The sequence below is a fragment of the Acipenser ruthenus genome, chromosome 8, assembly GCF_902713425.1.
Source record: "Acipenser ruthenus chromosome 8, fAciRut3.2 maternal haplotype, whole genome shotgun sequence".
NCBI lineage: Eukaryota > Metazoa > Chordata > Actinopteri > Acipenseriformes > Acipenseridae > Acipenser > Acipenser ruthenus.
Window position 1 is genome coordinate 16,174,625 of NC_081196.1, and position 144,179 is coordinate 16,318,803.

Below are 144,179 nucleotides of genomic sequence, written 5' to 3' on the forward strand. Positions count from 1 at the left end.
TGATAACATTAAATGCTACCTCTCTAGTATGTTAGCCTGTGGCCAGCAGTTGAACCTAGGAAACTAAAGGTAACAATGTAATTGTGGAGTAATGTATAAGGGAGAATATCCTTTATTCTGATTAAGTTTTCAGAAAACATGAAAGCATGACATCACCCTATAGAATTAACCAATTTTGCTTTATATAGTCGAATGAAACTGGCTGAATAATGTTACGTTAACATATTGAATTACAAAGCACTTTGTAGTTCTCCATATACTTAACAAAAAACTGACAAATAAAAAAAATGCGACATTTCAAAATCTAACATGAAATACTCTACTGCTATTAAGGCTTCCGGTAGACTTTTGCAACATCATTTTGTAGTTTCTTTGATTGCATGATGTTATATAGTTTATTTTTTATAGTTTATATTTTTTTATAGTACATATAGTTTATTGTCGCAATCCTAAAATTGTAGGTGATGAGTTACAAAGCTGCTTACCACTGAATTCTACAATTATTATCTTTCACCACAAGAGGGAGCCTGAAACCTCTCTATAAGCTAAACAGCAATCACATGAGCTTGACAATGCTGCAAATAACATCAAGACAGACAATTGAATTATTTGCTTGGAGAGTCAAAAGAGGACATTTTAAATTGAAAATGGCTTTTATTGGATTCCAAAAAGTAGTAAGCTATTCCTAATAACTGTATACTGCAGGTTTCTTTTTTAATTCAAGAAAGATAGCTTTTCATAAACACCTCTGAAACAGCATTTAACTAGAACATGATTTAATAAATATTTTATATAATTAAATATTTTTTCATAATTATTAAATATTTAGATTTTAATTTTACATCAGCTTTGCATTAGGGGACATTTTTCTGTATTTGTCCGTATGTGAACAATTTATGCAACATCAACATAACCCTCACTATGTTCTCTGGAACAGGAACAGTCTTTGGTGACAAACACACACATGTTAATATGGAAAATATGGTTCTTCATCTGATTCAAATTATAGTTTTTGCCATGTGGTAAATATTTGTGGGAATTGTGTCAATAACGTACAATTTTACATAACATAATGTTGTATTAATAAATCTGTGAGTAGAAGTAATAGTTCACTGTAAACATGTTTTTCAAAGATGAGATTCAAAATAAAAAGCCAAACTAATTTGCAAGTTGGAAATAACATATGCTGGTGTATATTTATTTGTAACCTTAGGTGCGATTCACGGGGCAGGATCTAGGGCTCCACCCCCGTTATGTCCCGCCAATATATCAATTAATCACCTTATTTAAACCCTGACATGCACTGTTGCTCTCTGCGTATCGTCACGCAGCTCTGCAGACCGCTACTTTTCTTTGACATTTTCTCCTGTCTTTGCTTCCCTGTGCTTCACCAGGCTTTTGCTTTACATTGTTACACTTGTCTGTGCTTTTGCTGTGAGAAACGTGTATAGGGGTTGGTTTGCCCTGGTTTGCTTTTATATGTGTTTTGTTTTTGGTGTGCTTTGCCGTACCTCAGCTTTACGGTGCTTGCCTATGCTTCGCCATGCTCTATGCTGTGTTGCTCTTTGTCATGCTTTTACTATGGGAATCTTCTATCCCCCACTTTTTGTTTCCCCTGTGTTTTTGCTGTGGGATTGGCTTTACAGTGCTTGCCTATACTTCGCCATGCTCTATGCTTTATTACACTTTGTTGTGCGATTACTGTGGGAAACTTTTATGCTCTGTTTTCGTTTTCCCTACTTTTCGTTTTCCCCTTGGAAAATGAGCTGATGATGACTGCATTTCTCCTCTCCCCGGACATTGTGCATCTGAAAAATCCAGCAAAAGGTCTGTCAGTCCATTTGCTCCACCTCCAATCAACAACACCCTTCTCCCCTTGCTGCCATTCAGGAATTCAGAATTAGTAGCAACAGAGTCATTCCTAAGTTATTTCTTACAGCCTGGATTGTTGCACCTTTCACACTCACCACTGCTTTTCGTTCTGGCTTCCCTCTGCTGTTGTGACCTATCTGATCCTGCTTGTTGTTCCGCACTCTGGGTTGCCCCTCGAAGCAATCGTACCAAAACATGCAACTTTCTTTCTTCGTAACAGGTGGGGAGGTTCATGCAGGTTCATGCAATTTTTTATTTCCTGACAAATAAACAAGACTGTGTTTGGGACAGGCAACTATTCTCTCTCTCCTTATTCAGCAGCAACAAGCTCCCAACTGAAGCCGTAAAGCACGCTACACGCTCACTGTCGCAAATCAATTTGTTGCCAGTTTAATCCACTAGTGGTCTCCCCTTTCACAAAAATACCCCCCCTCCCCGTCATAAATCTAAATTCATTTTGGTGAACTTCATTATTTAACAGTCCGCTACAACTTGCTACACTTTTTGTGCTTTTACCATGGGGAACTTTTATAATGGTTAGTGTGCCATGGTGCACTCTCCTCAGATTAGACGCAATATTATCGAAGCAGCCAAAGTTAACATCAACCAATACTTACTCAGCAAACAAACAGTGCAGTTTTTCTTCATATATGCAGCTATTGCAGTGATGCCTATTCCTGTTCCATATTGATTCTACCCCCACGATAAACTGGAGTATCCACTCACTCACTCAATCCTTCCAGATCATGAACGATTTCAAAATGAGAACATCGCTCTTTCAATTTGGACAGTTGCATTATTCTTCAAGGTAGGACCTTCATATCTCATCTCCTCGCTCTGTAAAAAAAGATATGGCCCATCAGAATATTGCTAGCTTGCCCGGAGTGGGGGAAACGCTCCGCCAAGACCACCAGAGGTTTCCTCTATTTTCTTTACTGACCCTTCTTCTTTGCATTGGTGGCGCAGGGGAGCCGGGGGTCCTCCTTTGGGGGCAAGTAAAGCTCACTGTCCAATCTTAGAGGTCAGCAGGGCTGTCCTCGTCCTCTGAGAGGAAAGTTCCCTAGTGTCACTCTTGTTTTCCCATTCTCTATCACTCTAGGTTCCCCTTGGGGGAAGTAACGGTTGCTTCCCAGCCTTGCAGGGTGATCAGTTTGGTCTCACCTCTGTGAAGGCAGCTGTCCATGAGCCAAGGGGAAACCCTGTACTTTGCTTTCATCTGTGCCAGTCTGGTCCCTTCTTTGCATGTTTATTTCTTTCTCTCCATTTCAGCGTTCCTGTCTCCCCGCGTTGCTCAACCTTGGATGTCTGGCCGCGTCGACCTGCCTAAGCGTAGACGACCCTTGTAAGCCAGGGAGACGTCTAGACTTCTCTTTGATCTAGCCAATATCCTTCTCATCATTTCACCCTGGGGGAAGTAACGGTTGCTTTCCAGCCTTGGAGGCCGATTGTTTGGTCTCACCTACGAACCAAGGGGAAATCCTGTCCTCTTTCTAAAGTCACAAGCACATAATTCCTATTTCAGTTCCCGGTTGTTACTCCAAGCAGCCATTAGTCCTAATTCCATGAATTACGTGTACATATGTAGCTCACACTTAATTAACACTTAATTCCAGAATTACTGTGCTGCAGAAACAAATTAAAATACTGAAATGACACTCTGTGGCCAAGTACCTGCCCCTGTGCGTATTTATGTGTTCTGTGTTGCGTGTGGAGTGTTATGTTGGTGTATAGGTATTGCTGCTCGGGATATAAATGGGTCTGTGTAGCACAAGTATTTTAAAATATATAGTTGTATTTAGGCACAGGGATTGCACAAACACTTGCATTTAAAGTATGTAATAGTATGTGAGCACTGGTATTGCACAAATTAGTTCACGTGCTGGGATTCAAGTGAATAATTAATTAGTAATTGAATCCCGGCACAACAGTATGTATAGATGCATGTTTCACTCACTCGAGTTGTGTGTTCAGGGCGAAAGAACGGGAGAGAGTGAGGAGGTAAAAATAATAATAATAATAATAATAATAATAATAATAATAATAATAATAATAACAACTGCTACGAGTGCTGGAAGCACCAGCACCGTACTTGTTTTGTGTTTAGTGTTCGTGCCCTGTTTGTTAGTGTCTGTTCGTTTTGTTTGTCTATTTTATTTTGGCTTAACGTGCTGTGTGCTGTTTTTGTTTAAACCTTTTATTATGTTCATTTATTAAACTGCGCAAAAGCGCAATTAACATTTCACCTGGCAGTACTGTGTGTTTCTTCCAGGTCTGAAGTCACCACTACAGCCTGCTTGTCACACACTGTTATGAAAGTATGCCTGCATTAACATAACATACAGTTAGTGTGCGTTGATTAAGCTTCTTTTGCAGAAAAGACAGTTGCATTTTATTACTTTATATTATAGTACTGAACTAAATCAACTTCGAGACAGGATATGCTATTTTATCCTTTATTTTATTTTAAGCATAGTCTAAAACAATGTTTCCCAACCCTGTTCCTGGCGCCACACCGTATCTGCTGGTTTTCATTCCAACGCAGCTCTCAATTGCTTCACTGAACCCTTCATTGAACCAATTAAGTGATTAACTGGGCATTTTCCTGTTATTTTCAAGGTCTTCGTTTGTTGATACGGTTCAACGATCTGGACATTTTGTACTGCAGGTGTCCTGTCTTCCTAATCTTTAATTTATTTCACCTGGATTAATAGCATCACAATAAAATATTGACTTGCAAAGCAACTTCATTAAGAAACTCAAGGCAGTGAACAGACATCTGTCCAACAATCACATGGAGACCAGTTCAAACTAGTTAGTTTTAAGGGGTTGAAATAAGTGATCTTTGGACACCATGATGAATTGTGTGGTTCCGAAGCAAGATATCAATACCAACAAAATAGAAAATTATTATTTTGACCAGGCAGTTTTAATATGCTCATTTCAAACATGTCAGCACTAAGGCTGCAAACTAGAAACGATTGATCTAAAAGCCCAACATTTAAACTGCAATTCTATTCTGAAATCTTAAGCCATTTTACGTGACAGTTCAATGTCAGAGCATGTCAGCAACCTGCAGCACAGCAGTCTAACCATGCGGAAAGCTATAATGAGTAAAAGTGATTGCAAGCGGATATGTTGTACATTGATCATTCATTTTACAAAGATCCAAATGAGACTTCAGATATGCGGTCGCTATTCTAAATGTGATTTATCTTTTGTATTACTGTTGGTAATGAATAAAACCAACAAGTGCTCTATTCACAAGTTTTTATGAATTTTCTTTTTTTTTTATAAGAGAGCATCAGCTTTTACCATTTAAACATGGGGGGGTTGTTAATGGTTACACTCTGGTCTACCAGCTGTACATAAGAAACTTCTGTATATGCAACAGGGCCTTTAACTTCCAAATTAAAACGTTATTAGGATGTGATGACTCATTTTGTGAAGGTTTTAACACAGTGTGACGGGGATTCAAAAATGGTCAAAAATCACTAAAGAATCATGCCAAAAGCTCATTGACAAATGTCATAATCGTTTAAAATAATATTTGGCTTATTTTGTATAGTTTGGGTTATGTATCACGGGGGAGTTAGTGTGTATTGGTATGTGAGCACGGGGATGTGGGTTTGTGTGTGTGTGGAATAGTGGTGACAGGGAGGCAGTTAAAATCCTCCCTGTAAAAACACGTGGGGATGTGGCTGGAGCTGTGAATTTAATACATGATTAAATGATTCATTAAGGCTCCAGCCACAGCTGTATAAATAGGGTGATCACAGGTGAGAAAGGGGTTAGTGTGTTCGCAGGCGGTAGGGTCGGTAGGTAAAGCAAAGGAAAGTTTATTAAATATAATGAATTGCTACGCGTGCTGGTTTTACACCAGCACCATACTTGTTTGGTTTTGGTTTCGTGTCTGTTTTATTTGTCTATTTGTTTTGGCCACTGTTCCGTATTGTTTGTGCAAATGTTTTGTTTTGTTTAAAACTTTTATTTAATAAAGAAATGAGCGCATTTGCGTCTTGCATCTCAGTACTTGCCTTTGTTGTGGATTACTTCTTCCGGGTCTGAAGTCACCACACAAGCCATCATGTGACACACAGGTTTCATCATTCAGGACTTGAACATTCCTTACTCAAAGCAGCAGTGTACAGCTATGGCCAAACCTTCATCATCACCCTATAGAATTTACTCATTTTGCCACAGAAGGTCGAATGATACCTGCTGAATAATGTTACATTAACATATTGAATTACATACTGCTTTGTAGTTTTCCATATGCTTAACGAAAAACTGACAAAAAATAGAAAAATAGAAATTCTGTACTACTATTATGGCTTCCGTTTGACTTTTGCGATATCATTTTGTAGATTCTTTGATTACATGATGCTAAATAAAATTACTAAATTACGTTCAAACCTTTTTTTTTTTTTTTTTTTTTTTGGCCATAGCTGTATTTTTTGTAAAATGCAGATAAAACAGATTTTAAACAGAAAATACTGCAGTATACCTTTTTGTCAAACCACATTTTTTGAATACCCAAAGTGTGCTCAATTATATTTCTTTGTTTCATTGTGTGGTTTGATAAATGTGCCAAACCTCATTTGTAAACAGCTTAATAGATAGTTATTATACTATAAATGTAGCTGGTAAAATATGCAGTACTCTATCTTGCTTCTTGTAAGTACATGGCCGCAGAATAATTTAGAGAAAGTATTTTGTATTGAAATAAATAGTTATCTGAATGTCTGTAAGACTTTAATAAGAATTCTGAACTACCATTGTTCCATGCCATATGAATACGTGTCATGTACAGTACTGGAAATGGAGCTGGAAGCTAATTCTAATGTGAAACAAAAGTATCTGCAAAAACAAATTACCAGACATGAAAAGATTCAAGAAAATACTAGTGAATTACAGGTGATGTGAACAGAAATGAGACACAATCAGAAATGTATACCAAGTGTGACAGCAATGCACTTGGCAGTTTTTATTTGCCAGATGGAAAGTATGAGGTGCTACAATGATTGCTAATACTGAGGCTACACACAGTTACCTGAGGGAGCTGTTATCCAACCTATAACGAAAGGACAAACAATACTATACACACAGCACAAGTGAAACTCATTTAATACAACAGAGAAGAAATGAACAGGGAGTTCATATCAAACAATGTGTTCGTGTTGCCAGAAACCAGCTACATGTATAACGGAAAGCACAGATGCCACTGCATGGAAATGTCAAGCTCTCACTGGCCTGTCTAAAATGAGTTTAGTTTTGGGCATACTGCACAGCCAGTCTGGAGGGTGTGTAATCCTGCTGTACTTGTTTAGAAAAACATGGCCTGGGGAATTGTGGTTAGGCTGGGCAACATGAGCAGGATAGGGAATCTCAGCAGGGTTAATACAAATGAGGCACTGCCTGTAAGCAGATGGATGAACATGTTATCAGAGGTCGAACTTCTTTCAACAGCGAATGGCTTGCCAGGATCATTCATGTTATTTATAGAATGTTTCAATATAAACAGACCAGGAAAATCAGTGCTGTTGTTTAACATGACGCATCAACCCCTCTTCTAAAACCCATGCTTTGTGTCATGTAGAATATTGTCATTGTATTTACAACGCTTATTATTTCTAAAGGACAAGGGTCTTTACCACTAGTGTGTGTTTTATAGTTAAAGAGGAGTCAGTTTATATATAAACAACTGGCTCTTTGATCTAATATATATATATATATATATATATATAGTGAAAGGACTCACCCACTTGGGTTCGTTGCCCCTTTAAAAGTACGACCCAGGACACTCAAATGGATTTTTTTCAGCGCGGTTGCGCTATTTTTTTAATAAACACAAAAGTAAAACAAAGCACACAAAATAAACACCTAGCTCTTTCTGAGCACTAACTACACACGCAGGAACCTAACTATCACAGGACGGCTAAGCCGTTTCCCTGTTCCACAAAACTTAACCACACAGGTTTGCACTGTACCTTTTTCCTCGGGACTGCCAGGAAGCAGAGCACTCCTTTCTGCCTCCTTCTCTTTAGCAGCCCCGAGCAGACTGCTTGCTCTCCTTTTAAACCACGCACCTGGGCCTGATTTCCAATAACGCCCAGGTGCGGATGATAATTAATAATAAAACAATTAAACTAAACAATAATACAATTAAGAAATCAATTAAAAAATCAAATGAAACAATAAAACACAAATCAAACAAAAAGGTGCATTTTCACATGGTTTTTTTTTTTTCCTTTTCCTTTGCAGGGAGGTTTTAACCCCCTCCCTGCCGTCTCTCACACCCCGCTATATCATACACCTCCCCTCTTGTCTTTACAAGACACAGGCCACGAGACAGCCACCTCCTCCCCTAAAACACAACCACCCACCCTCAAGTCCATAAATGTCCTTTCTTGCCCTCTTCCACGGGCAGGCTTGAGGGTGGATCAGTCCACGTCCCGGCTCAGCCAGGTAGGGACCGCGCACCGGCGACAAGGGGACCCAACGGCTCAACAGGGGCGACCGGAGCGTAGGCCGTGGCACTGGAGGATGCAGCAGTGGACAGAGATCTTCCCCTGGGAACCGGCGCAGTGATGTCCGATCACCCAGGGGAAGTGAAGCAGCGAACAGGGGGAGTGACAGCGACGTCTGGGTGCTCGGGGAGAGTGGAGCAGGGAACCAGGGGCAGAGCTGTGGCCAGTGCTGCAGACTCCTGGGCTCTAGGTCCAGCGCAGGAAGGTCCAGGAAGACCAGCCGGGTGTCCTGGAGCAAGGAGTGAGGGACTGGACGCAGCAGCGCCGGACTGGACCGTAAGGGTGGTGGTCGGGGCTGTGGTGGAGGTATGCGTTCCCCCTCCTCCCCGGGCTCCAGAAGCAGCGGCTCCTCCCCTCTAGGCTCTGGCAGCGGCAGCTCCTCCCCTCTGGGCTCTGGCAGCGGCAGCTCCTCCCCTCTGGGCTCTGGCAGCGGCAGCTCCTCCCCTCTGGGCTCTGGCAGCGGCAGCTCCTCCCCTCTGGGCTCTGGCAGCGGCAGCTCCTCCCCTCTGGGCTCTGGCAGCGGCAGCTCCTCCCCTCTGGGCTCTGGCAGCGGCAGCTCCTCCCCTCTGGGCTCTGGCAGCGGCAGCTCCTCCCCTCTGGGCTCTGGCAGCGGCAGCTCCTCCTTCTCTGGGCTCTGGCAGCGGCGGCTCCTCCCCCTCTGGCTCGGGAGGCTGCGGAGCTCCGCTAGCCTGCTCCCATTCTTGGAGCAGCAGCTCCAATTCTGTTGGCTCCCTTTTCTTCACTGGAGCCAACCCCATCTCTCTCTCCCATCTCTCCAGCTGCTCTCTCTGAGCAACAGCATTCCTGGTGATCTGCTCTATCATTTGTAGCAAATCCATTTTCTGGGTCTTAGGGGCGCCCACACTTTCTGACACCAAATGTGAAAGGACTCACCCACTTGGGTTCGTTGCCCCTTTAAAAGTACGACCCAGGACACTCAAATGGATTTTTTTCAGCGCGGTTGCGCTATTTTTTTAATAAACACAAAAGTAAAACAAAGCACACAAAATAAACACCTAGCTCTTTCTGAGCACTAACTACACACACAGGAACCTAACTATCACAGGACGGCTAAGCCGTTTCCCTGTTCCACAAAACTTAACCACACAGGTTTGCACTGTACCTTTTTCCTCGGGACTGCCAGGAAGCAGAGCACTCCTTTCTGCCTCCTTCTCTTTAGCAGCCCCGAGCAGACTGCTTGCTCTCCTTTTAAACCACGCACCTGGGCCTGATTTCCAATAACGCCCAGGTGCGGATGATAATTAATAATAAAACAATTAAACTAAACAATAATACAATTAAGAAATCAATTAGAAAATCAAATGAAACAATAAAACACAAATCAAACAAAAAGGTGCATTTTCACATGGTTTTTTTTTTTTCCTTTTCCTTTGCAGGGAGGTTTTAACCCCCTCCCTGCCGTCTCTCACCACCCGCTATATCACAATATATATATATATATATATATATATATATATATATGACATCATGGATTTTGATTGTTCATGGGATTCAAAAATGGTCAAAAATCACTAAAGAATCATGCCAAAAGCTAATTGACAAATGTCATAATCGTTTAAAAGAGGTTATTATTGCTAAAGGTGCCTCAACTAGCTATTCATTTCATTTTCTTTTCTTCAGGGTATGAATACTTTTGAATTAGCATTTTTTGAGTTTTGCATATATACATGTACACGTACATATAGACCTATTGTCATTGTATCCCATTGCATTTCCTCACTACGGTTATGTGCATGACCTCACAGCGGTCTCGAGCCCACGCAATTATGCGGAATAGACTGTATACACATACACACATTTGCAAGAATTACATACTGGAACTTATTTTAAGCAGAATTAGACCCAACCATGAAAGTAAAATTTACATACATTTGTTGACACTTGTTTGTATTGGAACATATAGATATTTTTTTCCTTTAAACAGTATTCATGCCTCTAGGGCTTCATTTAGAATTTTGCATTTATAAAAAAATTAAATAAAAAATCACATAACAGGCCGAAACTTAGGGATAAGTAAATATACAGTAGCATAATCAGTTTTATTATTTGATATGTGTTTAAACATGTAGTTGGCATTATATTTTCACCTTGGGCAATGCATAATTGATGACTGCAAAAAAAAAAAAAAAAAAAAAAAAAAAATCTTAACTACAAGAAAACTCAAGATTAAAACACCTTTTGGAGCCTTGACTATTTTCTTATTACAAAAAAACAACTTTTCTTTACTAGGCTTTTCTTTTTGGAAGTGGGGTTTTGGGTGCGATGAATGAATATAAAATTGCTGTAAACATTCTAAATACAATAGCTCGTTACATACAATCAAATCATCCTTTAGGTAATGCTAAAAATAACAAAACTCATTGGAGTAATTTGAAATTTTTTCCAGATGTCAAATTAGTTTGCTGAAGCCACTAAATAAGTTAAGGAAAAGCTTTAGAATAAACATACAAGGAGCATGCTGATTAAGTCAGTACCACACATCCCCCTCCACAGCTGTGGATTCAAAATTAGAACTCTTAGTAAAAAATATATCAACAAAATGTACAGAAGATCAAAGAATAAGAAATGTAATTTAAAAGTTTAATGAAAATTACATAATTGGTATATAAAATCCACTGTAAATGCAAATGAGGTGTTAATATATACAAATGTCTGATTTTCAGTATGTGGAATAACTTCTTGTGTACTCAAGACACATGTAAAAAGTAAGTGTGACATAAAGACACCTCCATATATCTCCAGCATCTAATACTCTCAAAAACGCATGCTAAAAATTGTTAATATCAAATTCCTCATAGTTGGATAAGCGGTTTCCAGATATATGGAAACATGTAAAGTGTGGCATACATACGTATTTACAACGGCTATACAGTTTCCTTTAAATGTAGTTTTCTCTTCAAAGGAACATTAGCACAGAAATGTTTTAAATGGCTTTTCTAACAAACAATCCTTCCAAAAAGCATGTTAGCTTATTCACAAGGGACCATTTTACCTATATTGTACAGTGTAGGTCAGCAGAAAACCTTCACCACTGCACAGGGGGCAATGTGCCTATACTAACTGAAAGACTCAGACTTAAAATGTGCTTAAAGTAGACATCAATTCCATGCTGACAAGACCATTTCCGTTTCTTTGCTGTATTTACTTGTAGTCTGAAACTGAAGGAAGTAGGCCTTAAATAAGCAAAGGGGGCACGGAAGGCTTGGGTGCTTAGGCAGTTGCTTTCTTGCGTTGAACTTAATAGATATCCAGAAGGTATCCTGTGGGGTGTGAGAAGGTTTTAGAAAAAAAAACACATCTTAACCTATATTTATTAACTTAAAGCAATTCTTACTGTTGACACCTCCCAGACCTGTCAACTCTCCCGTATTCACCGGGTCTCATTAGTAAGTGTTAGACACAATCAGTAAACTTATATGCAGTGGTGTTTTCTCTTATTATGATCTATTGGTGGCTGGTTTGTGCAAAATAACAAAAAAGAGCAGCGACATACGGAGAAGCAGTGGCATGTTGGATTATTTTCTTTTTTTTCCTGGTATATGTACAGGGGGCGTCAAGTACCACAGACAAGAAGCAGTTTGAAAAAACTGGTCTAAATGACAAAAAGATTGGCGCCACACTCCAAATGCTGATAGAGTAGTCATTTGCTAAACCAGACTGGTTGCCCAAAATAACAAGGTGTCCGGTTTAAAAAAATAACAAAACAAAAAAACACACATGCACACATTTATAGTGCTCAATTTATTTGAAATGTATAAATCATTGCTCTAAAATACCATCAATGTGTTCTCTGTACACATTACAGAGTTTAAAGGATAAGCAGGTTTATCAGGATAATCAGTTTGCCGTGTGCATTGCCCCCATATTCAAATTTGACCCAACGGATGTTCATAGAATTATTATTATTTGTTTATTTAGCAGACGCCTTTATCCAAGGCAACTTACAGAGACTAGGGTGAGTGAACTGTGCAATAGCTGCAGTCATTTACAACCACGTCTCACCCGAAAAACAGAGCACAAGGAGGTAAGTGACTTACTCAAGGTCACACGGTCAGTCAGTGGCTGAGCTGGAATTTGAACCAGAGACCTCCTGGTTACAAGCCTGTTTTTTTAACCACTAGACCATCCATCACTCTTACACAAGCTACCATTCTTGTTCGTGTATTTGTACTTTAATCGATTGAAAGTTTGCCAGACACGTCAACCTGAAAGTGTCCAGACAGTGCTTTAACACTAGAACCGCCATGTGGGTCAGTGTGACCCATTTTGCATTTAAAATGTTAATTACTCTTCCATTGTAAATCGCATGTGTATGTCTGTCTGTTTCTGACTTTTTGACTTAATTTAGGAATTAAATATCCTGACGGCGTTTGATAGCCAGAATCGCAAATTATAAAGTTAAAATACATGTCTTTTTTTTAATATAACTTAAGATATTCTATTGTTTTTGTAAATGCAGCAAACAAGATACGCCTCCTCCTCCTAGCACACGTGTTCGTTTTTTTCAAGCCATTGTTTGTAGACTGACTACGAGGCAGAGATTGCTATGATTGTGGATTTATCAAGATGCCAACTCAGTGAAAGCCTAGTTTCTTATTTTTCAATGGACTTGGGAGACAACAATCCTTCGTTTTGTTTCACAAATGCAACTGGGAATATATCAGAAGGAAATAGTTAATCTTGAAAGTAGTCATTTTGATTGGAATACGGCAAGCTGCACTCAGACGCATACAGCAAACTGAAATGACAGGTAGGATAACAACTTATGTAACTAATATGAAACGTATTATATATATAATTTTTTAAAATTTACTTTTAGAAAAAAAACATTTGGATTTTACAGGTTTGTATGTACCAGTTTACACAATAATGTTCAATGGAATTGCGTCTGTGTTTACAACACAGCTCCTGGATACAGGCAGTCAGCTGGCAGAAGCGTACGCTCCTCCACAGAGTACAATGCAGCCGTCATACCGGAAGTAGTGTTATATTTTATTTTTATATAGTATTAGAAACAATGATTTCGGTTTTATACTTGTGTGTGTACGTATGCCCATTTACACCTGTACATGGGTATATGTACTATACATACCCGTTTCTTTTGAAGTGTGTATTTTATTATATTTTTTCACTGTTTGTAGTTGTGCTGTATATGCGCTCATTTTAAAAGTAAAGCCTTTAATGTTTAATTTTCTATTTAAATACGGTGTTTCTGCGATGCAAATGTTAGATATGATGCTCGTGAATAAAACTTTTCAGTTGTATCCGATAGTATGTTTATCATTTTCATAACGAAGCAGTTTAAAAATGTATGGGTCACAGTGACGGTTCCAGGTAGTTCGAAAATCCGGCGGTTCTAGTGTTAACATTATTTGACAGTGATTTTGTCCTAAAGTGTATTTTTAGCACCACAGGTGCCTTCTAGAGAGTACAATAAACAGTATTTTGTGTGTTTATCGTAAAATGACCCACTGGTTATCTATTTGTTTATACTCAATACTTTGCACATGTTTATATGGGACTCTGCAACAATCTATTTGTAATCAATCTATTTGTAATCACCTTAACTTAATAAGGTACAATAGCAAGTCACATATTTTTAAACATGTTAATTGATGTAGAGTTGGTCAGCAGAACATGATTTGTCCATGTCCTTAGGGCTTTCAGCCCATTTACTTGGCATATTTAGCATTTTAACCATTTTTAGAAGCCTGAGTTTGAGGTATGTCTCTGGGTTAATACCTTAGTCAGTTTTTGAGACTTGAGGAATTGTACTCTGAAATAACAAGTATCCCTGGTTAATGTGTGTTTGTGACTATCTGTGTTTATGTATATCTGTGTGTGTTTTTCTTACTGTCAAGTTGAGTAGGAAACCACATGCTGTTAATGTCTTTTTGTGTACAGGAAATGCCTGAGCGGTGTATAAGCAGGCAATTTAGAACATTACCATTATCCTGTTCTAGCTTTAGAAATGTAATCTCCATACAATCGTACATTGGGGGGTTTCTATGCAGTTTAGAAACTCCAAATTCTCTCTCCATTGTTGTGAGAATGGGACGTAGCACACACATCCCTCACGCTATAGGAAGTACGCAGCCAAACCATGGTATGGCTTAAATGGGTGGGTAAATTGCCTTCTCACGCTAAAAAAACATGCAAATTGATGTGAAATCTATGTTTTTTTGCATGGAAACATATCAGAAATCTGTACCTTATGCTCACAAATGATCCCGTTTGCGACGTAACCTTGCGCAACTATCTACTATAACTAAAGGCCATGGGGATATTACAGTATATCACACACCCTGAAGTGCCTTACTGAACTAAACTGAAAAAGAAAGAAAAAAATGTTTTTTTTTAATTTAGTCGTCGACAATGGTTTTTACCCCTGTTTTCTCCCCAATTTAGAATGCCCAATTATTATTTTTTCCTGGTTCACTGCTCCAATTGTGCGCCGCCCCCTAGGAACCCCCGGTCACAGTCGGGAATGACATAGCCTGGATTTGAAGCTGTGATCTCCAGGCTATAGGGTGCATCCTGCACTCCACACAGAGCTCCTTTACTGGATGCGCCACTCGGGAGCCCTGAATAAAGAAAAAAAAATACAAAAAAACCCGTTATTATTTAACAAAAAAGTTAGTTTTATTAAATATCCTGCCTAAAGCAGAGCTAAGAAAAAATACTTCCATATACTGAAACTTGGAAAAAAATAAATAAATAAAAAAAAGTGATTTATAGATCTTAAATTTAACATTGCCATTGAAAGTGCAGTTTTTCTATATTCGAGTGAAAGCAAATACTCTGTTATATTGGGACTGAGTAACAACTGCCATTGCAGTTTACCTGAAAAGCTGTATGGATTAAAATCATGTTGTCCGCTGACACAGGTGATTTAAACCTGTCATGTTTTAAGTAGTAACTCTAAAAAAGCATGTGAAAGGTTCCACTTAGTAAACTGCTGTTGTGGGAGGACGCAACAGTCTGAAACAGTGTTTTAAAACAAGTCCTGCTTGGGTTATAGGGGTGAAGAAACGCTGTGTGATTTTAAGTGGAACCCAGGACTCTTGATACTTTTAAGCAACCTGGTGCGTGAGTGCAGCCAGGGCAATACATGGACTGACATTGGTCGTGAACAAACTCATAAATCCACAAGGAAAAAAGGCCAACGTGTTGGAACAGTTTATTTGTTGTGAGCACACCAGTCTTGTATGAAATAATACCACGCAAGGACTGAGAAACCGAGTGGTCTACAAACTTTAAGCAGGGGAAACCGAGGAACCTGTAAAAGACAAACAAAGGATTCCAAAAAAGATTGCTGCATGATGTTATGTCCTCAAGGAGGCCCTGGTAAAAAGTGCCTGTGATCCTGCAGCTCCTCCCATTGTCCACCAGAGGGAAGTAGTATACACTTATATATATATATATATATATATATATATATATATATATATATACAGTATATATATATATATATATATATATATATATATATATATATATATATATATATATATATATATATATTGACTTATTAATACAACTTAGTTTGGGTGAGAAGAATCCAAGCTTGTCATTTAGCAATCTTTAATTCACATTGTTCAGAATCTTTAAAAACTTGTGATCACAACAACTCTAAGTAAACTATACATGAGCAGCTAATATTAAGTGTTGTAGTAGCTAATCTATCACATCCAAAAAAAATGTAAAACTTATACGTGACATGACGTTCTGTAGATGGCGAAGGTTGATTCTCTGGTAGTATTAAAGCAGGCTGATTCTATGGTGGTATAACCCACCCCCCCAAAAAAAATTGTGCAAAATGTCTAAGACTTTTGCACAGCAGTGTGTGTATGTATATATTGACAAAGTGGTTGTTTTGTCACTTGTAATAACCAGACTGTATGCAGTTTCACCATCAGCCACCAGGCGTGTTTATTATTTACAGGTAAGTAATTTGCAAGAATCCCATCATCACACAAAGTTCCAGGCTTCTCCCAAAGCTCTGTACAATTGTCTTTTAGTTGGATATCAAACACACTGGCTGATGAGGTCCTGTGTATTGTTGACCTCTAGCTGTGGAACAGTGACCACTTTCCGAAGGTCCAGATGGAGATTTTCCAGAGACACAAGATGTCGTAAAGTATTTTTCTAATCCCTTTGTTGTAGTGATTGCCCCTTGTGGTTTTTCCCTGGTAACTGTCTTTTGTTTCCTTACACAGATTCAACAACTTGTTTCCATTGAATTATAAGTCAGTAAACTACTGTGGTGTTTTGTCTTTCTTTGTCCAAACCGTTAACACCTTTGTTAAGTCTTGCTGACAAATTAGTATTCCGCTCTGCACATAACACTTTAAAATCACAGTTGAATTACTAATAATGTCAATCTCAACAGTGAGGTTCAGAGTGGTACTCACTTTCTTGGTAAGAAGCCATGACAGTAGCGTAAGGCAGATCCTTCGTGTTGTTCCTGTTCCAATAAACTCCAGCTTGATCATCTTGCTGGAGTCTTCGTTTGGCTCCTTGCAGCACACTAATCCTCTAGATATAAACAACTAACTAACTCAATGCTGCTAACTACACACATGCGTTAGCTTTGAAAAATAACAAGCCAATTCACTTTTAGTTTTGTTTGGTCTCTCATAGAAGTTTTAGTCCTGGCAACACGTGCCTCCATACAGGATACTTCCTGGTTATTTCCTCCTTCTGAGCGATGACAGCCTCCTTTTGAATCTATAGTAGATGGAACTTCCTGTTCCCTCAAACCAATCAACAGAGGCTAGCTCAGAAGTGTCTGGAACCCACTTTAATGCCTCTGTTTTGACTAACGGCCACTAGTGGTGGGTTACAACAAAAGCTTTTAAAAAACAAAATACTTGGGTGGCTGGTTGGTGTGTGCAGGAAGGGCTGGGATTTATGAACAACTGGGATTGCTTTTGGAAAAGAAATAGATATTATAGGAAAGATGGACTGCACCTAAATAGCTCAGTAGCAAGCAGGCTAGCTGATAACATCAAACATCATCTAGCAAGGTATTTCAATTAAGAACTGGGGAGGGGAGGGAATCTAAAGAGTCAAATTCAGGTTAAAGTGTCCTGCCATTCCCGCTACCCGCTGAGCAAACACAGAGGTGTGTGCTACAGTAACCTTCGTCAAATTCCTATTACCCCTGTTCATATTGTAATTATTTATTGACCACCTAAGTCAAACCTGCTATTTCTGACTGAATTTGGGGATTTGCTATCTATGTTGACAGTCAACTATGGATTCTTTTATTGGTTGATTTTAACCTTCATGTTGACATTGATTCTGATTCTAACTCCTTGAATTTTTGAGGCTACTGGATTCCTTAGATTATATCCTGCATGTCAAAGGTTCTACGCATAATCGTGGCCATACTTTAGATCTGGTCATTTCTCGCTGTTAAGCACGTCATAACCCTAGATCTTACTATTTCTGATCATCTTGCCATTCTTTTTGAGGTGAATCTGCCAGTATCTACAAAGACTGTGGACTATCTACTTAAATCCTGGGTATTAATTCTTCAACTGAACTAATTGCTGTGACATAACATCTCCACATCATATGACAGACCAGTGAAGACTAAAATTACCAATTGTACCAGATTTCTGAAAGTACTGGGGTAATACACCCTGATAAATCCAGGATACTGAGTTTATTACAGCCCAAACAGATTCTTCATAACCCAAACATATCTACCTCAAGACAGTCCTCAGCTTTATTGCTGTTTTGGCTTGAATTATAAAGCAAATACAGGCACTTTTAATTCATCCATATAAAGAAAGATTTTGAGGCTCTTTTTGATTAAAGACATGTTCTGTGTGTTTTAAATACAGCATTGCACGACAGACTGGTGCTTCAAATCATTAATACAAACCACTTTAAATGACTTTCCATTGAAATATACTATTATGGAATTCCAAATGAATAATTTCAAAAACAATATATAAGGAAATTAAAATAAAATGTATACATAAAATATGGCCAAGTGGAAACCAAGAAATGCCACGCCAAACTTTTTTTTTACATGATGTAAAGCCATAGAAATGTCTAATTGTAACAAACAGAAAGCCTTTAGTATGGCAATGTACAGTGTAATGTAAATCTACCCAGTGTGCAATGCAATGTAAATCTACCCAACATGAATGGTGATTTGAAAAAATAAAATTTAACATGAATTACTCCTTTTTAAAGAGTGTTCTTTAAGGACAGGTTTTTTTTTAACTTCCTTATATTAAACAATTCTTTGAAAAACTGAGCATATATATATATTTTTTTAATCACATTTTAATTAGTTAAACCACGTAAGGCTGTCTGCTAAGAAATAAATAATAATGACAATAATAAGTGTTTTCCTCTTGCGCCCCATTTTCAAATCAAACTACTAACTGTCACTGTATATACCTGTAATAGCAAAAGCTTACCCACACCTTAACCCGCTAATTTCAAAGTAGGCGCTTTGAATGACAGGGGCTGTAGCTGGCAAATCTTGACGACTGACAGTCATTTCAACGAATGAGAGCATTCTAGCGCTGCTTCAGCCAATGAGATCTGTCAGAACAGGATGAAACAACTGACAGTGATGAATCTACACTAGCCTATTAAGGGGCCACTGAGTTGACTGACAGCGACCCCCAGCCATTCAGAGCGGAATGGAGACGGGACAGACAGCAAGTATAAAAACTACACCAGACTAGAGATGATTTCCAAATTATTATTTTTGGTAAGAAAAAAAATAGCAAGTGGTTTTACCGATGTTTATCCTATATAAATTTATTTAAATCAAACTCATATTTTTTGGGAATTCAATGTTTAACAAGCTTTACCGATTAAAATCGAAAAGCAGCAAGCCTAGTTATAATCAATCTAATAGTTTTTAAAGTGGTAATCTAATGTCCTATACAGATTGACAGATGCCCCAAAATCCTCTCATTTAATACTCCACTAATAAAAAGAATGATTTATTTGGTGATGTTTACTGAAATGTTACACATACACACACGCACACACACACACACACACACACACACACACACACATATATATATACTGTATATATATAAAATCAAAGAGATTGGTTATTCATTTCATTACAAGTTTAGAGTATACAGTAAGTTGAATAATGTTTTCATATGTTTTCCATGCTGCAGAAAAATTATGCAGAGCCTGGTTATGAGTCATATGTCTCCAGCTTTGCCAAAATGCAAATTTCATTTATCATAGCCTGTGCAAACTAGTCCAAGTAAATAAGGCAAAGAATAATAGGGTTTTAATGTTCCTGTCCACATGTGCTTTTGTTACAAGAAAAGCTTGAAAGAAACATCAATGGTGTTGGCACCTCAGACTTTTATAGTTCCAAATTTTGTCATGAAGGTGGGTGCAGTGTGGTCAGGGACAGTGTTGATGTATATTTCTTCCTGACAAATTCTGAATTGAGTTTGGATATAACTGGAGAAGAACTGCCTTCATAGCTTCTTGTACAGAATAAAAAATACATTATTTGCTGCAAATTAATTCATTACTGTATTCTGCCACGTCATGCATGCTTCAATACTCTTTTCTCCACACGAGTCTTGCTTTGAGCTTGCCTTGAGCTTGCTTGAACAATACTGACTGTCTGGCTACTTACTCTTGAAGCATATTACTATGGTCTTTGATTTAAAACTTAACACTCCCACGTTTTAGACCGATATCAGTGTTCCAGTTCAAATGAAATGTGCTAAGGAAGCAAGTCACATACAGTACAATTACTATTGGTGAAAAAAAACAAAAAATGCACAAACACAACATTCAAGAACAATTTTTTTTACTGCAGCTGCCTTTTATTAATACTTGGCAGAATAAAAACATTACTAATGCTAATATTCATAATTTTAAAAGGCAGTGTTTTTTTGAGGCTGGAATAAAAATTGTTTTCTAATAACCAGCGGTCCAGATAATCTGCGCACTTGCCATTTTTACTCATTAAAAAATCTGAAATAAGCATATCAGTTTTGCTGCACAGCTTGTCTGCCTCGCCTAAAACTTCCACTATAACTACATCCTCCAGAATACAATGTCTTCAGTTATTAGGAAACTGTACACAAGAAAAACCAACCCCACAAACATTATCCAATCTCTGGCTAGCCCTGTTGTCTTTGCAGCCAATCACAGTAAGAATAAGAAAAAATTGACGTTACACAGGTTGAAGCGTAAACACCCCAGTGGAATTGTAGTCCTGCAGTTGCCTCTTGGATACAACCTTTCTACTTTTTCTTTTCCTCCTCCCCCTACTCTACCATTAATATATTTTTTTTCTGCTGGGCTGTTTTTTGGATGATGATGATGATGATGATGGTGATGATGATGATGATGATGATGTTAATATAATACAAATTTCACATACTGTACATACATCTACACATATACACATTTTGACTGTCAAAGACTGATGCGACAGGGTGTGCCATGTGTCTTTTTTCCCAGATTTAATTTAAATCTTGTATTTTTTCCCCAGATTTATAAATGTTGTGAAAATAAATAAATATTTTTTTAAATGTGTAACATTTAGCTACAGTGCCTTGCGAAAGTATTTGGCCCCCTTGAACTTTGCGACCTTTTGCCACATTTCAGGCTTCAAACATAAAGATATGAAACTGTAATTTTTTGTGAAGAATCAACAACAAGTGGGACACAATCATGAAGTGGAACGAAATTTATTGGATATTTCAAACTTTTTTAACAAATAAAAAACTGAAAAATTGGGCGTGCAAAATTATTCAGCCCCCTTAAGTTAATACTTTGTAGCGCCACCTTTTGCTGCGATTACAGCTGTAAGTCGCTTGGGGTATGTCTCTATCAGTTTTGCACATCGAGAGACTGACATTTTTGCCCATTCCTCCTTGCAAAACAGCTCGAGCTCAGTGAGGTTGGATGGAGAGCATTTGTGAACAGCAGTTTTCAGTTCTTTCCACAGATTCTCGATTGGATTCAGGTCTGGACTTTGACTTGGCCATTCTAACACCTGGATATGTTTATTTGTGAACCATTCCATTGTAGATTTTGCTTTATGTTTTGGATCATTGTCTTGTTGGAAGACAAATCTCCGTCCCAGTCTCAGGTCTTTTGCAGACTCCATCAGGTTTTCTTCCAGAATGGTCCTGTATTTGGCTCCATCCATCTTCCCATCAATTTTAACCATCTTCCCTGTCCCTGCTGAAGAAAAGCAGGCCCAAACCATGATGCTGCCACCACCATGTTTGACAGTGGGGATGGTGTGTTCAGGGTGATGAGCTGTGTTGCTTTTACGCCAAACATAACGTTTTGCATTGTTGCCAAAAAGTTCGATTTTGGTTTCATCTGACCAGAGCACCTTCTTCCACATGTTTGGTGTGTCTCCCAGGTGGCTTGTGGCAAACTGTAAACGACACTTTTTATGGATATCTTTAAGAAATGGCCACTCTTCCATAAAGGCCAGATTTGTGCAGTATACGACTGATTGTTGTCCTATGGACAGAGTCTCCCACCTCAGCTGTAGATCTCTGCAGTTCATCCAGAGTGATCATGGGCCTCTTGGCTGCATCTCTGATCAGTCTTCTCCTTGTATGAGTTGAAAGTTTAGAGGGACGGCCAGGTCTTGGTAGATTTGCAGTGGTCTGATACTCCTTCCATTTCAATATTATCGCTTGCACAGTGCTCCTTGGGATGTTTAAAGCTTGGGAAATCTTTTTGTATCCAAATCCAGCTTTAAACTTCTCCACAACAGTATCTCGGACCTGCCTGGTGTGTTCCTTGTTCTTCATGATGCTCTCTGCGCTTTAAACGGACCTCTGAGACTATCACAGTGCAGGTGCATTTATATGGAGACTTGATTACACACAGGTGGATTCTATTTATCATCATTAGTCATTTAGGTCAACATTGGATCATTCAGAGATCCTCACTGAACTTCTGGAGAGAGTTTGCTGCACTGAAAGTAAAGGGGCTGAATAATTTTGCACGCCCAATTTTTCAGTTTTTTATTTGTTAAAAAAGTTTGAAATATCCAATAAATTTCGTTCCACTTCATGATTGTGTCCCACTTGTTGTTGATTCTTCACAAAAAATTACAGTTTCATATCTTTATGTTTGAAGCCTGAAATGTGGCAAAAGGTCGCAAAGTTCAAGGGGGCCGAATACTTTCGCAAGGCACTGTAAATATTTAACTGGCCAGCTAAATCTGCTGAAATGTGCATATTTCCTGATTATTATTATTATTATTTAATTATTTATTTATTTATTTATTTATTAGCAGACACCCTTATCCAGGGTGACTTACAATTGTTACAAGATATCACATTATTTTTACATACAATTACCCATTTATACAGTTGGGTTTTTACTGGAGCAATCTAGGTAAAGTACCTTGCTCAAGGGTACAGCAGCAGTGCAAGAGCCAATCAGATCGCGTGAAAGCACAAAGCGGGCGGAGCTCATTTGTATACAAATTCCAGATTTAGCTGGCCAGTTAAATATTTAGCTAAATGTTAAATCTTGTTAAGAGATTTAAGATTTAGTTAAATATTTAGCTAAATGTTAAATCTTGTTAAGAGATTTAAGATTTAGTTAAATATTTAGCTAAATGTTAAATCTTGTAACTAGATTTCATCCATCCATCCATTATCATTAACCGCTTACTCCTTTACAGGGTCGCGGTGAGCCGGAGCCTAACACAGCATACACAGGGCGCAAGGCGAGACTACACCCTGGACGGGACGCCAGTCCATCGCAGTGTAACTAGATTTATAAATTATATTTGAATGTACATATTTAAAAATATTTATTTATTTTCACAACATTTATAAATCTGGGGAAAAAAAATACAAGATTTAAGTTAAATCTGGGAAAAAAGACATGGCACACCATACAGGGGCTGGGCTTTGCTCCAACCAGATATGCTATGGTTTGACTGTGTCTAGGAATCCGGGACAGATTCCGTCCTAGAGGCATTTAGTCAGGGACTAGGACTTGATCTTTACATTTAGGGACTGTTCCATCCAATTAGGGATGGGGGTCACCCCAGTGTGGGTGTGTGGTGATTGAGACTTAATTGTTTGATTGTAAGTGATAACTTGTGTAATTGTTTGAATGGAAAAGTGTGGAATGTGGCTAGGTGGTGATTGGATAATTGATTGTCAATCACCTCTGGCCACCTAGCATAAAGGAGAACAAAGTAGTGTGTGTTTGGAATTGTGGAGAGTGGAGAGTGGAGAGGAGTGGGCTGAGAGAGAAAGTAAAAAGTGAATAAGTGTATAACACCGGGATAGCTGTCGTATTGTGTGCTTTGTACTGTTTTGTTTAAAACCTGTGTGGAAATAAGTGTGCCAAGAGTACTGTCTCTGGGTGAGCGCTATTTCTGCCACATATCTAAGTGCACGCAGGTTTTGCATTTCAGTGAGAATCATACAGTACTACATCGTTTTGCCGGCACGACATCGTTTTTACTACACTCAGTGGCAAAATGACCAGGAAACCATTCCATTTTTTTTTTTTTTTGCTGATATTGCATTTACATAGCTAAATAGATTTTGAGAAACACACTTTTTAAAATGATTATATGCTAAAAACAACCAAAATATAGGATCTGTACAGTACTTTAGTAGCTATATAATTAAGATCATTTAAGGCATTTCTGAGAAAATTCCATTTCTTTTACAACATCAGTCTACAGTATGGCTTGTTTTCTGTGGTTCTCTTAACCTACAGTACACAACATTGACATGCACATTTTTTGTGGCCTTTAATAACTTATGTAGTTAATGTAAATGACTGCCAGCGCAGCAATAATGAAAGTCAGGAAAGCACTACACCCCAGTATTTACATATAATTGTTACCCAGGGAAGACATAGCTTAGTTCTAACTAATCAATGAATGGTTTTCTCTCCCATTTAGAATGTATGTTCCCTCACTATTTGAAGCTGCCTCACACAATGCAGCACACACACACAAAGAAACCTTGAACGCATAAGACATAGATCAATTTTCCTGTAGCTTTATCTATGTGATACCAAGTAATGCTCACTGCATCATATTTAAATGCTTAAATAATACCACTTTGGTTTTATTCAGGATTAAGATCTTATTTTCTATTGATAAAGTATAGATATTTTGAATAACTTTCAGTTTTCATGCTTTTGCTTTGGAAAAAATAAGTGCCTACTACTATATTTCATCTTGCACTTAGAAGCTTTTTTTATTGCAGAGATAAGGCATTAATAACTCATGTCATATCAGAATTGAAACGACTCCAGACATTCACAACAACTTAACATTTTAGAACACAGTATCTGTCTCTGAAACACAAAATCTTGAGACGTGAAGAGTGACCTTGTGACTTAACCTGTCAGCTTTTACTTTTACTGCACAAATAACTGTGATTAACACAAGTCTTCTACTCCCTTTCGTTCTAATCTATACCTTTTAATTTGAGAGTAAATGTCTTGGAACAGGCTGAAGGAATGCAGCAGATTTTTTTCTTCTATTGCTGTTTGTTTTTTTGACAGAAAATGTAAGGGAGTTGAGGTGAGCACATTTTATTGCTTACATAGAAAGGTTTTTGTGTTGATTTGTTGGTACCTTACCAATGACCATTTGTAACTGTCAGGAATCTACAGTGTAATTATAGTGTCATTGAACTGTAACCAGGTAGATGCTTATCAAGGTGCCTGCTGAGCTCAAGCCAACACCTGCATCTGATCTAGCTTTCCTGTGTCAGGAAGCAGTTGGCTTGGTCGTGGGATCGGATCTGATCTAGCGTTCCTGTGTCAGGAAGCAGTTGGCTTGGTCGTGGGATCGGATCTGATCTAGCGTTCCTGTGTAAGGAAGCAGTTGGCTTGGTCGTGGGATCGGATCTGATCTAGCGTTCCTGTGTCAGGAAGCAGTTGGCTTGGTCGTGGGATCGGATCTGATCTAGCGTTCCTGTGTCAGGAAGCAGTTGGCTTGGTCGTGGGATCGGATCTGATCTAGCGTTCCTGTGTCAGGAAGCAGTTGGCTTGGTCGTGGGATCGGATCTGATCTAGCGTTCCTGTGTAAGGAAGCAGTTGGCTTGGTCGTGGGATCGGAGGACGCTCACTGATCTTTAATTGTCCTGAACTGTTTTGGGGAATTGCTGCAAGGAGGGAATGTAATTGAGGAGAACAATCGGGGGGGTGCTGCGGTTAAATCTGTTTTGAGTAGGCCGCATGCTACAAAAGTTTGTTTAATGTTTGTAATGTTTCTTATTTTTTCTAACATTTTTTCTTTATATTTGCGATTATTTAATGGAATGTGCATGGAGAGTACCAAGAAAAAAAGATATAGAATGTTTTTTTTTTTTTAATTCAAAATGGAGGAACTGAAAGTAAGGATGTGGTGTCAGTTTTGAGCAACACTAAACCTGTATGTGCTTGAGTAAACACATAAAGCATCTCCCATCAATTAGTTATTGATCAAATAACAAAACCACATTAATATACAGATGGATCAATCACAATACAATAACAAACCACATTAATATACAGACTGATCAATCACAATACAACAGCCAAAGAAATGGAAACACATGACACAACCCTTATAGATACCATGGCAAATTTGCACAATCATTTTGCAGTTCTCTTGCTTTTCCTATGGGTAAACTAAACTAAATACATGATTTGCTTTGTTTAATAGCTTTAGCATACCTCGCTGGGCTTCATAATACTTGCTTATGCGTTATCAAGCTTACACAATTCTTTATTGCACCTTTCAATGTTTTTACTTTGGTAAACCTTTATAAGGAAAGATGTTCCAAAATACCTGGCAGGCATTTCTAATAAATAAAACAAAACATATTGCAAGCCTTCCCCTGCAGCTGATTGATCACACTGTGTAAGTCATCAGGAGATATCGTATGTGTTTCTGTGTCTGAGTATACTTTCTTTTTCAGTGTCACTTTATGGCAAGATGGCTTGCGGGTGACGTCAGACCAGGGAGGAGACAGACACAGTACTGGGGTATGGAAGCGCTGATTAATTATAATTATAAATAAAAAGTTTAAACAAAACAGAAACGCTTTACAAAACAAAACGGCACAGTGCCCCAAATAAACAGACATGGAACAAAACAAACACGTAGCGATTGTTAATTCTGTTTATGTTTTTCTCCTACTAATGACTCGCATTCCGCCTCTGAACACACAAACCCTGTTCAGCCAAAGTTGCTTGTTTTTAGATTGTAGCTGAGGCATTAACTGTGAGATGATTTTCTTTCTGTTAAGGGGAAAAATGTTGGAAACTGCATCAAAATAGATATTTGATATACAGTGACTTATTTGTAGATGTTTCTCAAATCTCAGGAATTTACAAAAAATAAATAGCTCGAAGGTTCCCAATCTATGGACAGATTTACTTGTACTCCAGATATTGTCAGACAATTAACAGGAGTAGCTATAGAGGCAACAGAGGGCAAAATGAATAACCAAATGTAAAACCAAACTAAATTTATTTATATGTCTTTTTCTTTGACTGTTTTGGGGTTTAAACTTTATATTTTAATATATAAATTAAGCTTTAACATTTTAACACTAGGATCAGAGCCCCAATACTGCATTGTAACTAACTAAAACTAAAATCAGTTATTAACCAAAGATTCTTGATAGTGTACAGTAGTGTGGCCTCCATTTGTGATTGAAGATGCCAGCATTTGGAATCAGTTATGATTCTTCTTTTTGTTATGTACTCTGATGAGAAAATGTCAGTTGCTGCAAACCTGTTACATCTGAAAATGATTATTGGGGTTATTTCATTGGATTGTATTTTGAATCACAAAAAGCACATGGTTTTAATTGAAATATTTACTCGGCCATATGGTCAAAGACAACAGCAAAACTAAGAATTCTTGTGTTAGCCACATCTTAGAAGAGGAGTCCCTACATACTGTTTTAACATAACCAAATTTGGCATGACCAGTGTGTACTTATTCCACATATAATGTTACATTACCTACAAATCAATTTTGCTGCATCCTTGTGCAACAGCTTTCTTTCCTTCAATGGTGTTCAAATAATATGTTTTTTTTTTTTAAAGAAGCACTTTCGCATAGGGCTCCCGAGTGGCGCATCCAGTAAAGGCGCTCCGCGCGGAGTGCAGGATGTGCCCTATAGCCTGGAGATCGCAGGTTCGAATCCAGGCTATGTCACAGCTGACCGTGACCGAGAGTTCCTAGGGGGCGGCGCACAATTGGCTGAGCGCTGCCCGGGTAGGGAGGGCTTAGGTCGGCAGGGGAATCCACGGCTCACCGCTCATCAGCGACCCCTGTGGCCGATAGGGTGCCTGTGGCTCTGCAGCGGAGCCGTCAGATCTGTGTTGTCCTCCGGCACTATAGGTCTGGTGGCATTGCTGTGGATCTGCAGTGCGAAAAATGACGGCTCGGCAGGAGCACGTTTCGGAGGACGCGTATTCCAGCCTCCGTTTCCTGAGTCGGCGGGGGGGTTGCGAGCGGTGAGCCGGGGATACAGATAATAATTGGCATGCTAAATTGGGGTGAAAACCGGGGTAAAATAATTGGCGACGACTAAATTTAAAAAAAAAAAAAAAAAAAAAAAAAAAAGAAGCACTTTCGCTTTGCAGTAATTGTTCATCTGGATCAACTGTCTACCTGGTTGCTACTGGGGTCAAAGGAAGAGCACCAGACTGTGATCTGTAGGATTCCCCTAGCAACACTTCCTGACAACCAGATGGAACTGATGAAAGAGCACACATGATACCAAACAACAGTCAGAAACCTTGTCAGCTTGATGGATGTTTCTGTTTGGGTTGAAACAAGGTGGCCACCTTTGTACTTTCAGTGGATCAGGGATCCTATGCAGTTTCTCAGTTTCTCAAGAATAAATGAACTATAACGTACATACAGAATATTTGTATAAAGACTGCCTGACATATCTTAACCACTTTAAGCTCTATCTATGACTTATGTAACTGAATGTCAGGACTGGGTAACAGAGACTGGTATGATACCCAATTTGTTCAACTTCCTCTGTAAAGAATTTCATTGCATTACATAAGTGAAGGCGACTTATGTTCTGTTTCATTTCTGTGATAAGTAGTCAGAGTCACATACACTCAAATGTGCACAAGATCATTAACACCAAAATGCTGAAGTAGCACCCTCTGCATGAGCCGTGAAATGGTTTGAGCGACTCACTATGGTTGACCTTGTTTCTTTAAAAAATAGTTGCCCTCTGTTAAATTGCTTGAAATAGAGGAGGGCCTGACGAGCAATATGTTACTTGCTCTTGGTTCAAAGGTTGTTCTGTTCATTAATCAAAATGACCTGTCATTCATCTCTTGAAGCAGCTTATCACAACATGAAATTCCTCTTTGTAGTGGCTCAGTGCTTCTATTGTGTACTCCGCTTCAAAAGGAGATTTTTTAATGTTCGACTTTTCATTAGGAGGGTCTTCCAGTCACAGACACATCCCAGGAACACAACCGGATAGTCTGGTACACAAGTTACAAAATGATATAGTTCCCTTCACGTAGTTATAATATGATATAGTCTCTTCACGTAGTTATTGACAAGCATCAATGAGTAAAACACTTATGCTATGTACAAGTCAAACAACATCAGCAGCAATACTTCAGTGGTTTAGAAAGCAGTGATATTACTACCAGATGTTTTCCTCATACATGTACAGTAATACAATCTTTAATAGACAGGAATGCTAATCTAGATAATGCTATTCTAGTGACCAAACTGAAATTATGTGGATAATAAAATGTATATATTAATTTATGGTCAGCATGATAGACATAAAATAATGAGTATCAGGTGGGATACAAGATAATTAATATACAGTGAATTTGGTGGTAGGAATTACATTAAAATTGAATAAACACTAAGCAGAAACATCTTTGTGAGCTTACCACAGAAATCTCTTTGTTAACCACAGCTGGACCAATTTTAACTTGCAATACACAATGTTTTCAGGCTCTATTTAGTTGGTTCAGTCTGCAAGAACAAATAAATAAATATATAAACAGACAAAAAAAAACAGGCAATCTAAAGCCTTTAAGAGAGATAAACTAAATTAAGAGAAAAAATATGTCCAATAGGTATGCTGATTAACACTTTACAATACAAACTCTCATTACAATAAACATAAACATGAACCACTCCCATGGTTGCTAAAGTATGTAACATTTATATCAGCAAAATAAAAATGCTCAAACACACATAATAGCAATAATAATAATAAATGCATTCAATTACGAATTGCAAAATAATTAAAATTAGCGCTTAAATCTTAAAAAGTATCTTGGAAACATCAATAGAGTTACACCAACACGGAGAAATGATTAGGCTGTCTCCAAAAAGGCATGAACAGATGAATGTCTAGACATCAAAATTAATAAATGCAACTGGTATTCAAATCACATTTATGAACCATGAATATTTATTGAAGCGCTGACAGACATGAAAGTAAGAATTACGTTCATTGAACATACACAGAAGAAAAAAACAATACGGACCCGTAGCCTCATTTATACATCTCAGTGACCTAAATGAAGATCGCATACTCACAGCAATAGCAATGCAAGTTGTAGTGACAGTGATAATGCTGCACCATGGAGGCTGTGGCTGTTTCATTCAATCGTATTGCAGTACATTCTTATTTCTTTGCACACACTACTCGGAAAATTGAATAAGCAATGTATAGTAGTTTTCCTATATAGTTTTTATTTCAGGGTGGCTTGATTTTCTTGAACATGCACCAGTTACCTTTGAAAAAGAGAACAGAATAGTCATTTTCATTGACTAATATGACCTGGTGAATAAAACGAAAAGCAAACACAGAAATAATCATTCTGTGACATCTAACCATAAGAACGAAAATAATGTTTTTAAAAGTTCTTAAGAGATTTCTTTTTAAAGCTGCCATTTACCGTACTGTAATGCTGCACAGCCATCAAGTGTAGCCTGCATTTAGCTGATATTATATGCAGGCTAATTTAAGACATATGCTAGAAATAGAAGGGTAATCAGTTACTTTGTGATAATGTATGTCCTTGTTTATGTTTGATCGAATGACTATGTTTACAACAAATATACAGGTAGTAAGCTATTATAGAAGCTCTATTATTCCTAAAATAAATTCACTTGACCCTGTCCTTTTTCATTTTGGAAAAGGATTCCAACAAACTTCTAAGTCCTGCTCCTTTGGGAGTCATTTTATAATAATTATAGAGGGACAATGCTAATATTTTGGATGTCACAAGAACCAGACTTTGAATTAAACGTGTATAACATGATATTACAGAAACGTTCCTAATCATGGCCATACGATTTTTACTTCTCATCCTTTCTTTTTTCTACCCCCAAGGATGGCTCAATGCATTATTTGTTAAATGATTCCCTTAAGATTTTCTTGTAGCTCAGATGTGCCAGTAGCTCAACGTACAAACAGTCCATGACCCAAAAAGACAATATTGTATTCCTTATGGACGTTTTCATGTTGTTTTGATAGAATGACCCTTGGGGATTAAAATGAGGTAGGGTGTCAGTGGTTGATCAGTGGCAGGCTATAGGGTTTCAGCCCTCTATAAAATGCATGTAGTACAATACCAAAACCGTATCAACCTAAATAAAAGCACAACAACAAAAAAGCGATGCATAGTTTTACTAACTTGACACAACATTAGCAGTGTGTCTCTATTCAAGTACAATATGTTGCCTGGAACAGAATTTTTTCAGCAACTATTCCATCTCAGTTGTGCTGCCTTCAAGACAGCCATTATTGGTGCACGCACTCATCTTAGCTATGACTAAGCTCTTGAAGATTTTGTTCTTTAGTGTGGCTAAAGCTACTACTTTACTCTCAAGGGGGAATTCATAGTACAAATTAGAATGTGTTCTACAGCTTGTTAAGCTAAACAGAATGTCTACTACTTTCAGTTAATTAAATATACAGTTGAATTTAATCCCTATAACCCCACTTCCCATTTCCTCTGTTATACTGAGTTTAAGTAACCAAAGACTACGCACCAGAATTGCAGCACTTAAAGTTTACAATTTAAAGAAAACACGCACAACTCTCGTAATCTTTATGGCTGTAGTGGTAATGGTTTGATGACTTTCATCCATTGTTTAGCTCAAACTGAGAACTAACGGAAACTCGGATTCTTATCTCCACACATTTGCGTAAAAAGGAAACCTAATCTTAACAATAACACGAATGCTTCCGTTTGGGAAACCTATATATATATCCTTTTTTGGGTTGATTTGATTTGCCAGTATCATGTTGGGATAAGTCACAGCTGGATTTTATTGGAGCATTTTACAGAACTGGAGTTTTCACTGGGTTGCATTCAATACCTACAGCTTTTATTATAGAAAATTCTAGATAATTCTCTCAAGATCACATGTAAACACGTTATCATTGCTTACAATAATGCAAACATACAGTAGCTGCTGATCTCTGACATTGGTAAAACAGAGATAAACCTTGGTATCAAGCAGTGCTTACTGTACTTGGTAAAGTGTTATAACCCTACAGACATGGGGTCAATGTATTGATATAAACAGTGGTTGAATACTGCTGCTCTTTAACTGTATATTAATCCAGCTTCAATAGTTCTGAGAAATTTGGTTTATACATTTCAAGAAGTGGTATTGAAAATGTCACAGTTTATATTATAAAAAATAGACTGCTTTTACATGCGTTGTTTTTCTTATGTAAAAATTACATATAGCTAGTTTTAGATTATTAGCAGATTTATTATTTTGGAATAATGCTGTATGGGTTTATTGATATATATATACATATATATATATTCACACAAAATATTCACACATCCTTTTTTATGTAATCCTCTTGTTGTCTTGTATAATTCTCTTATTTTGTCACCAATGGTGTTTGCTTCTGTTTCTAAATGTATTTTGTTATTTTCTCTGACTATACTACTGTGCTTTTACTTTTGCTAATTGACTTACTTGAGTCGACTGATCCTTTAAGCATCAGTGATAAATAAAGCCCTGTGAAATTATTTTTATTTTTATTTTTTATAATTTTTCGTTTTATTTCACAAATTTTGCTTTATCCACAAAATTTTTTTGCTATAATTAGTTTTATTACAGACACTCATTAATAACTCAAACAGATGTATATAAATGAAAACAAAGTATACATCGTGTTTTAACTATATACATATTTTTTATTAAACATTATCTGTTTTTTTTATTCTTTTTTCATGTTTTGTCAATCAGTGAACGGAAACCACAGAGTACATGAAATCACGGTATTGGATAAGCTGGCATTCTGGCACCTGAGCCTAAACAGCATGTCAATAATACCTACAGCCATCAAAATTATGTTTAACTGCATCTTACACATTGGCTTGGTTTACATGCACGTGAAAATCGACTCTACAGTCATGACTGTGTGACGTTGTCACGCGAATACATCGTAAAACAGCAAAAGGACATCCTTCTGGTACTGCGACTTTAAGGGCAGGGTCAATCGCTTTCTCATGAAAGGCCCCTAATTTTAATTCTGGATCAGCATGACACCCACATCTCCAAGCAAGTGGTTGAAATTTGTAGGATAGCTTAATTGAAATCCTCTGTCTGCCAGCACATACAACACACATACTGCAGCCACTTGACATCAGTGTGTTTAGGCCATTGAAGAAAGCATTTAATACCATTACTTCTCGACTTGGTTTAGTTCGGGGGATCTGGTGAGTGGCAAGAGCCACTTTTCCTCTGTATTAAAACATGCCAACACACGGGCTGTGTCAGAGGAAAATATCAAGATGGGATTCTGCAAAGCTGGAATCTTCCCTTTAAATAAAAGTGCCATTGATAGCACTCAGCTGGTAAAGCGTGTTCCCTCCTTTACACCAGGAAACAATGCAGGACAGTCAAATGCAACTACAACAGCCACAGTTTCCCCTGGGTCATCATGTCCTACCACAGTTTCCCCTGGGCCATGTCCAACCTGATACACTATCATCCCCACTAATCCACTTGTCAAACAGGGTATAATCCCAGAGAGTCTGGCAAACATCTTGATGCCACCTTCCTTTGATCACACTCAGGCAAAGAGAAGAAGAGTGCCCCTGCCTGCATGAGTCATTACTGCCGATGACTATATGAAGATGCTTGAAGAAAAGGAGAATGAAGAAGAAAAAGGCAAGAGGGAAAAGGCAAATAAACCAAATAAAAGAAGAACAATAACAAGTATGCCAGTAACTATAGCTTTTTTTGCTCACAATACCTCCTTGACTAGTCTGCTTAAGGGAATAAAGATAAACAAGCACACAACTATTATTTATTATTACTATATTGCTGACAACTTTGATATGACTGGGAAAATACTTGTGTATGTGTGTCTTATCAAAAGCAAATTATTGTAACCACAGGAATTACTTCAGCAATTATTCAAACAGTCCTCTACCAATGGGTGGAATGATAGCTTTTTAAATGGAACAAGATCAGCTTTTAAAACGGTTTCACTTATTCTCTGTCTCCTCCCTGTCTCACAAGTTATCCCTTTCCCCTTTTAATTTGATTTTGTTTATAAATACTGCCTGTAGAGAAATAGTAGAAAACAGCATGAAATAGTTTGGCAGACAAGTGAAAAATTGCCTTTATTGGTGAATATCCTTCACATCTACAAATATTTAAAATTTGAATATCTAAAAAAAACAAAAAAACAACCCCTCCAAATTCTAGTGGAAAATAGGAAACTGTTGTTAGACTAAATCATGAGGGAAGGTTTTCTATACAAATCCACACGCTTTGCCAGGCAGTATGTAGAAATACAACTTCTTAGATCTGTGTGTAGGTTATTGGGTTCTGTTTTTCAGGTTTACCCAAAATACCATAATAAATCATTGACCTTTTACAGTTACGTATTTGTTTTGTTCCAATTCAAGTACTTCATTCAAACATCATGAAACCTATTAATTGTGCAACATATTGAAGTGGACAATTAATGTTTTTTTTCAAGTCTTTGTTCTGTTTTAATTCATACCTTGCAACCTAAAACATGTTAAAGGGAATTACACTTCAAAGTACAGGTATATTAACTGCATTAGATATGTTAATGTAGTTACACTGTATTTACTACAAATGTTTTACTGTATTTGCAGCACACAATTCTTACATTGTGAGGATGAAACTACATTAGCTATTTTTGTGAGGATGAAACTACATTGGTTATTTTCCCAATCCTATACTGTAATTTAGTTTTATGTACATGAATTAAATAATGTTTCAACAGTGTAAACACAGTGCAGCTTCAGTATATTGACTATACCTGTATTTTAAAGAGGATTCTTTATTTCATATTTCATGGGGCGGGAACCAGGGCTGCGAGAGGAAGGGAGTGTTTTGCAACTTAGGATTCGAGGCTCGGCCTCTAGAGCAGGGGAGAGAGAGAGAAGAGGACGGGCCGGACTCCAATCAAGAGAGCCTTCCCTATGGAGTCGAGGCTGGCCTAATCGGCTTCCGGGCCCCTTAAAACAGAGTCCTCTCGGAGAGTCGTTATAGGCTCGGCCTCGCGACCGGGTTCGACCCTCAGAGGACGGAACGGCTGATACGAAGCCTTGACGTAAGGAAGAAAAGAGAATCTGAAAGAACACAAATAATTGTTAGTTATGGGACTCGAGCACTAAGAGTATGAGGGCCACGTCCCAGGAGGATAAAGGAGGAAGTAAGACAGAGCCTTCTTTCACAAAGCAAGATAAAGCACATGAGCTCTGAAAGAATAGTGTGGCCGGTGGTCCCTTCTGACTGCACGAAGAACCTGTGGAGTTATGGGAACTCTAGGCCGGGGAAGTGAGAATCACTATCCCCCCAGGGGACCGACACAGGATGGGGGAAATGTTACTCAGTATTAAACAGCCTGAAGCCTTAACCAAACCCTACAGTTTGGTTAATCATGATTCTTGCCATAAAATCCTTTAAAAAAGGAAAATGACAAAATGCCCCACCTAAAATGCACAAATAATAGTTCCCCATGATCTATGTTCATAACCAGTAATGGGCTGTTGGGTAGATTATAAATTGAAACAGTAGATACATGTCTACAGCCAAGGACATTCTGTGTACTAAAGGCTATGCGGCACCTATGATTAATATGTCAAAACCAATCAAGCAAACAATAGATACCAAGTCTTTTGGCATTAAGCCGCATTTAGATTTATGAAAATACCTGACTCAATGCTGGCAAGATTGCACATAAACAATCAATTTGAAACATAACCATTCCCTTTTAAAGTGTGTAACTAACTAAACATGAATATTAAAAAAAAAATTAAAAAAAATGTGGGTCTAGTTTATTTTTATAGCCTATTACTCATATTATAGTATTATGTCTTGGCATTCAGACTTTTCTGCTAAAGTTTTCCACTGCTCTGCAATGATATGGAAACTTTTTTTATTTAAAAAGGTCAGTAATGTTGAGAGATTCTTAAGTAACAATCTTGTAATCAAACTATTAGATCAAATACATCATTATAGGTAGGATCTTTCTTAAAAAAAGAATAAAAAGCAGACACATGAATATTGAAGAGGGATATTGAATTTCCCTGATTTATACAGTACATGAATGCTACCACATAATACTACAGCCAAGTAACTGATCAGTAAAACAGTACATTTCTTGTTCAATAACTATATACTGGGCACTGTACAGTAACCACGATCTGTATATTATATTGTTGCAAGTTATTGGGTGAATATACATTATAGTGTTTACAATCAATGTTACAACAGTTACAGTTTATTTAAGCCCTCAATTTTTATTTGATAATTAGGTTGTTTGCATTTTTCACTTGTGAGCACTAGGGCAACGACAGCAATGGCAAAGCAGAACTGTGTGGTTGTTCTGGCATCAGCGGGTTTAGAATAAAGCTAAACATAACTTGACATAAGATCTGTAGTAAAGAACAAAGTTAGGAGTAAGCTATTAGGATGGGGTTGGATTTCTGCAGTTTATTCCTGGATCTTCCCTCGCATTTAGTCTAAAGCTGCTGCAGATGCTAAAGCGTGTTGTTAAGTACATACAATCCTTTAGTTGCTTTAAAATACTGTATGTAATTTAATCATTGAAAACTGGAATGCGGCTTGGGCTGTACATTGAATAACTGATGATTAATTAGGCTCCAGTCACTCCTGTAGTTTATTCCTGGGTCTCCTCTTGCATTTAGTCTTACGCTGCTGTAGATGCTAAAGCATGCCACTTTCTGTACTTTAATTAAGTTACTATGTTGTTAAGTACATACTACCCATTAGCTGCTTTAAAAATACTGTATGTAATTTAATCATTATGTCTCCCATAGGGATTGCTTAAGTTCTGTTTGGTTCTGTTGGGATTACATTTTTATCTTGTAGTACAAAACTATTATTGTTTCTTAATATATAGACAACGGTTTAAATTTGGAGGAACGTCTCTTTGAAAAAAGATCTAATATTACTCCCACATGACTAAACGCGTTGCCAGATGTCAGCCTTTTGAATTATGGAGCCAACCTTTTCAAGCTAATGGAAAAAACAAAAACAAATATATCTGCTGGAAATATAGATATACTTAGGTATGTGTTGTGTAGGAATACAACCTGCCTGGATGGGCACTGTCATATCATTAAATTGGGAGAGTTCTCCTGCTAAACTGTGTTACGTTCTGGTATTGGGTTTTGCCATCACTAGGATAAGAAGGAAAGAATAAAAACACAACCACCAGAAATCAAAACCAACAAATTTTAGCCACTTTAAAATTTAGATGATCAAAACCAACATCCAGGACCCTATAAACAGTGCTGGCCAGGCAGCAAAAAGAAGGGAGGTCATGATTGTTGGGGACTCCATATTGAGAAACACAGCAAGTTCAGTTCGCAGTTTGGACCGCCTTACTACAACATTGTGCTGCCTTCCAGGAGCCTCTGTCACGCACATCACTGAAAACGTGGACAGGCTCCTAGAACGAAAAAGAGACGACCCGGTAGTCGTCGTCCACATCGGTGCAAACAAAATTGGAAGAGACAGGCCAAGATCCCTGCAAAACAAATTCAGAGAGCTAGGAAGGAAATTAAAAGACAAGACCAAAACTGTGGCATTATCTGGGATACTGCCGGCACCTTGTAGAAGACCATACGGACAGCTGGAAATACATAATCAATCGGAATCGTGGTGCACACAGGAAGGATTCATCTTTCTTGAACATTGGAGCACATTCTACAATAAAGACTATCTATATAGGCGGGACAGAATGCACTTAAACATAAAGGGAACCAATCTACTTGGAGAAAGGATCCTTGAGGAGGTTCAGAAGCATTTAAACTAAAAAGGAAGGGGGGAGGAAAAAAGAAGGGAGACCACATCAACAAGGGCAACAACTCAGGTAAGACAGCCATTAAATGTGTTTATCTAAATACTAGAAGTCTCAGAAATAAAATGTCAGAACTTGAAGCTACTGTACTAACAAGTAACTTCGATGTAATAGGTGTTACAGAAACTTGGTTGTCTTTGAGTGATGGAGATGAATATAATATTAATGGGTATACACTGTATAGGCAGGACAGAAGAGGCAGAGGGGTCGCGCTATACATAAGAAATAGTCGTGAAACTCAGGTGTTAAATCTGGATGAAGAAAACAACGCCGAATCAATATGGGTCAGAATAATGGACACAAATTCAAAGGGCATAATAATAGGAGCATGCTATAGACCGCCAAATTCAGACACAGAGCAAAATAATCTGCTATACAATGACATTAGAAATGTATGTAGCAAAAGGAGAAGCCATACTAATGGGGGATTTTAACTTCCGCCATATAAAATATGAAAACCCGGTGGGGAGCACGATGGACGAAATTGAAATGGTGGAAATGACAAATGACTGCTTCCTAACACAATTTGTCAAGGCATGCATTGATTTAGTCTTTTCAAATAACGAAGACAGAATAACTAAAACAGAGGTCAGAGAACCATTGGCAAACTCAGACCACAACATGGTCTCATTTGAAGTGATTTTTAAAACCCAAAAAAGTAATGACTAAAGCTAAGGTTTACAATTTTAGAAAAGCAAACTATGAAGGTATGAAACAGAAACTAACATAAGTAGATTGGAGTAAAATAGAGAAAACATCCACAGAAAAAGGATGGCTGTTTTTTTAAAAATGTAGTACTAGAGGTGCAAAACAATTACATCCCAAAAGTAGACAAATCTAAATCTAAAACAAAATAGCCAAAATGGTTTAATAGATCAATTAAAAAAAAATAGCGAAAAAAGGCACTTTACAGAGCTTTTAAAAGGGACTAAAAACAAAGTACATAAAAAGAGTAATTGGAACTGCAAACGCAAGTCAAAAAGGAAGTTAGAAAGGCCAAGAGAGAGAACATTGCTAAGAGGGCTAAAACCAATTCCAAAATGTTTTTACAAAGGAGGATACGGACAACATGCCCCGCATGTCGACCTGTTCCTATCCAGTTTTAAATAACTTTAGCATAACAGAGGCAGAAGTATTAAAGGGACTAGGAGCTCTAGGAGCTCTTAAAATAAACAAATCCCCTGAGAAAAGTGTAAGGTACTGCACGCAGGCAATACAAATGTGCATTATAAATATCATATGGGAGATACTGAAATTGAAGTAGAAATCTATGAAAAAGACCTAGGAGTTTATGTTGACTCAGAAATATCTTCATCTAGACAATGTGGGGAAGCTATAAAAAAGGCCAACAAGATGCCCGGATATATAATGAAAAGTGTTGAATTTAAATCAAGGGAAGTAATGTTAAAACTTTACAATGCATTAGTAAGACCTCATCTATAATATTGTGTTCAGTTCTGGTCACCTCGTTACAAAAAGGATATTGCTGCTCTAGAAAGAGTGCAAAGAAGAGTGACCAGTCTTGAACAAAGAAGACTACGCGGTGATCTGATTGAAACATTCAAAATTCTAAAAGGTATTAACAATGTCGACCCAGGACACTTTTTCGACTTGAAAAAAGAAACAAGGCCCAGGGGTCACAAATGGAGATTAGATAAAAGGGGCATCAGAAAATAGGAGGTACTTTTTTACACAGAGAATTGTCAGGGTCTGGAACCAACTCCCCAGTAATATTTTTGAAGCTGACACCCTGGGATCCTTCAAGAAGCTGCTTGATGAGATTCTGTGATCAATAAGCTACTAACAACCAAATGAGAAAGATGGGCCGAATGGCCTCTTCTCGTTTGTAAACTTTCTTATGTTTTTATGGACGTGATATATTCTGTGTTTTTAAAAAAAGAGTCGTCCTGCGTACCTATGACCCTTAGAAGTACCCCCAGGGGTACGCGTACCCCCAATTGAAAACACCTGCCTTATTGTGAAAACTATTGTGAATAGGGCTGTCAAAGGGAGCCCTGTCGCTGGTTCATAGAGTGTGTGTGTGCCTGGGAGAAATCAGCTGGGACGTGCAGCAGGAGACGCATTGCTAAGTGACCAGCTGAACGGTGACCGTCGGAAAGGCCCGGAGTCACTGGGAGGCCAGGACTTCAAAAACAACAGAACAGAAGTAGTTCAGCTTAGGGGATGTGGATCCCAAAACAGTATAGAGGGGGCTATGTAGCGTAGTAGGTTCCTGGAGCAGGACATTCCTGTTAGTGGGACTAGCGCTCGTCATTTTGTGTGGCAAATTTTTTTTTTTAGCTTTGTTTTGTTTAGTTTCTTTATTAAATGTGACACTAGGCCTACCATTGCTGGTACCCTAGTGTCATCACCTGTGTTGAAAATTAAATCTGCGTGCCTGAATGGTGTGTCAACACCAATGCTCTGTGTCTGTCTCAGTGTTTTCCAATGACTACCCACACATGTAACATATCCCCTGTTACAAGGGGCTATAATCTAGTTAGATTGTATCTGATATTTTGACATACAGTGCCTGTATTACTGTGCTAGAGGCAATAACTGTAAATTAGTGTTTTAGCAAAGCCAGTACATGACAAAACATGCTGAATTTATAATCTGTTTCTTTGTAACCTAAAATATAACAAATTATGTGACAAAAAAAATGTGGACAAGAGACAAGTTCTATCCACAGCTGCAAATGTAATTGTGTTTAATGGCCCCCGATAACCACATGGTTGCACTTGTATGAGGGGAACATATGGTGCATTTGAGAAAACAGATCAAAGGTGGGTCTGACGATTGCTGCTCCATGCCAAGATGGACACAGGCTCTGAGAAAGCTTTCTGCAGAAAAACATATATTTTTTTATTTACAGTATAATTTTGGTGCATATAAAAGTTCACAAAAATTCTGTAAAATTACTATTCTTTAATATATAAGGACTCTAATTCACTGCACATTTAAAGGTTTTATATCGGATAAAAATATATAACATGGGAGATGGACAGACTTGACAGAATTGTTTCTCTAATTTTTGCTAGCATTTCTGTATACAACATGCATGTGAGTATATACTTTACAAGATAAACCACGTCAGATTGTGACAAATGAATTGTATTATTTTAGAAGTCTGGGACGGCAGATTTTTTATTTGAGCATCTTGGGTATGTAAACAGTAGAATAAAGTTGGGTATGTAACAGAAGAATAATGTATTTAAAAAATATGAAAACTCATATAATGATAATTATTTTTAATATGTAGACTATAGTGACAGAGTAATCACATGATATAGTTTTACATTGTTTAGTGTCAAATCTTATTTTCTCACCCTTGGATTTTTAGTTTTTTCCCTTTCCAAACAATTTGTCTTAGTTTTCTAAGACATTGTCCACTATTATAATCACCTCTCCAGTAAAGTTGCCCTTTCTATGACTTTGAACTCTTTGAGCCATTATCTCACCTCGTACACAAATACACCTGCATCAGTTGAGTGTAGTCTGAGTTGTGATTACTCTCTTTTTTAGATTAATTTAAATGTATTCATTTTCACAGCCTTGCGATATTAGCAATTTTCCTGCAAATGTTTTTAATTTCACAGACTTGCGAATATATGTACGATATTTGCAATGCAAGCAAAGTTGCATAAATGTTGCACACATTTGCAAAATATTTGAATATCTGGCCCATAAATATTAAAAACACAGGTTTGAGCAAAAATAAAAGTTTTAGCACCTACAGTATTTCTAATATAAATTGATAGAAACAGAGGCTAAAAATTGCTTTGCATCTGTCACAAAGACAGAAGTTACTAAGGGTGTGCAAATACTCTAAAGATATTAATTAAAATGGCCCATGACTGTTATTGAGTACCAATCAAAAACAAACAAAAAAATCTGACAGTGTGATTTAATATAGAACCTACTGTGATCAAACCAACAGGCAGTTTGCCGTTTCTAAAAGCATCAAGGCAAATATTTACATCAATCTTGACAAATAGTTAGTAATTTGTATAGTCAACAAGCATCCATTGAACAAAATATAAAAGTGTTTTGTCAAGTACACAAAATCATTTTACACATATGTTAGCATTCACGTGCATCAGACTGCTGTAGTGCTAAGAACAAGTATTTATCACCCCAAAAATGCATACAAACATGTCTCATCCTTTTTAATCTATCTTGAAATATTTATGCTAACATCTTAATCATAATTCAAAAGGTCGCTTGAGAACAGAATAACAAAGCTATTAGATAATGGACAAAGTGGAATACCTAGGTTGCAAATCGTGTAATTCTGACAGACTACAACTTCAGAGACCAATTCTAGTATAGTACAGCTACAGACTTGTAGGACATGTGGATGAGATGTGGCACTCAGCCAGGGGGTGTGTTAGGAAAAAAAAAATCAATCATTTCCCAAAACCCTAGCATGTCATTCCTCATTAAAGGTCAGCATTTTGAGGGCATTTTTTAAAAGCTGAAAGGTCATGAAATGAGATTATCAGGCTATGGCCTTCCAATAATTCTCCAAACGAGCTGAAAGTGAAGTACTGCTGTTAAGACTTCGTTTTGGAGGATTTAACCATTTAGAATGATTGAAACGGTTTATGGCTCTTTGTTTGCTGTGCTTCATTCTGCGATAACTAACCTTTTTGAAAAATAAATTGTGGGTGAGTAGCTCCCCCTAGAACTAGAGCTTTGAGGGGGAATTAGCTGCACCGTGGTGTGCAGAATTAGTCATGCGATCAGGGAAGAGTAGGTTTGTGTCCTGGTTGTGCTAATTGACATTATCTCTGGGGAGTCACCTCACAGTATGTTGTGTGTTCCTAAAAAATCAACACTGATAACAAAGAACCCCTGCAAAAACTCTATTATAAAAATAAAAAAGGGTTTGTTTAATACATCTATTAAAATGGAAATTTGAAGCTGTTTTCCTTTGCTATAAAGTTCTGAGTGTTTTATTGTAAATTGGACCATTTCATATAAAGCAAACAAACCAATTAGTTGCACTATTTACATGAACTAATATTCCTCAAGATATCTACATGTAATGGGGTGACCCACATCACTTTATTTAGGCACGTTTGTTGTAGTATATTCACATTTGATTTAATGTTAGTTAGTTTGCTTTATTTTATCACTTTTTATGAGCATGTTTAATTTTGGCACATTACTTGTTGTAGATTTGCACAGCTCTCACTGGCACGTTGATGCTCTCCTGTTCTCAGCCCCATAGGTGCTAATTGAATAATTCGAAGAAGCTGAGCACCTGGTATAAAAGTTTCTGATTTCATCCGTTCGAGAGATTGGATTTTGTTGTGGATGTGAACCCGGGTTTGTCTGGAGTGGAGACTGGACACACAACCAGCAGGAGCAAAGAAGGAATTCGACTTGTTTGTGTTCGGCGGTGTGTTGGGGAGAAAAATGAAAGAAACAGCCGCCGACATTTAGAGCGAGGCTCCTGCTGTGCTTCCTGTCTCCCTCCGTGTGTGTGTTTTTAACAGTTTTAGAAATTAGTATTTTAAAGGCATTGGGATTTTGGAGGAGTGCTGGAGACGGGGAGTTTTTAAAGTATTATGTCTTCATAGATAATCAGTTAGAGGATGTTCAGCAGGCCATGCCTCACTTGCCCGTACTGGTGAGTCGCCTATGATTTCTATCAGGTGTCACTGTCTCCTAATATCAGAAAATAAATAATTAAAGGTAAAGATATCAATGTTACAAGTCACGCGACATTAACTTCCACACCGCCATCAAGAGCTGGAACAATACCTTTTTCTACATTGTGGAGCTCTCAGATACGGGTGTACTATGTTCTATGAGTACCTTAAAGCATTCTCCGCTGAAGCTGCCACCATCTTATCAGCAGATAACCATTTTGTCGATCGGTCTTACCCTGATTTTAGACCTCTTTTATCTGCTTTTTCAGCGGTTTGTGAGCCAACGCCTGCGGACTCTGCGCATCCACAGCCCATACTACTTTTCTCTGTCCAAATATAATCCACCATCATTCTCTTTCTACACAGATTTGCCACAATATTATAAAAGATCGCCAGATTTCAGGTGTTGGCATGATACAGCATCAGAGCATTTTATTATTATTATTTATTTCTTAGCAGACACCCTTATCCAGGGCGACTTACAATTGTTACAAGATATCACATTATTTCACATTGTACACTTTATTTCACATTATACAGATATCACATTATTTTTTACATACAATTACCCATTTATACAGCTGGGTTTTTACTGGAGCAATCTAGGTAAAGTACCTTGCTCAAGGGTACAGCAGCAGTATCCCCCCACCTGGGATTGAACCCATGACCCTCCAGTCAAGAGCCCAGAGCCCTAACCATTAATCCACACTGCTGCCCCAGCATTCCAATCATGTGGACTATTGATCACAATAATCAAATCTATTCTACCCTGCAACATTTTCTAAAGCCAACGGTCTTAATCTAATCATAACGTCCAGATGGCAGTATAATACCACAACTTCTATATTTTAGCTTGTGCTTTCACTGAGAAAGTCATGCATTTTTAAATCAGGTTAATATTTCATTCGATGTGAGCTGCCAGTGAGGTACGGTAACCATGTCCTTCAATTTATCAGCGTTTCAGTCAAACCAGCCTCCTACCTGACAATGGACAATACACTCAGACTGCTCCTGATCAAATCAATAGGTTTTGCAGCGGCCTCACAGCAATGCATTCTATATCTCTCCTGAAAGCAGCCTCATCTTTGGCTCCATCTAAATTGCCTTAACACTTAAAGACCAACATCGACATCCTATCAAAATTCTGAATGGCAGACAATTGTGCAATCCCAAGGAGGCACTTCATGCAGCTTAAATGTGCTCAAATCTCACTATGAGTTTCTTTTCACTCTCTTCAGCAGATCTCTGCTTTCTACAACAGGCCACTGCACACTACTGGTGGCAGTCCACCACACACTGTTACAGATCACTGCTTCAGCAGATCTCTGCTCTCTACAGCAGGCCACTGCACACTACTGGCGGTAGTCCACCGCACTGTTACAGATCATCGCTTCAGCAGATCTCTGCTCTCAACGAAGTAGGAAAGGATATTAAGATCTGGGTTACTTTAATTTGTCTCTGGAACGGCCTGTCCTTATTCTACAAAGACCTGATTTCAGCTCCTCATGATCTGAATCTCTTTACTGATGCTTCATTCTTAGGATTCAGGGATTACCTAGGGACTGAATGGTTCTCTAGCGAATGGCCACCTGAAATTCAGAATCTTTCTTCCTACCTCAAAGCTACTGCTCTTGTGGAACTGTATCTGATAGTCGCAGCTGCTCACATCTGGGGCCACCGATGGTCAAGAAAATCTGTCATGTTCTTTAGTGGCAATAAATCTACAGTCCATATCATCAACAAAGGAAGATCTTCCTCTCCCCTTATAATGCAGTTACTACATCGCCTTATTTGGATTTCAGTGTCTTTCAATTTCTTCCTTCAAGCCTGTTACATTCCCAGTTCACATAATGCAGCTAATACTCTTTCTCGCCTATAGATCGCCAGATTTCAGCAGTTGGTTCCCACAGCATCTCCCGCACCTCTCCAAGTTCTGCAATACCAGCACCTTGCATCTAATTAAGAGCCTAGGGCGCTGGTCCTCCTCAGCAGTAGAATCATCCATATACACATTTGTTTCCAATATGACTTCAACTCACCAAAAAGTTGGGGGGGTTCTCACCGCGTGAATCAGACAGGACCCCCGGCCACACACTCTATCCTTTAGCAGCTCCTGCTCTTTATCTTACTCAAATTGAGACTGGACTCTATTATATCAGCTTCCTATTCTATCATTCCTTTTCCAGGTTCTTCAGCGCAAGAGTCTATTCCTTCTACATGACTGCCGCTCCATAGAGCCTATCGTGGGCTCCGCCGAGCCAATCTATCTGTTTTCTGGCTCCCGAGGCTGCTGAATAGCCTGCCTTCGAGGCTGCTCTCTCTCCTTTGGCCAAGAAGGTGCCCGCCTGTCGGGAACCTCTTTCCTTTCCTATCCTATCTCCTGAGGCCACTCCTCAAACTACCTCTCCAAGTAACAACCTTTCACTCCAGCCCCGGCTCTCACCCTGTGAAATGCAGATATGTGGATGGCTAATCATGCTTTTGTCCACTCTGTTTATCAATTAATATGGAATGGCTTTGTGAATCTAGGAGGAATAAACTTATTCATTAAAATGTACTTTATGAAACTATTGAAAAACTAGTACACAATCAATTAATGGGATTTAGGTATCTATTATATTATCTATATGTCACTCAAGGTTTCAATTATGTAACTTTTATTCATCTGTGGGAATACATTTTCTTGCCTTTCTAAAGAGAATGTCGCTGCTGATCCCTGTTACTGTATCCAGCATATATATATATATATATATATATATATATATATATATATATATATATATATATATACTCAAGTTGATGACAGTGAGCATTTTTCCCTGAAGCACGGATTACTTCAGCTCAGCCATAAATCCTGAAACAGTGTATATACTTTGCCCAAAACCACTCATCTCAGATTAAACAAGATAACTTTTATAAAGGTCATAGATGGACATAAAAATAGTACAATAAAATGTATTAATCTCTAGGAGACACATAACTGCCACAAAATGCTGATGCTAGAATAAATGAACAATGTATTACCTACTGTATTACACATGCATGTGATTCATATGACCCAAGAACGTAAGAAAGTTTACAAACGAGGAGGCCATTCAGCCCATCTTGCTCGTTTGGTTGTTAGTAGCTTATTCACCAGATCTTAATACATATTGCTCTAAATAGAGACTTTGTGTTAGATTTAGATCATGAAGGTTGCATTAGAAAAGTAAAAAGAATGAAAAAAACGAAAGGAGAAAGTGGAAAGTAAGGGTTTTGCTGCACATAGATCTGCCCCACACTCCCCTTCTCTTCAAAGCCACACTGCCACTTTAGTTAGACGATTCATAGATATAATCCACTGAAAGATCAAAGGGTGACGTCACTGAAATTTTTTAAAACAATATAAACCATAACGTACCTTTTTATTACAATTGCATCATTATAATAACAATGTGGCAAAAACTAACTGTGCAGTCATCTCATCTCATTCTCTGAAGCAAGCACCTTCATTCCCAGCTGTGCTTATCGAAGGATTGGCCGGTCTGTCAAGCACATTTCTTAGGCACTGCTGCCATCTGCCAGTGAAAAACAAAACTGCAGACTATAGTAGTATATATTCTGCGTATTGATTTAGTGTAGCATGTCGAAAAGACATGAGAAACTTTGCAGACACACAGAGAAACGCCTGCATGCTATTCTCACGGGAGTGACAAATTTGGACTTGCTTGTGCTCCACGGGGAAATCATAGGAAAAGCAGCTGGGTGGTTAATATTGCTCCTTATGTAGATCTCATAAACATCGGAAGACGACCGACCAAGCTTTCTGATGACATGCACAGGGATGTGGTTGCAGCTCCAATCCTGAAGGAATGGCATGAATAGTTAGATGAAGAAAGGTCGCCTTTTTGTAGATATTGTAGAAAACCAGGATCTGGGGACGGGCAGGTCTGCACAGTTAGAAACAGCAGGTTTCCAGGCAAGATGTCTTAGCATGGAAGCGTGGGGACAAACAACTGAATTAGTGCAAGTCTTGTGAACAGTTCCTTCCCTTAATTTATCAGATTTACTTTAAGAAAGATAGAAACACCCCTTGAACTGCAGCAGGACCTCGATAGGTAGCTCAAGGGAGCAGATAAAGGCAAATACAACTGCAGCGGGACATGGCCATAGGTAGTTAGGAGCAGAAAGGGCAAGTAATACAATTAGTGCGATAGTTTTACGTGCTTAACACTAGAACTACCGGGCGTATGTGTATATCACACACACACACACACACACCTAGAACTACTAGAGCAGTCTTTTCAACCGCTGTATTAAAATGCATATAAAACTACTGCAGCGTCGCACGCTACGAAACTGTTCTGTGTTCTGTTTTCTATTTAATAAAAGTTTTGTTTGAACTGCAGTCTGTCTCTGAGCCTCCTGGAGGCGCTATATCCCACTACTGACACCACATGTGACAGGATAGCACAAGGGATGAGGCCCAGAGACAGACTGCAGTTCAAACAAAATACTTTTATTAAATAGAAAACACAAAATAAACAGGCATGAGGGCCAAACAAAAGGTTTTTTAAAACACAAACTATAAACAAAAAGTAAAACTTCCAGGCTGAGCTTTGCCTTCACTGGACTGCAAAATTTCAAAAAAACACCCTTGCTTCCTCTCTCTACTGAGGAGCTGAGGCCTCCTTTTATGTCAGGTGGCTGGGTGCTAATTGATTACTAATTACTGCCACCTGGCACAATAAACCTGAGCAGGGAGGAGAATTTAACCCCATCCCTACCAATATTTACAAGGGCAGAGCCCTGCCACACACCTTTATCCAAAGCAACTTACAGAGACTAGGGTGTGTGAACTATGCATCAGCTGCATAGTCACTTACAACTACGTCTCACCCTAAAGATGGAGCACAAGGAGGTTAAGTGACTTGCTCAGGGTCACACAATGAGTCAGTGGTTGAGGTGGGATTTTAACTGGGGACCTCCTGGTTACAAGCCCTTTTCTTTAACCACTGGACCACACAACCTTACAGGTTGATGAGAACTTGCTGATAATTGGTTTGTAGATTGACCAATGAATGTACTAGGCACTTGTACTATAATTTTCCTGCCTGAAAACCTTGCAAGCTTTATATTCTTTTTCAAATATAAAAAATAGGGGTGACTTGAACCAAAGTAAGTTGTAACAACTGGCATAGTAATTGTAATGTGACACACTTTTGCTTCCTTTGGTGCAACATTTTACACTAAGATTTTAAGCTTCTTACACAATTTATTAAATATATGCAAAATCCTGCCAGTATCTGACTTGTATGACCTTCCTTATCCTTGCACTAGGCTATTTGCTTTATTACATTTCTGCAGTTATATCATGCATTTATTTTTTATTGCATGCCTTGTCTTTTATCTTTGGCATTCCCGATTTGAGTATGTATGTTTTCTGCAAGTTATAGTTCTTTTACTTTATGCTTGGTTGTAAAATACAAGCCTGCTAACAAACTGACTTGCTTAGGTACTTGGATGCAAATCGTTCTTTCAGTTGCAAAACTGAACCTGTTACTTTTCAAAATACTTCCGGTACAAATGCATTCCGAACACAGTTCTATCTCTCAATATTGATGGAATAACGTGAACCATTTACTTTGCTATGTTACATGCTTGGAATAATAAAACAGTTGATGTAAAAGTCAATTAAATCCATTGAGAGAATGAAACACAAGCCAGGATATTTAGTTTCCAATGTATCCAGTAATTAGAAAAGGAGCCGTGCTCTCAGAAAGTGCAAATATAGAGTCATTTTCAAAATATAGTAAAGAATATTGTATTGCAGGTCTTACCGGTTTATATAATCAGCTTAAGGGTGTTTGAAAGCTTCTACTACAACTACTTAACTGTTTAAGAATATGTTACCATTGTTTAAATATTTATTGTTAGGAAGAATCCCTTAAGAGCAGAGCATTCAATAAAAAATAAGTCAGCTGCATTTGGCATAGATTTCTACTTCTTGTTCCAAGCAGCTGAATTCAATCTTTGGACATCACACAAAGTATAAATGACCTCTTTAGGTATACCTTGAAATGGCTATCAATATGCTACTTAATGTGTACATAAAGTAATGTTGAACATGTTTTTGTGATCAGTTAAATGGACGTCACATATATTTGTCTTTACAATCATCCCAATTGCCAAGTCCAATTTAGCACCCAGTATTTTGGTTACAGATACTTCTCAAATCACACAACTCATTTCTATGACTTAATTTATTGAAAGTCACCTCACTTTCAGATAAGATAACTTTATTTGCAGATCTATAGATACTTGTGTTTTATGTTCTTCTTACATTTTATTAAAATGTATACAATTAATGAATAAAATGTGGTACAGTAGACCCACATTTCACACTTTACTCTGCTTTTCTTATGTGTTATTATGTCCCAAATGATAAAACAGTACTTTACTGAGAAAGAGCCAGAGGTGTTATTTGTACTAATATCGGTATATATTTGATGTGGGAGATAATGGGTCCCATTCAGGTTTTCATTTTTTAATTGTCTATTTCTTTTTTTTTTGTATGTGTCTTTGATATAACTGAATTCAACACATCCCAAGATAGAAGAACTCCAGATAGTTACCTATCGTGAGGAAATGAGCAGATGGTCGTGTCTTCAATATGCTGTATAACTTCATATTGCATGTTACATGATCACTAAGTGTGTGGTAAAAGATGCTGTTATGTTGATGTGATAGCAGCGTTTCATTTAAATTAAACACATTCCATTGATATAAAAGCACAAAAATACAAAGTCACTTTAAGCATATAGCTGGTATTTAGATACATAAATGCAGAAAGTGAAATGTCTGAAATTCAATAAAGTCCTTTATTTACACTTGTTTCCAAAAACAGGTAAAAAAGGCAGAGGAAGCTTTTAAAGCCTTGAGAACAGACAAAAAAACAAAAAATAGAACATTTTCTAAAAAGTTGCATTGCCACTCTGTAGTTTTAAAAAAATACTAAAAATGCATAAAGCTGAAAAATGAGCAAATGTATGAATACAAAACTATGGGTATACAATTTGGTCAGCTGTGAAGTTACATAATTTACAAACAGAATTCCATCAGTTAGTACCTGAATCTTGCTAGCATTGTTTCTTTCTTTAAGAAAAGCATTCTTGAGATCAAAATGTGAGCACCAAAGAATATTCTTTACAAGTATTGGTCATGCAGAGGTAACCTTTCCTACTGTATGCTATCTGTTTCCCCATGTATTACCTACTTAATAGTGTGGCAAGTACATGTTTCAAACTATTTCCTAGTTCCTGCCACAGTTTTTATTAAAAAGAAATATTCCCTGTTTGTTATGATATTACTTACACTACCTTCCCATTCCCACAAATGAAATAATTCCCAAATGTCTCGGACTATCAAAATTGTCTTGGGAATTAACACTATTCGTACAGGAAAATGTAGTTATTTGGTGCAGGGGTTACATATACCAAAACATTTCTTTACATTTTTTCATTTTATATTTCTTGAACCGTTATCTATTCCTAATTAACGATAAGTTGTTGTTGACTCCAAGTGCTGGTTCTTTTGATTGGATTTTCTTGTTTCTCGTTAATTTTTGTTTCATCATTCAAAAGATTACCCACGTTTCCTCACTATGCGTTTCTTTTCTTGTGACGGACCAATCTTGTTCTTCTTCTTTGTCCAGCTATAAAAAGAGATGAACAATTTCTTAAACCAGCCTCACATGATTTTCTAGGTACTAGAACAGCACACAGAATCATATGTTTACTTTGCTAATATATGTTTTTTTTTTATTTTGCTTAACAAAAAAACAACAACATGATATTCCAAAGCCAATTTAAGTTTCCAATCATCTACAGAGTTCCAGAGCAGTTAGTTGGAAGCTTAGTCTTAGTTCGCACAAGAAAGTTCTTATCTTGTACTGCATATAGCATATTGTTACTGGAGTTTAGTCACAACAAATAAAGAAAGTACCTGGAATTCTTCTAATGGGGGTTCTTCTCACAGGCCCTTCTGCAAATAAAACACATGTCGAGGTTTATGAGAAAAGGAACTCTATAGTTGAGGCACCTACTATACTCCAAATCAAACTTGAATTACAGGTTGCGTCAAACCTTGAATGAGTTTTGTGATTCTCTCCGACTCGGCTTCAACCAGCTGAGGATCTCCTTCAGTCACTTGGGTGGAAACTTGGGTGAATTGAGTGCCTATGAAAAGAAATTACACAACGTTGTCAAAGTTGTTCATTCTCTTTAGTGAATTCCACATGTTAAAATTCGCATGCATTATTGGTTTTAAGAAATCCCTTGCCCTCAATAATTTGGGGTTCCCCATGAATGATTTTGGTAACCTTGGTGTACTCTTCCCCAGCTGGAAGTATAAATAAAAGATTAGTGTTCATCCTAATGACAATGGATGCTTTTACAATTAGGTGACATTTTACCACAATTGAAAATGTATTAGTTATTATATTTTTATATAAGAAATTATAAAATGTAATTTAAGGGAGTTCAGCATGAAGAAGAAAAAATCGTGTACAATATGTCGTTGAGAGAACAAAGCTGTGTATTGTACAAGGATATTCAAGATTAACACCAGGCAAATGGCAGGATAGGTCCTATAAGAGGTAGATGCATGAAGATGTGTAATATTGCAGTGCTGCCATATAAGATTTGTATAGCACCCCAATGGCTGGAGCAGAACATGAATCCAGATTGTATCCAGGCCCTAGTAAAATGTACCACACTATGCAGAATATCAGAACAAAATGCAAATCAAATGTCAATGCTTTAGTCTTTTAAATGTTTCACCTAAATGAATTGATAAAATAGGTACCAGTACTCAGATCCTACTCCTAAAACATGAACTGCTATGAATCAGATGGCTGCTGCAGAAAAAGAAGGTGATCTCACACGGCTTCATCAATATACATACATTGGAAATACATTTATATGATCACCAAATTGAACGACGATCAATTTTGAAATATAAACTATATATATATATATATTATTTATGTACTAATAAAAACACGAAAGTGCTTTGAAACACTTCAATCTTGTCTGGGTCAAGTTCAAAGGGACTACGAACCTTATATATATATATATATATATATATATATATATATATATATATGAGAAAAACTATTTTGTAATACAATAATTTGGTAATACAAGAATGGCTGTGATAAGTTAATTGTAAAGACTACTAACAGATTAGGTTACATCAAGCATTTGTTGGATAGTTCTGGTAGAACCACAATTAAAGCTTGTTGTTAAAAGTCAGAAATGTATAACATTTGCTGATTATTTCAAGTATTACCCAGTTACAGATTTCCAGAAAGCAGTGACAGAAACATTATTAAACATTAGCTGCCAAGCAGGCAACATCAGGACAAACAAACAATACAAAAACATGAAACAAAAACCAGTGGTAAGTAGGTTTCTTGTGTTCATTACAGAAGACATGTTAATGGTTAAAAGATTATTGATTATAATTTAATTATCGATTGTTAACATAACATACCATAACTCATAAAGTGCAATAACTATAATATATATATATATATATATATATATTTATATATATGTTATAATGATATTTATTGCAGTTTATTTTTCATAGGAAAATAATATTTTGAAGCCTTTTTCATACTTTTGTGCTTATTTTGTGCTTAATATTATTATTATTATTATTATTATTATTATTATTATTATTATTCTTTTTATATTCTACAGTCTTCAACATATTAAGGAAGGAGGACAGTTGTCATTGTTAATACATTTTTCCATGTTTATTGTCCAAAAATATTTAGTATTCAAGCTGTCAGATTCAATGAAATAGTCTTCACACGCTGCACTAACCTCCCTGAAGAAGTTTGTTGATTTCTTCATCTCCAAGTAAGTGTGCATCAGTTCCAAGAAGTTTTGTCACCTTGGTAACCTCTGATTGGATATATGTTAAAAACACTGCTCATATATCCAGAAATCATATATACATTTTATGATAAAAACATATATAAAACAACATATTGTGATTGATACCAAATGATTTGATAAAGAGCACAGCACTTTGTGAAGCGGCAATATTTTACTGACCTCCCTCAAGCAGTTTCGTAAGAGTCTCGTCATCTTCAATTTGTCCATCTGAGGTAACACGAGTCACTTTGTACTGAGGGCCTGAGGATCATAAAATAAATTATATATATATATATTTGTTTATAATAAAACAGTTGAGATGCATTGTTAGAATTCTGAAGTTGGTAACTATAAGCCTTTCAGATTTACTTTTCAAACTATAACAATGGATATACTGAATTTAAAAAATAAATAAATAAAAAAATAATAATTTAAATGATCACGAGGTTTATATAATGTACGGTAATGGCTTGGCATCTCAGCCATGAATTGAATGGAATGGCAAAGGCTGGATGCTAATCGATAAAGTTCTGGTTCAGCTTACCATTGAACTGAAGAGCAAGATCTCTAGTCGAGAGGTAAGTATGTGTGTTAAGTTGAGGTCAGTAATATGAACTCATTAGCTGCTAGGAGAATATCCAATACAAGTGGTATATATTCAAGTATAATTAATTGATTAAATACTGTAGGCTCTGGTGAGGAGTTTAGTTGACATAAAATAATAATAATACATTTATTCCCTACTTTCACCTGAAGAAGAGGTAACGCATCTCCTTTTCTTTGTCTAGTTGACATAAAGAAATTTTTGGAACATAGACTGGGGCCCGTTTCATAAAAGTCTGCGATTGTGATGCGGTTGCAAGAGTGGTTGCGAGGACTTCGAGGTCCTCGCTGCGAGCGTTTCATAAAACCCATCGCAAGGACCATCGCTTGCAATCCCTTTTAGTGATCTGCGCTCTGAAAAATCAGTCACTCCAATCGACTTTAAAGCACAGTTGCAATAGCTTACAATGGTCGGTGTGACAAGGAAAGCCAATAACCAATGTCACTAAAGCGATAGGCAATGTCACAATTCGCCCAAATAAAACTGTAGTGTATACTCCCAGGGTATCGAATGACAGCATCTGACACGGGCATCTGAGATCGCTTGGATATTAATGGAATGAAAACCTTTCCTGCATACGTACAGGTGCTCATTCTCAGCAGGGGACATCATTTGTATCTGACCATCGACGGCTCCAAGTAGCCTACATTCATCAAACCACATAATTTAAAGAAGTCAGTCATTATCCTCTATGTCAGGTTCTTCAGGAAAGTGTATGTTGTCACCAATGTGGTTAGACAAAGCTGTAGAAACTTTGACTATGCATCTAGAAACAGTGGCCTTACTTATACCATGACAGTTGGCTACTACTTCCTGAAAACTACCGCTTGCACAGAGAGAGCAGTTAAGACTTGCAATGATATATTTCATTGTGTTTTATTTCTAATTTCTTGATCTAATAAATCGCACAAATTAATTAATTATCTCTGCTCTTGGAAATCGGTACTTTGATACTTATTCTGAGTCTGAAAGGGTTTGCCCAGTCCCTAAATACTTCTCATTCCTCTGCCATATCGACGACGAGCTAGTAGTAGTATGAGAGCTATGATATCTACTAAAACAATTTGCGATGAAAATTACTACTTGCGGTTGGCCTCTAGCACTCACAAGTTTCAGGGGAAAACCTGCAACGTCACAGCCCTGCGAAAGTTTTATGAAACACAAATTGCAACCTGCGAGGGGTCTGCGACAGCGATTCCTCGCAAATCACATTTATAAAATGGGCCCCAGGACGGGAAGCTCTGAGCTGGCTTATATATATATATATATATATATATATATATATATATATATATATATATTGTGAGACAGCAGGGAGGGGGTTAAAACCTCCCTGCAGAAAAAACATGTGCGGCAGGCACACTTTTGTTTTGTTAATGGTTTAATTGCTTTTGTTTGATTGTTTTATTGATTGATCATTACCTGCACCTGGCTACTATTGAAAATTGGAGCCAGGTGCAGGGTTTAAAAAGAGAGCAGTCAGTCTGCTCTGGGCAGCTGCTGAAGAGGGTAGAAGCCCGACTGTGCTGGTGTGTGGGTACAGCCGTAATTTAAAAAGAAAAAAAAAAAAAAAAGGTAGAGTGAAGCCTTTTTGTTTTGTGTGTGCTGTTTTGTTTGTTTTGTTTTTGTACAGGTAAACAGCTTAGCTGTCCTGGTTTAATTTAGGTTCCTGTTTTGTTTTAGTTAGTGCTCAAAGAGAGCTAGGTGTTTGTTTTGTTTATTTTTGTTTTGTGTTCATTAAAAATAGCGCAACCGCGCTTTAAAAAATCCATTTCTGTGTTGGGTCAGTGTTTTTTAAAGGGGCAACGAACCGCGGTGAGGGCGATTCTTTCACAATATATATATATATATATATATATATATATAATATTTTTGTTGTTTAAATGACAAAACAAATACAGCTGTAGGAGTAATGGAACAACATGCTGCTGCCCACCTTGGATAACTTTTGTGAATGTCTCTCCTCCATCGACAATTCTTAATTCAGGTTCCCCTTCAATGACTCTTGTAAGCTTTGTGATGGACGGTTCTCCTTGAATGACTCTTGTGACTTTAGTAATTGAGGGTTCCCCTTCAATGACTCTTGTAACCTTTGTAATTGAGGGTTCCCCTTCAATGACTCTTGTAAGCTTTGTGACAGAGGGTTCTCCTTGAATGACCCTTGTGACTTTAGTAATTGAGGGTTCTCCTTGAATGACCCTTGTGACTTTAGTAATTGAGGGTTCCCCTTCAATGACTCTTGTAACCTTTGTAATTGAGGGTTCCCCTTCAATGACTCTTGTAACCTTTGTAATTGAAGGTTCCCCTTCAATGACCCTGGTGACCTTTGTGATAGAGGGTTCTGAAAAAAGGAAACACTGCATGTCAAGCAATTATTTCTCAGTATACTGTAACATTGTATCATTCTACTGCAACCTGTTCAGTGTAATGCTACAGTAAAGCTAGGAAAAAATCACATACAATATGTTATTATAATGTATTGCTAGCCTGTCAATAAATCAGAATAAACACGGTCAATTGTGCACCATCCATCATTGGTGAATTGCTTTGCCAATAATAAAAAAAAGATATACTAATTAAAGAAATGTTCTAAAATAATCCCATGCACATGCAATCTTTTGGTTTCATAATAGTGACCGTGCGACAATCGTTTTCTTGTGCTTTTTGTTTTTCCTCATGAAGCTTGTCCAGTTTTCATAGCAACGAAAACTCAGCTGAAACCATTTTACATTGAAAGAAAATCTGAACTTGATGTTCAGTTTCTCACTCAACAACGTTTTTTTTTTCGTGGGAGTCAAAAGATTTGCTTCCTTAAAGTGTTTTAAGCAAACCGTAACATGCAACAAAGTCAACAATCCTCAATAGGGAGCCATTGAAGAGTCCTTTTATGAATATTAAAGGAGTTGAAATATAAAGGGCCGTGCCAAACCTGTGGGCATAAATCTCATTCAAGAAATGTTGGATGTGGTTCAAGACATGCGCTTGAAAAACAGTTGGCTTGTTTCTTGCTACCTTTAAAGGCATGGAAATTAGTTTTTCCAGTGGCTGCATGATACCTGTATTCTTGATCCTTGACCATGTGATCTGATACAAAATCATGAACAGTATAATAAATATGTCAATGCACATTCATAGTTAAAACACATAAGTAACAATCGCACAGTATTAAAGCATACAGTACATATTTTAAAATAAAATAATTTCCAAGATTTCCTTGTAAACAGACACCAGTATAAAACAGCAAGTATCATATATGATTGTTTGTTAACTGTTACTGAGTTACTGATAGAGCTGTCAAGATCAAAAGGATAGATAAAGTATGATGCCCTTGAGGGTTGACATATTTTCCATTTGTCACCCTTTAGCAAGCAGTGTTTAAAAGTTTCCTGTTGGGACAAACCCTGCTTAGTAATAAGTTAAATGGATAGCCAGGGGCTGAAAGGTTTAATGTGAGTCCAAGAGCTATAACAAGTCCTTTAACACTTCTATTGCATTCACAAGATCAGATCTTTCATACAGGTAGTATTGAAAGTGAACTTTTTTTGGGAGAAGAGACTTTTAGTTAATACAAAACTGAAATTATCTATAAAAGCTAAAGCTGTATCTTCAGACATTTTTTTAAATCAATCTGTCCAGTAGAGAATCTGTCAGTAAATGACTTCTTGTTCCTGAGTAGTATCTTTTAGTATGGCCTGAAATGCCAAAATAGTGACCATTGGGGCACAAAAGAAACACACAAGTACAAGTAATGAAACTTTGGATTTGAAAATTGTTTGTTTGTTCCTGTTTCTGCATGCTTGAGGGTTGGAGGGATACAAGTGTAACAAAAGAAAAAACAGTTTACACACATAAACCTATGAATGATAATACTGAATAAAGTGTATATTGAAATAATTACCTCCTTGAATGACTCTGGTAATGGTATGGGTACTCCCTCCTCCAATGACTTTAATCTCAGGCACTGTTTTGATCTCAGTTGTAATAAATCTCGCTATGAATTAAATTAAGAATGCATTTCAATGAAAAGCCAACAAACTACAGTATGTTTAGAACTGGGCATATTTAAAAATACTGTATTGAAAAAATATGACAAATGGAATCTCTCAGCTAGTCACTTTCAATGGGAATTCAAATGGCATATTACAATTTGGATAAATAAATGTCAAAAAGGTATAGTATGCTGTATATTTGTACAATATATTGTTGCTGAACATATTTAATAAAGGAGACAAATATAGGAAGCCATACTGTATTTTATCTCAACTTTTCAGGGTGTGCACAAATCTGAAATTGGAGTCCTGAAGCTTAAGGGGTCTTTATAAAAGCAAGATTAGGTTAATCTTGTTAAACCAGCAGCTGATTCATTCTTGCTTATTTAAGAGATAAACTGTCTGTACTGTTATTGTTGTTCTACTTGAAAATGCTGTTGTATTTCCTAGTGATAACATGTTCAGGCAATATATGTAACCATTTGGTTTGTAGGGCTATTGTCAGGAATATATGTATTTGATCTACTGCAGCAAAAACTAAACTGTTGACCTATTTCAAATGAAAATAAGATTAGTTTTACATTTTAATAGATAATTTACTTACTGAAGAAAGTCATTGGAATTTCTTTGTATCTGTATCCCTGAACATACTGAAATGAAAGAAAGAAACACGTTTAGACTTGTATGCATAAACAACATATATCCTATGAACAATAAATGTTTTTTTTAAAGAATGGCATCCCAAATAATATAATCTGTATGCTTGTGGGTTGGGTGGGTAAATAAGCAAATAGCTGGAACTGCTTGTGTTGGCTATCATAACATACTAAACTGCCATTGATGAAGCAGCCACTTCAGAACTATTTGCAGTGAAGCTGAAATGTTTAAGCTAAGTCGGTTGTTTATATTATATAATTCTATTGTTTTCTTGTTGCCTTTACATATAAACGCGCAAATGCATTTCCTTTAGAGAGGATGCATGACGGATCTAGGTACAGGAAGTAACGCTAAAAAATCAATGAAACAGAAGATATCATCCCAAAGGGACAAATTCAGGTTGGCTTCCTCACATAAATTAATTTTACTTATAAGGAGGGAGCATGGTTGACTATAGAGGCAAGATGGTCTCTATAAATAAATGCAGATAACAATGTAGAATCAGCTGGTCTGTAAATATAAGCATGAGATAGGCTTAAGCCATTCACAAACACTGATTAATTTGAACTATTTTGCCTTAAACAATTGTTCCCATAGTCAAATGGTAAGGGCTTGTCCAATAGCCACATTCATTTGAACTATTTTCTCTTAAATTAAACAACTTTTCTCATGCCGTACCGTCCTGTGCCATGCTGTGTTGTCCTGTGCTTACGTTCATGACTTTTCGTAGAACCTTTTGTTTTGGTCCTGTACCATCTTGTACCATCTTATTTGTGAATTAAAAGTGCACATTAGCATGTTAAACTGCAAGCGTTCTGTGTCTGAGTCTCTCTCACTGCCAAGTAACATCCGTGAGGCTACCATGTCACAGAAGGATAGAGGTACTTCACTGTTATGTTAGGTTGCAGTGCAATGCTCTGATAATAGTTATATCAGTGGTTTAATCGTCTTTTCAAGTTCTTATGTTCTGCACAATATATTTGTAAACAAGGTTTCAACCACCTCTTACCTTGATCTGAATGTACTTAATCAGCTTCTTAAGGAGAATCAGAAGTTGATCATTTCCAACAGGGATATCTATTAAATTTCATTAGAAAGAAAATACATGATATGTCCCATATAAAGCATAAGGTTTAGCTTTTAAAGATGCTGTTATAATCAAAACCTAGACATTTTAGCCTCATAAGCCCTTAAGTAAACAGTATTCTTTAATAGTGATATCAAGTTTTATTAGGCCCTATTACATAGTTATTCAGCCAAAGGCAAAAACAATAACATTTTCACACAAACCTCAACTCTTCTAACAATGTATATGTAGCTAATGGTGAACTTAGTTGCAGCATTTTATATGGCTGTAAGTAGAGGATTATAACTTGAAGAAAAGAAAGTCAAAATGTCATTACATTTTTTATGTTTAATAAAAATAATTTGCTACTAGCTCATCCTTTTTTTAGCTTTAGTAAAATAGTTTTGCTTAATAATAATAATAATAATAATAATAATAATAATAATAATAATAATAATAATAATAAAATATTACCTGCTGGATACAGCATCGAATTAACAACATGAATTACACCATTGGTTGCCATGACATCATTTTTAGCTACCTTTACTTCGTTCACCACAATTGTGTTGTTGATCTGAACAAAAAGATTTTTTATTTATTATCTACACAAAATATAAACAATTTTTTCTCTGTTCATTTGACATTCATATTGTAGAATAGTAAAACTTTAATTAAGCACTATGCAGTTTTAAACTACAGAATATTTTACAGCTAATAATAATTTGCTGTTTCATGCATTATCGTAAATTAGGAGTGGAAATTCCATCATGCTACAGTCATTTCCTGCAGTTCAGTGGCTAGAGGTCACTGGTCATGGGAATTCTAAACACAGACAATCTTTAACTGATTCTAAGACAATAAATGTGTTGTTTTACAGACACACTGAAGTTAAAAAAAGTCAAGAGGAAGTCAATTTTATGAGTTACACAGTCTTCATAACAGCAATTGACTAAAGGCAAGAGATTAACTAATGTCAGACAGGCTGGTTTTTTAAATAATATTGTAGGGATTATTTATAGAATAAAAAACATTTTGCATTTCACAAGAAATTCAGCAATTTAAAATGAAGAATGTTACAAATATAAGCTATAGACCAAGTTGATTCTATGCTTGCTTGGTGCTTCTTTTTTTTACAAAAAAAAAATTAAAAATGAATAGGGGGTATTGGGCAGTTCTTGTATGTTGTTAAATCGCTAATAAGACCAAAAACATTGCACTTCTAAATCAATTTTCTTTTGAAATTAAGTTAAATAGGGTATTCTGGTTGACTTTTCATCTGAACATCTGTTTTGACCGTTACAACTGCACAGTCATTTTATTTCTTAGGTGGAGGAGAGACAAAGTTCAAAGTCTAAAACCACGAGAATGAAGTACTACACAGCAAAGTGAGAAAGAAATATTGGCATCATTGAGTAGGCCTTCATGATGGATGAATGTCAAAAGGCCATGCCATTAACACAACAAGATGCCTGTGTTTGGTTGTGTATTTATTTTTGTCCCTTTCATTCAAATAAATCATATGACTTGGCTATAACTCAGTTACGGATTGGTGGTTATAATGGCTGTTTACCTAACATCTATACAACAACATGACTGGACTTGCATGCATATAACTAATAAATGTCTCTTCAACTAAATGTATTGTTTGAGTGAAACCTGACTTTGCCTTATAATGAGCATAATATATGAGAGCTGGATAATGCAACTGAGTATGACTTACTTCTTTCACCATTAAGTTGCTGCCTTGGATAGATTTCAAAAGGTTTGTGACACCACCTTCCATCCCACCACCAATGAAGACACCATTGCTAAGATGATACAGCAGAATGGTTCTCAGAGCCATTGGATCACCTGTTCAGAAGAGATGAGAAATTCTTGAGTTGTGAAACATACTGCATTTAGAATAAGGCAGTGGCAAATTATATATACTGTAAAGTACATCATTGTAGTTTGTTGACAATTTCATTTTTTTTTTCTAGTTAATGGTCTCATAACTAGGTGTCTCATAAATAAGGTGTTGGACTGTAACTTTTTCGGTTGTAATGGCTTCTAAAGAAATGGGCAGTTGGAAAGGTGTTTTTTAATTGAATTTTAAAATTTTCAACACATACTTGTGAGAATTTCCATCTCCTCCTCACTCAGACCATCAAAGGCATCGTTGGTTGGTGCAAAAAGTGTCCAATCTCCATCTTGTGAGAGAATCTCAGTCAATCCTGCAGCTTCTATCAGCGTCAGGAACATGCTAAAATAATTAAAAAATGAATAAAAAAAAAAACATGTCAGCATACAGTATGTATGTTCTTAACACATTGTAGTGTATATGTTATTATCCAGAGATTAAATATGACCTGCGGCCATTCGAATTATCCACTATAAACCACAAGTCAATGCATATTTCGAACACATAGACCTTAAAGACAATTTGCTGTAATTTACAAGAAATCACGGCATGTATGTTAAAAAAAGATAATGTATTACTCTACATATCTATTGATCAACCAAAGTTAAACAGTCACATTTATATACACTTGAATTCCAATTGGAATAACTGTTATTGTTGTTGTAATTTACATTATTTATCAGTCTTTGCCTCCATTTTGTGATCTGTCTTATTACAGAAACAGTTACCTGAATCGATCATCTTCACTCAGGATTTCCATCATAGACTTTTCTGCTGGCCTAATAATACTCCTCAGAAAGTGGATGGCGCCATTTCTTCCTTCTTTGCTGCCTCTCACCATGCAAGAATTCTCGATACAGACAGCCTGTTGGAAAGACATTGTAGCAAGTAAATGGGCAACCTAACAACTAAACTAAAATAAAGGGCTGGCATAAAAATTGCTTGCGGTATATCAATTTTACAGCTGTTTATAGCGAATTATCCAAATGATATGCACATATGGGCTTCAACAGAGGCCCCGATAACCAGTTTTTCCCATGGTTTGTTGGGTGTCAGCACCAAAAAAATCCCTTTGCATGCTAAAACTATTGGCTTGTATCACACAACCTGATAAGCACTCCGATGGATTGACTACCTTACCTAAAGTAACATTAGCTATCCAACATTAGTGCTAATCAGGGTCTATGAAACAAGCCATATACTGTAAATTCTAACTAGAAGACGTTTAGTAAGGGAAGTAGTATGTTACTTACTGTTCGGTAGATAAACACCCTAAGAAACTTTCCTCCAAGGGTCTCTAGACGCTGTCCGTTGTATAGTTGACTCAAGACAATTTTAAGCTTCAGAATATGATTCTCCAGAAGTAGTCTAAGGCTTCTCTGGTCCATGGTCATCACTTCATCTACCAATCAAATATCAAAGTACTTAAACTCAACAGAAACACTTTATTTGACTACTATACTGACACTATAATTTTTATTACAATATCGTTTTTAAAGAAACTATTGATAATTTGACCACTGCATTAGCACCCACAGCCATATGCAAGTTACACAATGTGCGTGCCTTTGATTTGCAAAATTTCATTGGTGTGGACTTGCATGCAGCGGTCCAGATAAGATGCGTACCTGCCGTTTTTACGCTTTAAAAAATCCCAAATACACAATCAATTTTAATACATCTCCCAAAATACAATGTCTTCAGTTACTAGGACACTACACAATAAAAACCCGTCCAACAAAACATTATCCAATCTCTGGCTCGCCCTGTGGTCTTTGCAGCCAATCACAGTAAGAATAAACAATTTGAAGCTACACAGGTTGAAGTGTAAACACCCCAGATACAAATCCAACTGGAACCATCGTCAGAGGCAACCGCTAAAAAAATGGTGCCTATAATATTAAACAAACTGTTTTATAACTTACTTATGCATTTCCTTATTTTATTTATCTGTATAGCTTTATATTGAAGTTTTAACACATTCACTGAGTTTACGAATTTAATGTTAAAATATAAGTTCTGTTTCTGTGCTTATCTTCATATATTTGCTCTGTTTCTCTGCTTTATTTTAATACCAGGTTTTTGCACAGTAGTTCAAACTAACATTGCAGGTAAAATGGAAGGGTCTTTTTTAATGCCTACCCCATTACCAGTAAAGATTGTACAGTATTTATCAAGATTACTCATGACTTAAAGGTAATGTTGAATTTTACCCCTTGAAAAGACTTTTTACTCTCTCAGTGTTAAAATTAGAAGGTGAGTTACTCCCAGACCCAAGGTGACTTCACAACATCACACAAACTGGCAGTTAATGAAAATGACAACCAGATTTCAAAATGTTACTGATGAAAACAGAGACTTGTTTGTTGAAAATCAGGAAAATGCTGCCACAAGAAAAGACTGATATAAATTTAGTAAAACTTTTAGTAAAAGCATAACTGGAAGAAAATTGAGTACAGGAAAATTCATCAAATACCAGTTCAGCAACTCTACAACTGGGAAGCAAAGACAGGTATTTAACGCAACACAAATATGAAAGTTCAATTTACTACAGTAATCAAACAGACTTCACTAAAACAAAAGAAAGTTTAGTGGAAAAACAAAAGCATTACAAAAAACAAGGCAAGGGAAATGGCCATGTGCTACTTTTTCAAGCTATTGTAAACGGCTACAATTAATTATAACAAATACACCAAAGTGTGCAATAAAAAGCCTGTAATTGTATCTTGGGCTTCTGGTGACATGGATACTTCAGTTTCATCATTTATCTTGCTAAGAGAGTTTATTCCTTATATTATTATTATTATTATTATTATTATTATTATTATTATTGTTTGAACTGCCTGTTTTGTCACTTGTAACAACAACAACAAAAAAGGTTTATGTTTATATGCCATGCTTAGGGGATGAGTAATGATTAGTTGTAGTGATTATGAGAGTAAAATGATCAGAAATGGAACCAGCATAAAATTGAGCTAGTTTTCCACCTAGTTTAAGTCTGTATTTCAAATAGGTTTGTTTGTAGCTTTTAGTGTTGTTGTGGACTATTTGGCTGTCACTGTAGTTGCTGTTCTGTCTCGATGGCAGCACGCTGTGTTTATTCATTTTTAGAAAGGGAAACTGAGGAATGAACAAAATGCAGCACTCTGATTGGCTGAAACACTTTACAGCATGGTGACAGAGTTGTTGTAGACATGAGATAGGATGTTGGTGTGGTTCAGTTGTGCGTACCGTGTGAAAGATTTCTGGAGCCACGCCTGCCTGCATTATCAATATAATTATGATGGAACATGTTTACAAAACTGCAGATGTTGCATAAAGTAAGTCATTTTCCAGCCACTTCCTGACTTTTAAATAAAATGTGTTGTTTTCTCCGACCTAAATAAATACGTAATTCCAAACAGTGGCAGCGTCGAGAGCAGCAGTGTGGGAGAAGTGCTTCGTGGAAAAGTGCAGAGCAGTTTAGAAGCAGTAAAGAGAAATTAAATCTTTAACTGATTTAATCAGAAAATGTAGTACATTGGGAAATTACTGCAGCTTAAATTCTAACAGCTGCGTGTCTTTCTCTGATAACAAGCTGAAACCCAGGCCAGCTGATTACTTTCAGATTCAAACTCGGCACCATTCTGAGATAAAGGGGGCGGAGCTAACAAAGCACGCACAGGTACACACACAAAAGCAAGGCATTCCAAACAGCAGCAGCGTGTGGAAGCCATTTTAACATTTAATCCTCAATTGCTGATATCAGCAATTTTAATACTGATATCAGTAATGTTTTGCTGATATCAGCAATTCTATTTTTGATATCAACAATTCTCAATGTTATTTTTTGATATCAAAAATAGAATTGTTGATATGGGAAATAGAATTGTGGATATCAAAAATACAATTGTTGATACCAAAAATAGTACCTTTTATTTTGATATCAACTATTCTATTTCTGATATCAACAATTCAGTTTTTGATAGCAACAATTCTATTTCCGATATCAAAAATACGACACAATTACTCATATCCAAAATTGTATTTTTTATGTAAAGTATAGAATTGTTGATATCAGAAATAGAATTGTTGATATCAAAAATACAATTGTTGATATCAATAATTAAGGATTAAATGTTAAAACGGCTTGCTAAATATGACAAGTGGTTTTAACATTTAATCCTTATTTTTTGATATTCACAGTTCTGTTTTTGATGTCCACAATTCTAACAAACTAAACTTTGGAAGAGACAGACCAAATTCCTGCAAAACAAATTCAGAGAGGTAGGAAGGAAATTAAAAGACAAGACCAAAACTGTGGTATTTTCTGGGATACTGCCGGCACCTTGTAAAGGACCATACGGACAGCTGGAAATAAATAATCTAAATGCATGGCTGAAATCGTGGTGCACACAGGAAAGCTTCAACCTTCCTTGAACATTGGACCACATTCTACAGCAAGGACTATCTATATAGGCGGGACGGACTGCACTTAAATAAAAAGGGAACCAATCTACTCAGAGAAAGGATCCTCGAGGATGTTCAGAAGCATTTAAACTAGAAGGGGGAGAGAAATCAAAAAAAAAAACAGAAGGGAGACTACATCAAAACAAGGGCAACAACTCAGGTAAGATAGCATTAAATGTATTTATCTAAATACTAGAAGTCTCAAAAAACAAAATGTTAGAACTTGAAGCTACTGTACTACAAGTAACTACGATGTGATAGATGTTACAGAAACTTGGCTATCCAAGAGTGATGAAGACGAATATAATATTAGTGGGTATACACTGTATAGGAAAGACAGGCAGGACAGAAGATGCAGCAGGGTAGCACTATACATCAAAAACAATCTTGAAGCCCAGGTGTTAAAAACAATGCAGAATCAATATGGGTCAGAATAATGGACAAAAATTAAAAGGGCAGAATAATAGACTGCCAAATTCAGACACAGAGCAAAATATTCTGTTATACAATGACATTAGAAATGCATGTAGCAAAGGAGAAGCCATACTAATGGAGGATTTCAACTTCCCCCATATAAAATGGGAAAACCCGGTGGGGAGCACGACAGCCGAAATTGAAATGGTAGAAATGACAAAAGACTGTTTCCTAATGCAATTTGTCAAGGCACCAACTAGGGGGGGGGGGGCACCTTGATTTAGTCTTTTCAAATAACAAAGACAGAATAACTAAAACAGAGGTCAGAAAACCATTGTCAAACTGAGATCACAACATGGTCTCATTTGAACAACTAAAGCTAAGGTTTACAAAAAGGAAGTTAGAAAGGCCAAGAGAAAGATAGAAATGAACATTGCCAAGGGGGATAAAACTTCAAATCACAAGTTTTTACAAAGGAGGATACAGACAAAATGCACCACATGTTGACCTATCCAGTTTTAAATAACATTAGCATAGTAGAGGCAGAGGAGGCTGTGTGGTCCAGTTGTTAAAGAAAAGGGCTTGTAACCAGGAGGTCCCCTGTTCAAATCCCACCTAAGCCACTGACTCATTGTGTGACCCTGAGCAAGTCACGTAACCTACTTGTGCTCTGTCTTTCGGGTGAGACGTAGTTGTAAGTGACAATGCAGCTGATGCATAGTTCACACACCCTAGTCTCTGTGAGTCCCCTTGTATAAAGGCGTCTGCTAAATAAACAAATAATAAAGGGACTAGGAGTTCTTAAAATAAACAAATTCCCTGGGCCAGATGAGATCCTCCCAATAGTACTCAAAGAAATGAAAGAAGTTATTTACAAACTGCTAACTAAGATCATGCAACAGTCTCGAGACAGGGGGTGTACTGACAGACTGGAGAACTGCAAACGTAATACCGATCCACAAAAATGGAGACAAAACCGAACCATAAGCCTGACTTCTATTATATGTAAACTATAATATGATCCAAAATGGAAAATTACCTATATGGTAACAGTATCCTGGGAGACAGTCAGCATGGTTGTAAGAAAGGGAGATTGTGTTTAACTAACCTGCTTGGTTTTCTTGAGGATGCAACATCGACAATGGATAATTGCCTAGCATATGACATGGTTTATTTAGATTTCCAGAAGACTTTTTCTCAAACTGAACGCAGTGGGGATTCAAGGAAATGCATGCATATGGATTGGGGAGTGGTTAACATGTAGAAAACAGAAAGCCTCAAAATGGAGCGAGGTAACCAGTGGAGTACCACAGGAATCAGTATTAGGTCCTCTGCTATTTCTAATCTACATTAATGACTTAGATTGTGGTATAGTAAGCAAACTTGTTAAATTTGCAGACGACACAAAAATAGGACGAGTGGCAAACACCATTGCAGCAGCAAAGGTCATTCAAAATGATCTAGACAGCATTCAGAACTGGGCAGACACATGGCAAAAGACATTTAATAGAGAAAAGTACTGCATGCATGCAATAAAAATGTCCATTATAAATACCATATGGGAGATACTGAAATTAAAGAAGGAATCTAAAAACGATCTAGGAGTTTATGTTGACTCAGAAATGTCTTCATCTAGACAATGTGGGAAAGCTATTAAAAAAGTCAACAAAATGCTAGGATATATAGTGAAAAATGTTGAATTTAAATCAAGGGAAGTAATGCTAAAATTTTACAATACATTAGTAAGACCTCATCTAGAATATTGTGTTCAGTTCTGGTCACCTCGTTACAAAAAGGATATTGCTGCTCTAGAAAGAGTGCAAAGAAGAGTGACCAGAATTATTCCTGGTTTAAAAGGCATGTCATATGCAGACAGACTAAAAGAATTGAATCTATTCAGTGTTGAACAAAGAAGACTACACGGCGATCTGATTCAAGCATTCAAAATTCTAAAAGGTATTGACAATGTCGACCAAGGGGACTTTTTCGACCTGAAAAAAGAAACAAGGACCAAGGGTCACAAATGGAGATTAGATAAAGGGGCATTCAGAACAGAAAATAGGAGGCACTTTTTTGCACAGAGAATTGTGAAAGTCTGGAACCAACTCCCCAGTAATGTTGTTGAATTACATCCTGGGATCCTTTAAGAAGCTGCTTGATGAGATTCTGAGATCAATGAGCAACTAACAACCAAACAAGCAAGATGGGCTGAATGGCCGCCTCTCATTTGTAACCTTTCTTATGTTCTTATGTAATTAATAGAAGCTTGATAATTAGTAGATTAATTAACATTTATTATCCATTGAATAATACAATTTTTCAGACTCATAACATCTGCCAAAAAACTGAACAGACCAACAAAGTTGTATTTGTCTGTCCATCTGTTTTTAATAAACATGAAACAGATCATTTGCTGTTTTTAAATTAATGCAACATTGAGGAATGTTTAATTACATCTAAGTGTATGAGTGTCTGTACTTGTGTGTTTATGTGATTCAGTTTACACTGATATTTGTGTAAGCTTCTATGTGGTATCATAATTAATATGTGCTTTTGGTAAGTTGTTAAGTAGACACTTACCAGAGAAGGCTCCATTGAAAGGCGCTAGCAAGGTGTATTCCCCCTCTGGTCTCATTGCAGCAGCCAGTCCCAGCTGTGCAACCAAGTCTGTGAAGGTGGTCTGTGTGCTGCCAGTAAGTTCCAGAACCTGCTTAGCTTAAAAACAAATAATAACAAAATGTTAAGTACTGTAACACAATATAATTTATATTTTGGCAAGCTTTACTTTTGGTTTATTTATTTTATAGATTTCATTATTTGTATTTATTGGCTGTTAATTATTTTTTTAAAAATAGGATTTAAAAAAAGTATTAAAAGCTGGTCTTTTACATATGGTAACTTCATGGCTGCAAACACAGGGGTGCTAGATTCTAGCACCAGGGTACCTCATATAGCACCAGCAACATTAAATTCTAGGGCCAGAAGACAAGTTTAATTTTATTTATTTATTTATTTATTTTTATTCCTTAGCCTCCATAGATGATTGTAGTTTCTCTTGGGTCTGGACTACCCACATGACCAACCCACATACACATGAAAGAAGGTTCATGCCATGTGGTAAATTGTGAGGGGGGCTTGCTTAGGGTGGGGTTTGATAATTTAGCACCAGCAGGCTCTCTGGGGCTCAACTTTCAAAACAGTTTCGCACCAATTTTCAAAATGATTTGCACCCCTGATAAAGCAGGTCCACAGCAAACCAACAAGCAATTTAGATAACAATATAGCTTAGTCAGTGTGTGCTGTGGAATTTGTGTTGTATTTGGTGTTTCTACTGTAAACCTTTTTGTTTTGTTTCAGCCCTGTTGTGGTACCGGAGATGAAGTCTCCCTCTGGGGGATAGCAAAGCATTCTACCCCATCTTGAAGTTCTGGCTGCACTGGGTTGCACCTCCTGGAGTTAGCTCCCATCCCAGAACCTTGTCCAGTCTCGTGAACGTTCAAGACATTTCCTTATTAAATACTAGCATTCCCACAATAATGTTAGTGGTTATAATTACAGCCTGTAACTCACCTGAATCAGGGATCAGAACTGCGTCAATTAAGTGAATAACACCGTTGGTGGTGACAATGTCCTTGCGCTTGACCATCTTGACACCATTGATTGTCACGCTCTCGCCATCACATCCAATCTCAATGTTCCTGCCTTCCAGGGTCTCGAATGACTCACCACCCATTATAGCCTCAGAGCACTGAACAGAGTCCAGGATGTGGAACTTCAGCAGGGCTTGGAAAAATAATGTTTCAAAAGTTAATTTACTGTAAGGAGAACAGTTTTTGTATTTCTATTGTATATTTAGAGTACATATAGTTTACTGTTTATCTGAAATCTTACTCAATTTAGCAAAGTTGTTTATCATTACAGCAAGTGCAGTACACAAGTATGCACTTCAAAGGTGCAGTTTCTCATGGTAAATGACCAAGCTTTTCCAATGCTTATACTTTAGGAACAAAAACTAGATTTAATATTTTTGGATATCCAATGTTTTGCCATCTGTGGGTAGAATAATGTTTGCAAACTGTCTGAACTCTCTGCAAAAGACAGTGTGGGCTTAAATAATCATGTGTGCCTCTTGTAGATGCATCAATGGTCTAACTTTCTGAAACAGATGTTAGAAAGCTGATGTGATGACTTGCAGAATATTTGTTCTTTTATGTCACTTTGTATGACTAACGTAGAACAAAGTTTGAACAGCTCTAACTTCAATGAGCTAACATAATCCGTTGGTTGCAACATTCTTCTGAGAAGAACAAAAAAGTGATCCATCATTGCTGTATTATTCAGTGGTATGATAGAGTACAGTACCTAGTTCAAAGAATTAACACTTTGTGTGTAAATTCAGTTCAACTTATGACAGACGATACCACCCTCAATCACTCAAAAAATGAACTTGTTGGAATTACGTTTGCCATTTGTAGATAGCTTATGTCTGACAAACATGTGTTTACTGTAGTCTAGTGTGTTATTTAGACAGACCAACTCAGGAAAAAGTGAAATGCTGTGTTCATAGCCCACACCAATGTTGACCCAAAGATATGTCATACATCACATTAGCAAAGGTTTTCTTTTTTAATTTTTTTTTTACCTTGAAGGGCTACTTTGTCACTCATGATCCTTTCCAGAACAGCTCGAGGAAGCTTCTCAAAGGCTTCATTAGTAGGAGCAAAAATGGTGTAATGTCCAGGTTTACCAAGAGTCTCCAGCATGCCAGAAGCAATAGCAGCAGCCTATGTGAAAGAAGAAAGCTTTTGTACATACTGTCTCTACATGTATACATTGCCTAGTTGTCAAAATTGCTGGTTTGGATGCTAAGGCGTGAAGGATAATACGGTGGAATTTCCTGAGACAGACGAGACAGACCTGTGAAATCTGGTTTGCGAAGTCGTTCTACTTTTCTTCCCTGGAACATTACTTGTTCAGTCGGATAGTCTGGCCTGCTCAATGAGCAGATCCAAAAACCTGTTCCTGTTCACATCCAACAAGAGGAACATGTCCGAGTCTGTTCATCTCACAAAAATACATCTCATGTATTGTCAAATTATTTTCTATATCTAGCTTTCATATGACTACCATTAACTTCAGCACAAACATGCTGGCAAAGGATTCATGTAAATCTTTGCTGTTTATAATTAGCATTCACACACCTAATGAATTCTCCTTTTACAGATAAAAATGTATCTTATCCTTACCCTGAGAGAGGAAAGGTCATCTTCAACTTCAATAACATCTTGAATGGTGTTACTAACTGCAGTGACAACACGGTCAATTACGTGAACAACACCATTTGTGGCAATCTGGTTGCCGTGGATGATCCTAGCACAGTTGACTGTAACAACCTGTAGTTATATTAAAACATGGAGAGATTTAATTTAAGAAACATAAATTATTTCTATAGGTTAGTAAATCTATTTTATAAGTTAACTTATTATAATGATCAACACTTTAGTAAGAATAAAAGTAGAAAAGTAGGATAATATTAATTTTAAGGGATCAGGAATTCTGAAGTAAGTGAAGTAAATATTTTGGCTAGTGCCTTCACAGATGATTGATCTGTGCTTTGCTGTGTTGTTACATGTGGTGCTTCAATCTTGATCATAATGTACTCAATCTGAGGTATTTGTGCACAAGGCTGGTTAAGTCTTCATGCTTATTAAATTCACCCTTGAAAGAACATATCTCTAGACCGTATCATGGCACACCACCACGAGGTTGCTGATAAATACAGTGTGCACTTATTTTTGAAAAGGAAGAATATGTATTCCCCAGTCAACTTGAAATACATCCCTTCACACGATCCCCCTGAGTTGAAACCTACCCCATTGGGGTAGTGGTTAATTAAAAGGCCCAGATCATTGTACATGGATTTCAGTGTCATGCCATTCTTCAGATCTTTAGTCAGCATTCTCTTGTTCAACATGTGGTAGTGAAGAGCGTTGTACAGCTCAATGTTTACATTGCTGACTAGGGCACTCCGCATCTCCTATAATAAAGAAGGATGAGTTTTAGCTTGCATTACAGGAACCTTGCTTCTGTTTGTGTGGTATTATTTTACAATCTCTCATTGTTATATCCTGTTAAATACTTTGGGTGACCACAGAATATATTTTCATCATGCAATCAAAGAAAGTAGTAATAATTAACTGATAGCTTTCAGGATACTACTGCAAGGTACCACAGTTAAAATGTTCCATATTCCAGTTATTACCATCAAAATGGTTCAACTTAAAATAGTCAACAGTTGATGTCAATGTATTGGTTTAACTATTAATACAATTTATATATAAGTTATAATAAAAAAAATGATATCAATGCATGCAAATTCTGTCTTTTCTACTAGTCTATGTATATATGAAGCTCTACTACTCACAGGATCCAAAAGATCCCAAGCCTCATTACTTGGTGCAAAGAAAGTGTAAGATCCATGTCCTTCGATCTCCTCTCTCAGTTTTGATACATCAGAGTATTTTTGGGTTGAGATTGCCTTCAGAAGCCCCAGGGTGCCATAAACATTGTCAATGGGAGCCACTGGAATTAATAAAGAGGCATATTAGAGATAGCATTTTGAAATGGGAGAAAGAGTTCAAGAATGGTGCTTATATCAGTTTACTAACCCCTAAATTCATAGTTTAAAGTGAAAACAGCTACTTGCATGATACACCAATCTGGCAATCAAAGGAGGAATAAAAGCAGTACAACAATAACACAAACCCCTTCAAAAGCAGGAAAACGTGCAAAACACAATGATAAGGGAAGCTTCTGTATTTCACATTGATATGTTAAATAGAGATGACATTTCTGGTTATGAAAATACATGCTCACACACACACTAGCTTTAACCCCAGGATTTCCATGGCTGACTGTTTCACCTAGGTAGTTTAAACCTACCTGCAGGGCAGCCTCGCATGCCTTCAAGTTTCATATAACCAGGGCAGCATTCATACAACACTGTGCTGTTGAAGAAAAAGGAAGGAAAAGGAGTTATACACTTTTATATATACCAAGCTTCAAAAGAAACGTATCACTATTATAACACATTTATTTTTGAAAAAAATAAGGTATATAAATGGTTGGTTTCTTTTTAATCACTCGATCATTCATCCTTGACCATGACATGCTTGAGTGACTATGACTGAAGCATATGCACTTAATCACCTAATTAGTGAGACAGTTGATTGGACACTGGATATGGAGTGATTTCACCTGTTGAATTGCAAGCTTGAATAAAAGCAATATCACAGAAAAAAAACAATATGCTACATCTGTCAAGAGAGCAGCGCCTTCATTTCTTTTGATGCTCAGTATAATATATTTGCTACAACAATTAATAAAAATGGAGTAGGATTATGAGTGATTGGTTCATTTACACAAATAGGAAAACTTGTAACACAACCTAAGTAATTAAATACTGTACAAATACAACCTTCCAGTTACTATCTGTATGTTTCAGTTGCTTCCAATGATTATGAGTAAATACATGTATAGATCCTAATTATAATAATAATTTCTCAAATGTCATAGTTTATAGTATAAATAACAAGGGAGTCGGATTATAAAATCAGAGTCATTGGTTCAACTAGGAGGAAAACCTGTAGCACAACCTTAATAATGAAATGCTTTGTGCACAAAAAGGCCCTGAGTAGAATGATTATATAATGTAGATTCAATTACACCCTTCCTTCCTGTTAGAGTAGGCTCAAATGAAAGCTGTAACTCAACTTTCACCTCAGTCCATGATCAGCCCCCAGCCCCCCAGTCTCAAGCCAGTCTCTTCATAAATGTTAACTATGGTAAATGTGCACGTTTACCAGTCTTTTGCCATTTCGCCTCTTTGATACTACGGTATCTGCAGTTTACTGTGCTAGTCCATACTTTACCATGTTTTCATTCAGAACACTCATTTATAGCAGCTGTATGAAACTAAATATTGTGAAATTCTTAGCCTGGTAGGAAAATGTATTTTTTAATGTCAATGTCTTTACCATGTTTCCACTTTGCTTTACCACAGATAGTTACAGTAAAAAACAAACAAATACGTAATGAAAATATATGTATGAACTAACACACAATCTCCTATGACATTGTTGCCATGACATTTTTTCAAGATACATGTCACATTTGTTCACATTTAATTAAGTGAATAGTGAATTGAATTTAAAATAGATGAATGAAAACTTCTTTAAAAATATGTGTGTCCATCATCCAAGCCCTGGGCACTCTTTAGGTTATTGGATTTGGATCAAGGGATGCAAATTCCCATGATACCATCCATCTCCATGTTGAAAAGGAAGTCCATTCTCATGGAAAAGAGCAACATGGGAATTTATTATGGATCCTTCTCTGCAGGAGAAATCATCAGAAATAGATGTGTTTGATGTTCAAAGGCCAGCCTGCAGCAATCAGAAATAGTCTTGACACAATGTAAGGCCTCTGGAGAATTGATAACATGAATACAGAAACATTGTTACTCCTCAGCATGTTTATTTAAACAAGATCTCTGAAGTCAAGCTTGGTTGTCAACTGTAAACAATTAAACCTGACTATACATACTGAGCCACAGGTGAGCATAAAAGGAACATCACCTGTTTTAATTTAACCAGTGCAACACACGCTATTTTCCCTTCAATAGGTGGATGCATACTTTGATGTATTTATGATAGGGAAGAATGACTCAGATTAATCACAGTGTAGCCGGCTGGTCTCTGATCTTCAAAGTGGAAATAAAACATGCTCTTGGGAGTGTCTGATTTTGTCAGTCAAAAACGGATGCTCTTTACTTCTGCTAGTATTTTAATACTTGTGGTAAAATCATTTAGGAGTGCTGCCATATTTTTGGCTCACTTGTAATTCTATTCACTGATGAATTCCATCCGGCCATCTAAAGCTATTAGGCAGTTAAACTGTGTATTTCCCCAGTTGTTAGAGAAGTTGCTGAGGAGTGTTCAACAGGTCAAAATACAAGCATTTAGAAAATTCCCCAGTTTCAATTCTGCAGCATTCTTTTTTTTTATTATTTCACGGTAGCACTTTACATCAAGTGTCTCTAATTACTGTGGACTTACACATAATTACAATGTTTTTATGCACTTTTTATGTACTTAATCTGCCTTAAACCTTTTCTGATACAATTGTGTACTTACATATATAGTGCAAAAAATGTTACACATTAAGTACACTGTAACCATGCACAATAGCATTGTAATTGTGTAAGTACTCTGTATTTACTAAGTAACTACTATGTAAATACACAGAGACACTGTAAAGTGTTTCCAATTTCAAAATTTCAAATGTATTATGAGAGAAACCTCTCATTTTGTTAAGCATTACCATCTTTGACGGTCGCAAGTGTTTAGACTTTTTAGATAACTTGGTTTTAACCATTTCTCTCGGATATATTGCAAGGAGGATATATTGTCTGTCTTATATAAGCTTTCTTGCTACCTTTTTTCATCAACAGTTGCTGATTAGTTCATTTAAAATGGACGATTAAGCACAGGTTTCTCCTGGTCTATCATGTGTATTTCATATAAGACATTTATACTCTGTGACAGGCATGCATTACAAAACAAGATAACTTTAACAAAATGCTTAACTCTCATATTAATACACCCATTACTCAAAAGTCATGTGGTATTTAGTTTAGACTGCAGCTCCTTATATTAATAATTTCCCTGTGCTTCCTGTTCTCCAATTTCATTTAAACGATAACTTTCAATCCTAGTGAGTACAAATGCAGTCATATTTTTCAATCCATATGCCTGTTTACTTCAACACAACCATACCAAGTTAATGTTTTACTGTAACAATGTTTTACTGTACTATATAACTGCACAATAACCATGCATGTAGTGGGGCTAAGTCACGAGTATTTAAAAGATAGGATAGGAATCCCTCTGCAGAACACCCTCCAATGGAATAGATGGAACACTTAAACTCATGCAAAGTCAATTATCCGTACTGGCAGCACACCAGCATAAGTCAATGTTTCCCTTGCCAAGAGACAGAGAGGCCAGTTTTTTATATGTAGTTCAATATGTAGTATGTTTCCACTTAGTGGGGCTCTTGGGATGAAAACCTAGCCAAGCTTCCATGTGAGCAACCAATCCCATTGTTCCCTTGTTGGTAAACTGCAACTGGAGTGGCTTGGAGCCAAAATGTTTCCGCAATGGGGGCTATTAAAAATAAAATAAAAGTGCAGACATGCCTCCAAATGGGACACATTGGCCAGCATCCAGAACTGTGTAAACGAGCTCTGGCTTCAGAAGGCATCAATAGTGTCATGGAATGGCTCAATGTTTAGCCACTGCAATGAGGCTAAAGAGAGGTGAACATATGCCATACTTATACTCAATGGTGTCATTTAAAGAACATCCCCATATCAAAATGTTTTCACAGACAAACTCCAATGACAAATGAAGGTGGTAAAACAGCTTATGTGCTAACTTTATGGCTTCTGTAATGTTGTGATACATATTAGCTCCTGTAACCACAAATATTAATTTACAGGTTTTTACATGCACCTTACTAACCTATACATCTGTTAATCTTACATAATTTGGATGTCTATAGAAACATAATATTTTGGCAGTCTTTCTTCTTTATACAAAACCATTAGGAGAGCTGACATTAAAGTTGCTAGGTGTTTTTAAAACCAGTTCATTACAAATTATTACATTCTAAGGGCAACATTTTAAAATGATAGCTCTGCAGATCACATAGAAGTAAATATAAAATAACCTTTAAATTGTTTCTGGTGATTGTTCCTCGATAACAAAAGAATTTAAGATTCTTTGGAGTAAGATGCAGTTGTACAAAGCTAAAAAGGAAACCTATTACTAGAATAAAAAAGCTATGCATAATACTAGGAGATTCAGTTAATGCACATACTAAGCTGTCCTTGGAATTACTTAAGACTAAAACCCTTCAGAACATGTTAATTGACATGTTAAATGTTAAAAATAGTTAATTGACTTAATTTATTCACTTATACATTTAATATCTCTAACTATTAACCATCCCTTTCAGACCAGTATAAGCCCTAAGAGATTGAAGACCTTGTTTCAAAGAGAGTGCTATTATCATATTTTTCTTATAATGTGCATCAAGTTTTAAAACCCTTTCAACTTTAACAATGCACAACAGCAGCAACCCACAATCACAACTACAAAGCTGCCTTCTGTACAAGAAGGCCTTTTGATGGCTCTTCAATACTCTTCCATGAACAGATTCTATTTCTAAAAGGGGTTTCCTGGCAGGTTCCATACAACTCACGTAGACCCACTTTAACATTAATGTGAAAATGAAGCATGACTCTGGTTAAAGACTGAATGCAGCGCCAAGCTGAAGCCTGTTCGCCTTTTTTGTATTAAACCGTCAGGGTTGTCAGGTAGTGGACCCCTAAAGCTAACATTCCATGCACATCTCTTTGATAGATCAGTGAACTCTGCAGACCTTGTAAAATACGCTTGAAACCCCCAGAATTTATAACCACTGTATATAATCAGTTGTGAAACCCAGTTCATTTAAGTTGCACACATTGCAACCCTAATATTTTCTGAACAGTTTCCTGATTACTTTTTTCTGTGTTTGTATAAGAGTTATGGGTTAATATTTTTCCATTTTACATTCAATTTAAAAACTTAAAAGGAGTTCCCAAGCTGCAGGTGCTAAATAAAAAAATCTCTTGCCCTCACACTCTAGTCTACACCAGTGTAGTTTCAAGAGAAACATTCTTTTTTTAGGTAAGTTTGGCTTCAAGAATGTCTAGGACTGTTTTAAAGCATAATATATTGCTGCTTAAAAATAGGACAGACTTTCACCAATGGAGCCTTGGTTGTAATCCAGACCACAATGGATAAAGAATAAGTGCTTCCACTCAAAGGTTGCTTTAGGCAAAAGTGAAAAGGATCTGGGTGGTCTTAGATGTGGTCTTAAGCTGTAATTGCTGCTGTTTGAGTTATTGTATGCCGAGATACTTAGAAAACCAATATATTAAGCACAATGTGGCACATTTTGGAGAAGGCTATATTCTGTTGTACTGGGAGAAATAACTAGATTTAAATGACACGCAATAGTAGTTTATTGCAACATATTACACTTGAGATAAACTATAAGAGACAAGGCAAGTAGACAAACGTTTTGGCCAATGCCTTTATCAGTTTATCAATAAACTCACATTCAGTGCATTATCAATATTTTCTTCCGTAATTTAAAACAAATAAGAATAAATCTATTGATGTAGATAGGGTCATTCCCCCAACAGAAGACACTTGTAAGAACACGCCTGCTCAGGCTCTCACACACAGGATTTGTCTGCAGCCCTGGTTTGGACATTTTTTCCACTTCAGGTACAAGACAAAAGTAGACAGATCATGTTTTCTCAAGAATACCGCAGCACTGTCTTGACTTGTCCAAAAACATTGACATTTGAAGATACAATACATTAAAAAAAAAAAAAAAAACTTACGCCTTCTTTCCGCAGATTGTTCCCCTATACCAGTTTTTGCAGGTACTGAAGTATTTCTTTTTGGTTCCCATAACTTGCTGAAGAGTACAGACATTTGGGCTGATAAAAAAAAAAAAGATAGCTTCTGTAAACCTAACAAAAGTTTTTGGTTAAATGGTATTATTGAATTTACTATTTGTAAACATGGATACATTATTTAAATGTACGTAAATAATCGTATTACTATTTCATTTAGCCAATTTATTGTAAAAGCATCACCACATTGATAAAATAACTTGTCATGTAAGTTCACAATTATCCAAATGTAATCTTTAACATATATTTCAATTTAGTTGAATGCACTAAAAAGCCAATTTAGGTTGTTTTTTCTTCAGTATTAATCCATAATAATCCTTCCTGTGTTCTTAAGAAGGCAACCATGCCCAGAACTTCTCTCATAACTTTTTGTATTATTTCATCACCTCTTACCCCTCATTCTTTGCTCTAATTCGGCTGTGGGTCAATATCTTGTCATAGGCAGAAGAGTCTGCCTGGTCCAAGGCAGACAAGATGAAAATGGTGAAAGCGGCTGTAAAGAGAAGCTTCATCTTTATTCTCCCTGCTGGTCCTGACTGGACAAAAAAGGAGACATAGAAGTGGGGTCTGCAAAGGCAGGGGTTTATATACAAGCACTATAGACTGTGGGAGGAGGACAGCAAGCTAACCCGACACATTACACCACCCTCTGTGGAACTCCAGTAGCTTTCACCTCGACTCTGTTTAACTCTTTAGGCTTATTTATGTACAAACAACACAGCCAGCTCTGATTTGCTTTTCTTTTATCTTTCTGAGATACTAGTTATAATGTTTTTCAATTTACCATACACAGTCAGCACTGTACATATACTGGACAACCTGGAGAGAAATGTTTAGTGAGAAATCGTAACAATTGCTCTCCTTTGACTTTAAGTGGTGTAAAGACTACTTTTAATTTGTTGTTTAAATACAAATTATTTCCAGGCACTTTTATGGGGGTGTTTTACAAAAAAAATTAAAACAAAATCTCTTTTTAAATCATGTATTTCACACGACCAGGAATGTATATGTTTGTATAAATGCACATTTATCTTTGTTTTTGTGTGTACTTTACTAGTATGCACATCAACTCATTGACATCCCATTTTACTGCATCTCTGTTTCAAAATATAAACTTTGATATGCATTATTTTGCAAATAGTCATAGCTGAGGAATCCATTATAGTGCCGTAATTAATTGTGCATTATTACTTTGAAGTATATCTTTTACATGTAATACCATTAGAAAGGCTGCTCTTAGACCTCAAGGTTAGGGACTGTATCTTTATGGGTGGCATATACAAGTCTGCATTTCACAAGTATATCCAATATTCAGTATTTAGTTGTTTCTACTAAATCACTGATAAATGAGCTTTTTATTTGATATGCTTTGTGTTCACTTTCTTAAGACCAAGAAAAGTTGCTTAGTTGCAAAGTGATTTTGTAAACAGGCCTGACATACTTTACTACCTGCCAAAAGACTGAAGTATGGGTTTAAGAGAGTGAAGCCAGATGGGAAAATGTAAAACCAAAAGGGGTTTAGATAATCAAATTATTTACTGTACCAGATATCAGGCAAAACTACTAAATACATCTTTCTGTAGTGCCAGAAATACTGGGGGCCAAACTAAAGGATGGGTTGCTAGCTCCCTCTTGTGGTGAACATGCAGTTGTGCTCTCTGGATAGTATATTTCTGTTCATATAACATTTTGATTATTTGACAGCTATGCAGTAAGAATAAGATGTGTAATCAGTTTTCAAAGATATCTAAAAATAAATAAATAAATAAATAAATAAATACCTTAAGTTTCATTAGGAGTTAAATGAAATTATTAAAAAGCCCACATTACTTTTAATAATATTCATGATAGCAATTCAAACATGGAATTTGTATCCTATAAAACAAAAATTCACATGCAATTTACCAGTAGGCTTGTATAAGCCATCATTAAATCCAGCAAACTAATAAAATATCCATGCAAGGGGCTACGAATGATGATTTTAATACAGCTTACCTTTACTGTAACATTTTAAGGGCTTTTGTAACAATGTCAGTTAAATTTGTAAATAAAAGTACAGAGCACTGACTACAATAGGATCATCACTGTTATATTGCTGCTCCCCATACTGTTATCACTTTAAGCTTACATGGTCAGCCAAGTATATCATAACTCACAACAGAGACTCATAAGCAGCCTCACTAGTTGTTTTGGACAATTATTGTTTTATGATACAAGAACCAGATACAAATGAGTCAATTTCCCTACCTCTTATTAACATTTTTATACTTTAATTTAGGATATAGTTTTTAAGGACAAAATGAAAACAAACTCCCTGCTATACACTTGCTGTGTAGTACTGTAGGTCACCTCATTTCAGACAGACCATGGGAGCAAAACTGTGCTGCAGCAAAGGAAGTGCTTTTGTAATCAACTTTTACTCTTGTAATACAGCAGGGAGAGGGTTAAAATCTTCCCTGCCAGAACTGTAATTGTTTTGTTTTTAGCCGGTAAACAGCTTAGCTGTCCGGCTTATTAGTTAGGTTCCTGTTGAGTAGTGAGCACTCCAAAACGGAGGTAGGTTTTGGTTTCATTTTTGTTTATTTTGTTTATTAAAAATGAGTGCAACCGCGCTGTAAAAATCAATTTCTGTGTGCCGGGTCTGTTTTTAAAGGGGCAACGGACAACAATAAGTGACGGCCCGTTTACATTTGGTGGCAGCGTGTGTGGGCGCCCCTAGAGACCCAGAAATGGATAATGATTTAAAGGCATTGATCGAACAGATCAATAGGAATACTGCTGCTATGCAAGAGAGCAACAGGAAGTGGAGAGCAGAGAGGGGGCTCCCGGATCCAGAGCCTACAGAGATAGAGCTCATGTTCCAGAGATGGGTGAAAAGTGCACGGGAATCTGGAGTGCCGGAAGCACCGCTGTCTCCTGAGCAGGACAAGGAGGAACTGTTGTGGTCTCCTGAGCCAGAGAAGGTGGAGCCGTCGCCTGCAGAGGAGCAGGATGGGCAGCTGGCAGAGCGAGAGGGACAGCCGACGGAGAGAGAGGTACCGCCGCTAGCTACAGACAAGGGGAAGGACGTGAGGAGCTCACCTCCACCACAGCCCCAACCACCACCCCAGCGATCCAGTCCTGCGCTGCCAGGAACGGTCCCTTGCCCCTTGCTCCTGGACACCCTGCCGGTTTGCCTAGACCTCCCTCAGCTAGACCTGGAGCCCAGGAGTCTGCACCACCGGCCACAGTTCCTTCACTGGAACCCTGCTCCACTCTCCCCAAGCACCAAGACATCGCTGCGCTGCTCCCAGACGTCGCTTGGGCTCCCCCTGGGTGATCGGACATCGCTGCGCTGGTCCCCAGTGGCAGACCTCTGCCCGCTGCTGCAGCCAAAGGTTCCCAGGCCGTCGCATCGGTCGCCCCAGTCAACCCGGTGGGGTCCCTTATCGCCGGTTCACGGTCACTACCTGGCACCGCCGGAAGAGGAAACAACCCTCCCTCAAGTTTGCCCGAGGAAGAGGACAAAGATGGGACGTGAAGGAGGGTGGTTGTGTTTTAAGGGAGGGGGGTGGCCTTGGAATGGCCGGTGTGTTGCACACAAGGGGAAGGATGTGTAATACAGCAGGGAGAGGGTTAAAATCCTCCCTGCCAGAACTGTAATTGTTTGTTCATTGTTTAATTGTTTTATTAGTTTAATTATCACCCACACCTGGTTAATTGTAAATTAGAGCCAGGTGCAGGGTTTAAGAGAAAGACAGCCAGTCTGTTCGGGGCTGCCATGAAGTAAGAAGCCCGATTGTTGGTGTAGGCAATCGTATTGAGGAAAAAAAAAAAGTAACTGTGTGTGTTTTGTTTTTAGCTGGTAAACAGCTTAGCTGTCCGGCTTATTAGTTAGGTTCCTGTTGTGTAGTGAGCACTCCAAAACGGAGGTAGGTTTTGGTTTCATTTTTGTTTATTTTGTTTATTAAAAATTAGCGCAACCGCGCTGTAAAAATCAATTTCTGTGTGCCGGGTCTGTTTTTAAAGGGGCAACGGACGACAATAAGTGACGGCCCGTTTACACTCTGTAGAATATACGAATATTCAAAACTGAAATATTAAAAAGCAAGCAAAGGCCTACAAGAGCATCCACAGATAAAAGGGAGGCCAGTGATAATGTTGTGATTGCTAATAAGAAAAACATCTTTAAATCTCTTCATTACCCTGTCAAATCTGGAACAAACATTGTGTTGTTACATTACTAAACATCTTGTATTGTACTTTTTTTGGTACTTTAAGTCCAAATATGAAATGTCACCACTGTAGTAACATTCTATCAATGGTTCATACCATTATAGTCACCCTTGTGTTGCAATTACATTGCCATTGTAGTGACACCCCGTTGTCATTGAAGATACAAACTTTTGTTAATGAAACACAACTACAGGTAGAAGTCACTGAATTTAATTCCTGAGTTGCTTATTTCATTATTTATTAATTTAATCAGTGTTGTACTTTCAGGGGAAAATAGTGCTAATATAATGACGCTCCATGTCCGTCTATACAGAGAACCTACAATTATAATATGTTCCAAAACAATCATTCCCATAGTTATTACATTTACCAACGCTGTTATTCTTGGGATATTTATTGTTATTTAGCAGCACCTTTGCCTCCCTTACTAAATTAAAAGATACATTAATTTATAATGTAAGGGGTTGGACTGGGCTATACTAAATAACAGATGACCCCATAGTCATTTATTTAATTTTTATGGTACATTAATTTATTAATGTCAGACATGAGTGTTCTTAATTACAGAGTTATTAAATGGGAACGCTAATACATAATTTAATCGCAAAATATATATTTGTTTTTCTGAAGGAAACAAATTCAAACCACCCAGACTTCAACCATGCTAAATGTCTGTTTTTATGTTATAAACAAAATATATAAATCAATATTTATTTCCGTGTGCTGTATCAGCTATATTTAAACAAAATATATAAAGTTGTATTTACTATCCAACCTTGCCTCACTTATTTTCTTGGCTGATTCATATATTAAATATGTACTGCAGACTCAACCATAGTGGAAAATTAAATGCCCCTCGTGAAGACTGTTGTTACCTCCAGGGTATTCATGCATTATCGCTGCCTGTCGTTGACAATAGTCAATAAATCATTTTCTACCATAGCCCTCCTCTCCAGTCCATATTTACTATATATATATATTTGTTTTGTTTTTGTTTGTTTGTTTTGTTTTTTTGTTTTGTTATCATATTGAACAAATTACTTCTATGCTTTTAGATTTCCAAAGGACCCGATAACCAAAAACTATACAGGCTTTACAATTTTTTTTTTCTTATCATATCTTCATGGAAGCTGATAGCTGTGTACATGATAATTACATAAAGGCAGGAAGCAAAACTGCCAACCACAAAAGGTTAGACTAAACAATATAAGTATAAGTATGAGAAAATGATATAGCCATTGAAGATCATTTAAGCTAATTTAAGAGTAGTATGGTATACATGTTTGACACCCATGAGGGAAACATTAACATTATCATTATCTGGTAACATAAGTTTTATGAAACTTCCTGTACTTTGTCATCTTGTGAAGTATATTTACCGCTTACAAGCAAAGCTCATGCATTCAGGAAACAACACAATTCCAAGACATGAAAGACACAGACATAACGGAGATGTACTCAATTTAGAAAGGGGGGAAAAGGTGAAATATGAATTAGCTTTGTTTTATATTAGATTAAAAACTGGGTTAATTTTGTTATTTTTCTTTGTATAATAAGTAATTTATAATGGAGTTTAAGTAGTTACATTATAAACAGATTGATGCAGAATTTAAATATTTGCATATCGTTCCTATTACTGTAAACACTTCAAACTGAGAAATATGAACTTTTGTGGCTGCGGATCCCAGGGGGTGACATATTGAACCTGATGCTTCCATGGGAAGGGAAGGGAAAATCATCAGTGATTGCGTCAACCTATTGCTTTTCAGTGGTCTTGAGTTTGAGCAGATATCTGTAAGGCTGGACTGTCTTCCAGAGGGAGGTAGCATGTCAACATCTGCTGTAAAGCTCATGGGGTGTAGAGAAGCGATTGGCTTGGTGGTGGGATCAGAGGACGCCCACTAAAATGCAATATTGCTGCTGCTGTTCCAGGTTTCAACTGTTTATACTGTTAGTTATGTTGGCAAGCAATGCACATAAATCACTGTCTTAGTGTAACATTTAATTGGTTTCTAGTGAATTTCCATATTTTCTTTTTACAAACCAGCTGAGTAAATACCTAGAATCCAGTAAATTTGTTTTACTTCCAGCACGGACCAGGCATCCTGCTTTATCAAGACCAACAGCACAGCTTGGTCATCCCTTATGATAAAGTATACGTTGTTTTTTTAGATTTTGCCCAAAGCAGTATTTCAATCTTTGACCTGTGCTACCGACTAGTGCTAATTTACTGACAACATCACTCAGAGGGCTACTGTAATCAATTCTTTACTTAAAATGACTGGGTAACTGCTGGAAGATATTCAAGTATAGCTTTAGACTCTGAACCTGAACCCTATTGAAATGTTTGGGATGTTTGGGTTAGGAATTATATGGCTACCATTGCTAGATTTGGAAGAAACAAGACAGACATTCAGGAGAAAGGACCACTGAATAAGTTTTGCCTGCGTGTACAGGTGATATACATAAAATGAAAAACCTGCCATCTGAAACACAGACTCAGGGCCTCATGGCAGTAAATGACCAGAATTACCACGTGTTTACGCACACTGTATTATAGTGCTGTATATAAGGTTGTTTGAAAGAAAAGGGAAGTACGGTTTAGAGTTTGTCACAATAACAGCGACCAAGCAGGACAGAGTGAGGAATCTAAAGTTTACAGACCAGTGTATTGGCAGAAGTGGTGGGGAATTATGAAAGCCTTTTTGGTGCTGAATCAGCGAAAACATTAACTTCAGTGAAACATTAAGGACAAAATAAATGCGCTCCATAGGAGGAGGGCGGGGGCCTTGTCCCAAATTACAGCGTCCTGCCAGACAGTCAAAGCAGGGAAAGTAATTGTTAATGGAACATTTATGTTTAACACTACAAATCAAATAAATATTTGTTTGTTCAACATGATCTCCCTCTGATTGATTTTGGAATATTAATCAAGTCAGGAAAGCACTCCCTCAGTCAATTAAAAGTTCACTATTTACATTTCAAAAGGCATTTGGCGAAACGTCACTTTAACATTAGATGCCATTTGATGGCTTGTATTTATGACTGCACCTCAACTCGCACTGTGTGTACATTCATTTATTGGATATTTACAGTTTATTTTGTATATTGTAAAGCAATTTTAATTATAGTCTACTTAAATATTGTGCATGGTGACTATATAAATATATTAACATAGCTGAAAGTGTTGCATATACATGTTACGGGTGGGGTGACCAGGGGTAACCGTAGTAAACCTGCTTGTAGAATTTGTAATGCCTACGCCACCCCGGGTTTGGCAAGGACAAGGACCTTGATGACCAAGTAGATAGTAATTTCCCCTATGCAGGTTCTTTTTATCCCCGTGTTCCAATATACACACACTGGATACTTGGATAGGTAAAAACAATTTAGTGTTTCTCAACAGGGTTAAAATGGAATACTAAAAACCACACAGCAACAAGTTTAAAAAAACAAAAAAGACAGGGAAAGCCACAAAAAATAAAAACCACACCAGGCAGTCCCCTCTTGTTGGTAGTTCTCTAAAAAAAGGAAAGGTTACTGTCCAAAATGGCAGATAAGCCAGAAAGAAGGAATCAGTCTCCGATAGCTCCGGGGGGGTCCCAAGAGACCCTTCTCCCCGACGTCCGCTTCCCTCGCAGCCCGAGCCAGCCGCAGACCTCACCATGCCCACCGGCTGGACGTCCAACTGCCGACCGACCAGCACCTTCGATGAACCTGGAAAGGAGCAGGGCAAAGAAAATGGCCGTCAGGAAACACTCAGGTAAGTAGAATTACCACCTCTACCCAGGGGTTCTGGTTACTTCCCCTTAGCTTATCTTTAAACCCCACGTGTCTCCTTTCTCTCTCACCACCGTTCCTGGAACCCCGACATGGCACGCTGGAGACCAGCGATGGACCTTGACCCTCGGCGTTGACTGGTAAGTATTATCTCCGGACCTGGATGCTGGACCTCAAACCTTGGGACAATGGTAAGTAGAATGCTGGCAGACCTTGAGCGTATCCTGGCAGGACTACAAAGACATCGCTCAGGGTAGGTAAGTGCAAAATACAAAAATATTAAAGTTCTGGAAATGATTAAAGTGCAAATAAAATTATGTTATCTCTTCTCGCCCTCAGACCCTTGGCCGTCTCCCGGGACCACGACCTTGACTCTACTGGGGAATGGATTGTCCAAGGAGTACCAACCAGACACAGCAAGACAGTTACTCAAAATAAAAATCTATTGGTTTGTAAACCAAAAAATGTCTTAAGTGTCAATAATTCTCTATATAAACCCGTTAACACAAAAAAAGTGGTTCAAACACAGTCCAACAGTGGCAGGTGATAATAAAACAAAATCCCCAAAAAACACAAAATCCAAAGAAACAAAAATCCATCCAAAAATATCCCAACCAAGTCCCGCTACAAAGTCCCAAATAGAAAAAAAAAAAAAAAAAACTCTAAACCCGTTCCTTTGTTCCTGCAGTCAACCTTAAACTGCTCCCAAGAGTGTTCTCAATACTGCTGTCTCCTCGCTATTCTTCCAGACACATCTCTTCCTCCCTGTTCCCTGTTCCTCCCTTTTTATAGTCAGCCCATGACTATCATTGGCTGGACTGGCAGGTAAGGCGGGACTTCTCATTGACTGTGGGGAAAGTGCTTAACCCAAACGTCAGTCACAGTGCACAGGAGAATTAGCAGCAGTTTAAAAACAACAGATTCACTAATAAAACACACAACAAAAATACAGGTATTAAAAACCATCACTTGTGACATACACTTGCCTCGTAATCTTCATATATCCCAGACTGTCTGAGGATGTACGAGTACATTGCAACATTGGAACTTGAGTCGCTATTGAAACAATCTTTTGCTGGAAACAAGAGTCGGCTAAAATTGTCTGTGTTGGCTGCGAAAAAAAAGTAACTAGCAGACAAAATAGATTTAAAAAAGAAACCTTAAATGACAAATTCAGCCACATTTTCCAGTTTTTAAACCTTTAAAATGTATGTTGACACATTAATTACAATGACCATGTAATTCCCATAGACTATTTTGCTTCCTTTAATCCCAAAATATTATACACTGGAGAAACGTGTTTAACCGAAGCTTTTGTGTTTTTCTTTATAAAAGACACTTTAAGGAGATACTCTCGTCTGAGTGTGTCACTGTTAGGCACGGCTCCACAATTCAGGATTTTATTTATTAAAAAACTTTGTAATATTTCATTGACCAGCTGTTGTATCGGTAAGTTTGCTGCACTAAAGGCTTCCACTAATTCAAACGTGTTGACATTACGTGCGTTCTCATTTTTCTGTGCTCTTTTTAAACAATCCTGTGATTGTGAACTGCTTGTTTGGTAATTGTTTAGCCTGAACTTCAAGTTTGATTTTCATGTTTTTGTGTACTGCGCTGTCAAGATGCTTGTCAAAAGTACCTTTTCTTAGATGATCCAAACACAGATTACAAGTTGAGCAAAACAGAATCCCACCATCTGCATGCAACGTCCCCTTTTCGTAGCTCTGAACGGGATCTTCTGTTGAAATGAATTTAGCTTTTTTTGATTTGTCATCTGTCTGCATTTTTAATGTTAATCATACACTGCAAACTAATACATCAACAATATCTAAACAACCATTTTAAACTTCCCGCCTCTGACTCGCATGTTACGTCATTGTAGAGTATGAGGAATTCACCAATCATGAAGCCGGTATTTGTTTGACCCCATTGGACACAGCACGCGGTAAAAGGGGCTTACTGTGTGCAAAACACGTTACCGCTGTTTAGTGAATGAGGTGCTAAATGTCTGACCATGTCTTTTAACTACGCTATACTGTAGCTTACACCTTTACTGCAGATTACCTTTTCCTACTTCAGGTAAGGGCATGCACTAAATATTAGTCATTGGTAACTGTAGTGCAAAAACATGCACCGGAACAGCAGTTAATGTACCTGTATTTTTAAGTATATCCAATATGAGTATCATATTGACAAGGAGATAACGGAAATGGAGATTAGTATTCTTCTGAAAATAGTCTTCTATTAGCAACAACACTGAAATCTAGGCTGTGTGAACAAGAGGATAACGTTAATTATAGCTCTTTATCATCTTTTCAGATGAACAGTAGCAGTCATTCTAACTCGAAGCCTACAATGTGCAGCACATGTACAGAATATTTCCACACACTAGATAAGACACTTTTTACTTTTATACCAAGCATTTTGTCTTTCCCTGTGCTCAGCTGTGTTGGCAGATGTAGATTAGAAACCTCAGGATGTATACTTAAAGAGTCCTCTAGTTATTAGTGTATGACAAGTGCTGTAGGCCTTGGTGTGTTGCATTCGTTCTGAGTCTTGACTTTAATGGAATGAGGTCATGATCAGTGATGTGCTGTGAATGGGACCTGTTTATCCAAACTTTTCTTTCTGGATAAGCATATGTGGTCTGGAAGACAGGGAACATTCTAGTACAAACACTGTGTAAGTCCCCTTATAAATGTTTACTGTGGTAAATGTGTGCAGTAATTTAGCACTTTCCCCATGGTTATACAGGTACTATGCTTTTACTGTAGCTTATCATATTTTGTCATGTTTTAAAATGTTCTTTACCACACCTATCTGTACTTTACAATGCTTATCTATGCTTTACCATGTTTCCACTATGATTTATTACACTTAGCTATGCTTGAAACGCTTTAAGGGTCCTCTTGCATGAAAAAAGACAGACAATGATATTTACACAGTGCATATTTTGAAAAAGGCACAAGGTTTTGTAAGATTTCAAGATAAAAACAAATCATGTGTGCCATAAAACTGGAGTGCATCATTTTATTTAAAAATAAATATTTGAAACAAATGCATACATAATCCATTGTAATTGTTTACAGTGCATCACCATTTTTTAATGCTTACAATTTGTTTATGAACATTAATACACTCCAAATGCAGGCTATTTTTCTAAACATTTATATATATTCTTAGATTTATGATTGCAGTAACTTATATTATTATTTATTTATTTGGCAGACGCCTTCATCCAAGGCGACTTACAGGTGTTACAGGGCAGTGTGGAATGGGCAGAATTGTCAATGGTTTACATGACAATTCTATATATATTGTGATAAACCTCAGGGCATGGTCCTGAATGGGAGATATGTGAGGGCAGAGATTTTGTTAGGACTTTGTCCGTTCACAAAATGGAGGTCCCAATAGGACTACAGTTTCCAAAATGGTCGCCCACCACAAACTACACTACCCAGGATCCTTACCAGGTAATTAAGGTATGTCAGCACACCTGCAGGTGATCAAGGGTAATGACCAGCCCTATAAAAGGAGCAAACTGACAGCACCATAGTGAGAGGGGAGTAGAAGGAGTTTGGTGCTGTGTGTTGAGAAGATTTCTGTGTGTTCTATTGATTTCTGGATTGCAATATTGTGTATGACCCTGGACTGTTTGGATAACCCTGTTGGCTTTCTTGACCCTATTTTGGATGACTACCTGATTGTTGGCACACTCTGGATTAACATTACAACTCTGATTATTGGACTTCCCTTGAAAATAAACACGCAGGTAACATCCTGTTTAAAATAAACTTACACTTGTTGTGTCTATTGTGTTGTCCCCGCTCATACTTGTGAACAAAGTACGCAAAGAAGGACTAACTTTGTCACAATATATATATATATATATATATATATATATATATATATATATATACCTTTTTCTGTTACCTATGAGCAACAGCAAGGTCAATGTACTATTATTTAAAAAAATAAATAAAAATTGGAATTGTATTTTAATTAAAGACGTGATTATATAATCTATATATTTTTCTTTGAAGATTTCATTTCATAAAACTGCTTAATCGTATTACTAATTCTATTGTAGAAGGTTCTCAAACTAATCAAGTAGTAATTGTTTCTGCATTAACTACAGAGGATGATATAAAAGTGAGCTATGCATTACCAACTATGAAACTATATGTATGTATGAATGATGTAATAATTTTTTCTGAAGCTACTGGAAAAACAAGTAGAATGTTACATTTTCTTATACACAGACAGAACTTGGATATTTCTTGCATAGAAAAAATATAAAATTGAAGTGACATTTCTTTATGTTTTCAACAGAATACTGTACGATGGTTCAGTATAAAGACAAAACAACTTGTATAGGTTGTTTCTGGCTACAAAACATATGATATTTATATTGCACTTATCTTCTGTTCTATATGCTATTTATCAGGACTTTACAAATGAAAGGGTGATGTAATAATCATATGCTGTACTATAAGCTGTACATTTTCCTTTCTTCTGGCCCTGGTGCAGGACCTTATTGTGTTCCCCCAGCCCCCAAACTTTAATGTAACACTTGTTTGTAAACATAAAACATACCAAGTGTTCAACATTTAACAATATTTAATTCTCAGAATGTTAGCATGAACTAAATAATAGATGATTACATGTAATAAGAATGTTTTGTACTTGAATTGCATTTTGCATCCATCTTTACATCCACAAACTACATTATTTTTTAATCATAAGCTAACAAGTTTAAGCACCAGGCCCTCCAGGATTTCTCTGATTCTGGCATTAATACAACTGACACATGGGTGAAGAATTCTGTGCAGAAATGTTCTCATATAGAAAATCACTTGTTTTCCAATCAGAAATAGACATGTTAATTTGCTTTCATTTATTTTGGTACCAAGTAGCACCCATTGATAGCTTTCCTCATAAACTACAGGATGAATTGTGCAGAGAATATCCCTGCAAAACAGTATCCCAAAATCTTACAAGAAGACAGTAGGAAACTGTTGTGTAATAAAGCCCAAGTGGTTGCAGAGTTCAAAAGACATAAAACAGTGTCTATTACCAGCCTCCATGCAAAGACAGTTGCAGGAGAAAAAAAAAAGTTAGGAAGCTAATTTTAATTAAGCAATTTTTTTTTTAATGATTAAGAAAAAACGATACCTGTTTAAATGAGGGAGGATCCAATCTTAATCACTGGCTACAATGTAGCTACAATGATACAAACATGAAGGGTGTAACGCCTTCAGATATAAATGTGAAGGATATTATCACTGTTAAATATGTATTTCACCCAAACTTTTGCACCAGCTGCACTGGCTATTCCGCCGCCACTGCTACTGCCCTGCCACAATAAAGAGGTTAGTGTTTCCCACCCTGGTGATATTAAAGGTATACTTATCACCTGCATTGTCCTTGTATCGAATTTGTTGTGTGTTCTGTAGAAGTCTTTATTGTTGCTTCTGCGTGGACTATCATTTGCCATGTGTACTAACTGCCTATTCCAGGATAATTGCTTCTGAAAAGACTCCTCGATGCTGCTTTTCTGAAATGTGTTTGAGAGGCACAGCCTTGGAAAGTATTTTCACAGGTATTTGTTTTCTGGAAAAAGCAGAGACAGCAACAGAGAAACATCAGAACATACAAAACAGAATAGTTAACAGAAACGAAAATGGAATATTAGGAGAATCCAGATTATATAAAGTAACCGTTTAGCTTTCCTTTAGAAAGTCAACAGAAGTGTGTGCTGGGTATTTTCTGCCTGTTAATGTTCACCCCTGCCAGGAAAATGGTAGTCAAAACTGCATCATCCCATTTACTTGCCCAGCCCGTTTGGGAGAACTGACCAAACTCCCTTGTCAAGAAGATGCCACAACACAAAACACACTATTGTTTGAGGCATCAGCAGATAACTGAGCCCTGATGCCTCTTCCAGCATCATAGGTAGTGGCCACATTTGCTACAAGTGATGTTCACAAAAGGATGCCTCATTTAGGCAGAACGGTGTAAATAAACATTGTCACAATCTTGTGTCACAGTCCCCCTTGACTGCAGAGCCATTACCTTTTCCAACTTCAGTGGCAAGGCTGTCCTCTCCTGTTTCCAAAGTTGCACAAGGAATACTGACAGAAGACTGTTCATGCAAAAAGTCCTGAGTGTTCAGTTGATTAATAGGTTTCCTTGAATAACTTTCTAATTCAGTGCTAGTTTCTATTACTGCACTATCAATGTCCTTGGTGTCGCAAGTTGTTTCATCCAGCTCATATTCACCTGCCTCCTCAGAAACGGAGTAGATTTTATTTGTGTTCCGGTCTATACTGTTTATTTTTTGCCGCCTTTGGAATAATCCAAAGTTTGACATGTCTTTAGGAAAATCCCTTTTTTGTTGTGTTCCTTTGTCAGAGACTAAAAGTGCAGATCCATTGATTAAGCCATTATACCCTTCAGACACATTGGATTTAGGCCTTTGTTGAAGCAAGGAAGTCACATCAAAAAGGTGGAGCTTACTCTTCTGTGTTGTTCCACTGGTTGCAGCATCATATTTACAAGATTCCCCAACATTAGCCAGATTAGATGCCCCTGTGCCAAGTTTGATCCCTGTCTTACTTCCTTTCAGTAACCCAAGAACTTCATAACGGAAACTTGATATGTCTTGTTTCAACTCCTAGAAAAGCAGAAAGAAGAATTTACAGACAGTGAATAATGTATTGTATTTTGGGCTAATGCACTTCCTAAGCCAAAGTATGTAACTGGCTGCAAAGCATGTCAGGCATTAGAGGAAACAGCTGAATTGGTTAAACATATTTTCTGAAAGTTGTTGTTTGGTTAAAAGGGGTTTTTCATTCAAAACAAAGTAGTTAAAATTACAGACTGGAGTAAACACATTGAAATTTACCCTTCAGAACGTAACTATTATATTCTGGCACATTCATGCTTTGATTACCCCCAAAAATCCTTCTGGATACTGAAGAAGGCATTAGACAAAATGTATGTCTACTTTAGTTTATTTTAAGTTGCACTAAGAGCAGTGTTAATGCATAATAATGGATGGTTTACATGAGTTTCACTTTGTGCTGGCAGTATACAATGTGCATAGCTATTGTAAAATATGATTTGTTATGTAAAGCTGTTCATATAATGCGGTATTCACAACACAGTATGGTACTTCTGCTGTTTCATTTGGTTGGTCCTGCCTGTAATGGGGATTTGGTTGGTGTGTGTGGGTCGTCACTGGAGAATAATGAGGCAGACACAGAGCATTGGGTGTTTAATAACAACACATGCAAATTACACTGCCACAGATATACATGTTAGCCAATTGGCATCATTTTCAAGTTAGAATGCAAGGTTGTAGATAATCACTGAGTAAATTAGATGTCATGTGAAGTCAGAGAAATGGCATTCACTTTCTGTTTTTAGTAAATTTGTACAACTCCTTTCAAAGTTACTTTTTGTTGGGACAACATAAAAAAAGCTACATTAGACTTTTCTACTTTGGAGGATGGAAACTGTGTCACCAAGAATGTACAGATAACAATGATGGTGGCCGCCAGCTGATCACGAGAAGGTTGCTATGGCAATAGTGTATACATGTGATAGAGGGAGAGGGGCCTTACAACCTACCACTAGATGGCAGTATTTTGAATTACTGTACTAAAGCTAAAAGCAAATATGTAGGTGGCACATATATGGGACACTATGCATATTGGTTCTGACAGCACACATTTCACACGCAGAGTTATGGTACTGAATTATTTTCCTAGGACAGCTACACCCAAAACAAAAGCTATTTCTTTTTCACAGCGAAAACCGTACCATTTTTTCGTAAATCAATGTTGTTTCCAAGGCACATATGTACACTGTACACAGACTAATGATACCACACAGAGGTGATTTTCTCCCAGTCAGATTTCACAGATTTAAAATACACAAAAAATGTAATTGATATTCAAATGTGCCATCAATCATTTATTTAACCAGGGACATCAGCTGTGAACAAATTAGCATTTTGGATAATTATGAAATATTAGAGTCATGCATGCATTTCCTGGGTTAAAAGCAGGAGATCTGCCTCGGAGGAAGGCTTAGGAAGATCTAAATTGGTCACATAAACCCTGGGTATTGAATTAAACTTGCTTGATACGGTTTAACAGCCGTGAAGAAGTGGAATTGACAATTTACCTCAATACACCACCTGGCATGAACATATTTTCAGCTTGAAAGGGATGCTCTTTCGCTGTTTGTATTTGTGATTTTTCTGTGCTTAATTCTGAATTCAGAACAGTAGCACTGGAATAGGTGATGGGGTTGGAATGAGAAACAAAGCAATTAATAATCTGTCAGTGTCAGTAAGACAAGACTGAACCAGTTTGATATTTCAAACATGAAACTTAATGCACTGTCCTGCTGATATAGCCAAGTAATCTCATTACTGAATATTTTTTTAAATCAATCAGTTAAGTTTGCAATCCATTACTAAATATTCATTTTTAAAATCAATATTGCTACATTTAAGTTCATAATAACAATCCACAATATTAATGCTATTAGGTTTCAACATCATTGTAATTCCCAGGATATCATAATGATACTATGTTCAGTATATTTTGATGATATACATTACCTTGCAGATTAGTTAACTCCAGCCATACGATTTTGATAAATATCTATTCTTACTATTTTTTTCCTTTTCTGAACACTGCCTCAGAACGTATACTTGAGTATTTGAAGATAAGCTGAGGAAGTACAGATATTCCTGGCTAAGCCAATGCAGTGCATAAACTGTGTTAACGTTTGTAACAAATACTTCCAAATAGCAAACTGTATTCCAGACAGTGTTCTGCTAATAATAACATTCCAGCCAACTAACCTGTCAAGTCTGTTTATGCTTCCCTTTCGTGTTTGCCTTTTTAAGTAAAATAAAAAAGCAGTTCTGTTCTACATTCTCTGTTTGAATTCTCTGCTGAGCACTGATGTAAAAAAAACCTAAATATTTATCACACTTATAGCACCACAGTATGTACAGTATATAAACTGCCTGGCATGCACCAATACACAATTGAATGTGCTGCTTCTATTTCAGATTAGTTTTGTTCTTACACAGTATATAAATATATTTTTGAATTACATTTTAAGTATGGCTTCATGGGTATGAAGAAAGTCTTGTATCTTATCATTGTTTTTTAAAGTTTATCAGGATTTGTGGGGCAGGGTTCCTACCTAAATTAGTTGACAGGACAACACTTCACAAACACTGTCTTCTGACTAGGTATTTTATATCTAATATAGTATATATTACTACACAACAGTGGATTGACTGCCCCACATAATTCTATAGGGATGCCAAGTAAGAATATGTTACGATAGTACAGAATCAGTATATGCTGCAATCATCCCAACATCATTGCAGCACAGCTCAGACCCTAGCCTCCAGTGAATGAAATGGACATGAACAAGTCATTTAAAAGGGACATGACTATTTATTGAATTCAATTCACACAGACCTGAACTTTCAAAAGCATACATGTCAACCCCCTAAGTGTTCATACCAATGAGACCCCTGCTGAAAAACCTTGGGATTGATGAAGAACCGTAACCAAACCAGTAGATTTTGTTTTGACCGGGGGGGTGCATGCTGGTGACGGATCAACATTTATGTAAATGGCTGATAGCTATGCCACTTACCTAGACTTAAGGGCTATGCACAACGGGAGCGAAGCAAAGACACGAATACAGCACAAGTACATTAAAAAAAATGTACCTAGTCATGAAGAGAAAATACTGTTTGCTTTTGCTCCTTTTGTGGAGACAAAATAAAATAAATAAAACAAAGAAATAATCTGGATACACCACACACCAAAAAAAAAAAAAAGACATTTAACAGTGAATGATATGTGATCGGGTTTAACATGTAAATAATTCAAAATGAATATACATTTCTTTGTAAATACTGAGAATTAGTTTAATATACTTTTTAAAATTGATTTTCAGTTTTAATAAAATCTTCAGTTAGTGTGTGAATGCGATTATTAGTATTGGTCAACATTATTAAAACAAAGAAGCGTCATTTTACAGAAATACAAAACCAGTGTGTGGCCTCCCCGTCACTGACTACAATTAAGGTGAAATAAAGAGATAGACATCCCATCAATGTCCAATTGTTCTGCTATTTATTACCATATGGCGTCTTTATTTTTATTGTCTTTATAACCACTGACACTGGCATCATAAAGAACATTAGATTTTTTGACTTTGATAATTACATTCTCATTGATGTCCATTTCTCTTTTATTTCTGTGGTAATTTCTGCGTGAATGAGAAAGTGAGTCTGACAGCCTCTCCTTCGACTCCGAGTCCGAGTAATGACGTGTTGTGTACAGAAACAAAGAAGGTTCGCGCTGACAAACCGCCAGTTTGAGACAACAGGCAATTCTATCTTTGGAATAAGTTGAGAGTTTGCGTAGCAGCTACAGGAATGGTAATGTACACCTCCTCATGGTGACCCCCCCACCCAATCTTTCTGTCTTTCTTTTAAATAACAAATCAAACCATCAAAACCTGCTGTATTGTACTGAAATACACATTGTTTTCATTTTTACTTCACTGGTACTTGAGTACCCTTATTTAAAACTCAACCCAACCCATCCAGCCCAGTCACAGATTCTACTGTTGACTGGTGCCAACAGTCAACAGGCATTTATTGGGAGTCATTTTAGTTCATTGTACACACAACCATCCCTAAAGGTATTGCTTTATGTGATATAAACCAGAAATGGGAGTTTTGTGAACAAAAACAAAGCAACCCAAGGACATAATCATATGAGATTGAATGCCCAGGTTGAAACTCTGTGGCAGTGAAATTATACATACACACTATATATTTTGCCCATTTAAATGTATTTATCAGTTGGTGACACTGAATGTATTTAATAGTTAACTTAGGCTTTCTGTTAAAAAGTTTCTTGACTTCATAATAATAATTTGAAATACGTTTACCTTGAAATTTTCCTCTGTCAGTCCTTCTTCCGTCTTTGCATCTCTGATCATAGCTGCAACATATCTTTTAACTAAGTTTCTCATAACCTCCTGAAATATATATATATATACATATATATAAAAAGGTTGATGTAGTATTGCAAAGCAGTCTCAAATAAGGGTCTGATATTCTGGTGGTCACAACAAAGCATGTGTCATTAAGATGTTTCTAAGGACACTGTAAACATACGTGTCCTAGTTTGGCGTAAGCTGAATAATATTACGTACGGTACCTTTTAATTAGATTATTATTATTATTATTATTATTATTATTATTATTATTATTATTATTATTATTATTATTAGCAGTAGTAGTAGTAATCATAGTCTATCTGTTATGTATAAATTAAAGATTTATATTACCTGGTAGTGGAGATTTTTTCTCAGATTTTTAGCTGCACGTCTCTGTAAAATCATAAGGATTTATATTATGGAAAGGCATTATATACAATTGGTTTAAAAAGATTAAAATGCTTATGTGTCTTTTAATATGCTGAGGCAAAAAGCTACAGTCTCAAGCATTGTAACCAGAAGCAAACTTTTACGAAATGACAATGATTAAGGGTAAAGTTTTGTCCCATCTTATGAGTCCATAATTAGGTGAAAGTTACTGCAAGAATGTGTTGCATCTAACATCCATCTTACAAAAAATATATATAACTCTACTAGTGTACATTTACACTTGTGATCAAACATTTGCATAATATAGATATTTAATGAAAAAATGCTTACCCCTAATGATCCAAGACTTTCTGGCTTTTTAGTTTTTTTGTTTTTGCACAATTGTCTCTTAATCCATTTGAACAAGTACCAAACTGACTTAGGACTTGGCAAGATATTGAAGGGAGTAGGAAGAGTACCACCTTCTTCAAAATAGCTCATCCAAAGCTTTGTTCTTGCAAACTTCCACTCAATGTCTGAATGGTCCTACAATGAAACAATTAAGCAGTTATTAAAAACAAGTCAAAATATCTGGGATTGCTTACATAACTTGTGTTACTGACACATTATTATTGTTATTATTATTATTATTATTATTAGTAGTAGTAGTCGTAGTCGTAGATGTAGTGTTGTAGTAGTATAGTATTAATTAACTTCTCTGACATCTATAGTTCATTTATTTTGCTCTAAGCTTCATGTTTTTTAATGTTGCATTTTTGAGAAAAGATAAGTAAAACTTACAGCAATAAGTTGGTAGGAGTTGTTCATCATGGCTATTAACATGTTTAGTAAGACCACAAGAGAGATGACATTGTAGGTTCCAAACATTGTGGCCCCCACAAATTCTGTAAACTCATGTCGAGCATTGACATTCGTCACATGCAGACTGATCAGTCCAAATATGGACCAGAACAAAGATTGCAGGGTCTCAAATAACCTACAAAAGTACAATGAAGGCAGGATAATTTAATGAAGCTGTATTGATTTCCAGTTGAAATAGTGCACCCTATTAATAACATTTAAACTTACACTACTGCATGTAAAGTCTGTTTAATGTATTAAGATCTGGTATTATTGAAACCCTTATAAACTGTTTCTAAAGAGCTTTGGGTCATTTCAACTCAGTGCAGCAATGTCAATTCATATTTTTTGTTGGGAGGTACATGAAACATGCTTTAAAATATTGATTGCCCTGTGTGTTATATGTCTAGGTTATCCCCCTAATGGAATAAAATAGGTCAAAGGGCATCAAAATTGTTATTTTTACTTCCTTAAAACACTTGCTCACCCTGCAAGGATCGAGTTACACAGCGTTTCTTTTGCTTGCACACAACACCTAGGTGATACAATGTATCATCAAACACAAATGGAGGAAGCACCTCACCAGAATGTGTTCAGCATGGCAGGAAATACCCTTTTGGGGTTTAAAAACACACAGTAACTTACACTTAACTTACAAACACTTACAGCAACATCGTTTTACTTTACAGTTTTGCAAAATCATTCAGTGTTTTTCAAAAACGTTTTGAAAATGGAGCCTATAGTGAACTGTCCACAAAACTTTACAGAGCTACAAAGTTAGTCACTATGATTAACACTAGAAATGCAAGTCAAAATAACTTACGTGGAGAATGCATTATTTTGCTTTTCACACCGTATCCCTTTGCATGTATCAGGCTCATTAGTCTCATAATAAAAGTATAGCTGATTTAATCCATTTGCAAAGGCTAACAGCACCAGGCAGTAGATGAACATAAACTTTAGAATGTCCAGTAACATCCTTCCAAGAGATATCTGCAGAGGCCCTAGGTGGGAGTTTGCAGTAAAGAGTGAGATCAAGCGCAAAGAGCTAAAGATGTTTGCAATGGCAAAAACCGCTTCAGCCACAAGTGTAGGATGCCACATGTCCCATTCCTCTCGTGGCCTTGACCCACTGTACTGGAGATAAGAAAATGACATGAACAAGGTTTATAAATAAAACATCCTTGTTGGAGCTGCACTCTGCTGTTCATTTTACTGAATCCCCTCTGCTTTCATGTTTGTTTGACACACATGACCAAATATAACTGAAACTGACAGTTAACAGTCTGCCAATACAGGTTTTATTTACCTTTATTAAAAAAGAATGAAAAATCACTACAGATAATGATAAGAATTATTATTAGTAGTAGTCGTAGTCGTAGTAGTTTTAGTATCAGTATTATTAGTGTATGTAGCTGCAGCAATAGTAGTAAAAATATAAATACTAGTAGTAACTAGACACCTCATTACCTTAAAATAGGCAACAATTTTAAGAGAAATTGTAGCTAGGTACAAAGAATTCATTACAAAATCCATCAGATTCCACCAGTCATGAATGTAATCTTGAAGTCCACCATCCCACATCTGTTTTATTTCAGCCCATATAAAACCTATAAATATAACAAACATCCATTAACATATGTAAACCATGTCCCACATTTTAAAAAAAAGACTTCATATTTACTATGTTACTGTACTGTACGTGAATTTAATTTTAAAATAGCTACAGATTGCTGATTAACTTGAGTTCATTGAAGCATACCCATGATACTATATATTAAGATACATTCATTAGATTTTTGTTCTGAAGAACATTATCATGCACAACTTAATTTTTCTTAGTTATTTAATTGGGGAATGTTTGAACATTTATAGCAGATGGTATCCATTGCAATTTACCTAAAACCCAAGGCAGAATCATCCACTCCACAATGGTTGGTGGAGGTCCTTGTCTTTTTGGATCAGTTGTGACGATATGCTGTGATGCCAGAAGCAGCAGAAACAGGAAAGTCAAGTAGGATGCAGTGTGGCAAATAAACTTTATGAAGGGCTTTCTGATGAACAGGCCGAACGGGCTTTTTGGGACAATTAGGTAACATACACAGAATACTGGAAACATAAGTCCTATAAATACACATGTTATGAACTTCCCTGCCCAATGGCGTCTTCTCCATCCGGGAAACTCATCATACCAGCGTGAGGCCAGCAACTGTTGACAGTTTGGCTGAGCAACAAACTAGCAAGAGAAAAAGATGAAAAACATGTCAAAAGAGAAGGAGAAGCATATTAGGCCAGATTTTCAAATGTGTTTCTTTTACGTTTAGTCTAATGTCATTTCAAAAGAATACAATTTAGGTGACTTAGGTACTCTAAATTCAAAAAGCAGACAGTTGCATTAGCATCTTTCAATGTTTAATCAAAATTTAGACCCCTTTGAAATTCTGGCCTATTATGTAGAATTGAATACAACTAACAGTTGCCTCATAAGTAGCGATTCATAAAGTGTGTCTAAAAATTCAGAATCTACAGCTCATATATACAACAGATAGTGCATGAGATGTAAATCATATGCCATAGCGGTACACTCAGAAATATATTCAGCCAGTCCCTGGTGTAATGGTTGTATTCTCATTATTTGTATACCATAAGAGAGTATAAATGAGTATGAGACACTGTTTTTTAATTTACCCAGTCAGTTAAACTGATTGTACTGTATTTCATGATCCCAAACCCAAAATAGCAAAAGCTGAAGTACCTATATAATGAATAAATCAATTTATTTAATTGAGATAATTAACCAACTGAAGAGTAATACAAAATATATAATTCCTATTTTAATTATGAATTGTGGTCTTAAATGAATTCTGATATTGGCCTGTTCATTCATTTTTATGTAACAAATGTTAATATTGTACCTGTAAAGAATAAATTGTACCCAATTTACAAATGGGATGCACAGCTAGCCAACACGCTTACTATGACAATTGCCTTACTAACCCTTTCGATTACATGTTGCTGAGAACTGAAACCCTGTGCTTAACTCCAAACACTTGCTGTTTACCATACGGTATCTTGACCGAGGGTGATGTACAGAAAAGCAAAGCTTTTAAAAGTGTTTGAAATGCTAGACAGCCGGAGGGAACCATTGGCATCAGTGACAAGCCATTGCCTGGGCTCGCAAAGTACCACTTCTTCAGAATGATTGTTGTGCTAAAGTTGAACTGAAGATTTCAGTACGTATGTTGACTCTAATACTGTGCTGGGGTAGTGATGTTGAAGGTGGTTATGAACTAGGACAGACAGAATAATATTCCTGAACGTGATGACAGCCTACACAAATAAAAACATGTTATCATTTACAGATTCATATAATTAGGGGGGTATGGGTAAAACTTTAAAGAATGTGAAATAACACACAGACTCAAATTAAATGTGACTATATATACTATATATATATATATACTGCCAATTTCAATCTCTGATCTGGAAAATACATGGGAGGACATAATTAGAAGGCAAGCTGGGGCAGCTGGTGAAGTTTCCACTTTAATTACAACTTTAATACCTATGATATTACATTCTGTTGGCATGAATCATTCATACTTAATTGCAAGTATAATTTAGTTTACAGATTCCTAAAAGCTATTAACTTATACTTGTAAAATTCAATTTGAATTAATGTACATTTAAGGGTGCTGTAAGTAATCTAGAACCTTATTTCTTTTGATTCAGTGCATGTTTTTGTTTTGTTTTTTAAATTATGGTAGATGATATTTCTGTTGCTAACAGGTAGATAACAGGAAATGTAAATGTAACATGTAGTTATAAAATACACTTCACAGCAGTTGTTTAGTTACAAGTTTAGTTTGGGTTGACAGGAGCAAGTACAGTAAATGTTTTCTTTTCAGTTTAGCTACAGTTTTTTACACTCGTTTGGAGTAATTGTCCATTGTTTGAGTGTCAATACAGAGATATGATTGGTTAATGCAATTTTAATTCAAGGGTTGAGATAAAAATAAATTTATTTAAAAAAAAAAAGAAATCCAACATATTCTTAGGGTCCAAAGCAAGTCAGGTGATGTCACACCAAACAATAAATTATTGTACTTCCAGGGAGAGTCAGCAGTCTCTTGGTAACTATGGAAACACAGAGCTTAAAATATGCAACACAATGAGAATGGTAAAAAGGAAAGTTCTTCCTTCTAAAATCCTTTCTTTTTTTTTTTGCATGTTGCCTGCAAGCAAGCCACTAACAGTTACATATAAGAGACTGGACAGAAAGGCTTTACATAAATGTATTATTTTAGTGTTACTGAAGAGTGTGTGATTCGAGTGTTTGAAGTGGGTGTGTATAAAGGTGAAGAGATAAATCAAGTGTAGATTAAGGTCAGTCTCTGACATTGTGACGAAAAAAGTCTGTCCAATAATGTTCAAACATTCTGGCAAATTAAATTGATTGTATTATATACAAGGTAAACAAAATACATACATAAATACATTCTCTTCTAAATAAACAAGGTGGTGAGTGTGATTGTTTTACAAGCAGGGAGGGCTGTGCATTTTATTGTCATTAAAAATAACAAATAGGAAAACCAACCTTCGCGGTTCTATAAGAACAATATATTTTGTCAGCTGGATTCTAAGCATGAACTCTTTTTTTTATTTGTTTCTGATTTGTATTCATTTTGTTTCCATTCAAAGAGATACTGTCCTTTTTGGTATTGTCCCATTTTTTTAAAACTTTGCTTGTATAAACAAGTACGTCAGTGGCTATGAGTTGAATATTTGAGTATCAGTATGGGGAAAAGGTTAATGACCACCTGTAAGTGTGACACACAGATGGACGGATGTATAGACAGACTATATTCCCATAGTCTTTTATTCTCAATAACATAATATATATAGCAAGTTTCATGACAATTGGACAAGCAGCTTCCAGATGCAGTATAGAGATTTCTCCTCTTGAAAATAATATTTTTGTATTCCAGCAGTCCTGGTATGTGTTTACTTTGAAGTGCTTTTTCTTAAGTCTCTTTTCTGCATGTTCACCACTCTTTGTAAACAGCAACGCCCCCACAATATAATGCGAAATGTTTTTTCATTATCCCACTGAGAAGTAAATCCATTTTATTTTTTAAATGTACAATTGGACACAAACACAGGGTATCCACCATAACACTTTACTTTTGGTGTTTCACATTAAAATGAAATACCAAATTAATTGAAAATATTATATGTTTTATGTGACTACATTTAATGGAATGAATAATGTACTGTTATTAACTTTGACTAATCAGAAAATAAGACATGACTGTAGTGGTGTCTTTGTAACTACACAATATTTAGGACTATGGGGACCCATTGCTGCAGAACAGAATTACACCAGGGTTAAATCGATGAAGTAAGCCATTGTAGTTGATATTTTCCTTTTATGTTTTCTTTTGGTACAGAATGTTGCATCAATCCAGGTTGGCTTGCGCTTTTGAAATCTCGTTAAAATGTGTTGCTAACATCAGGGTTGATTTTATTTTGGGGTTGGAACTCACACTTTTGGTGCTAGTTTAAAATTATTTCACAAATACGCTAAAAGCAATTAGATGGTCCCTAACTGATTTTACAAAATAGCAAGATCCAATTTATTTAAAGGCTTCTGAGACTGACAATCCATGTTGCAACACAGAACCACTCTGGCCCAAAAGCAATTGAACATGAACTATCTGTTTAGATGAACCACTCTTAAGACAATTCTGTCAGCATGGCTTTACAGTGAATTAACCAAATTAGGGAAGTATCGAATGGTGAAATGTCAATGTCAGTATGTGCAGTTACATGCATTTTGGAAGTAATCACGTAAAACACAGTTTTCAGTATTGGTTTTCAGTAATTTTGCATTAACTATCAAAATAATATTCTGATTTTGTTTTCCAGAAAGACACTGTAAAAAGGCAGATGTTCTGATGTTAAAGAGATACTTCATAGCCTCTGCATTTGTCATAATATAATGCTTTAACTGTTTATTATTCTAATGACAAGTGTTCTTAATCATCATTTATTACCGTTTAGCGCTCATGGACTTGCCTACATGTAAAACATGTTGGTGCCTTTCCTAAACATTCCAAATATCCATGAGTACAGAAACAGTAATTAACTAGTAAATTACACATTAACCAACATTCCAAAAGTACCAACATGTGTGCTGCTTGGTGGCACATCCACATCCCTTTTTCAAACCAGGCATCCTGTTATATCATTATGTTGTGACCCAATATGACCTAATACTTTTCAATTTAAGGGATTTAAAAGATTTTTCTTCTACCTAATTATTCCACCATCAATACCATCCTTGACTGATGCTGCAGGGTAGCCTGTCTGCCCTGATGGGTCATAAACACATCTCCAACTAATTTGCTGTTGTCAAAAGGTCCTACTGTAATTGTATTGTTTTCAATTCCATCTTTCATGCAATGATCGCCTTGTAAAATAAAAAACACAGGGTCATATTCATAAGGATGTTTATCCCTTAGACCTGCGTAAATAATCCTGTGGTTATTTTTAGTATGTTTATCTTTAAATGCTGTTAAGAAAAGTCCCGGCTGACCAAAATACATTATAATGTGTTAAACAAAGGAAGAGCTTGCTTACGCCTTGTTTTAAGCTTTTTCAGTCACATTTAAGCAGAGCTCTAACAAATACTCAGTCATTATTGTTTTCACTTTACATTACAACAATTTTAAATAATCAAATGTACTATTATAAAAAAATGACATTACTTTTTTTTTTTTTTGCAATTTAATATACTAACCCTTTTTCAGCAGCAATGAGCAAACACACCCGTCTCAAACCCCTTAGAAGTGCATTTTATTGACAACTGCATTTTTACAGTATCCTGCTTATTACCTGCTACAGTACACTAGTCAAAATTATTATTTGATCATTTTTCCATCTTTTGTGAGTTGAAAAACAAATGTGTCTTTTGAATACTGTAGGCTATGACGATAGGGCAGCTTCTGTATACCTGCAGAACAGAATTAGAATCCTTCAAATCTTCATGAGAAGAGGAGCAGAAAAAATTGTAGTAGTGTAATTTTGCCAGAAAAAGTGAGCCTTATAACTTGCCCTTTTATCACAAGGCGGCTCAGAGACTTTGTGGTACTATGTATTCATTAAAGGGTAAACCAAGACTTGTCAAACACTGAACCCAGTTATTTAATAGTTGGCCAGAAGTACTGTACAACAGTGCTTTAAATAAATCTTACTGGGTTGTCACATTCCATGCTTTGTGCCATTTATTAAGCTACTGGCTCTTGCTTTGTGTCTCATTTGTTTAAAAGGTCAGCACCATTGTACAGCAAAATAAAATTACACTGCATAGCAAGGAATCTAGTTATTCCAATTTTAGCTCCATTACCCCATACCTCATACTGTTTTAAGCACCTATTACATTTTCTTGAGCAAGAAAAATGATACGTAGTGTATTTATAGAGAAAAGATTTCAAACATCTCACCTCTTTCTGACGGTACCTAATTGCCAGCTTTAATCTTGCTAGATCGTTACTGTTCTCCTCTTCTAGCAGACTGCTATCATCCCGGTAATTAAGAATGATTTCTAATTCTCTGGAACTCCTGGCCTGATCCAAAAGATCCTTTGCAAACTCTTTGCACTGATGCGACAGTTCCTCATACTCCGATTTGAACTCATTCTCCACTTTGCTTAACTCCTGTAGCTCCCAACTCAACTGGAAGGCCGTAAGAAAGGGATCTTCACTGGACAGGGCTACCAAAGATGGGCTTGACAAAGCCTTGTAGATGTTCAACCTGGATCTGGAGTGTCGCAAGCTGTCCACATCTGTGCTGGAGACACATTCCACACAGTTACAGCGCACTTCATGTGGCTGGGGTACGGAAACCCCCTTCTGCACCAGAAGCTTTATAATCTCGTAGTTGTTGGTGTGAGCAGCCAGAATGATTGGTGTGATGTCGGGCGTGAAATCCGAGAACTGCTTATCCAGCAATATCGGTGGCACCTGTCAATGAAACAACACTATTAAGGAATTAAATCAGCAATGTTTCTTGAAAAACAAGATTAAAAAATGCTTATAAAACATGCTGGTTGCTTTGTCTCCTTTGAATCATTGCAACAAGGACACTGAAAGCAATCTAACAACAGGTCAGCCTAACAAAATGGGTGTGAATCAGTGGTGGCTGGTGGTCATATCTTCTTAATGTTTTGCCCCAATTCAAAGCGGTTAAACTCATTTTATCCAATAGCCAGCAGAAAAAAGAAAACAGTATTCCACCGTAATTTATGCTAAAAAACTTAACTGTTACACACTGCCAATGTATGTTTAAAATACAACATTAATACAGCATTTAGATTTCAAGACCACGTCACTTTAACATACTTTGCATAAAATATTTTCTAAACAAAGTTGTTAAAGCAGGTGGAAGTCAGACAAAAATCAAGCCCACTCTATCGACTTAATTTGCTAAACTTAATAAATGGCCAGCAAAAAAATTAGATACCGTTCTGTACATAAGAAACATATCTAAAAGAAGCAATTCAGACAAACGTTAGTTCTGGAGCTAGGTACATTACTCAGCTGTATCGTGAAGCAAAGGTGGCTGATGGAAAACCTCCTCCCAAAAGTAATTACAAAAAAAAAAACAGAAACAGTAATTTTAATTATAATTAAAAACATTTATTCTCATTATAAGAAACACTCCTCCAGGACCATAAGACCATCTGCCACTGCTAGTACTCTAAGTGCGTCTCTCAGCAGCCAGAATTGCTGTTAATTTAGGAATGTTGATTCTAGGTTTTAGGTTAAAATGTAAAATTGTATTTTATTTTACTGAACATTATTATTATAAGCAGATATATATTTATTTTTTCTCTTTGAAAAATTTGAGGAGGCTCTGGCCTCCCTTGCCTCCTCTAGTGTGAATAGCCCTACATTTCTGCATCAGAAAGAAAGGTGTCCACAATAGCAGGTTAGATTTATCTTGGCTGTGTTTATCTAGCAATCAGGTAGAAGAGAAAAACTGCCCAACACAGGTCTTACAAGAATCCCTGCACCTAGGCTTAGATCAAAATTAAATTAAAGCTTACATTCTAAGCTCCAAAAGGTCGCCCTTTCAGCTCAAGTTCCAAGACATTGAGACAAGGTCCCTGGAAAGACTCGCAGTTTCAACACCACTCACTGGACATGCTAGTGGAACAGCACCCTGGTCTGTATCAGACTGACTGTTTGCTGAAAGACTAAATATGGAGGTTATTAAATAGGTAATTGGCTGCGCTGCATCCCGCCTGCAAGCCTGCCCTGTCACAGTAAGATTTTTGAAAGTGAGATTCTTTCATAATTCATAACAATATTCAAATAATGTTTCATTATTAATTAATTGTAATGTATAATAGTATATGCCTGTAATACACTGCACATCAATTGTGCCTTATTCTTTTAATTCCTATTGCATTTCTCACTATGTTTCTTGTGTGAGTTATTGGTCATTTCTGGATGAATCTTTTTGAATCTCAATAATTGACTTGGGTAGAGTAGTTCTATAGTAGCACACAGTAATACACACAGCCAATAAAACTGTCAGCAATGTTGTGATGAGGAGGAGCACTTTGTTGTTACAGCAGTAATTAATGTGTCTAGCTGCAAGTTGCTGAATCAGAAAAAGAAGGTTTGTTATTTATCTTTATCTTACATAAATACAAACATCAAATCTTTTTTAGATTCAGAAGCATCAACAAATTCTAAATATAAAGTAGTACTGGGGAAAAAACTGCATTATAAAATTAGAGAAATGATTTGGCATGGAACATTTGTCAATGTATTTTATGTTACTTTTCTTTGCTGTGTTTATGAATGAATAGATCAATGATAAAGGAATAAAGGATGGGTTGCTGTTTAGGATAGGTTATATTCAATTAGTATAAACAGCGGCATCATTCAAATATATAGGAAACTCAATAATTCCATGGTAATTTACATATTAGTACAAACAGAAATACAATAGAAACTCATGTGCGCTGTTAGAACACTAATACACAAATTTCAATTATTCTAGTGTCAGTATTTAGATCTGTGGAATGATTTGGGTAATTTTGTAACTGAAGGAAGTAGAAATGGTTTAGACTGCATAAAGTTATGATTATCTATATGATTTTAATTAGTCTTAAAATAGAATATTATTTTATTAAAGCATGCATTAAAATGTCATATACTCCATATGGGCCTATGTAAACCATCCATCTTTCACTCAACATAATATGCAGCTATTATCAGTTTGTTATGAAAATGAGCAATATCATCTTGTGAAATTGAGGTTTCAAGTAAATTAATTATGCCCTAGTTTCAGTTCCCCACTCTGCTTGCTAAATAGGCCAGTGCATATTTTTGTTGTTGTTGCAAACAATCAGATGCACAGAATTCTCAACTGAATTGCATCTTGGTTATTACTGGTTTTGTAGTTAGGTTTCTATACATTGACAAACCTCCAGAAATATTGAATCTCTCAGTGTAGGTAATATGGGAGCAGAGCACTGAAGTGAAACTTTTTAAATGTAACCAGCCTATACAACTGACAGCAGAGTGGAGATCATTCCCAAAAGACCACATACATGAAAACAAACACATTCGTATAGAGACAGGCAGGCTGGCAGACTCCCTGTTGATTCAGCTAAGCCGTTTGGAATAAAGAGCTCGGATACGCATGTAATTAGTATTGCATTTACAAAATAAACAATGCAAATAGTCGATTAAAAAATTCATTACTGGTACTAAAAAGTGAAGATGCTCAAAATCGTCCATAATTTAGCTTTATTGTATTTTAATTTAAAAGAAATACCAGATGCCAGAATTCCTTGTGTGTATTTTACGCAGTTAATTATTTCAGATGGCGGTTATTCAATCCTATTTAGACTTCCCATCCATTATACTGCCTCATACCAAACATATTCTTTAAGACCCTGAGGTCTGAGGAGGATAACAACAGATTTGATGCTTTTGAAAACACAAACATTTTCTTTCATGCCTTTGAATACATGACAATACATGTTTACTCAAATATTAGCATACATATCTCAGCACTTTAACAAAAATACATTAGCCACTGAAAGTATAATATAAAATTGAGAGCTATGCCATAAATGTTGAATCAATCTCTTACAAAAGTTTACATTGTTAAACCACAGTGTAGACAAGCAGAATGCAAGCACAGGACAGTAGATCACAGAGAAGAAGGTAAAGCACAGTTAAAAAATAGGAAACCCATTATAAAGAATTGTACATGTAGCTACGTAGTCTAAGCATGATAAAAAAAAAAAAAAAAAAAATCTAATTTAGAGACAGACCAGTGAAATGTATATATAATTTATACAGCAATGTGAAGTCAAACACATTTTTTCTGATAGAAAAAAAACTGCATGGACAGTAACACTGTACTCTGCCCTTACAGCTACTCCATCTACTGTAATGTTCTGTAAAACACTATCCTCCAATGACAAGACGCTAAGCCATGCGGGTTTGAGGCCAAAGCCTATGTGAAACATGTTCAGTCAATTTAATACATCATATTTCATTAATTCAGGTTATGGGGGTTGTCCAGAACTACTGGGCTCCAGAGTACTTGCTTCCAACAATCTGACCTTTTATACTGACCTGCTTTTCTCCGCTGGGTTTTTTGTGATTCAGCAGTAGCTCCACAGCCCCAACGACCTCCTTCCTGATAGCATGAAGAAGAGCATCCCCAACATACACATTAAAACTTAAGAGGAGCTCAATGATTTCAAGATTCTCATTTTCAATGCCAATGAGAAGAGCTGTTCTTCCAAGCGGGTCGATGCAGTTAATATTGATTTTGAAATAAATTTCGGCTTCCTCCAGTGCTAGCTTAACAGTGGCATAGTCCCCCTTCTCCACAGCACTTAAATAGGCTTTCTCTGACGGCGACAGCTCCGATTCGGCTCGCACTATCCGAAGTGGAATGCGGTCTCTGTATGAAGAGTTGTTGCTTCTTTTATAATAAAGTTGAGCCATTGTTTATACTGTCTCACATTGCTGTTTCTGGAAGAAGAAAAACAAACCTGAGTATGTAAAATAAATAACTTGAGTTGGGTTGAGACATTTGACATTCTCTTTTAAAAATGCACTTCAAACAAAAGACAAGAAGAGGTTTTATACACTTACTTTATTCCTCAATAAGTCCCCAAGGAGTCATTAGTTCAGAAAGCCAATAGCTATCCTGTTTCTAAAGTGAAATCATAGGACGGTGGGGCACACATCTATCATAAGCATTAATATCTTAAACACAAAATGTGCTGCACTGCAGCAAATTAATGAACTCTCAGGCTAATATTTAGGAAGAAGGTGGAAAGCATTAACACAGTGGTCCTGAATAATAATAATAATAATAATAATAATAATAATAATAATAATAATAATAATAATAATAATAATAATAATAATACTGCACATAAAAACACTCTTAGGCATAAATGTTTACCTTTTTTTAGCTTATGTTAAAATGTTAGATTTTCAGTCCTAACTAATCAGTCTCACTACCAGGGAACAATTTATTTTGCAGCGTCCTCATGACTATACACCAGTGCACCAGAACCCCAGATACTGTAGTTTGTTACCCATTGATTTTTAAATAGTCAGTATTTTCCACTGCTTCCAGTCTCATTTCATAAACAAGATTCCCAAGTGGGTTGCAACAGGTGAACAGAGGGGACTCTGGTCTATGGATTAAAGTACTCAACATATTCCCTTTGATATTTTGCTTCCCAGATATGTATACTGTAATGCAGGCAAATGATTAATGTAATCTATATAATCTTGGAAATATTTTGAGTGCCATCTTAAGGCTGATAAATATCAAAACAGTTGTCAGAAGTACATCAGGCTCTGAATTGTGTTAAAAAAAACACACAACACATTTATATGTATTTTTTCCACACTACTGATTGACCCTTTGCCTTAATGCTGAGAGTATTTTTTAAATATGATGCACGACTCAAAATTGCCATGGTATAAAAGTCACTTAACATATTAACTAACATACCAGGGAAGCAGGACAGTTGTCATTTACCAGTAAGTGCTTACAAATTCTATTTATTATGAAATTGCGATGACAGTTTCCTCACAAGGATTCAATTTAATAGGTAAACAAATGGTAATCACGTTGAGCAGCTATTACCACTCATGACAGTACCCATTTCTGACTGAAATGTTTTTGCTTACGATTGTAAGTCGCCCTGGATAAGGGCGTCTGCGAAGAAATAAATAATAATAATAATTTTGTTTTTAAAACATTTTTTTTTTAATTCTGTATTTAGCTTTTCATATTTGTAAGGTTTGTCTTCATTACAATAAACTAGCATGGACAAAGATTGTCAAAACTAACAAAGTCTTATTGTGGTAACAGCAGAGGAACACATAGTTTTGAATGTGAAATGAAGAGCATTTCCCCAGGTCTAATTTGTTGTTAATATGAGCTGCAACAGGCATCAACAGATGTTGTTGTCTGAGCACAGAATCCCAGCAACATACAGAATATATATATATATATATATATATATATATATATATATATATATATATATATATATCTGCCAGCGTTATAACCACCTTTCAAGCCTACCTGCAGATAATCATGTCACAGTTACACCCAAAACCATAAAAAAAATTCTCCTATCTTAGCTGTCTCAAAAAAACGATGCACATTTGAATTGCTTCACTCTGCTCCCCGATGTCTATTCACTATCTACTTTACAAGTTGAGTGTCACATAATTCAACCAGCCATCTACCCACTTTTACACACACAACCCAATATGAGAGTATGAGAGTTTAACAAACCTTTAATTCAATACTTCCCTAGTATTTTTAACCATACCTTTGTTTTTTATCCCCTTTATAAAATGTGTCACGCTTTTCCCATCACTGACACCGTCTGAGAAACGTTAAAACAAGGAGGAGGTCATGTACTGTAGAAAACTACATTTCAATTTTAAGAACCACAACAAAAGGTCTCGAGCACGTAAATCATCTGTACAAGCAGCTCATCATTCGCCCAATGCTTGTGTTTAACAACATTATGACAAGCACCCGTACATGTGTAAGATACACATTTATTTCAATATCCTTTTTCATTTGTGTCATTAGTTACAAGACACATGTGTCAACGCATGTGTCTCTTATTTGTCGCATTGTGCTGACTCTTGTTGGGTCAGTGTGGTAAGTACAGTAACCTAAGAGGTAAAGCGCTTATGTTTGGCCCACAGTAAAATATTAACAGAACAATTTTACATCAAATGCCATGGGGTCGCTTTCTAGTCTACTCACTGAGCTCCTTCATTTTAAAACAGTCATAAAAAATATAATAGGTTTTCCTGCTTTTTTATATTTTATATACGCGTCGGGTAAACAAAATTGCTTAACAAAAACAGAAAGAATAGATACATTTACGGAAAACATTAACAATGCCATATATGCCATCATTTATTTTTGGGCCACAATTACAACAATATCGTTTATATCAAAAATACTTCTACCGACTACTTCAAATATTCATTATTCTAGTTTTCTTATAACATCATGCATTTTTTTTTTTTAAAAAAAGATACCTGCAGATGGCGAGCTTCGCAAGCACAAACACAACAGACATCCAACAATTAAGACGGAACTAGTGAAATGGAGAAAAAAAAGGAAAGGTAATTCAGTGTCGCATTCACTTCAAACCAAGGCGATAAAATGATAATGGAAGTGTCCAAAATTGAAAACGATAATGAAAAAGTAACTCCAATATATGTGCACAATAACTATCTAGTAAAGGTACAGTACACATATGCAATTGTTTATCATCAAATAAAAAAAATGCGCATACAGATAATACGCACTTATATTCAATTACTTAATTAAAAACTTACTTTTGATGTTTTAAACCTGTTTTCCCGTGTCACTGGTTTGAAGTTTGGTGTATATATTTTTAATGTTCCTTTAAACGAGCCACGAAAAAAGGAAAAAAAAGAAAATCCCTTGTTTTGACAATACAATATCAATAACTTTGTGTATTCCACATTTCTAAATATGCATACATTTGAGCTCCGTTGTTATTCTGGTAAACGTTGAAATTGCTTGTACACTGGCACCCCAAAGCAGTTTCTGTTTCCACCGCGCAACAGATGATAAACTACTGACGACCGCTCTCGGCTTTTCTTCCAATACAATTCCATTGTTGGTTAACAATTTCCACTTGCACGAGCCCAAAATCTTATTCGCTTCGGGTTTCAAAAAAGAAAGAAAATATTATCAGTGAGCTCTGGTAAGTATGTGTCTGCAGTTGACTGATGTGCACGGATTTCATTCATTGTAATTGCAAAATAATCTTTAATAAACTGAACACCTGCTGCAAGATACGCACCACAAACCCTACATTTAGAGCTCTGTCTTTGCTCTCTATCTCTCTCCACTCTCTCTCTTTCAGCATCGACTGCAGGCTGATCTTAGTCCCTCCAGTTGTGTGAAAGCGGAAAACAATCAGTGCGTATGCTGTCTACCTGAACGAGGGAAACAGCTGGGTACAAAACTCTACGTCCGAAATGGGTTGGTTTTAAATGATGAATTCAGTTCTGTGGATTTGTCAACAAAATAATAATAATAATAATAATAATAATAATAATAATAATAATAATAATAATAATAATAATAATAATAATAATAAAAAGATTTATGACAAAACATTACAAATATTTCAAACTATGTTATTATGAACGGCACTAACATAAATTGCTGGTGTTTGTGTTGGACCACTGCTTCACACATTTTAAGGAAAGACGTGTCTCAGGAGAAATGTAAAATAAGAGGACATACCCAGTAATTAATGCTATGCAGTTAAATAGCATAATTCATAGGCAGCTTATTAGCTACTAAAGTAACATTGGTCTATTTTAATTTACCTTTATATTATTTAATCGCTTTAGTTATCTGTGCTTTGGCTTTTGTCCAGAATTGACTTGTGTTGTATGTCAGTAATGTAGCTCGTCATCTGTTATTGAGTCCTTTTTAGTGGTCTAGTTCAGTTACTTGCTTTCCTGGGCTGTACTTATTTCAGTCAAATGAAATGTAAGTTTGATACACAGCCAGCAGGTCCATGCCTCAAGATTCTGATATTCTCAATAAATTGTTCTAAAGAATGCCCAAACCAAGTTTCTTCACAATGTAATAAGCACTGCTCTAGATGCTAGTGCGTGTGTGGGGGGGATAATGTATATGGACTGACAGTCAGACAGAAGGCCTCCATATACCCTCAGATTCTGATACTCTTAATTTATGCTAATGATGAATAAATTATCTAGATATAAGTACACTGTAAGTATAACATACAGACCGACAGCTTCCACATACCCCCAGATAATGATACAATTCATAATTTATGCTAAAGAAGCTTCTTTGCAAGTTTAATCACAATTGGACAAGCTGTTCTCTATATGCTGTTTATGCAAAACTGCAGTGTGTTGTCCATTCATAAGCCTGCCTCTTCTATATCCCCCAGGGGGATATGCATTGTCAATGTACTGTAGGATAATTAGTGCTTGTGAAATGTGGCTACATACATGTACAATGCCTGAAGTCACCAAACGTCCTCTCAGAAGCATACATGTGGGTTGTATTGAATTGCTGAATTGTGTGGTGGCACACGAGTAGGTTGCACAATGTTCTTTTTTTCTGTTTATTTGTTCTATTTAAAGGTGTCACTCCAGCCTAAGAGCAGTGTAGGTAATTGTCTCTGTGTTCATTACTGTTTCACACAAAGTAAAAAAAAAAATTTAAAAATCACTGAGCAAATTTAACCCGCAGTACCCTTTGATATTTGAAATGCTAGTTTAGAAAGGAGACATCCACAAAAGCTTTAAAATGAACAATTCTTTATTGCATTTGACAAATGCCCGTAATGAAATGTAATATAATTTGGCCCATGGCATTGTCCATTGGAGCATGATAGCCGCCCCTATACTCTGTCCGAACTATGATGTAATGTATATTGATTGAATGATAACTAATGCCAGCGGGCAGGACAAGTGGCACCCTGGGCCACCTTCCCTCTAGACAAGGCGCGCTGCAAGGTGGAGGCAGAGGAGGAGGGGGACCAAACAAAGAAACGACAAGGAGGCGTAGACTAGAGGCCTATTTAAAGAAACAGCTTGATTACATATATGATTAGTGGGTGGATTCCCCTTTCAGAAACACAAGCATAGTTTCCAATTAAAATATACAGCTCTGGAAAAAATTAAGAGACCACTGCAAAATTATCAGTTTCTCTGGTTTTACTATTTATAGACCTGTGTTTGGGTAAAATAAACATTTTTGTTTTATTCTATAAACTACTGACAACATTTCTCCCAAATTCCAAATAAAAATATTGTCATTTAGAGCATTTATTTGCAGAAAATGACAAATGGTCAAAATAACAAAAAAGATGCAGTGTTGTCAGACCTCGAATAATGCAAAGAAAATAAGTTCATATTCATTTTTTAAACAACACAATACTAATGTTTTAACTTAGGAAGAGTTCAGAAATCAATATTTGGTGGAATAACCCTGATTTTCAAGCACAGCTTTCATGCGTCTTGGCATGCTCTCCACCAGTCTTTCACATTGATGTTGGGTGACTTTATGCCACTCCTGGCGCAAAAATTCAAGCAGCTCGGCTTTGTTTGTTGGCTTGTGACCATCCATCTTCCTCTTGATCACATTCCAGAGGTTTTCAATGGGGTTCAGGTCTAGAGATTGGGCTGGCCATGACAGGGTCTTGATCTGGTGGTCCTGTATCTACACCTTGATTGACCTGGCTGTGTGGCATGGAGCATTGTCCTGCTGGAAAAACCAATCCTCAGAGTTGGGGAACATTGTCGGAGCAGAAGGAAGCAAGTTTTCTTCCAGGACAACCTTGTACTTGGCTTGATTCATGCGTCCTTCACAAAGACAAATCTGCCCGATTCCAGCCTTGCTGAAGCACCCCCAGATGAGCCAATTTTCAGCTTTGCCCAACACCTGGTCGTCTAATGGTTAGACGGAGACCTGGAGAGGCCTACAAGTGGTGGAGGATCGGTGATGATCTGGGGGTGCTTCAGCAAGGCTGGAATCGGGCAGCTTTGGCATGAATCAAGCCAAGTACAAGGTTGTCCTGGAAGAAAACTTGCTTCCTTCTGCTCTGACAATGTTCCCCAACTCTGAGGATTGGTTTTTCCAGCAGGACAATGCTCCATGCCACACAGCCAGGTCAATCAAGGTGTGGATGGAGGACCACCAGATCAAGACCCTGTCATGGCCAGCCCAATCTCTAGACCTGAACCCCATTGAAAACCTCTGGAATGTGATCAAGAGGAAGATGGATGGTCACAAGCCATCAAACAAAGCTGAGCTGCTTGAATTTTTGCGCCAGGAGTGGCATAAAGTCACCCAACATCAATGTGAAAGACTGGTGGAGAGCATGCCAAGACGCATGAAAGCTGTGCTTGAAAATCAGGGTTATTCCACCAAATATCGAGTTAAAACATTAGTATTGTGTTGTTTAAAAATGAATATGAACTTATTTTCTTTGCATTATTCGAGGTCTGACAACACTGCATCTTTTTTGTTATTTTGACCAGTTGTCATTTTCTGCAAATAAATGCTCTAAATGACAATATTTTTATTTGGAATTTGGGAGAAATGTTGTCAGTAGTTTATCGAATAAAACAAAAATGTTTATTTTACCCAAACACATACCTATAAATAGTAAAACCAGAGAAACTGATAATTTTGCAGTGATCTCTTAATTTTTTCCAGAGCTATATATATATATATAGATTTTAGAACATTTGTTCAAACAATGTCAGACTGTATGCTTTGGCAGAACAAGTGGTCTCACGGAACAGTGAAGATACAGTTGACCTTTACCCAAATGTCTTTACTTAACATTTGCAATTCACATTTAGTGCTCTCGAACTTTGATCAGTCAAGTCTGATTTTTGTTTTAACAGTAGCCTTTCCAGATGATTTATTTATTTATTTATTTATTGGCATAAGGCGATTCTTTTCTTGGTGCCATAACTTTGGCCGGTAATCCTTTGGTACATTTCCAGTAACACTATAAATAAATTGTTGCAGTTCTAAATTAGAAATAGCTATGAATCATGTTTAATTGGTTTGTTTTTATAATTAAAACTATCCAGAGTTATAAAACAATAAAAATAGCATTTTAAAGTTAATAATATGGGTTAATAAGAATATAGATACAGTATTTTGTTACACAGTAAAGCAATATCATTATTTCACATGAAATGTAGATACTCACTTGAGGTTGTGATGGTACAACTGCCCTGTGGTAATAAATAAACAAGTATTGGGACACTAGTTTGCATTGTTAAAAACAAAACAAAAAATAACAACAGGTGGAGAACCTCTGGAAGAAAATAACCATAGGTGAATAAACCAATTTACAGTATTTGCACTAGCCACACGAGGTAAATATGTATTATTTTCAGTCTCTTAACTTCCAGTTGTTACATGCACAGCTACAGTTTACACCAGTAGATATTCAATTACTACATGCCTGGTTCTACCATCAATACTAGTTGTCACTTTTGTGCCTTTTGTTTTACTCATACTCCATGGACGCTGTCACCACTTGCACACCATGTCAAAATTGCATTGAAAGACTTCAGAATTATATTTACTTGACATAATTTGGGGTATTACTAATAGTGGCTTGAGGGGAGAATGTAATTTGAATGTGCTTCATTTTCTATCAAACAGTACCGCGCATATAACTGTAGCAGTAAACAAAACCCACCAAGGAATAAATGTTTAGGTCCGATGGTTCAGTTAGTGAAGAGATACAGTGGTTAGGCTTTCATAGCTCATTTGAGGTTACACAAGGCTGTTTTCAGTTTTCATTTTTCCATGAAGAATGAATACATTTTATAATTTTATAATATTAATTAAATGTGAGAATTAAGAGCACCCACAAAAGTAACAATATGGGTATTGTGGTTTCTGTGCTGCTACATTACAGTTTTTTGTTTTTTTTTTATCTGGTAGAGAAATATGTGTGTGAGCTATGCTTTTTAGGTGGTGTTGCATCTGCCTTGGTCATTTCACCTGTAGAAGTGAAAATGTCCCCATCTTTCCTGGCATTACCCAACCAGCGGCTCCCCCTATTGACTGATGCTTTCAGCCAGTAACCAGTGATTTGACCCAGAAAAGATGGCTCAGGTGAAATAACCTTTGAAGTGAAGAAGTCACAAAATGAGAACTTTATTATACCTTGTAATTCCATATATCATCATTTTAAATATAAAAGAAAATACATATTTGCTACAAGCTGTCACTGCTGAGCCTTACTCTGTATGGCCTACGGAAAATATGCAGGTTCAGGTGAGAGCTTAGTATCTCTGTCACAGTGAATGGGGAGTAAAAAAGGGTACTTTCATCTAACATATATTATAGCATTAGGGATTGAGTGAAACAGAACATATTCATGTAGAAAATAAAGGACTTGCAAGAATGTTGTTAAAGTAATCAAAACCCCATGGGTAATTATTCCTTTCAGAAGGCCTTTAGTTGGTATATTTATAGTAATGCTTTTTTTAACTGAAGTCGTGTGGGATTGCCTCATTATTTTTTACAGGGCTACACAACAGTTTGAGTAAATCTTATGTAATATGTTGTGGATTCCATTACAAAACTCAGTCCTCATGCATTGTTTTCTCCATCCCAGTTACCATGGTTGATTTTCCTATGACACACATGTTTTTAAAGGTGATTGTGTTCCTTAACCTGTTGAAGTAGAAGGGGAAGTGTTGACTAACAGTTTTGACTAACAGTTTAGAAAATAAAAACCATTAAGCTGTATAGTTCACCTTCACCATAATGTGTGCGTGTTTCATATAGGGAAATGTGGGACCTACACAATGGTGGCAATACTTGTTCAGTGAGATTTCCTGGAATAATTTTGTTATCTGTGTACTTTTAAGTATTTTCTAAGACCATATTAATATCCCTGCAAACAAAAAGCTTTTTTTCCCTTTTACTTCTCTCTTCACAATCTGTAGATATTATCAACAGCAACCGCAGCAATGTCCTGAACGCACGGATGTGTTGGTTTTCCTTTTGAGTGAACAGACAGCGGAGGCTTTATATTTTTAACAGTGTTCAAAGGATTTTACATTTTCTAGAGGTTATCATGAAACCTACAGTGAATTTCACACTGAAACTAAACTGAACTGAACAAATGAGTGACAGAACGTATTGATAGACAGGCCTCTGATCTTAAAGGATGAGACTTCACGGTCAAAGCCTCAAACACCACGTAGTTGCAGATTTTTCAATAAATGTCAAGTGATAAGAGAAACAGCACACTGCAGATAGTGCTTCTGCTTTTCACAACACAGTGAGCCTGTATGTTTCTACCCTAGTCTTGTTAAATAAAGTACAGTTACATACTGTATAGTATCCTGCAAGCACAACTCTTCAGCTCAAGCTGCCAGATTCTCTTTCACCATATGTAACATGGGCTAGATCGCCAAAGCACCTGTATAGTTGTAAGGACCAGCGCTATCTAGAGCAGCTACTGTGTTTTGACAGCACTATAAAAGAAACTGGATTCACAGTAGATGTTCACTAGATAGTGCTGGCTTTTACAGTGATGCAGACATGTAGCCGCTGTGACATATATGGTGAAAGAGAATAGGACAACAAAAACTGAACAGCTGGTTTGGAAGTCAGGTAAAAGCACCTTAACATACACTATATCAGAATGTGAATAAAACAAAAGTATTTGATTAATTGCTTTCTGTCCAAACTTTTTCACATGTACAAAAATAGCCAATTACAAGGTCCTTCCAATGAAGAAGTGATAGCTACAAAAGGGGCCAAGTTGTAAATAAAAAAAAGGGTCATCCCATAAATTTGTAATAATGTAAAATGGCTAAGTTAACAAGATACAATTGTGGCAAAAATATTTATTACTGTAGGAACTGTTACTACTGTGTAGAAATGTTTTAGGACAGATACTGCTTCTTTTTTCCTTTTCTTTTTTAAATTATTTATATTATAATGAAGAAGAAAAAAAAACAACTCGGTCAGATATCCTAGATTTCAGCCCTGTATGCTTTATTCTTACTTGCCTGGAGACCAGGACTGACTACCGTGACGCCTAATAAGAAGCACCCAGATGATAGCTAACATCATAAATAAGCAAGGCGGCAGTTAAAAAAAAAAAGATAATGTAACTTGAAGCATCATCAAACTGTATGACTAAGCGGATGTCTGTTGCTCGTAATATTGCCTAATTTTGTCGTCTGACTGAGAAGTTCAGAAACCATCTTGGGATGTTATGACAGCATACAAATGGACAGTAGCTAAAATGTTATTTACAATTGTAAGTGAGAAAGGGGATAAACATAACTACAGTCAATGTTTTATGAAGCAGAATCCTCCAGAATCTCCAACACTGCTACTGTCTAACTGAATTAACAAACAGGCCTAATGTGACTAGCGATAGTTTAATCCTTACATGTTGCTTTAACCTTTATTTTTAGCAATATGAGCCACATTTAGGTTCCATGGCATTGACACATTGAGCAACACACCAGTGATGTGATGAACGCGCTTGTGATGAGTACTTAAAGTGACACTGGGGTACTTTATGTTGCCTGAGGTCAATTATGTCTTGAATTTGCAGCAAGCAGAGTGCTTTATTTCTGCTAGACAGCTGTAAGTTAGCTGTACACCTACTGTAATAAGATGGATTTCTAGACTTTACTATAGGAGCAAGGTGACAGTTGCTGTGTGATGATGATTCTAAACAGGCCTTCCCTTATAAAAGTTTACCATAGCAAAGTCTAATAAAGCCTAGTGAGTTAAGCACAAGAGGGCATGGGTTGTGTTGGATATTGTCACTTCTTGACAATATCCAGCACAAGAAGTGACAATATCCAGCGCAATCTGTGCCATCAAGTGCGTTATTGCTTTTATAAAACAGATTTATAAATGTTTTATAAAAAAAGAAAAAAAGAAAGGAGTAATCTATAGAGTTTCTAAAGATGTATAAACATTTTGAGGTATAACCTTCCACAACAGAAAATAGTCCCCAATGGACTAAAAATAATATTCAGGTAAACCTTTTTCTTTTTTTTTTTTGTTTCAGAAAATGCAATGAGTTTTTTTTTTTTGATAAACACTTTAAATAACTATAAAAATCTTGCTTAGATGTGTTTTAGTTCATTTTTCTGACTTTAAGTAACTATCAAAAAAAAAAAACTTGCTTAGTTGTATATCTGTGAAGTGCCTGCCTTCCTGCATAGTCTATGTAACATCCAGTGCATTTACATGGCCAGTAATATTTATAGTACTATAAAGCAAAAAGCAAAAAAAAAAAGAAAATCTGAACAGAACAGAAGTGAGATGAATCTATTGATTTTTCCTTACTTCAACCTTATGAATGAAATACTGGGTAATCGCCCACATTTTAAAACTACAAGAAGAAACAAGCACATATTATACATTTTCCTCTTTACAAGCTTTTCCCACATCTGTACTTTTGCTGTAGGTGTGTTTATTCACAACTTTTACTCTTATTACAAAATTGACGATAAGTGGATAAAAACCTAGATGTTGTATTCAATGTTTTATTAAGTGTAGCGCTGTATATAACTAGTAAGTAGCAAAAATTACAAAACAAAGAGGGAAAATGTATTTATTATGTAAGGGGTGCACTATCTCACAGGGTGTACTTTCACATCGGGTTTGAAGAAGAAAGTTACCCTGACCAGCTGACTGATGAGACTGAAGAAAAATAATTCTATCACTATGTCATCACATTATAATATATTTGCCATCACATACATATTATCTATTTATTTATGTATTTAATTTTGCAATGTTTCTAAAGTGCCACTCACCAGTAGGTATCGGGGTGCTGTATAGATACAGTATAAAATGCTCTTACAATTTGAGTACAAAAGAATATACAGAAAACACATATCAGTACATGCTAGATCTGCAAATATACATCTAAATTTAAAAACAGCATACATGTATTTATTTATTTATATACAATTATAGCTCCCGATAACAGAAATTCAATCAAATGTTCTTTGAAAAAGCAGCTATGCATGTGATGACATATATATATTAGCGATCTAAGTTAATGCAGGCAGGCGCATCACAGAGGGCAAGGCAATCCACACACAGGCAGAAGGTGGGCACAAACCCAGGACCTCTCGCACTCAAGCATAGCACCGATACCGCTGTACAAAAGAGCCGGCTCCTTTGCAAGGAACATATATCGGGATTATGTCTTTGTGTCTGATTACGTCATCTACCAGCCCTGGTTCTGCCTTCCCCCGTGCACGCTATTTGACAGAAAGACAATGATTCTCCCTCCTGACCTGTGAGGGTGCTAAGTAATGGGAACAGAGTACCCTGGACTGTTTGGCCTCCCAGTTTATTTTGGTCATCTAGAAAGGAGGGTGGAGCTTCGGTACACTAATGCATCGACCCGGAAGGGAAACGTTGTGGCAGCCGCGTATTGGAGGAGCGGCTACAATCATTTACCAAGGGGTCATGTATGACGGTACAAAAAGGGGACGAAGCGACGTAATCTGTTCCTTCAGTTATGGTTACGTAACGACCCAGAAGGACCAGTGTTATGAAATATATCATGAGTGTTTTTTTTGTTTTGTCTGGTCTGAAAATACTGTTTGTTATTATTTAGACGGTTAACACGATCCGTAGCTGTTGCCAAAGGCCAGCACCAACACGGACAACATCACTGTACTTTCTTTCATTAAGGACTGTATATTCACTACGTGCACTCTAGCACTCACTGTGGGTGAATAAGAACAGGACTGTTTATTATTTGGGAACCAACTGTGGATTTAAACAGAGCAATACTTGCCGCTGTATTGCCTTTTAACATTGTTTATTATTTACTGTTGTTACGCCATCAGGCAATTGGATTAAACAACATTGCACCTGGATTATAATCGTCTGTCTGTTTATTGATCACCTGCACCTGCACACTGTTAACCACTTTGCCACACACTACAATATAGTATTTGCTTTATTTATTTATTATGGTTATTATTCTACTGTACATTTGTTTACTGTAGTTTCTGTTGATTATGTGCTTGGCTAAACAGGGGCAACTCATCTTCAATCTGTCTCCTTGTTATATTAATAAAGACATAAGCCTGCATGTATGCGTGAACACATTGCACTGATTTAGAACTCTGCTGCCCGCCTGGTGTTCTCTCTGCCTCGCTTCGCCCACGCTACTCCACTACTCCGCTCGCTCCACTGGCTCCCGATCACCGCTCGCATCCAGTTCAAGACTCTTGTACTAGCCTACAGATGCCTTGACCAGACTGCACCCAGCTACCTCCAGACCCTCATCTCTCCCTACACCCCCACTCGACCTCTCCGCTCCACCTGCACTAGAAGACTAGCTCTACCTCCGCTACGCTCCCCTGCCTCCAGAGCCCGCTCATTCTCCACCCTTGCCCCGCAGTGGTGGAATGACCGTCCTACAGATGTCAGGACTGCCCAGTCCCTGACCACATTCCGGCGCCTCCTTAAGACTCACCTCTTCAAACAGCACTTGTAGAACTCCTCTGTTTGTATCCTGGGACACTATCACCCTTCATGTAAATGTGCTTTATTTTGCTCTTATCTGCCCCCTATTTTACTGCATTTAATCCTGTACTTCAGAATACTGTAATCTGCCAAGTGTTTAACCTGTAGTACTTTGTATTTAATCACATCCTGATGTAACTATCACTATTTAATCATATCCTGATGTAACTATCACTATTATCTGCTGTATTATTGAATTTTGGTTTGTCACACTTGTACTTTGCTTGAACAAAAGTTATTGTATTTCATGCTCTTATTGTATTACTTGTATTGTAACACTTGAAATGTATTTGCTTACGATTGTAAGTCACCCTGGATAAGGGCGTCTGCTAAGAAATAAATAATAATAATAATAATAATAATAATAATAATAATAATTTAAGCATCTACACAATTTCAAAATATCAGATTCCATATCTGAAAAAACAAATAACAGAAATATACACCCACACCACCAGCTCTTTACAATAAACAACAAACAGTTCTACTATAATCAGCACTCTTTCGGTTTGCAGTGGGAAGCATGGTATGCAAGCGTTAATGCCATAAAAGGAATATTCCGTTTACCATGTAAACGCAGAATATGAAAGGAACAAGAGAATTCCGTCTGCATGTATACAGAGCATTCGGAATATTCTAGTATTCCAAATACACCACTGTTATGGAAATAGAATGATCTTTGGTGGTAAATCTCCCACCCGACCTGTGAGGACGCTAAGTAATGGGAACAGAGTACCCTGGACAGTTTGGCCTGACACTTCATTCCCAGGGTTAAAAGGAAGTCAGTCATCTAGAAAGGGGGCAGAGCTTCGGTGCACTAACTCATTGACCCGGAAGGGAAATGTGGCAGCCATGGATTGGAGGAGCGGCTGCAATTGTTTACCAACGGGTAATCTGTGACGGTACAAATAGGGGATGAAGCGACGTAATTTGTTCCTTTGTTTTGGTTAGAGAACAACCTGGAAGGACCTGTGATTTGTGTGTGAAAAACGTATTGTGAGTGTTTGTTTTGTTTCTCTCTAATTGTTGCTTGTTATTATTAGTAGACGGCTAACACATTCCGGAGCTGTTGCCAAGGGCCAGCACCCACCCGGAATAGCACTGCACCAAAAAGTCACAAATTCAATGTACCTGCACCACGAGCACTAAAACACGCACCCAGGACTGGTGACCGTGTTTTGTATTGTGTTTCGTTTTGCAAATTGACTGTGCTTATTATTAGAGACTGTAACCCGTTTTGTTAGCAGTGCAATACCCATTGGTGGGTATTACCTGGGGTTTATTATTTGCGGTCGCTAGATCGGGATTATAAATAAACACCATTGCACCTGGATTCTTGTTGTCTGCCTTTTCATTAATCACCGCATCACTCCTGCACCTGCACACTGCAAGCCACTTTGCCACAAACACCCACTCGCTATATTGCGGGTGTGGGGATCCAATGCAAATCCACTATATATCGAGGGCCGCTATATAGCAAGAGACCCATAAAAAAATAAACCGGCTAACAAATAAATACTGTACAACCACTCCCTCGTTTTTTTTCGGGGGTATCATGGTCCAATATAAATCCTCTATGCAACCCGCTTTTTCTCATTTTTCATATAAAAAGCAGCATGCGGTTTTAATTTGTACTGCGGAGGGTAATTGCTTCTCATCAACTTAAGTCTCCAAATAATTTCATGAATCTTCCTCTCCTTTCTCAAATGCCCAAACTGCTGCGTTTGAAAGAATCCATTCCCAACACAGGAGGCTTGTTGCTAGGGAGCTGACATCACTGCCCTGTGGCTTTTGCTAGTACATTGCTTAAAAAACCGCTTCAGCAAGTAGATATTTAATTTGCTTTGTGTTATTGTGCAATCAGTGTGTATATGATAACAGTACATATAGTAATGCTTTGTTTTTAATTGTTCTGTATATTTTAGTTTGTATTGTGCAGTACAAAATAAAACGAACAGTAATTCTACATGAAATTGTCTATGTAAAGTGCAGCTAAGGCATGCACAGTTGGACTGTAAAAATTGGGAGCCAACTCCAGGACCGCGATATATCCGAATCCCCAGTATAGCGAGGGGTGGTATGACGAGGGGTGGGTGTACTTAATATTCTGAATACTTGTAAACATACTGATTGTTGCTAGGTAATTCACTCCCATTGACTCTAGCGTATACCAAACAGCGCAAGAGTTTAAGGTGCTTTGTTGGGATGAATATTAGTAATTCATTTAAAGTCAAATTGTGTATATATATATATATATATATATATATATATATATATATATATATATATATATATATTAGAAAGCCAGTCATTTAAGTATTTAACAACCCTTTGTTTAGTGGTATTAATTTAATTTCAAGTTTTTTCTAGCACGTCAATGTTACATTTTGGTAAAGAGATTGAGTGTGCGGTAGTAAAGGAGAAGAGAGACAGTGAAGACAAGAGTCGGGTGATTAAGACATTGCGTGTAGTAATCTAAATACTGTCAAAAAATATAAAAATATCCACATTTTTTCTTTGATTTTGGTGGCGCAGTGATACGTGGTTAAGCACAGGTGCAGTGATTTGCCTTTGTTCCTAAGTAGTTCATAATTGTGACATTGTACTGGATAGTGTAACGGCTTGGAACATCGAAGGACCAATCAGCATGCAGCATTATAACACTCTGTTTTATAAAGCATGGTAAAGCATAGGTAAGCATTGTAAAGCGAGTAGAGAGTTATGGCAAAGAATAATAACAAGCTTGAAAAACCACAGTAAACTATGGTAAATGCATAGCATAACCATGGAAAAAGCAGGGAAAAACTGCAAAATTACCATGGTAAATATTTATAAGGGTAGTCAGTCGCTGTGATAGTGGCCAGTTAACTAGGCAACTGCACTTTTACATCAAATGAGGTCCCCTGGTCACCCTGTTACACACCTAGATTAAGCTACAGTATTTGATCAATGCAGCCAGAAAGTTCTGAGGTATTTGAAATATATAACTTCTGACCTTCCAATGATTCAGTGACATCAACCTCTGAGATACCTCAAGATCTTTCTATATTTACTTGACATAACTACAGTAATACCACAAATATTTTATATATAATGACAGTTGTAATGAGAGTTCCTTCATTCCAACTGCAGATTCAAGACCTTGCGCCGAACCCAGCAGCAGCAGAATCAATGGTAAACTGAGAGCGAGGGAGACATCATGCCAAGTAACACTTGACTAGCCTCTGCTAGTCAGCAGGGGAGTTGTCTCTTTTAGAAAATCTGTCAGATTCATCTCTGGACTAATAGGTAGGTGTTTATATCCATGTGACCTCTACCTAGATATCATTTAAAGAGATGAGAGATCAATTCCAGATCCCAGTTTCCAATTTCAATCACTTGTTGACTCTCATTCTGTATTTTACCAAGACTATTTTACAATACCCCGGGGAGATGGCATTACACTGTGGTGCAAGTTATATTTTTAGAATGCTTTCCCTGTACAATTCTCAACTCCCATTGAAAATGTACTCATATTCTATGAAAGGTAAAAAAACAATGTTTTAAAAATGAGATAGGAACAATTTGAGACACTAAATTACCGTGTTTTTTTTAGCTTTGTAAATTGAATCTGTTTTTATCCTTTAAAACAAAAGAGTACTGTAAATGACACTGGACTAAAGCATTATGAGTCACCACAACACACACAGTTGCGAGATAGAAACACCTTAACAATTTTCTTAGAGTTCAGGAAATATACTACCTAGAGCTGAATAAATTATCACATGTGTCTACTTGTGTGTTTCTACCGAGAAAAAAAAACAAAAAAACACATATATTTATCTTGGCTCGCTCATTGCTTTAGTAATCAGCTTAACAGGGGCCAATGTTTAGTATCACTTTAATTCTCTTGGTACACCAGCTGAACAAGAGACAGGGAACAAGGCTAAACAGTAACAATGACATTGGTCATTGGCGACAGGCAAGTTATCTTTGAATGGCAGTGATTAGTTCATTGAAATGGAAGTCACTTGTCTGAAACCTCACTTTGATTTCATTCTGCCCCTATTTTCAGCAATAAGTATATGTTGAAGTGTGCAGTCAAACAAAATCAAATGATATGAAGCAAAGAGAACACAACCAATTTTCTCTTTTTCAGTGGTGACATGGGGAACAGGGAGAGCAAAGGAGTTTTATTAATTTTTTTGTTACAGAAGTGTAATTAAATGTCAATGGAGTTGATCAGACCCCAGCTTAAAACTCATTAATTGTGTGATATATGGCTCTATGTCATCCAACACCGCTTCCTGCAAAACTAGGTTTTACTAACACTACCCAGTGTAGTATTCAAATTGTCCAGTAAAATTCAGTTAACAGATTATGAATAGTTACATAGATAAACTGTTTTTTTCAAAGTCAGATACATATTTAGATATATTCATTTCAATATACATACATTTACCACTGTTTCGCTCTGTTGAAAAGACTAAAAAATCTTTCACACAAAGTAGATATTCATTTAATTATCTTGCTTAAAAAGGTTGTGACCTTTCAACTCTGCCAGCCCAACCTACTCTCTCCAGCATATATAAATGTAGAGTAGGTGGGGCTTGAGTAGTATCACATGATTTAAATGGAATTAGATTGACAGAAAAAAAGATAACTAAAAATAACTGAGAACACACTATACACCAATAAGAAATGTAACATAAAACAATTAAAATGATATGTGAAGATTTAAGTTCAAATGTAATACTGCAAATAATATGCTTTGAACATTGTTGCTGCATTTATCAAATGTGACAAATGAATACAAAGATCTAGCTTAGCTAGTTAAAGACATTGGCCTTTTCAGAACTTGCATTTGCTCTAGCCTGTCGTGTTCATTTTTCCAGGAAACATCCTAGCCCTCTTCTTACATGTTCAAAGTGCCTTACATTGATATGCATGCTATGATTATTTTCCAAGGAAAAATAAAGTTGAGACTTTTTTTTCCCCAACTGAATGAATTCAACTGGGAAATCATCAATCCCTGTAATCTGTATACTTCAGTCAACAGCTCTGATACATTGTACACTTAAATCATTGACAGGGATTCATAAAAATGGACTAATAGAAATTGTTAGTATGTCAGTAAAATGTTTTAATAAAGCATATTATTGTTCTATTAGATTATGTATGGACTACAGTTCTCCTCCTCTCTCTCCTGTTTACTACTCACTGAACACCCAATCCCGAGTGAGTAAAACATGCATCTACATATACTGTTGTGCCGAGATTCAATTACTAATTAATTATTCACTTGAATCCCAGCACGTGAATTAATTATGTGCAACCTCGTGCTCACATATTAAATACTTTAAATGCACGTAAATATACATTAAATATACATTTTAAATAACTCGTGCTGCACATACCCATTTATATCCCGTGTACCAACTACAATACACCAACATTAACACGCGCAACATACAACATATAACACACAAATGTAAATGTAAAAGTAAACTTATTTCAATGTTTATTACACAGTATAAAATAATTCACAGTTTACATATAACAATATTGCATAACAACACGGTTATAGTAATATTAATTCACAGCATGTAAACCAGACACTCTCAAAACCTAGCCGTCCCACGAGCAATATCTCACCGCCCCAATGTACTACTCTTTAATAGCAAAATCTCTATTACCAGCCCTCTCCTAAGGTAACACACATTAACCCCAAATCTTACATGAAAATCATAGTAACACTATATAAGCATAATTATAACAATGCTATCTTAGAGGCACTATGATTGCAGCAATAGTATCGGAAGCGCAACAATAGCATCATCATTTTACTATTGACATAACTGACCTTTTGTCTATTTATACCCCTAGACGTAATTTGCGGTCCACTGATGCCAGACCCCACGGCCAGATTACGAACTGTGGGTGATCGGGCCTTCTGTTCCTATGCCCCTAGGTTGTGGAATGCCCTTCCCAAAGAAATTAGGGACCTAAAACTTATTTGTTTAAACTGGCTTTTTTTAGATTTAATGTTTGACTTTTTTTGTCTATTTTTATTATGTACAGCGCTTTGTGATGACTTGCCATGAAAGGCGCTTTATAAAATAAAGATTATTATTATTATTATTATAATTGTATGAGAAACACAATAATAGCCGCAATACTGTGAGAAACGCAGTAATAGCAGCAATAGTATAGCCACGTATAGTATAGATCAACAGCCCTCTTGATGGAAGTCCTCCTCTCCTGACAATACACTGGGCTCCACTTCACAAGACTTAAACTAGTATCACCCACGGTCCCTGTCCTTTGTACTCGAGTTTCCTCCTGGTCGAAGCTGGGGCCCACACGCAGACCTCCCATACCACTGCCGCTCCTCCTCTGCTCCAGCTCCGAGTACCTGCTGGTTCTTGACCCCACCCAAACAGCCACTTATTCTCCCACCCCACCCCACTCTATCCCAGGTCAAGCACAGCATTGGTCCCACTACTGGGGTCGGCCTATCCGTGCTACCTGCATTGGCCTGACCCTAGTCACAGTACTTAATTTTGGGCAGAGCCGGGTGGGGGATTACAGGGGGATAGGTTCTGCGGCAGGGCCCTCGGGTCTCAGGTCTCTGACGTCAGCTCCAATTCTGTTTTTCAGGATCTCATTGTAGTCTCTGTGGTGCGGCAATGTAGCGGGAGGGATCAAGCAGCACTCCAATTATGAAAGGTAATATTCACACCAACACAACACACAGTCAGTGTTCTATATATGTACTCTCTCTGAACTTGTATAATAGTCTTCAGAAATCTATACAGTGTTTGAATTTGAAAAGGTAATTTCTTGTAGTGTATTAATTTACCATAAGAGGTTACCATGGCAACCACATAGAGCAGAAAAGTAAACTCAGTAAGCCTTTTTTTTCCCTCTGCCATCAAATGGTAGATTATCAGTGTTGTGCATGGTACGCATACTGTATAGAAATAGATGCTAAAGGGTTAAAAAGGATAAGATTGATAAATATGTTTGTCAATCTTTTGTCTGGATCACAACCAGACACTCTACAGCTTTCCAAAAATGTTACTTTACTACACTTAAGGTACAAGGGACAAAGACTCATCTCCTTAACAGAGAAAAAGAGAGGTTGATTAATTCATTGGATTCCTCATCCATCATAAAGTATAGCTGGTGGGCAGACATATAATTAACGTTTATTAACATCAAGGTCTGATATCCCAAAAATGTGTCAACAATTATAGCATTGGCACTGCTGCGTGATTATTTGACTCATTTTTAAAAAAAGAGAATTTATCAGTGTAGAGATGGGGCACTTTGATTGTGAAGGAGCTCTTTCAACATAGTTAGAAAGGTGAAGTAAGATACAGGTTACCATACTTAACCTACAATCACATCCACATAGTGTCAGAACAACAAATAAAAAGATAGTATCTAGCCAGTCTGAATGACAGCGCAAAGACAGATGAGGGGAAGCATCAAGCTGCAGAAAGGATACAGATTATTAGAAAACCTGAAGCATTGGTGTTTGGGATTTATCCTGTTGCCTTGACTGTTGACACTTAAAATAATTTGTTCACATCACCGCATTAGAGAAAATTGAATGCCTGATTTGGGTGAAGTGTCATTTAAGTGGTGAAGCTGTGGTGAACGGAAACCTCAAATTGCATTTGTAACTCCTTTATGAATACTGTTCTAAGCGGAGGGAGAGAAGCCTGAAGAGAGGGAAACCTGCCAAACATCCAGTTTAACAGCTGCAGTCTTTCGTTCTATTCTATTAGGATCCAGTGGGAGCTGGTAAAATGATTGTAACCCATTACTACCAACATTCATCATTAGATTACATGTCGTTAACTTCTGGCCTTCAGTGTACAACCAGAAATACTTCTTCTGAGCAGACATGAAATAAAATATTAAGTTACGATAACATCTAAACAACAAGGGTATATTAATGTTTGTCTCTTTTGCTTTTTCTGTTGTTGATTTTTACAATGCGCGAATGGGAAATCTGTTGGAACAAGGGCTTGCCTGGAAGACTTTGTCTGGCCATGTGTATTACTAATTCAGTGTTTTTACAGCTATATATTATTTTGCCTTTGCAGCTAGTGTACAGTACAGTATAATGAAAACAAAAATCTAAAAGGCCATTTCTATTACCCTATGATATTGCAGAATGACTAGTGTAACCCAGATAATATTTAATTTACCTCAGCAAAACCTCACCTTTGTATCAAACTGAAGTTTTTTGTTTTTTGTTGTTGGAGCTGTCAGTCAAAGCTGTAAATTATACAGTCAATCGCTGTCAGTGTTTTTATATCTTCCTACTGGTGGGTCTGCCAATAATTAGCCATATCGATCAAGCTGTGGAAAAAGATGCCTTTGGATACCAAGAAAATCAATCACACATTGAATTACAATCATCTTAAATGAGACAGTATAGAAGGTCACCCATACTAGCTGTATTTAAACTCAGTACAGAAAAAGAACACCCAGAAGACGTTGCATGCATTCACTTTATTGCATAAAAGTCATTACGTAGACCATAATTATTATAACAATTAAAATCCAATAACATTAAAGACCACAAATAAATGATAATGCTTCAATGTTTGACAATCTGTTTACATAATATGTGCCCTGATAAAGTCAAAGGAGGTAAAAATGTTAGGCTGTAAGGCACCCATTGGCTCTTAGGGAATTATATGATTAGAATAATATGGACCCTGAGATACCTGACAACTGACTAGCTGAGGAACGATTAAATAACCTGAAATAAAAGTTCCAATCACCACCGATACTGTATGTGTACTTTGTATCTTGCACTATTAAAAAACAACTTGGGCACACTTAACCTTTCCAGTACCTTTGAGAGAGGTCAACATTTTAGGGGCCATCCAAAATGATCATACATTTATTTTTACAAGCGTACAAACTGGACGCTTGAGGGAGAGGGTTTGTAATATGTACACTTTTACCAAAAATGCTTTTTGCATTTATGTTCTGTCAGCAGCCTACAATGTACTGGGAACTCTAGTTGGTAAACATTTTTCTTTGTACAACTGTAGTTGAAATGTTAATTAGTGTTAGAGGGTCACTGCACCTGGCACACAGATATGCTGCCACCCAGAAGGTGTCTTGAGTGTTGCCAAACTACAGCATTACACCAAAGGCCCTGTTGTTCTGTCATGGTTACTTCTTATAATCCCATACTTATTATATTTTATAACATAAAACAGTAACTCTTTGGAGAATTGCACCGTGAGTGTGTGGGCCTTGGGGTTGTCTATATTGGGAGTAGAAGAGAGAAAATGAGGAGGAAGAATGCAGCATTTAAACAGCATAGAAAATCAAAGCAGGTATGAAGGCTGCATGCCTTAGAGTGTAAGATACTTATTTTCAGGAAAACAGGAGTATTGCTGTTATGCTACATAATATGCTACATAATACAACAAATAATCTAGAATAATGTATTGATGTATTGACCTGAAGCTCAATGGTAAAATGAAAGTGGACTGAAGAAATGAAAAATATCATTTTAGTATACTTGTCACAGATTGCCTTGGTGGGTGATGTCAGTCCAGGGAGGAGACAGACAACAGTCAGCACTGGAATAATTAATTAATGCGCAGGTGAGCAGATTTATTGAAAAATAAAAGTGTTAAACAGAACAGAAACAAACACTGAACTCAAAACAAAACGTTGGCCAAAATAAAAAAAAAAAAAACAATGAACACAAACCCCAAAACAGTATCATGCAATTGTTTTAACTCTTATTTACGTTTCTCTAAATAAAACACAAATAGATACAAAAGATACTACATCCTAATGTACCAAGGGATCTGACACCAACGCGTATATTCTAAACCACATCATACGTACTTGTAGCTCTGATGCTGCTTCTGTCTTTCAGCTGATGTACCGACTCACTCTGTTGCTGCAGAGTTGAAATCTTTGTAGCTCAGTCTAGCTCTGAGATCAGTCGTGTAACCTCTTGTTCCCATAACATCCTCATTTTTCATTTTTCAATCCGCGATTCATATTGTAACAGATGCTAATGTGTAATTTAAAACTTAATATCCTAATTTATGCAACATCTGAATAAAACCACGCCTGGCTTCACTCAATCATTACAATATTTTTCGATAAAACCTTAATTAGTTTTCATAGTGTTTCAGATGTACAGATCTCCAAAAACATTTGTTTTCTTTCTAAAAGTTTATTCCAACACAGTCTGTGTAACAGCGACCTTCACATTCTCTCTCTCTCTCTCTCTGTGCTGATCTCATCCTCCTTCTCCTAGTACCAAGTTTGTTCATCTAAACAGCGCTCTTAACAGAAAACAGCTATTTTCCCCTTTATCTTGCCATTGCTTGTAACATAATTTAAACATTATTCAAATTAACTTGGTTTTACACTTAAATTTTCGAAGAAGTAATTGTATTCAATTGGCAGTTGTTACTCGCTGGATGCCTTTTTTCAAACTTGATTCCAAATTAATTCTCTTTCTCTGACAATCTATCAATTGTTGTCTTTGCGTTGCGTTTTCCTTACACATTTCAAGTTGCTGTGTAGCAGACAATTGCCTTTCAACCAAAGTAGTAATTGTTTCTAACTGCTTGATTTGTTCTCTCAAACCTTTATTCTCAACAGACAATTACTTACAATTTTCCTTTGTAAAATCATATCACGTTTGTAACTCCGACAGTCTGTCACATCGCTCGCACACAATTAGCTTGTTTAACTTATTTTTTTCTTTCTCATTTCTGTCTATGCATTGCTGCCCTATTGTGATAACAGGTTAATTGCTATTCTGACTCCCTTTTTACCATTTTTTGCAACATAATCTATGCTCCAGATTCTCGTCATTCTCATTTTTGTCTTTTGACATCCTGGTGTTGATCAGACTACCTTTTTCCACAGACAACGTACCCAACACCATACAAAAGAAAACAAAACTGCACTTAGACACACACGTGCAAAACTCTTGAGTAAGCCTTACGCAATACTCTACCTCTGTATACCATCATTACACATGCCTATTCTAATTTGTCTCTTATTTCACAAACCATTCTCTCGGCTCTTCATGACTCAGATTACTTGACCAACCGTCTCAGATCTATTCCACTGTACCGCTGATACAGTCTGTTTCTCAGTCAGGGTTTTTCTGGGTTAGTGTCCTTGAAGTGGACAGTTGTCTACCCCAACTGTCCTGTTAGGTGACTTCAACATCCATCTCTCCAACCCCAGCCACTCTGCTGGATTCCTCCCTCTCCTTCGACTTCTGTCTCTCTCCATCCCCTACTACCCACAAAGCTGTCCGTCAACTGGACCTCACCTTCTCCAGGGCCTGCTGCCCCTCCACCCTCTGTCACCACACTGGACCTCTCCGATCACTATTTCATCTCTTTTTCTCTGTCTCTCCCTGCTTCTCCTACCCCCACTGTCACCTCTCGCCGTAACCTCCGCTCTTTCACCCCCTCTGTCCTTGCCTCCACTGCTCTCTCTCACCTCCCTCCTATCGACTCCTTTTCACAACTCTGTAGACTCTGCTACCTCCACCCTCTTCTCCTCCCTCGACTCCCTCTGTCCCCTCACCTCCGGACCTGCTCGCCCCTCCCCTCCCCAACCCTGGCTCTCCTCTGCGCCCCGCAAGAATCACACTGCGATCTACTGAAAGGAAATGGAAGAGAACCAAACTCCCTGCTGCCCTAGACCTTTACCGCACTCTCCTCCCCTCCTTCTCCTCTACTAAATGTACTTATTTCCAATCTGTAATCCAAGCCTCCACTAACAACCCACGTAAACTATTCTCTACCTTCTCCTCCCTCCTAAACCCCCCTCCTCCATCTCCCCTGATGACTTTGCCTCCTTCTCTTCTAAACTCTCAGATATCCGCAAACTCTTTAACACATCTCCATCCCCCGCACCCACTCCTGCTCCAACCCCTACACCCACTGCACCCCCTACTAACTCACCCTCCTTCTCTACCTTCTCGCCCCTCTCAGACTCTGACCTCTCCTCCCTGCTCCAGGGTCACAAACCCACCACGTGTGCCCTGGACCCCCTCCCCACTCACCTCTTTCAAGCTGCCGCTCCTGCTCTACTTCCCTTCATCTCCACCCTTCTCAACACCTCTCTCCTTTCTGGTCTCTTTCCCTCTGCCTTCAAAAAAGCCTCTCACTCCCCTCCTCAAAAAACCTACCCTCGACCCCACCTCCCTCCAGTGCTACCATCCTGTCTCCCTCCTACCCTTCCTCTCCAAAACCCTCGAACGGACTGTACACCGCCAGCTCTCTGCTTTCCTGTCCAACCACTCTCTGCTCGACCCTCCCCAATCTGGCTTCCGCTCTGCTCACTCCACTGAAACCGCCCTCCTGTCTGTCACCAACTCATTTAAGTGTGCCCGAGCTGCCTCTTTCTCCTCTGTCCTAATTCTCCTCGACCTCTCTGCTGCCTTTGACACTGTTGATCACTCTGTTCTACTATCATCTCTTGCTGACCTGGGGATCTCTGGCACTGCTCTGGCCTGGTTCTCCTCCTACCTCTCCAACCGCACTTACCAGGTAACCTGGCGTGGAGCAACCTCCACACCTCACCCTCTCTTAACAGGAGTCCCCCAAGGGCAGTCTTGGGTCCTCTCCTGTTCTCTCTCTACACCCGCTCCCTGGGCCCCCTCATCGCATCTTATGGTTTCTCATACCATTTCTATGCTGATGATGCTCAGATTTTCCTCTCCTTCCCCACCTCTGACTCCACCATCCCCTCCCGTATCTCTACCTGTCTGTCTGCTATTTCCTCCTGGATGCACTCGCATCACCTCAAACTCAACCTCTCTAAAATCTGACCTCTTTTTCTTTCCCTCCTCCAAGTGTTTAATCTGTAGTATTTTGTATTTAATCATATCCTGATTTAACTATCACTGACACTTATCTGCTGTATTATTGAATTGTATTTTGTCATACTTGTACTTGCTAGAACCAAAGTCATTGTATTTGTCTTGTTCTTAATTGTATTATTACTTGTACTGTGATACTTGAAATGTATTTGCTTACGATTGTAAGTCGCCCTGGATAAGGGCGTCTGCTAAGAAATAAATAATAAAAGTGGGTCTGTCCTTTGAAGGACTCCTGGTCAGGGGGTCAGTTCCTTCTGAAAGCTTGGCTCGCCATTGTAAGAAATCAAGGTTAATTTATTTCCCAAAAATGATACCAGTCCTCTTTGTGATTTTCAATAAAAAACAGTTTAATTCTGAGACAAAAAGGAAATCTGATGATGCACAGTACAGAACGTAACCACATACGAACTGCATGGACAAATCTTCAAAACAAAACAATACAATACTGTAGGTTTAACCCTACAGGACTCTCTATCGATCGAAAAACCTTCAATGCCAGTTTGGATAAAGAGAGTGTCTTAATACAGAAATAGTGGTTTAAATACAGTACAAAACCAGCCCCCCTTCCTGGAGTCGTCCAGCCAAAGTCTTTGAAGATCAAGCCCAGGCTTGAGACTTGTACCTGAGATCATAATCAGTATTTTAATTAGCTAAGCAATTCAAACATAATCAAGGGTACTCAGCCCGAGGTAACAACTGCTCTCTATGCCATAAAATAAACCTGTTTGTTATCTTGTCTATGTGATAGAAGCAGGCACCAGCCCCAGTTGTCTGTTTGTGTGATAAACCCTATGTTAACAACATTTGCCAAACAAAAGGGTCCTTTGAACTACAAAGGGACCAGCTCTCATCCTGCTTTGCCAGTCCCTGTCTACAAAGCTACTCAGGGAGAGGGCATTTAATGATTATGTTTGTATATGAAACTTTAAATCTTACACTGTGTTGTAGCGAGGTTGTCCACATTAGGATTCTGGTAATGTACTGTAGAACTCTGGATGCATTTTGAATCTGAGAATTGTGGGAAGTAACAGATTTAACGTTATGCTCATTACTGCCAGCGTATCTTTCACAGTTAATGTTTTTTTTTTCCTGCCCACCCCATCGTATGACTAATTAATCTATGCATAGAACAAGTTATTTGCATTTTTTCCTGAGATTAAACATTCACCACGGTACCTGATGTTTGATAGTTATGTAGCTATAATAATAATGTAAATCATAATAATAATAATTAGGCAGTCGTTGTACACAAGAAAAACGTTAATATGCATTAGTAGAAGCATAACTGTACAACAGTTTTATATTTACAATAACTTTTTCGGTTCATCACTGAATAAAACTGTAACTCCATTTTGTTGGTTTGTTTGGGTTCGTGATCGCTATGCCCGTTGCTAAGCATTGATGTAAATTACGTGTATTGCATAGTGCACAAAATTGAGTATTGGTCAGTTGCAATGTCTTTGCACACTGCCCACCTTCTGAAAGCCATGTTTGTATGTAAGAAGAGGGTAGTGCATGATTTTTAAAATATGTTGCCAAACCTATGTTTATCATAAAAACTGAATTATATAAATAGGTCATCAGGGGTGTTTTTTTTCGGTTATTATCAATTACTAACTTCAAGCCCTATATATATATATATATAATTGCACTTGGTGGGCAGCTGTAATAACAAACAAATTGCAACTGGTACCTTACTGATAACAAGCTGCCCTTCCATTCATATGGCTGTGGCAAAGCTTTTATATACCTGATTTATCAAGACAGGGTGTTCTTGTTGTCTCCCTAACTAAATTACATCCGGATCAAACTTTCTGATTTTAGGAATGCAGCATCATTCTGGACTAATATAGGTTATTTACTCTAATGTAAACTGCAGATTTTTTTTACCCCACAAACACTTTTTTGGTAATTTCTGTATGACTTACTTTTCGTAAGAATTGGTTATTCTTTTTCATAACCAGAAGCCCTTTAAAAAAACGTTGTTGGTATGTTAGTTTTAGATCATTTTTAGCCTGGTCCGAGGAATTGCTTTGGTTCCTGGCTAGGACACATGTGGGGAGCAGTATATTGTCAAACGTCATTGGTGGCTGGGCTGTGATGTTGGTAATTAGATGGTGGCGATCAGAGTAGTTAAATAGCAGAGCCAAGCAGTAGGCACTACCAAATGGAACTGGTTATGAAGAGGATCTACAGATATTTCACTGTGCCAGGCAATTCATTCTTTTAGGAAGTCTGCAGCTTAAAGAAAGCTCATCTCTCCCACTCAAAGACCTTCTCCTGGTGTGTGATAGCAGAAGCATTTGTGAGGCAGTTTATCTTAGAAACTGTACATGGAGAGATTTTTTTTAGGTTTTGTGCAGTATATGTTTTTGATAATATTCTTTAAGAATTCAATATTTTCTCTATAAAATAGCAAAATCAGTTGCCATTAATAGTAAAAAATGGTATCCCTACATGTCAGTTTTGGTGATACACTTCAAAAACGCATAGACAGAAAAACACGTTTACCAGCGTGTATTTTGAAGTGGAAGACGACAAGTTTGAGAGGAGGCTTGTATTTGACAGTATGTACACCACACAACATCACTTATTTATTTGCTTACAGTAGTGGCCACATTTATTGCGCAACTCCATTATCCTGATGATTACTGCTTTATGATCACCATATAATTTGTTTTTCTAGAGACTTTATTTTTTTGTTATTGTTGATTTGCTGTTCGTGGTTATATTGAATTATATAACTTGTGTATATAAATATGATTCTCTTCATAATGCAAACTTATTGAAAGTCAGGAAATACAGTACATTATGTTTATATGCCAAAAATAAAACGCATTTATTTATTTGTTTGCTTTACAGTAGTGGCCAGCCACATTTATTGCAGTAGCCCAACATAGGTAGCTTTACTGCTTTGTCATATAACGCTATATTTTTTGTAACCCCACTACTTACTCGTTAACACATACACTTTAATCTTTGATTGTTTGTTGGGTTTTGTTGTGAACCAAATGTGTTCTATTATTACTGGTCTGTGTAAAACCTCGGACTTTGTATCCAAATTGCTTCATCATGACCCTAATTAGCGAATTATCGCTGTTTACTGATCTTTTCAACAAATATGCTACAACATAAAATATGCATACAGTATTGTGCATTTAAAAAAGCATCTGTCATGTGGGTTATTTCCAAATCACATTATATTAGCTGTATAAGGGAGACAGCTGCTGCACAATCTGCTAAGGAAAAGATCTCCAGAAATTTATACTTTGCATCTGGAACAAGACCAAGATATAAACTTAAACAATCACACTCACATACAGAGGGTCATCATAAGCATGAATATATATATATATATATATATATATATATATATATATATATATATATATATATATATATATATATATATATACACACACACACACACACAAAATCTACAGTTTATTTCAATGTAGCCAAAAGCAATTTAAAAGGTCTACATGAAACTAGGAGAAGAAAATCAGGATATGCTTGAATGTCAAAGCAGTTATTGTGTTTACCATGTAGGATCTATAGTAAATACTGCTGTTGTTTAAAAGGAGTGTGCCCGAGTATGAGCACAAACAAGTATTCATAATGAGCATGTCAATTTTTTTCAGAGTAGGAGTAATACATGTCAAATTGTGCTCATTATTTGGAGAAATATATTTATGTAAAACATGCATTGAATCAGTTCCTGGCTCCAATAGGGCAGTAACAACTGTCAATCTCAAGTCTAGAGATAGAGCCAATCCAGGAGGAAGGAGAACATACCATCAGTACAGCAGTCTGAGCAAAATGTCCTCCACTAGGAGCCACTGAAATGATTACCATTTCCTGAAAGTGTACAAAGCTGCAGGGGAGGGGGTCATAGTTATTTTACCCTTTTTTAATAACAAATAATGACACTTTTATAGAGCTTAAAGTTCACAAGCCTTCCTGAAACAGTGCTACAGACAACAGAGGCCTCACTTTTTTCGTAGAAAATGTAAGCATTCATGGCATAAACAAATGATCTTGCCTTTTAATCCACGCCCACTGTAGCGCTTCAGGCCATTAAGATGGGTCTGTGCCATCTCTGAACTGCCTCACAAGGCGGTTCAGAGCCATCATAAAATATGTTGGCTCTGTGCCAGTACAGGCAATTTACACAGTACAACATCAAGCTTCAGTGTCGGCTTTGACCCATAATAACTCATCTGTGAGTAAGAGGCTTAGAATACTACTGTTAAATTATACATTCAGTTGAAAAGAAAAGCAATAGCATGGTGTCCTGTAAAAGGCCAGGGCTTTTTATCTTAACAAAGGTGAGATATATTTAGAGTTGCTTGTGATGTAAAAAACATGTTTTTTTCTTGTGGCACAGCGTCTTTAAATTCGATCTTTCTTTATTTTAATTAGCGTTCCGGTACTTTCAGATTTAGGAATACACCACTGAGTAGTATACACAGACAATACCAGTTGTATGCATTGTTTTATACCCCCATGAGTTGTATATGTTGTTTAAAGGGACACACACACATCTTTTTTAGCACCTCTCCATGACAGTATCTAAACTCTCCCAATAACACTCAAAGAATAAATAGTATGACTTGCAGATTTGTTGTTTTCTCTGATTGATCTCATCAGACTTTACTATCTACTGTATACAAGCACCTCCATCACAATAACCCCCAAAATAACTAGTAAATACATTATAATACATAAATACATCTTGCACATTTGCAAGATGTATTTCCACTTAACCCTTTGCAGTCCTATGTCGGACCTGGCCCGACATCGCAATTATCCCTTTCCGGTCCAATGTCGGACCCTGTCCGACATCATCAAAAAGACGCAAAAAACAGGTCTCTAGTCATTTCTTCTCCGGAAAAAGCCGAGAAAACCATTCAATGGCCGAGTGAGACCGATAGGAGCCAAGAGAAGCCGGAAAAACAAAGGCGTATCTCATGAATACTGATAGACCCGACACCACATAGATAACACGGACATAAACAAACAAACAAGATAGCTGCTTCCACATCCAGCGCTCAAAGAATATCAGACATTTGCAGAGCTTTTTTTAGATGTTATAGTAATAAAATAATGACTTGGATCGCATTATTGAGGAGTTTGGTGAGAAAATGAGTGATCAAGAGAGGATTTATCGGTATGTATTATTATTAAGAACGAGGGGTGGGGCGGTGCTGGAGATGCAGTACTGAGTGTCCTGTTGTTAAACCTGTTTTACTGTGAAAAAAAATACGTTTAAACAGTGCATCTAAAATAAACTTTGCGTGTGAAAATAAATTGGACCTGACGCGCCTGAGACGCGCTGAATAAATGGACCGCTAAGGGTTAACTGTGTACATTAAATCACCACCCCATCACAGATATCCCATGTAATTTGATAATAAATAAGACTTGCTCAACAATTAAATTAAAATGACACATTTGGACTTCAAAACAATAAAAAGCCTTGTTAAATAAACATTAAGCCTCAGTATGGTAACGTTTTGTATGAAAATCAGTCTTTTTTTTATCTTTAAAATAATGTGAAGTGGCTTGTATGTACCTACTTTTATATTGGAAGTAATATTAATGTAATTAGATCCTCCACTGTTTAGATCAATTGAATCCAATACACAGAAAGACGGAAGGACAGATCAATGGCTAGGTGTTAAGTCCCTGCAGTCTTGGAGCAACTAATTATGCAACTGACTTTGTCCCAGGTATCCATTGTCACACTGTTGAAGCAGAACCACTTTTATTTTTTTTAGTTTTTTTAGTTTTTGAATTTAACCAGTCAAAGGCCACTTAAATTGTACTTGTGATTCCATTACATATTCATTTGGATCCGTTAAGAAAGAGTGGCAGACAATTAAAGAAAGACAATGGGAAAGTGGAAAAGCTTAAATTGGATGTCAGAGAACAGCAAGTCTACTGTAGTATATCTCCTGCAAATGAAAATGTTCTCTCTTCATTGTTAGAAATGATGTTTTTGTAGGTAGGATAAAGAATGATTAATTGAATTCAGATATGTTTATTTGTCTTCTGTGGCTGCATCATGTTGATAGTGGCTTAGCACAAACTATTTGTCATATCAGGGCTGCAAGCAAATCCCTGAGTTGAATTTGTCAGTTACATTTATTAGAAGTCAGTCACAAAAAAAAAAAAAAAAAAAAATTGTACATTTCTGACTGCAAATGTCCAAAGCACATGTCCTACAATTGAAAGTCTAAATATAA

At 36.9% G+C, this 144,179-nt stretch overlaps 2 protein-coding genes across 6 annotated transcripts; both read right to left on the reverse strand.

Annotated features, from left to right (window-relative positions):
• Positions 1 to 50,308: 50,308 nt before the first annotated feature.
• LOC117407387 (periostin-like) lies at positions 50,309 to 79,639 on the reverse strand. Of its 2 annotated transcripts, XM_034922973.2 has the most exons (23): positions 79,464 to 79,638; positions 78,996 to 79,094; positions 73,418 to 73,482; positions 72,900 to 73,057; positions 72,348 to 72,512; positions 71,722 to 71,868; positions 71,118 to 71,259; positions 70,046 to 70,258; positions 69,056 to 69,190; positions 62,866 to 63,014; positions 62,341 to 62,477; positions 61,824 to 61,954; positions 61,433 to 61,563; positions 60,184 to 60,286; positions 59,653 to 59,720; positions 58,591 to 58,636; positions 57,896 to 57,988; positions 55,934 to 56,338; positions 53,574 to 53,654; positions 53,340 to 53,420; positions 51,591 to 51,683; positions 51,451 to 51,489; positions 50,309 to 51,160 (listed from the first exon to the last, which is right to left on the reverse strand). In XM_034922973.2, exons 1-23 carry the CDS (start codon positions 79,580 to 79,582, stop codon positions 51,108 to 51,110), a joined length of 2,853 nt encoding a protein of 950 aa, XP_034778864.2. In that variant the 5' UTR covers positions 79,583 to 79,638; the 3' UTR covers positions 50,309 to 51,107. The 2 variants fall into 2 exon arrangements, with proteins under 2 accessions (XP_034778864.2, XP_034778865.2); XM_034922974.2 differs by lacking the exon at positions 53,340 to 53,420 and having other exon boundaries at positions 79,464 to 79,639.
• An 11,343-nt stretch (positions 79,640 to 90,982) lies between these two features.
• LOC131737732 (short transient receptor potential channel 4) lies at positions 90,983 to 114,932 on the reverse strand. Of its 4 annotated transcripts, none has more exons than XM_059028615.1 (12): positions 114,290 to 114,932; positions 111,020 to 111,424; positions 106,859 to 107,377; positions 101,253 to 101,589; positions 100,824 to 100,963; positions 100,177 to 100,490; positions 99,294 to 99,489; positions 98,844 to 99,038; positions 98,475 to 98,516; positions 98,073 to 98,162; positions 93,585 to 93,741; positions 90,983 to 92,678 (listed from the first exon to the last, which is right to left on the reverse strand). In XM_059028615.1, the coding sequence occupies exons 2-12, from the start codon at positions 111,395 to 111,397 to the stop codon at positions 92,662 to 92,664; spliced, it is 2,385 nt and encodes a 794-aa protein (XP_058884598.1). In that variant the 5' UTR covers positions 111,398 to 111,424; positions 114,290 to 114,932; the 3' UTR covers positions 90,983 to 92,661. The 4 variants fall into 4 exon arrangements, with proteins under 4 accessions (XP_058884598.1, XP_058884596.1, XP_058884595.1 ...); XM_059028614.1 differs by having other exon boundaries at positions 90,984 to 92,678; positions 93,141 to 93,741; XM_059028613.1 differs by having other exon boundaries at positions 90,983 to 93,741; positions 114,784 to 114,932.
• Positions 114,933 to 144,179: the final 29,247 nt, after the last annotated feature.

Excerpts from the sequence above, each read along its gene's own strand:
- LOC117407387 (XM_034922973.2), bottom strand. The coding sequence starts at position 79,582 with ATGAAGCTTCTCTTTACAGCCGCTTTCACCATTTTCATCTTGTCTGCC. Across the intron at positions 62,478-62,865 it reads GGGTGTTTATCTACCGAACA|GCTGTCTGTATCGAGAATTC; the intron begins GTAAGTAACATA and ends TCTTTCCAACAG. Across the intron at positions 53,655-55,933 it reads ATTCACAAAAGTTATCCAAG|GCCCTCAGTACAAAGTGACT; the intron begins GTGGGCAGCAGC and ends TATGATCCTCAG.
- LOC131737732 (XM_059028613.1), bottom strand. The coding sequence starts at position 111,397 with ATGGCTCAACTTTATTATAAAAGAAGCAACAACTCTTCATACAGAGAC. Across the intron at positions 101,590-106,858 it reads TTAGGTACCGTCAGAAAGAG|TTTGTTGCTCAGCCAAACTG; the intron begins GTGAGATGTTTG and ends TTCTCTTGCTAG. Across the intron at positions 99,039-99,293 it reads ACTCCTACCAACTTATTGCT|GACCATTCAGACATTGAGTG; the intron begins GTAAGTTTTACT and ends GTTTCATTGTAG.